Here is a 144,179-nt window from a genome sequence, read left to right as displayed (position 1 = left end):
GGCCGGAACTCTGCTTTAAATCTATACTCTGTCACTTCATTCAAGGAAAGTAATATTGTAGTATATACCCACACATATATATATTTATCAAGAAACAAAATAAATAAAACAATATAAGAAAGAAAAGCAACATTTGAGTGGTTTTGGAAAAAGTAACAAACACAAAATAATAATTTTATTTACCTCCACCACAATACCTTCGTAAATTATCAAATCACAAAACCGTGAAATGTAGCACAAGCACATAGGTATAGGTAGTTTTATTTTATACTAAACCAAGTCAGTGTGTCACTATAAAAAAAATCCTTTTTCACAATAAAATCAAAGAAGAGATAATGTACTGTCACAAAGTCCACTGTATAACACATGATTTGAGCATGAAAGCTTAGTGACAGCTATTTTACTGCTTGTGTCATCCATTAAAAATGATAATGTGGCTTTAAGCTTATTCTGTCCCACGTGACACTAGACACAAGTGTGTTGCAGAATTTTATAAACCAATAAAGTAATCCTTTTTTCATTTTAATATTTAGGCTACTATGACAGATTGGCATTACATTGTGCAATGACTGGTCGCTGGAGATAATTATGTAAAATAGTGGAGCACACTGAATGTAGTATTACATTGAAAACAAGAGAAAGATCCTTGGTGTAATTGGCATGAAGCAGAGGTCAGCCCCTGTGTTGTATTGTCTCCCTTCCTGACAATATCTGAATTGATTTAAAAAAAAAATTATATTTTAAATGTGAAGGTTTATCTCTCAGATATATGCATTTTTCTTGCAACGGAGGTATGGAAATACTACTTTTTTGCAACCGAAAACCTTTAATGCAAAAGCTCTTGTTTCTAGATCCTTTTTATAAAACCTTTATACACTCTCTAGACCAGGGGTCTTCAAACTTTCGAATCAAAGGTCCAGTTTACTATCCTTCAGACTTTAGGAGGGCCCGGACTGTAGCCATAGTAGAACAGGTCCCGAAGTCACTGGGAAAGTGAAAGTAATTGCACACCATCATTGGTGTAAGTAGGAGGAATTGGGCCTCATCATTGATGTCATTGGGCCCCATTGTTGGTGTCTTTGGGAGGAAATGTACACTCTTTATTGGTGTTAGTGAGGGGAATCATGCCCCATTATTGGTATCAGTGGATGAAATAGTGCCCCAAGGGCTGGATAAAAACAACAAAGGGGCCGCATCTGGCCCCCGGGCCACAGTTTGGAGACCCCTGCTCTAGACCTTTCTTAAAGCCACCCTTGTCTAAAAATACAATGAATGTTTAATACTGAGACTCACAAATAAAAAGCAGTAACAAAAGGCTACAAACACCCAAAGCTGGCTGCTTCCGTTAGGTGTCGGTGATGTCACTCGGCACTGCCGCCTGGGAAAGCTAAGTACTCCGAACCCTGCAATACTGTGCTCCTGATCTCATGCCACACAGACAGTGCTGGATAGGGACCCTTGTCTGTTAGTGTCCATAAAGGCCTGTTTTTAGGAATTCCAGTCTTCCTGTTGGCAAAAATATAGAAATTTTTGGTAGCGCCACGCGCTTTGATTTGGATTCACTCAAACTGAGTTGAGTGGCAAAGGTGGAAAATGATCAATCATTTTGCATCGACCGGCAGCATTAACATGCTTTATTTATGAATGCGATTCTTTTTTGATCGCCCCCCCCCCCCCCTCTCTGGGAAAAGACAATTGCTCGGCAGGAGGGATTCCCCTGTTAATCCTGTCTGTGATGATGGGGGGATCATGCAACTTTCATTCCTGTGACCCGTGGTTGCATGAAAGAAATTTGCACAATCTATGACCTGCTAAAGCCACGGCGAAAATGAGTGCAAAGTGTATTGTGCTTTAGTAAATCAACCCCTGTCTTTTAATGATAAGGGCGGATTTTCCTTTACCCTGTTGTACAGAATTTAGTCTACTGAACGCAGTCTGTACAACCATACTGTCGGACAAATGCCGCTCAATCAGCATCGCAGGCTATAGCCAGCAGCACTGATCAATGTGTTCTTACAGTGGGGAAGTCTCCCCGACGTCAGAACACAATAGCTCAGTGGGAGTGATTCCCCTATCCACCTTGAATGTGTGGATTTTTCATTTAACTCACTTATTGAACGAAAAAGAAAAAAATATTTAGACAGTTTTCAACGCCTGCCAGTCATTGGATTAACATCCTGTTGTCCTTGCTTATAAACAAAACCTTATAATTGTTGCCTAAGCAATTTCTACTTTTTACGTTTCCGTTTGCTTTCAGTGATTCATGCAAACTTAAATTCTTACCATTTCTCCATGCTCAATAAAAATCTTGAGTCATACAGTATCTATGCTATAAAGCCAAAATTTGCCTCTCAAGCCTCATCATATTATTAAACTTCTGTGGATCATTCATTCAATTGTTAACAACTGCTTTTTTGCAGTTATCAAACAGTTATAGCAAAGCACATTCCAGGTATGTTTAACAGACCAAAAAGGACAAAATAAAAGATGTTGGGGACTACATAACATTTTAAAATTGAATTCCAGGTATGGATTGTATTGCATAGTTTAGACCAATGTAAGTACCGTATTTTCCGGCGTATGAGGCCCCGTACACATGACCGAACATGTCTGCTGAAACTGGTCCGCGGACCAGTTTCAGCAGACATGTTCGGTCGTGTGTACGGCCGACCGGACAAATGTCCGGCGGATCGGACAGGTTTCCAGCGGACAAATGTTTCTTAGCATGCTAAGAAACATGTCCGCTGGAAGCCTGTCCGTCGGACATGTTTGGTCGTCTGTACAGACTGACCGTACATGTCCGCTCGGCCGAAAGCTCTCGCATGCGTCAAAGTGATTCGATGCATGCGTGGAAGCATTGACCTTCCAGGGTCGCGCACGTCGCCACGTCATCTTCGCGGCCATGTCGCGACACGTCACCGCATTTGTTTTCCGCGGGGATTTTGGTCTGATGGTGTGAACAGCCATCAGACCAAAATCCGGCAGCGGACATGTCCGATGAAAACGGTCCACAGACCGTTTTCATCGGACAGATCCGCTGGTGTGTACGAGGCCTAAGACGAAAAATTTTAGTTTTGGGATATACTCACTGTATAAGACTACCCCCTTCTTACTGTCTTTCTGGAAGCTGAGGGGTACCCGGAACCGCTGACAGAAACAGGCTTTTTCATATCTCACTGTGCCATTACATTACATTCCTCACTGTGCCATTACATCACTTGCCCCTCACTATGCCATCACTTGCCCCTCACTGTGCCATCACTTGCCCCCTCTCTGTGCCATCACTTGCCCCCTCTCTGTGCCATCACTTGCCCCCTCTCTGTGCCATCACTTGCCCCCTCTCTGTGCCATCACTTGCCCCCACTGTGCAATCACTGCAAACGGTGCATTTACTCACTTATTTTCTGAATAGCAGGCGGTGACTGTCTCCGTGATGCGAGCGTCAATGATTTAAAAGACGCGCCTTCTCCTCAGACTGTCCTGTGTTAGGCGGAACACAAATTTTCCCAGCAGCGCCTCTGTTCTGTGTTCCGCCTATCACGGAGGTCTTCTCATCTCGTCCGAGGATGAGAAGGCATCTGTGATAGGAGGAACACAGAACAGAGGCGCTGCTGGGAAGATTTGTGTTCCGCCTAACACAGGACAGTCTGAGGAGAAGGAGCGTCTTTTAAATCATTGACGCTCGCAGCAGCACGGAGACCGTCCCCGGCGTATAAGACGACCCCCGACTTTGGATGCATTTTTTTGCATCCAGAAAGTCGTCTTATACGCCGGAAAATACGGTATATACAATCCATACCTGTGGAATCCCTGGGGAAACACAGAAAAACTGATTGCCACTGTCTTCCAGATCCCGTTCCGAGCGGCTGCTGCATAATAACCACAGGGTCACCTTTTGGCACCATTTGGCGACATTGTAAGAGTGCCTTACAGTTTTTCTTAATGAATTACCAGGCATTTTGCTGATTGGACAAGGTGGAGATCATGAAGTCACCGCCCCCCTCTCCACATCATCCAATCAGAAAATGCCTAGCATTCTTTAACAAAAATGCAAGGCATTCTCTGAATGGTGCCTACCTTAAATGGGGGGCCCCTTGGGATTACTATGCTTTCTTAGGCTTTCTTCCTTCTGTTTTCATCTATTAATCTAGCCAATAAATCTTGCAGTTACAGAGATGAGACAGACCATGTAAGGCTGGGTTCACACTACGGTTTTCCCGTCCGTCAGCCGCATACGATTTATATGGAAAACCGTATGCGGCTGAAACGGACGGGAACGTATGGAACCGCACATATGTGCGTTTTCCATTGACATTAATGTTAAAGGAAAACGTATGCGGTTGCCATACTGTTTTAAAAACGACCGCAAAACCGTGGTTGAACACGGTTTTGCGTACGTTTAAAAAACGTTTTGCCAGCAAATCGTACGCACCCGGATGCATCTGAGTGCATACGATTTGCAATGCATTGTCTATCTATACGTTTTCCCGTCCGTGCCCGTACGTTTTCAATACTGAAATCGTATGCGGCTGACGGACGGGAAAACCGTAGTGTGAACCCAGCCTAACACTGATAGGGTTGCTAACAATGATCAGCTTATATTTATTTATGTAAAATCTTTACCCAAAAGGAAAAACATGTTTGCTGTAACTGATTATAAAGTGTTAGCTGAAGTTTGGCTTCAATTTATTAGTGTATTTAAATCTGCTAGTACACCTAAAACTCCCCTACCCCCAAATTGACAGTGCTGCCATCCAAATCTAATGCCGCGTACACACAACCGTTTTTCGGGTTCTAAAAAATGACGTTTTTTTTTTAATGCCATTAAAAACTATCGTGTGTGGGCTTCAGAGCATTTTTCGGGTTCTGAAAAACGGGCAAACGAACATGCTCTATTTTTTCACGACGTTTTAACGTTGTCGTTGATCGGGTTGTAAAAAATGGTCGTGTGTGGGCTTTAACGATGTGAAAAATCCACGCATGCTCAGAAGCAAGTTATTAAACGGGAGCGCTCGTTCTGGTAAAACTACCGTTCATAATGGAGTAAGCACATTCATCACGCTGTAACAGACAGAAAGGCGCAAATCGTCTTTTACTAACACGAAATCAGCTAAAGCAGCCCAAAGGGTGGCGTCATTCGCATGGAACTTCCCCTTTATAGTGCCGCCGTACGTGTTGTACGTCACCGCGCTTTGCTAGAGCATTTTTTTTCACGATCGTGTGTAGGCAAGACCGTTTTAATGATCAAGTTGAAAAAAAAACGTTGTTTTTTCTAGAGCCTGAAAAACTGAAAAAATAATCATAATTAGTTCAGCAGAGAAATGGCGATTCTGCACTGTCTATGCTAGTTTGTGGCCATGGCCAATGAAACAGAAACCCTGCTTTATGATAGCAAGGGTCGTTTTCAACTTAGGATGTTGGTCTTATTGTTCCGCTACATTAAATGCTGTATGTTTTATAATTAGATATACTGTATGGGCTCTCTCACACAGGTGGACCGTTCCATACGGAACCGAACCATAGAGCACCCGTTCAGGTCCGCCTATCAGTTTTTTAGGCGGACATGAACGGATCAGATGACAACGAACTCTACGGTCCATTGTCATCCAATCCCCCCATAGGGGATCCCCACTGAGCTAAAGCGGAGCCTGCACACAGAAAGCCCCGTGTGAAAGGGCATTTAGTCTGTTGTTTAGTTGTTGTCTCCTTCTGCAGTCAAAGGAGCAGTAATTGTTTGTTTTGGCCTGTTCAGGGGTTCACAGGCTGGGAGTTTGATTGCTTTCCTCCACCTCTGAAAGAAGAATCCAGAACATATGGAGGGAAATTCAAATCATCAGGCTGAATATGGCTTTGGCCAATTATGGCTCTCCGTTTTCTGCGCGCTGTGATTGGCCAAGCATGTGGGTCATAGTGCATGCTTGGCCAATCATCAGCGCGCAATGCCGCAGTGAATTATGGTCCGTTGCGCGTCACTCGAATTTGGCGCGAGCGACCCGTTTTGTTTGAATTTCGTCTAACGTACGAACAGACGATGTTTGAGTCGAACACAAAGCTCATCCCTAGTCTGGAGAAGGATTGTCTCCCTAACTGAACCATGTCTGGAGGAAGTTGTAAGGTGTGCAGCTATCCTGGGGACTTGTGAGTAATGACCTTAAATTGATTCCTGGTAACTATGGACTGAGATGACTGTCATAGGGTCTCAGAATACTGTAAATTCCCCTGTCCTCAGCAGAGTCCTGGAGTGTAGGGTCTAGAGGAGAATTTCCTCCTGTTACTATGCAGTGTTTGGCGTGGCCTATGCCCTAACCCACAGGTGTCAAACATAAGACCCGCGGCCCGAATCCGGCCCTCCAGGCCATTTCATGTGGCCCTCGCACCTCTCCTGCAGCTGTAGGAGAGCTCCAGCCCTCCTCTGGTCCTCCTCCAGACCCCTACTTTCTGCTTTCAAGCAATGAATCCAGCTTTTTCCCATCAGCAGCAGAAGGAAAGGGGGTGCACTGTGATGTAAGGGAGAGTGGGGGACTCAACTTCTGATGGTGGGGTGGCTCTTGCATCTAATATAAGGGGAGGGGATGCGCTGGACATCTAATCTTACAGATACAGCCGGCCCTTTTGAGGGCAATCATAATGCTGATGCGGCCCTCGATTAAATTGAATTTGACACCTCTGTCCTAACCCCTCTCCTTTTTAAAGTTCTTCAGGCAATAAAATATCAAAAAGACATTCCCTAGGCTGAGTTATTGGAGCTGGAGTGCATGGACTGGTGCTTATGGTGGTGAGCAGCCTCCAGGGATGGACTGGCCATTGGGACTACAGGGAGTTTCCCGGTGGGCCGATGGCTCAGTGGGCCGGCTTCAGTGACAGCGGCCTGGGAGTTTCTCACTTCTGCCTAATCTTGTCCCATAAGGGGGGGGGGCACCAAACTGATTCTTTGCCCCGGGAGAAATAATGTCTAGCTTCCCCACTGGTACTGCATATAAGAGTACCAGCCGTTCTACTCTAATAAGGTATAACGGCTAGTGGCTAGTGAAGGGGGAGAGGGGGCTTGGGTGGCCGAGGGGGGGTGCGGGAGTTGTCCGGCCACTGTGGGAGAGACTTGTCAAAGTGGGGCAGTCTGGATGAAGTCCAGGGCCAAATTTTTGTCCCAGTCCAGCCCTGGCAGCCTCTATACTATTTAGGAAGAACCAGCTTTTACCAGCCCAGTAGCCCTTTGAATATAGTGCTACATGTATATATCATATGTGTGTCTATCTCAGTAAAATAAAAATGAAAACCTAATTACACTTGTTTTTTATTTGATTTTACTTAGGGCTTTGCAACTATTGTATATACCTTGTAATATACATTTTTGGCCTTGAAAGGGTTGTAAAGGTTTGTTTTTTTATTTTCTAAATAGGTTCCTTTAAGCTAGTGCATTGTTGGTTCACTAACCTTTTCCTTCGATTTCCCTTCTAAATGTTTTTTTCTTTGTCGGAATTTGTCACTTCCTGTTTCTCCTCAGTAAGCTTGCCCCCATCATCCGAGCTGTTCTGAGTGGGGGTTAGTCAGCCAGAACAGCTTACTGAGGAGGAACAGGAAGAGAGAAATTCAGACAAAGAAAAAAATCATTTAGAAGGGAAATCAAAGGAAAAGGTAAGTGAACCAACAATGCACTAGCTTAACCCCTTAACGCCCGCCGCACGACTATTTACGTCCGCACAATGGCACGGACAGGCAGAAGGACATATATATACGTCCTTGCCTTTCCGCGGGTCGGGGGTCCGATCGGGACCCCCCCCCCCGCTGCGTGCGGCGGGCGGATTCCCACGGGGAGCGATCCGGGACGACGCTGTCGCGATCGCTCCCCGGAGCTGAAGAACGGGGAGAGCCGTATGTAAACACGGCTTCCCCGTGCTTCACTGTGGCGGCGCATCGATCGTGTCATCCCCTTTATAGGGGAGACACAATCGATGACGTCAGACCTACAGCCACACCCCCCTACTGTTGTAAAAACACACTAGGTGAAGCCTAACACGTTCAGCGCCCCCTGTGGTTAACTCCCAAACTGCAACTGTCATTTTCACAATAAAGAATGCAATTTAAATGCATTTTTTGCTGTGAAAATGACAATGGTCCCAAAAATGTGTCAAAATTGTCCGAAGTTTCCTCCATAATGTCGCAGTCACGAAAAAAATCGCTGATCGCCACCATTAGTAGTAAAAAAAAAAATTAATAAAAATGCAATAAAAATATCCCCTATTTTGTAAACGCTATAAATTTTGCGCAAACCAATCGATAAACGCTTATTGCGATTTTTTTTTACCAAAAATAGGTAAAAGAATACGTATTGGTCTAAACTGAGGAAAAAAAACATTTTTATATATGTTTTTGGGGGATGTTTATTACAGCAAAAAGTAAAAAATATTGAATTTTTTTCAAAATTGTCGCTCTATTTTTGTTTATAGCGCAAAAAATAAAAACCGCAGAGGTGATCAAATACCACCAAAAGAAAGCTCTATTTGTGGGGAAAAAGGGACGTCAATTTTGTTTGGGAGCCACGTCGCACGAGCGCGCAATTGTCTGTTAAAGCGACGCAGTGCCGAATTGTAAAAACGCCTTTGGGCATTTAGCAGCATATTGGTCCGGGGCTTAAGTGGTTAAAGAAACCAATTTAGAAAATAGAAAATTAACCTTTACAACCCCTTTAATCATTTAGTGAAATGATGCCGATTTTTCTATTTGGAGCTTTTTTTTGCATAGAATTTCCATTGTATCCATAAGTAAAAACAAACAGGGAAAAATAAATGTGTCAGGTGTTTATCTTGACACATGTAAATTATCTCCAGCAATCTAAAAACAGCTTTTGCATTCAAAAAGATTAACACTATAGGTGACAATTTTCCAGAAAATTTTACACTTTTCAGGCTTATGGGATAGCGCATGTCCTATATGTCACCTGAGGACAATATGGAAACCACTGAGGCAGGGAGTCTAATGCCGCATACACACGACCGTTTTTCCTGTCATGCAAAAAAACGTAGTTTTTCTCAACGTGATTCGTCGTGATTCCTTTCAAGCCTGCCTTGCATACACACATTCATGAAAAAAAAAACTCGAGCAAAGCGCGGTGACAAACAACACGTACGACAACACGTACGACGGCACTATAAGGGACGAAATTCCATTCGAATGGCGCCACCCTTTGGGATGTTTTGCCAATTTCTGAGCATGCGCGTTTTTTTTCCCCTCGGAAAAGCATACACGCAAGCGTTTTTTTTGCGGAGAGAAAAAGAACAACGGGAAAAATAACGAGAAAAAATAGAGCAGGTTCTAATTTTTTTGCGGGCAGTTTTCTCGTTGAGAAAACTGCTATGGAGCATACACACGACTGGTTTTCACGACCAATCAAAAAAATTGCAGTTTTCTCGTCATGTCGTGTGTACGCGGCATAAGGCTGGTCATACATAGGTCAGTTTGTTTTTTCAATTAGTGGGTTGAATGGAAAAACTGACCCTGCTTTGTCATTGTATTCTGACAGTGCGGGAGCTTCACCACTGTCAGAATACACAGATCAGTGCTACAGCCTATTGCTTGCAGTGCTGACCGAGCGAAAATATACAGATCGGGCGGTTGAACATGGGTACATTTGCATATCAATTTCTGTTCAATCACTGTGGCCACACATGGACCGAAATTCGGATGGTCCCTGCTGAACCAGCCAAATTTCAAGCTATGTATGGCCAGCTCAAGGAGCTTCCTGTCTTCACATGATGGAATGTGTAGCTGTAGTTTTTAATCTTAGTATTTTTAAGCCCAACTCCAGCCAAGGGTGGGGAGGGGTTAGATGCCCTGGCAGGTATTTTTTATATTCTGTCTATGGCCCTACTAGAAAGAATTGCCCTCCTGGACAGAAAGACCCTGACAGCAGTAAAAACCTCACAGAGGGCTCAACCCTTCCCCACTGGATTAAGTATTGAGTATGAGACTTCTGATGGCTCCCTACCCAGAAAGCAAGAAATTGTGCTGAAAGTTTCAAAATGACTTGCTAAGCTATTGCTAGACTTGCCAGGCTTCACAAGTTTGTTGCACAATTGCAGCAAGTCCGCATTGCACGACTCCAGTTGAACTTACTTTGCAAACATTCTGCAAGTTCTGGTTCAGTTAGGCTGTGTAATAGTTATCCCATCACAGGGGAGGGGAATTTTTATCATGGCTCCCTGCCTTATGGTCTGTACACACGATCCGAATATCGTACGAAAACTGTCGTCCGAGGAAGAAGCTTTCGAGAGCCGATCACGACAATTCAGCCGATATTATTCGATCGGACAAGCACAAACATTTTAGTTTAGTCAGTATAGTTGTCGCCCGAAAATACAATACAAATACATTGCAACACATGACATCACTTCCGATTTTTTTTTTTTTGTCGTACGAGAATTTTCGGGACGTTAGTAACCTATTCAATTTCTACTTGCGGCTATTAAGCGAATCTGTCGTCCGATTTTTGGATCGTGTGTACGAGCCATTAGAATCACTTTGTGAGTGGTTTGCAGAAAGGTGAGTGGTAACCATGAGATCAGATTTAAGCCTCGTACACACGGTCGGATATCTGATGAAATCTAGTCCGATGGATTTTTTTGTCGGATATCCGATGAAGCTGACTTTCATCAGTCTTGCCTACACACCATCAGTCAAAAATCCGACCGTGCCAAAACGCGGTGACGTAAAACACTACGACGTGCTGAGAAAAACGAAGTTCAATGTTTCCGAGCATGCGTCAACTTGATTCTGAGCATGCATGGATTTTTGACCGATGGACTGGATGTACTGGATGTACAGGCTATAACATTTTTGGCGGATGTGAACACAACGTCCGATTTTCGTTTAATTAGTACAGTTTTCATCTGAAAAAAAATCGGAGGTTCACCCTAAAAAACATCTATATACCATTACATCCAGCATACTTCCGACATCTACAGAATGCTTTTTTTTTGCCGTACATACCGTTTTATTGTTATTTTCCCCCCGGCTTCCGGGTTCTGGCTCCCGCGGGAGTGGGCGTTCCTACTCAGAGGTTAGATGATTGACGTCTGGTGAAAAACTTCCCCTGGCGCATAAGGCGCGTCACCAGTTTTCCGTAACAAGCCGACCTGCGAGTCGGCTCTATATGGTGCCTGCGCAGTCAGCTCTACATGGCGGGCGCAGGCGCCGTATAGAGCCAACTCGCAGGTCGGCTACTTATGGAAAACTGGTGACGCGCCTTATGCGCCAGGGGAAGTTTTTCACCAGACGTCATCTAACCTCTGAATAGGAATGCCCACTCTTGCAGGAGCCAGAACCCCGAGGCCGGGGTGAAAATAACAATAAAATGGTATGTACGGCAAAAAAAAAACAGCATACTGTAGATGTCGGAAGTATGCTGGATGTAATGGTATATAATTGTTTTAGGGTGAACCTCCGCTTTAAGAGCTAAACTACGCATGCTCAGAAATGAAAGAATACATACAAAACTATTCAACACATTACATTTTTGTATTTTGAGTAATCTCTTCACTTTCGATATGAGACTAGCATGCAACAAAAAACTGATGAAAATGTATCAAATAATCTGATTGTGTGTACCAGGCTTAACCCTAATATCCCATTGGTGGAGCACAATTTGGAATGTTTTATTTTTCCTTGTTTATATGCTGAGATTTAGCAGAAAATGTGTGTATTTAACAAGAGGTGGAAATGGAAACCTCAAAGACCCGGTGCAAGAAACCTGGTAGATCCCTTTCATGGGAAATAGGAAAAGATAGATACTTTTGTCACCATCTATACTGGTCTCACCTCACTCTACAGAGGTCTCAGGTCACATGACCTTTCTGGTCTAGGCATGCCTTATATCCCTCACAGTAAAGCAGAGAGGTGAGCGGAGGGTTCCCCCACTACTAGTTTCTCTATTGTGCTGTATTGAGTTTGACCTATAAATGGCTAGATTTGTCTCAGCATATAAACAAGGAAATCTCAGCATATAAACAAGGGAAAATAAAACATTCCAAATTGTGCTACACCAATGGGATATTAGGGTTAGTCACTCCTTTATTTCTACCTCTCTGAACTCCATATCAGATTTCATGGTTACCACTTACCTCTCTGCACACCACTCCCAAAGTGATTCTAATGCCGCGTACACACGACCGTTTTTCGGGTTCTAAAAAATGAAGTTTTTAAGGGTCTAGGAAAAAAAAATATTTCAACCCGATCATTGCCTACACACGCGATCGTGAAAAAAAAAAATGCTCTAGCAAAGCGCGGTGACATACAACATGTACGACGGCACTATAAAGGGGAAGTTCCATTCGGATGACGCCACCCTTTGGGCTGCTTTAGCTGATTTTGTGTTAGTAAAAGACGATTCGCACTTTTCTGTTACAGCGTGATGAATGTGCTTACTCCATTACGAAAAAATAGAGCATGTTCAAAAACATTTTTGGCCATTTTTTAGAACCCGAAAAATGCTCTGAAGCCCCCATAAAAAAAAATGTAATTTTTTTAGAACCCGAAAAACGGTCGTGTGTACGCGGCATTAGGCTGCCTCAGCACCAATTAAAGAAAAATCTTACACACACAGCAATGATGAAAATTCAGCCACAGTGGCAAATATAAATTCGCATAGCAGGAGATTGTGACCGGCTTTCTATGGAGCTGGTTCACACATCTCCGCAATGGCTCCAGTGCGAATTGCACAGGGTTCCTTTGCGTCTCTTGCTCCGAATTCAGCCTAAAATTACGGCTGAAATTGGACCTGAAGCGGTGAATGGCGATGCACTGGACCCCTGCTGTGAGCGTGCTGCAGTGTGTACCCAGCCTTGAACCAGAACTTGCAGCAGACTTGCAGAATGTTTGCAAAGAAAGTTGATCTGGAGTCATGCAATGCAGACTTGGTGCAATTGTGCAACAAACTTGTGAAGCCTGGCAAGTCTAGCAATAGCTTAGTGGCTCACTTTCAAACTTGCAGGACAATTGATAGTTATCTGGGTAGCAGATGTAAGAGTTGACAGGTAAGAAGTAAGTGTTATAAACTATTACATACTGTATACCCAGTGAAGTGGCTAGTCTCAGGTGATACACAGAGATGAAACAAGTCCTCCTACATAAGCTGTCCTCCTTATCTGCTGCCCTCTCTTTTCCACAAATGTTCAAAGTACAAAATTGACACAGCATTTCTGAGGTCCAGGAGGCTGGAGAGGGGATCTGACATTACACAGGGCACAGCATAGAGCAAGGGGCTGAGTGTAATCTGAGATCTGAGTGGAGGAAATGGACATACCCTCTACACATTCTCAAAGGGAAACATTCATAGCTGAGGCTGTCTTCAATCACCTGCTGTGTGCTGAAGGGTGGGGGAATTTCCTAGGATACTCTTGAAAACAAGAGTATGAATACATGTACAGATCGGCAGCACCAAGAGACTTTGTTCAAAAATATGACTGCATTTTGATCAATCAGTTTACGAGATTAGATGGTGGAAAAAGAGATGTTATAAATAACTCTGGATCGTTAGTTACAATTGTATCTTAACTATCGATCGAAATTCACTTGTGTGTGGAACAATGGGTTGTTGACTATAGATCAATTACCGTATTTATTGGGGTATAGCGCGCTCCCGCGTATAGCGCGCACCCCTAAATTTGCCCCGAAATTCCTGTGAAAAAAAGATTTTTGTACTTACAGTTTGGTGTCTTGCACGGCGTCCATCGGCGGCCTCGTCGGGTCCGGCGTCCGTCTGCGGCTTCGGGTGTCCTCTTCGTTGGGTCCGGCGTCCTTCTGCGGCGTCCTCCTCGCTCATTTCCCACTTTCCCGCGCCGAGTTTGAATACTGCACCGGCATATACCAAGCGCAGTACACTCGCGTATAGTCGGCAATGCTCGCGCTGACGTCCTGGACGTACAGGACGTGAGCGCGAGTGTAGCCGAGACTGCCCGACTATACACGAGTGTACTGCGCTCGGTATATGTCGGCGCAGTATTCAAACTCGGCGCGGGAAAGCGGGTATCGGCGTATATCGCGCACCCACGATTTTGCCCTGATTTTCAGGGCAAAATAGTGCGCGGTATACTCCGATAAATACGGTATTCAGAAGAGATCAATCAGGAAAAAAAATTATAATTTATCAAAGCATGTATGGCCACCATTGGCACAATTCTGTGATGCCTTTGGACCAGCATACAGTGGCAAATATTATGACACATTGCTTCCAAAACTCTAGATTTCAGAAATATGTTATAATGGTTTCTGTTTGGCTGCTCACTTTTCATTAATAAATAATTTTTGCTTGATGAGAACACTAGAAAATCACTTGAAGTCTGTGAGAGTATAATGCTAATAAGTAAACAAAAAAATTATGCACATCAAATAAGTACTCTAGCATAGATTGGAATAAATATTTAATACACAAGTAACATTTGTGCCTTGATAATTCCTTGAGTTAGTGCTTCGCATTAATATAAATTAATATTCATTGGTGCTAACAGCCCATTTGCTGGCACAAAGCATGTTCACTGCACTTTTGGGAACTTTGCACACCTAGACCGTAATTTCCCAGCAATAGCCACAGATTCCTGATTGGCTCACAATGGTCACATTTATTGTAATGGGTCTACAATGACAAACATATAAATGCATTAGTTCCCTTTCATAAAAAAAGGGATTTTTATAAACAGCTTACCTGTAAAATCCTTTTCTCGTAGTACATCACGGGACACAGAGCGGCATAGTAATTACTATGTGGGTTATAGAGTCTACCTTCAGGTGATGGACACTGGCACTCTCAGACAGGAAGTTCCTCCCTATATAACCCCCTCCCATAGGAGGCGTACCTCAGTTTTGTAGCAAGCAATATTATTCCCAATTTTCCCAGAGGGGTGGGAGCTCTGTGTCCCGTGATGTACTACGAGAAAAGGATTTTACAGGTAAGCTGTTTATAAAAATCCCTTTTTCTCTATCATACATCACGGGACACAGAGCGGCATAGTAATTACTATGTGGGATGTCCAAAAGCAATGCCAAATGAGGGGGGGGAGAAACCAAAAGAAAAGATCCAAGGTGCCATCGAGCGCAGGGAACTCAAAGGGCTGCCTGTAAAACAGCCTGCCCAAAGGCCAGGTCCCCGCGCCTCCCCACGTCCAGCTGATAAAACTTCACGAACGTGTGGACTGATGACCAGGTAGCTGCCCTGCATACCTGGGCCATAGAAACCTGGTGCTGAACTGCCCATGAAGTCCCCAAAGCTCTTGTAGAATGAGCCTTAATAGAAGCCGGAGGCTCCTTACCCTTCAGGCCATAGGCCTGAGAGATTACCTGCCGAATCCATCTGGCCAAGGTGGCTTTTGAAGCCGCCTGTCCTTTCTTGGGCCCATCTGGCAGAATGAATAAGGAATCTGTCTTCCTAATGTCTGCCGTAGCTTTTAAATAGACTTTCACGGCTCTTACCACATCCAAGGTATGCAGTAACCTTTCTTCCCTAGACCTTGGTGAGGGAAAGAAGGATGGAAGAACCAAATCCTGGTTCAAATGAAAGCTTGAGACTACTTTGGGCAAAAAAGTAGAAAGGGGTCGGAGTACGACCCTGTCCTCATGGATTATCAAGAACGGTTCCTTACAGGATAACGCTGCCAATTCTGATACCCTCCTGGCCGAAGCCATGGCCACCAAGAAGACTAATTTCCTGGAAAGCAAGATTAATGGGACTTGACCCAAGGGTTCAAAAGGCTGCTTCTGAAGGACTGAAAGGACTAAATTTAAGTCCCATGGACATAAGGGGAGTTTAATCGGAGGACTAATCCGTAAAGCTCCCTGAAAAATTTTTTTTACTAGAGAATGCGTGGCTAGCGGTCTCTGAAAAAACACCGATAAGGCCGACACCTGGCCCCTAAGGGAACTTACAGCTAGCTTCATGTCTAGCCCCCTTTGCAAGAACTCCAAGATCCTGCCAATTGCAAATTTACGAGGGTGCCATTTCCTGGTCTCACACCAGGCTATGTAAGATCTCCACACCCTGTAGTATATTTGCCTAGAAACTGGCTTTCTGGCGCTGATTAGGGTAGCCAGGACAGAGTCTGACAAACCCCTCTTTCTTAAAACAAAGGATTCAATCGCCAAGCCGTTAAATTTAGCGACCGTAAGGCAGGGTGGAATATCGGCCCCTGGGACAGCAGGTCCGGTCGTAAGGGAAGAGGCCATGGGTCTCCGACTGACATCCTGACAATCAGGGAATACCAAGCCCTTCGGGGCCACGCCGGGGCTATTAAGATCACCGGCTTCCTCTCCCACCTGATCCGGCGCAGAAGCCGAGGCAGCAGCTGCACCGGTGGGAAGGCATAAACAAGGGAAAACTCGTGCCAAGGACATACCAGGGCATCCGTCCCGCAGGCCCATGGATCCCTTGTCCGGGAAACAAAGCTGGGCAGTTTCGTGTTTTCCCTGGATGCTAATAGGTCCACGTCCGGCACACCCCATCTTTGACAAATGGTCTGAAAAACTTCGGGGTGGAGAGCCCATTCCCCCGGAAATAATTGTTGGCGGCTGAGGTAATCGGCCTGCCAATTGTGTATGCCGGGTATGAATACTGCCGACAGGCAAGGTATGTAAGCCTCTGCCCAAACGAAGATCTGATCCACCTCTTTCTGGGCTGATCGACTTCTCGTGCCCCCCTGATGGTTTATATAGGCCACAGCCGTGGCGTTGTCTGACTGTACCCTTACCGGGGAGCCCTGTAATTTGGACGTCCAGGCCCTTAGGGCTAACCGCACAGCCCTGATCTCTAACAGATTGATGGGCAAGAGACTCTCCCTGCTTGACCAAAGCCCTTGCTGGGAGAGCTCCCCTAGGGTGGCACCCCAACCTCTCAGACTGGCGTCGGTAGATATCACTACCCAGGCCACCGGATTGAAGGATTTCCCCCTCTTCAGGTTCTGGGGTGTTAACCACCAGCTGAGACTTCCCCTGACTGACGCACCAAGCTTCATAGGGCAGTCTAGGGACTGAACTCTCCGGTTCCACCTTGCCAGGATTGCGCTCTGCAATTTCCTGGAGTGGAACTGGGCATAGGGGACCGCTTCGAAGGTAGCCACCATCTTCCCCAGCAACTGCATGCAGAGACGAACCGTTGGTTTCTGTTTTCTTAACAGTGACCGAATGGTCAGTGTCAGAGACTCGACTTTTGCCTGAGGCAAAAAAACTCTTTGTTGGGCTGTATCGAGGCGTAAGCCCAGATATTCCAGGCTTGTGGTAGGAAGAAGGGCAGATTTGGCTTTGTTTATGAGCCAACCCAAGGTCTCTAAGTACTGAACTGTGGTTCGGACTGCGCGCTCTAAGCTTAGAGCCGAGTGCTCTATTAGCAATAAATCGTCCAGATATGCCAAAATCTGGACACCCCGAGTTCTTAAGTTTGCCAACACCGGTGCCAGGATCTTTGTGAAGACCCTCGGAGCTGTGGCCAGGCCGAACGGCAGCGCCACGAATTGAAAATGGTGCTGACCTACCATGAACCGTAAGAACTTGTGGTGTCCTGGGTAAATGGGAATGTGGAGATATGCGTCTTTGACGTCTATGGACGCTAGAAATTCTCCCCCCTGCAATGATGCCGTGACTGAACGAATGGATTCCATCCGAAAAGACCGAATCACTAGAAATTTGTTTAACCGTTTTAGGTTTAAAATCGGCCTGACGTCGCCGTTTGGCTTTGGGACTACGAATAAATTTGAGTAGAACCCCAGACCGTATTCTTGAGTGGGTACCCGTACAATCACCTTTTGGGCCAACAAATGGTCTAGGGATGCCAACAGTGACGCCCTTTTCTCTGGGTCGCTCGGCAAGTTTGACCTTTGAAAATGAGGCGGGGGGATTTCTCGAAATTCCAACTGGTAACCGGAGGTTACCGCGGAGAGAACCCACTTGTCGGAGATTCCCTTCCTCCAGATATTGGAATATTGTTGGAGTCTTCCCCCCACCCAACCGGATGGGGGCGCCCCTTCACAAGGACGCCTTGGGGGCAGGTTTACCCTGCTTACGGACCCAGGGTCTCTTGTTTGTGAAGAACTGCCCCTGCGGCTTGTTGTCATTATTGGGTCTAGTCGGCGGCCGTCGATACTGCCTAGTATTAGATGGCCCAGGTGCCGGAGCTGTTGGACGCTTAAAGGTGGGGCCCCTGAACCGCTTCTTGACCGGTAGCAGGGTACTTTTCCCACTTGTAATCTTTTCTATATACTTGTCCAAGTCTTCCCCAAACAATCTTTCCCCATGGAAGGGGAAACCTGTCAACAGCTTTTTGCAGGGAGTCTCGGCTGACCAGTTCTTCAGCCATAACAGCCTGCGCATATGCACAAGAAACATGGAGAGACGGGATGCTTGTTGGATAGAATCCTTTATCGCATCCACTGCAAAACAAAGAGCTCTAGGTAAATCAGATAGTTCCTGAGCTTTCTGGTCTGGCAAATCCCTTAGGACCTGTTTAGTTTGGTCCTTCAGGGCCTGGCACACCCCAATAGCTGCTATAGCCGGCTGAACCACCGCCCCCATCGTGGCAAAAGAGGACTTTAATAACGTTTCTAAACGCTTGTCCACCGGGTCCTTAAACATTTGGACATTGTCCACAGGACAGGTCAAAGTTTTATTAACGCATGAAATGGCCGCATCCACAGCCGGTACAGACCATTTCTTGCAAAATTTTTCCTCCATGGGATATAACACAGAAAATCTTTTTGGTGGAATAAAGATTCTGTCAGGGTGAGCCCATTCCTTATACATAAGCTCCTCCAGGAGAGGATGGACTGGAAAGAAAGTGCTAGCATGAGGAGCCTTCAAAGACCCTAGAGAGGATACTACCCCTGTAGGGGATACCGGTAATGGTAATTTAAATGTTGAGCGGACCATGTCCGCTAAGGACTGAATCCACAGTTTTTCAGCCTGCGAGGCCGAAAAAGGCTCTTCAATGGTAGATTCCTCAGACACTTTCTCCTCCAGGTCCTCCTCCTGATCCTCTAGGAAGCCTACCTCATCAGAGGAAAGACTTTCAAGACTCCGGGACCGCACCTTAGGAGAAGGGGATCTAGCCCGCTTCTTCTCGGGAAGAGATGCAGCAATTAAGGCTGCCAATCTCTCCTCTAGTCCCACCAGAGTAGTAGCCAGTACCTCTTGTGTTACAAACACTGGGGCTGGTTGGACTGGCCCTGCTATAGCACCAGCTACCTGATCCTGCCCACCGATAAGCTCCGGATCCTCAGGGAGTGGGGCCGCTGCTGAGGCCTGGCCTAGGTCCTCCGAGCTGGATGGGGATCCCCTGGATCTTTTTGCGGACTTTGCCGCTTTTGAACCCCCCTTGGGAGCCATAGCCAATCCTAGGAACTCCCCGCAATTTGGAAGGAACCTGGCCACAAAAAACAAAGTACCCCTTATGTAGCAGAACTACCTGGGACTTTGTGAAGCTGCCTAAGGGCAACGCTTCCACTGGGATAGCCTGGTACGTAATATAACCTGTCCTTATGGGGGAGGAGGCTTTACAGGCAGGCACCTACCAAATGTCCAGATATGGGCACTTCAGCCCCTGAACAGATGCACCCTGAGGCGTCCTGGTCCACCAACCTGACCACTGTCGACAGTAGGAAGTCTCCACCTGGCACCGCGCTCTGTGTCCCCCCACGCTGTAAGGTCATGACTGCTTGAGGGAGCGTTCCTTTAGCGCGCACCCGCGTGCGCCGTTCTGCCACGCCCCAGCGTCACGTAACGTCGCGCCGCTATTTACGTGCACGCGCACGCGCGCGCGCGTGACAGCAGACTAACACCGCAGCAGTATGGGCTGGAGACACGCGCCGCAGGGAGGACCGAGGAACCGCCACGCCAAGCAAGTTTGCTTCTCAGGCTGGTAAGCTTTTTCTAGCTTAGACATCCCCATGCATCCCTACAGTACCTGCTGCCACAGATTACCAGACAGGGGAAAAACATATGTATATGAGAAACGATTTACAGCCATCCTGTCTTACAGACACAGTGGCAGACCTGCCCATGCATAGCAGCATATTTGGGCTATTCCCATACTCCCCTTACTAGAGAAACCTGCCGACGGACCACGTCCCGCAGATTTCTCACTTACCTGTCCACGCTGCAGGGTATTGTCAAGGACAAGAGGCCCAGCCTTCACCCTTCACCGTGGGCTTTGTTCGCAAAAACCTTCAGGGTCTGGGGTCCATAGCAGGTCACCGCTCCCCTGGACCTATACAGCATCCTGGCAACAGATGACATTTGGCCGTTTAACATAGACCAATGTTCTGGAACCCAGAATCCAGCTCTCAAACGAGAAGCATTATAGGCAAAACCCCCTCGTCCACCAGGGGCCCGGGTACCATCCACTTTGGCTATGAAGCACCTTGGATGGATCCGGTTAAAACAGTTCCTAAGCTCAGCCACAAAGGACCTTGCTTATACTGTGACCACCACCTAAGACACTGGCGAAAAAACTGAGGTACGCCTCCTATGGGAGGGGGTTATATAGGGAGGAACTTCCTGTCTGAGAGTGCCAGTGTCCATCACCTGAAGGTAGACTCTATAACCCACATAGTAATTACTATGCCGCTCTGTGTCCCGTGATGTATGATAGAGAAAAGGTTCGATCAGGTCAGCCTGTCAGCTTTTCAGGCAGACTTGACTGGACATCCATTAACCCCTTTGGACCAGCGGGTGTAAGCTGAAGTAAAACGAACGCCCGTGCTTCCGGGGTCACGTGGGGACGTGGTGACATCGATACGTAGCACTGCCCTGACTACTTTCGTCACAAATGACGTTCTCAAAGGGCACCTTCGTTTTACTTCAGCTTTGCCGGCTGCCTTTTTTTAAAACTTTAAAACCTTTTATTTTATTTTATTTGTCCTGTTTACTGTACCGTCCTTTGGTGTGATACTTAAAAAAATGATCCACCTTTTTAAAGAGGTAATGCACATTGCTGCCTTTATTTTTTATTATCCTTCACATTGCCCACGGTTTTGCCCGTTTTTGGAGTGATCAGTATTATCGGACCCCCAGCAGTTATTCCAGGTATCGAGATGAGGAGGCTACCATGCAAACCCTGCAGAGGTTTATCTGCAAAGCCATTACGACCTTGCCATCTGAGGTCCAACTCATCTGGTAAGGGTCCCCCCCTTTCATCTGTGTGTGGCACGTGAGGAAATATCCATAGTGGTGGTGGTGGACACCTGCTCATTCCTTGTAGTCTGCACCCTCACCTTCCTTCGGACACAGTGGCATCTGTATGTTTATCTGTGGACTTTTCACATTTATTTGGACACTTGATGCTCAATTGACATATGGACATTTTGATATGATCATATATGTTTTTGAGATATTATTTAGATCTCAAGTGTTTTTTCTTCATTTTATCATTTCATTTTTATCACTACTTTGCACATTTATGAACAGTGAATTTATCACTATTAGCACCTCTTTCGTATTTCATCAATTGTCTTCCAAAATTATTTTTGGTCTATACACTTTATCAGATTATTATTTAGCGAAACTATACCATTTTCTCCATTTCACAGAGCCTGACTTCTGACCTTCAGAGGTGCTGAGAAGAGGAGTTTCAGGAGGTGGAGTCCTTAGAAATTGAAAGTAAACAGCATAGGAAAAGCTACCAAGCATGCAGGGAATCCAGGAAGATGTGGAAAGAGATGTTCAGCAGACAGGAAGAACTCACAACATGAAAATATATGATTTAATCCTCCTCTTGTGTTAGGGTCAGAACCGACCCGTTTTCAGGTTTTGAATGTCTATAGGTATCACATAAATTTGTTTATTGCATCAAGATTTTTCTTTGTCAGGAACCTCTATTTAAACAATGTAATAGAAAAAGAATCCTTTTCACTAAATTATAAAATACTGTGGTGAAAATTAAGACGTTTATGGTGTTAGGGTCAATTCTGACCCAGTTATAATATAGGATTATAGGACACTAATAAGTGCCAAAACTGAAATCATAAACACTCTCTCTGCTTAGTAACACTGACAGCCAATCACCTCTCAACCCTGTGAACTGTAGTTAGGGAGGGGCCTATCTCTTTGCCTGCTTGTCTGCTTCTCTAAATAAAGTAAAGAAACATAGGACCAATACATTTCAAGTTGCTGACTTGCAGAGTACCATTTTTTAAATTTGAAAATGAGAGGTATGCTATCAAAAGAAAGGTCTAAGGGGTCACACCAAAAATATTAAAACCAATATTTTCAAGGATAAAGAAGCCTAACAAGGTAACCAAGAGGTAAGAAACAAATTGGATGATAAATAATTGTTCAGAGGGTATTTTATGGCTGATTTAAGACACGGGTCAAAACCGACCCGTTAACATCATGGATAGTAACAGAAAGCTAACATAAGAGGAGTAATCTTTTATATTATTGTCTATAAACTAGACATTGTATTGTTATTACAATGCTAATTTTATAAAATGAAAGTGTATGCATCATTGAACCCCTTTAAGTGACGCCGATTAGTTGTATCGGCAGTACCTCCTATCTATCGAGGGCCCTTTATATAGTGTAAAGTATAACTGTACTGTTTGATTATTTTAGCTTTATACAGAGTATGGTCATCAGATGTCAGCTAAGAAAGGAGCTCAGCTATGAGGAAAGATTAGAAGAACTAAATGTGTTCACTCTTGAGAAGAGGAGAATTAGGGGGGATATGATCAACATGTACAAATATATAAGAGGTCCATACAGTGAACTTGGTGTTGAGTTATTCACTTTACGGTCAACACTGAGGACAAGGGGGCACTCTTTGCGTCTAGAGGAAAAGAGATTTCACCTCCAAATACGGAAAGGTTTTTTCACAGTAAGAGCTGTGAAAATGTGGAACAGACTCCCTCCAGAGGTGGTTCTGGCCAGCTCAGTAGATTGCTTTAAGAAAGGCCTGGATTATTTCCTAAATGTACAGAATATAACTGAGTACTAAGATTTGTAGGTAAAGTTGATCCAGGGTAAATCCGATTGCCTCTCGGGGGATCAGGAAGGAATTTTTTCTCCTGCTGTAGCAAATTGGATCATGCTCTGCTGGGGTTTTTTGCCTTCCTCTGGATCAACTGTGGGTATGGAGTTGGGTGTATAGGATTTTACTGTGTTTTTTATTTTGTTTTTTTGTTTTTTGTGGTTGAACTGGATGGACTTGTGTCTTTTTTCAACCTGACTAACTATGTAACTATGTAACTGAATAAATAGGGCCAATTTTCGATGTACTTTAGACTTACTTATGCATGTTTTTAGCTTCACCCAATGTTCTCACTTTTTAAATGATGGTCATCATTTACACAAAACTATTCCAGATCAAATTAAAGCTCTGAATTATTTAACACACCCTAGAAAGAAATATACCAAATGATGATATCACTGCAGACCATATACAGGTCATTGCAGCTTATTTGGTATATTGCTTATATGGGTATAGTTAATAAAATATATGGTTTTCTTATTTTGAATGCAGAGCAAAATATTTCTGAAAAATCATAGTAATTTTGGTAAATTACATTTTTAAAATAGGTGTTTTTAAGCTAGAGTGTATAATAGCACAGCAGGAGATATTGCTGCACCAACATCGCAACGCTTTGGCGATTGTCAATTTTTTTAATTCAACCTGCTGGGTGTTTCAGGCTTAATAAGAGAGCCCAGCACTAGCTCTATTCCTAATCTAGACTTCGCTGTGTCTATTTTTTCAGGGCTAAGGGTATGCTTCACTTTTATAAGTTATTCAGCTGACTCACTCGAGTTTGTATGATGTGAGATCCCATTGTGCATGTCTGTATTCACAGAATAGCCGCTTTATCCCAGCTATGACTCACACTCGCCACCTGTTGGCTGGGAGAGGTAGATGTGAAATATTTACATGCAATATTTAAAATTTTCCTGGCTAAAAAGAAATGTAAAAAAACATGTTTGTGTTTGATCTCATCGGCTAGGTGCAGCCACCAGACCCATTCATTTTAATAACAGGTTGCCAGTGGCTGCAGCTATTTGTGGCTTTGTGCACAGCCAGAGATTACCTGGGGTGATCACTGCTGGATGAACTTTGTGTGCGTCCAGCAGGGATCTCTGCAGACAATTGCTGGCTGTTCAGACAGTCGCAAAAATCTGTAGCCGCCACTGACCTGCTAGTGGCCACACCTTGCTGCTGAGAGCCGCAGCAGGAAACAGAAGATTCCACCCCTACAATTCTCACTGGCCTTAACTGCCAGTGTGAATATAGCTTAAAGCAGACCGTCAGTAATTTTTTAATCTTCCCATCTATTAAATCTTCTGCCCTTGTTGTTTTAACTTTGGATAATAAAACATTTGTTTTCTGCCAGTAAATACCTTATACAGCCCACTTCCCGTTTCTTGTCTGGTAAAAAGCTTAGGCTTATGACATCATGCACAGCTCTCTCTCTCACTCTTGTGAGAGTTTGCCAGGAAGGGAGGGGAGAGTCATAAGAGGGCCAATGAGAGCTGCAGAGCTGAAGGTGTGCCTCTGTGTGTCTGTATAAATCCAGGAAGTGAACAGGCAGCAGCTTCAACTGCCCACAATTACAATGGATGCAGCCAGACTTAGTGGAGGGAGATTTCTGCAGCATATTTGGCAAGTACAGAATCACAATATATATAAAATAATACGCAAAGTGCTTGGAGGGAAGCTTCAGAATGTCAAAGATGTTTTTATTCCAAATTATGTGAGCAGACTGCAGGTCCTCTGATTCTTGAAGCTTGAAACAGATACATACAGCACTGGTGTTCAAGCTGCTGACTGCCAGACATGTCCTACACGTCATGGGAAGCTGCCAACAGCAATGGTAGCTATGATACTGTTTTAAAATCTGTAGAAGTGATCTGGGCGACTGTATAGCACTAATTCCTGGTAAATGATGAAAAGGTGTAAAGCACCCATCAATTGAAAGACCAACTTTGACTGGGATGTACTAATCAGCTAAAAAAAAAAGAGTTTATGTGATATATTTTTACTCAAAAGGCTTTGACGATTATCTTTATGATGATATCATGATATCTATGGTTGCACTCATCAAAATTAATCGTAGTAAAAAATTCTGAATAATAAAAACAAAATTCCCCATTGTTGGTACTTAACATATAAATAAGGCAAAACTTTTTTTTACATTTTGGATACAGTGGAGATACATTAGAACACCTGTCAGGTTCTATTGCTGTCTGTGCCCCCATTAACCACTTGAATACCGGCCGGATGTAAAATGACGGCTTCACAGTGGCTCTGGAAACTCAACAGGACGTCAATTGACGTCCTGGATTCCTCCGGCCACTGGGGGGCGCGCGAGCGCGCGCGCCCGGCGCGTCCCCGAGATGCCGATGCGCGTGCCTGGCGGTCGCGATGTCCGCCAGGCACCCACGATCAGCAGTGACAGAGCAAGGACGTGGAGATCTGTGTGTAAACACAGAGCTCCACGTCCTGTCAGGGGACAGAGGAGACCGATCTGTGTCTCTTGTACATAGGGACACAGATCGGTTACCTCCCCCAGTCACCCCCCTCCCCCCACAGTTAGAACACACCCAGGATACACATTTAACCCCTTCCTCACCCCCTAGTGTTAACCCCTTCAATGCCAGTCACATTTATACAGTAATTAGTGCATATTTATAGCACTGATCGCAGTATAAATGTGAATGGCGCCAAAAATGTGTCAAAAGTGTCCGATGTGTCCGCCATAATGTCGCAGTCCCAATAAAAAAATCGCAGATCGCCGCCATTACTAGTAAAAAAAAAAAAAAATAATAATAATAATTCTGTCCCATATTTTGTAAGCGCTTATTGCGATTTTTTTTTTTTTATTATTTTTTTTTTTTTTACCAAAAATATGTAGAAGAATACGTATCGACCTAAACTGAGAAAAAATTTTTTGGAAAAAAAAAATTGGCTATTTATTATAGCAACAAGTAAAAAATATTGAATTTTTTTTCAAAATTGTTGCTTTTTTTGTTTTATAGCGCAAAAAATAAAAACCGCAGAGGTGATCAAATACCACCAAAAGAAAGCTCTATTTGTGGGGAAAAAAGGACGCCAATTTTGTTTGGGAGCCACGTCGCACGACCGCGCAATTGTCAGTTAAAGCGACGCAGTGCCGGAAGCTGAAATTTCACCTGGTCAGGAGGGGGGTATATGTGCCTGGTATGGAAGTGGTTAAGGAGATTCACACTCTCTCTTTGTCCTGTTTACTATTATCATTGAAAGTGAATTTTGTGTTGTCCCCAGAAAAGTAATAGAGGGGAAATCAATGGGGACCTTAGTTATGGTGACCTAGGTGTCCCCAAGGGATTCCCTTAATTTGCAGGGATGTCCTCTCACTTCCTGTTTTGGCTATGGGACAGGAAGTGAAGATATATCACTGCAATGGGACAGAGATAGAAAAAAAAAATCTGACAGGGGTTATAACCCTCCCTTACTCTATCCAAAATGAAAAATAAAAAGTTTTGTCTATAGTTCTACTTTAAAAACCTAAAAAGCTTAAACTTTGCTACCAAATTAAAGCCATATTTGTCACACATAATAACTCTGGACAGGCTACTTTGCACAAAACTGAACAATCTCTGCAATTAAAAAAAAAAAAACATTCTGGTCCTATATGGCTGAAAAGGGCTATGATCTTGAAGTGGTTAAATCTGAATGTAAAAACGTCCATATCTGGAATTCAGCTTTAACATGACACATTGGTAGTTTTTGGTATTGAAACACAGTAGTAACTGATAAATAAGGTGTGACATTTATTTTCTTAAAGCACAAATTATTATGAAAGACACAGGACTCATACTGGCAAACCAGCAGATATTTTTATTGGACTTATTTATTTATTTATTGGATTTATTTATTATTTTATTTTTATTTTTATTATACTGATGTATGCTGAGAAATGCAAAACTCACAATGCTGTGGGTTTCTATATACTTAAAAAAAAAGTTATATCGGGTAGGTAATATCCACATAAGCTCTATGGGCCAGATTCACGTAGAATCGCGGCGGCGTAACATATCGTAGATACGTTACACCGCCGCAAGTTTTCATCGCAAGTGCCTGATTCACAAAGCACTTGCGATGAAAACTACGCCCGCGGCCTCCGGCGCAAGGCGGGTGTCACGTACCTGGTACAGAGCAGAGCCTGACGTGCGGGGAGTGGCAACTCTTGCTCCTCCTCTTGCTCCTCTGACTCCGGAACCCCTAGCAGGTAGGAGGTGTACTGTAGTACAGATGCTGGCGGAGTCAGGCAGGCCGGGTCAAACACAGGCGGGCAGATCAGGTACAGAGAGGAGGCAGAGGCAGGGTCGTGATTCAAGCCGGGTCGGTAACAGGCGGGCAGCAGACCGTTGGAAGGAGGAGGCAGGAGCAGAGTCAGACAGGCCGGAGGTCAGGGCAGGCGGAGATCAGAAGGGTCCAAAGGTAAGCCGGGTTCACAGGTGCAGGAGACAATCAGGTAACAGAAGTCGGGTAAGGTAACAGGAACGCTGTTGACTGAGCAGCAAGAGGCTATGGGATGAGCCCCATTAAATAGCCCAACTGGCGCCAAAATGGCGTCATCACGTGCCCGCGCCGCTGCCGCTATTGCGCGTGCCCGTGCGCACCATTGCGCGCGCCATTGCCGCTATTGCGCGCACCCGTGCGCGCCGACGTGCCGCGAGCGCGCGCTCCCGTGCGCGCTGTTGCGCTATTGCCGCGATTGCGCGCTAATGCGCGATTAGCGCCACCTAGTGGTCGGGCAGGTCCATGACATTGCCCCCCTCCAATGGGCAGCCTCCGGATGCCCAATCGGGACATCTTGAGTGGGTGAGCGTTCTTGAAGGACTGAATTAACCTCTTAGCATGGATGTTGCGTTCAGGTTCCCAGGAGTTCTCCTTGGGGCCGTAGCCCTTCCACTTCACCAGGAACTGAACCTGATTGAGTCTATCCTTGATTGCAGAAAGAGGCGCAATCTCAAATTCTTCCTCGCCGTCAACCAAGACCGGTTCGGGTGGATCAGTGCTTCGCCCCGGAAAGGGGTTAGCAACGTCAGGCTTCAGGAGGGAGACATGGAAGACCGGATGGATACGGAAAGAATCCGGCAATTCGAGTTCGTAGGCCACACTGTTGATTTTCCTCTTAATTGGAAACAGCCCCATAAACTTAGGCCCCAGTTTCTTGGACGGACAGGTAAGTCTCAAGTTAATAGTAGACAACCATACCAGGTCTCCGGGTTCCAGACTAAGTTCTCCTCTCCGCCTTTTATCAAACACCTCCTTATTATGCTCCTGAGTCTTTGCCATAGTTTCTTGGAGTAGCCTGTTGTTAGTGCTGAAGAAGTCTAATGTCTCTTGGACAGCGGGCACCGTACATTCCGGGACACGGTTGGACAGGAATAGCGGGTGGTAGCCATAATTTGCAAAGAAAGGGGATTGTTTGGTAGCAGAGTGGATTGAATTATTATATGCAAATTCAGCCAGTGGTAATAGAGAGACCCAATCTTCCTGAGAGAATGAAGAGAAACAGCGTAGGTATTGTTCTAAAGTTTGGTTTGTCCTTTCAGTTTGGCCATTCGACTGTGGGTGATAAGCAGATGAGAAGGACAGCTCAATCTTGAGGGATTCGCAGAGCGCTCTCCAGAACCTGGAAGTGAACTGTACTCCACGATCCGATACGATGTTTACAGGAACGCCGTGTAACCGTACGATTTCCCTAATGAAGACTTTGGCAGTTTCAGGAGCAGAGGGTGTACCCTTCATGGGCAGAAAGTGTGCCATTTTGGACAGTCTGTCCACTGTTACAAAAATGGTAGTGAAACCCTCAGAAGGAGGGAGTTCAACAATAAAATCCATGGAGATGTTTCTCCATGGTCTCTCTGGTACGGGCAAAGGCTTCAACAGTCCCCAGGCCCTGGATTTACTCCCTTTCCTTTGGATACACGTGGTGCACGACTCCACATAACTCTTACAGTCTCTCATAAGCTGAGGCCACCAAAACGTGCGCTGCAAGAGTTCCGAGGTCTTCTGTACTCCAAAATGGCCGGCCAGCTCATGATCGTGACAGAGACCCAAGACACTGACCCGTAACTCCTCTGGCACAAAGATCCTGTCCTCATGCCACAACAAGCCATCTCCGCAGGCCAGTTTCAGCAGACATGTTTGGTCGTGTGTGGGCGCGAGCGGGCCGAATTCCAGCAAACATTTGCCCGCCGGGCCTTTTCCCAGCAGACAAATATTCCTGGACTTGTTTTAAAACAGTCCGCTGGAATTCTGCCCGCTCGGACATGTACGGTCGTCAGTACAGACCTACCGTACATGTCCAGGCGCCCGCCGTCCCTCGCATGCGTCGAATGACTTCGACGCATGCGTGGAAGCATTTTAAAGGCGGGCCGCCCACGTCGCTGCGTCATTGTCGCGGCGACACCGCGTCATCGACGCGGCGACACCGCGGACACGCCCCGCGTATTGTTTACGCGCGGACTTCTGTACGATGGTGTGTACAACCATCGTACAGAAGCCCTCTGGCAGACATGTATGGTGAAAACGGTCCGACGGACCGCTTTCACCATACATGTTTGGTCGTGAGTACCCGGCCTAAGTTGCAAATTTGTATCCGAAGGGAAGGCCATTCCTGCAGAGGCCTGTTTAATCCGGGACAGTAGGTCATCTTGAAGTAACAGGAAATTTCCAGCAGAAAGGATGGTGTCCGGAGGAGCAGGGGTTTCCGAATTGCAGTACATCCGGGAAAGAGCATCGGACTTGGTATTCTTCGACCCTGGCCTGTACGTTATATGGAAGGTGAACCTGGTAAAAAAAAGCGCCCATCTGGCCTGACGAGGTCTTAGTCTCTTGGCTACTCTCAGGTATTCTAAGTTCTTGTGATCTGTACAGATCAAGATTGGGTGAGCTGCACCTTCCAATAAGTACCGCCACTCCTCCAGCGCTGCCTTGATTGTAAAAGTTCTCGGTCACCCACGTCATAGTTCCTTTCTGCATCCGACAGTTTGCGGGAAAAAAAAGCAACCGGGTACAGAAGGGCCTTCGGCCCCTGTCTTTGGGACAGCACTGCCCCAACTGCTGTCTCCGAAGCGTCCACCTCCAAGATGTAGGGCAGGCTGGCATCTGGGTGTCTAAGGACCGGTGCAGACGTAAACAGCTTCTTTAAAGCCTCAAAAGCTCCTTGGGCTTCAGGGGACCAACGGAAACGGACAGTTTGTTTGGTTAGGGTGGTTATGGGGGCGATGATGTTGGAAAACCCCCTAATAAACTTCCTGTAGAAATTGGCAAACCCGATAAAGCGCTGGATGCCCTTTTTATCTGTGGGTGCAGGCCAATCAAGGATTGCCGTAACCTTCTGTGGGTCCATCTCGATGCCGTTTACTGAAATAACTAGTCCCAGAAACTGTATGCTTTCGCATTCAAATTGACATTTTTCAGGCTTGGCGTATAATCCGTGCATTCGGAGTCGCTTGAGCACATTTTTGACGTGTTCCCGGTGTTTGGCAATAGAAGGGGAAAAAATGAGGATGTCGTCGAGGTAGACTACGACAAAGAGGTCAAGGTAGTCCTTAAAGACGTCAGTTACAAAGTGCTGGAATGTGGCAGGCGCGTTGCAGAGCCCGAAGGGCATCACCAAGTACTCATAATGGCCGAAGCGGGTGCGGAAGGCAGTCTTCCATTCGTCGCCGTCCCGTATTCGCACCAAGTTATAGGCCCCCCACAAGTCCAGTTTCGTGAAAATGACCGCTGCTCCCAGTCTTTGGAACAGTTCCGGCACCAGCGGAAGGGGGTATCGGTTCTTTATTATCACCTTGTTAAGTTCGCGGTAATCCACGCAGGGGCGGAGAGAATGGTCCTTCTTCTCGACGAAAAAAATTCCTGCTCCTGCTGGCGAGGTAGAAGGGCGGATAAACCCCTTCTTGAGGTTATCGTCAACATACGTCTTTAGATTGTCAAGCTCCAGTTCAGTTAGAGGGAAAATTCGTCCGAAGGGAATTTCGGCCCCAGGGAGGAGCTCAATCGGGCAATCGTATGGCCGATGAGGGGGAAGGGTGTCAGCCCCCTTTTTGCTAAAGACGTCCAGGAACTCATGGTACACTTCGGGACAGATTGGCGAATTTCAACGTCTGAGTCCATGCAGAGCAAAGAGGGGGAAGATGAGATCGCCTGTAAGCAGTGTTGTTGGCAGTAGGTGGAACAGAAGCGAATCTCACCAGTAGTCCAATTTATCTAAGGGTTGTGAGCCTGAAGCCAGGGTATGCCCAGGATTATAGGGAACAGAGGGGATTCAATAACATCCAGGCATAAAAGTTCTCGATGACTGTCCGAGATGGTAGTGGCGATGGGCAAGGTTTCTTGAGTAACTGGCCCGGATTTCAAGACGGACCCATCGGCCAAGTGTACAGACAGTCCAACAGCCCTAGGGCGCAACGGAATGTGGTGATGGGTAGCAAAGGTAGAGTCCAGAAAACAGCTGCAGGCCCCAGAATCAAGTATGGCGCTGGTCCGTATATCCCTTCCTGGAAGCTGCAATAAAACGGGAACAGCCAGATGAGCAGATTTGTTGAAGACAATGGGTGAGGGGACAGATGACATGAAGGTGCACTTACGGAATTTTGCTGGGCAGGTCCTCACATAGTGGCCGGGCTCTCCGCAGTAGAGGCAAAGGTTGTTTGTCCGGCGTCAAAGTCGTTCCTCAGAAGTGAGGGAAGGGCGGATCAGGCCCAGCTGCATGGGTTCTGGAATGTCTCTAGAGGTAGTGACCGGGGTTGGAGGAATCGGGTTAGGGTAGGCAGGTACCCGAGGCAACATCCATGCTGGGCGAGTCAGACCGGTGGCACGTTCAGTCCTGCGTTCTCTCAAGCGTCTGTCAATTTGGATGGTTAGGTTGATAAGGGCCTCCAAGGTGTCAGGGACCCCTACTCGTGCAAGTTCATCCTTGAGAGTTTCTGAGAGACCCAAGCGAAACTGGTAGCAAAGGGCCGCGTTGTTCCAGTTAGTGTCCGCACTCCACCTCCTGAACTCAGCTACATAATCCTCTGCGGGTCTGCGACCTTGCAGGAGGGAATGCAAAGCAGCTTCCGCAGTAGCGGCCTGATGGGGGTCTTCATACAACAGGGACATAGCCTGAAAGAACGTGTCCAAACGGTCAAGAGATAAGTCCTTTTGCTCCATCAGGCGATGGGCCCATGCCTGCGGTTCACCCGAAAGGAGGGACATAACAAAGCCAACTTTGGTGGCTTCTAATGAGAAAGTCCGTGGCTGAAGTCCAAAGTAGAGCTCACAGGCATTCCGGAATGCTCTAAACTTGCTTCATTCTCCTGCAAATCCTTCAGGCATAGGCACCTTGGGCTCAGGAGGCAGCATAATAACTGAAGGTGAAGCGGATGCGCCAGAAGAAGAAGAAGAAGTGGATGGGGTAGACAGTTCCTGGACACGATTTTCAAGTCGGGTATAGCCTTCCTGCAGGGCTCTGACTGCTTGGGTAAGGCCATCCAGGTGGCGACAAAGTTCCGTCATGGGATCCACTCCCTGCGCAGGCTCAGACATGGCTGCTCAGTACTGTCACGTACCTGGTACAGAGCAGAGCCTGACGTGCGGGGAGTGGCAACTCTTGCTCCTCTGACTCCGGAACCCCTGATAGAGCAGACAGGGAGCGCAAGAGTTCAGAGTCGCACAAGCGCCTGGTATGGTGCTGTGCAGGTCTGCGGTGGTTTCCTGAAGACCCCGAAGATGCTGTGCAGGAACTGCGGAGATGCTGGGAAGATCAGACAGCAGATGACAGGAGCTTGGTGCAGATGGCTGGAAGCAGGCAGCAGGTGGGAGGTGTACTGTAGTACAGATGCTGGCGGAGTCAGGCAGGCCGGGTCAAACACAGGCGGGCGGATCAGGTACAGAGAGGAGGCAGAGGCAGGGTCGTGATTCAAGCCTGGTCGGTAACAGGCTGGCAGCAGACCGTTGGAAGGAGGAGGCAGGAGCGGAGTCAGACAGGCCGGAGGTCAGGGCAGGCGGAGATCAGAAGGGTCCAAAGGTAAGCCGGGTTCACAGGTGCAGGAGACAATCAGGTAACAGAAGTCGGGTAAGGTAACAGGAACGCTGTTGACTGAGCAGCAAGAGGCTATGGGATGAGCCCCATTAAATAGCCCAACTGGCGCCAAAATGGCGTCATCACGTGCCCGCGCGCCAATGCCGCTATTGCGCGTGCCCGTGCGCGCCATTGCCGCTATTGTGCGCACCCGTGCGCGCCGACGTGCCGCGAGCCCGCGCTCCCGTGCGCGCTGTTGCGCTATTGCCGCGATTGCGCGCTAATGCGCGATTAGCGCCACCTAGTGGTTGGGCAGGTCCATGACATTGGGCCAATTCAAATGGGCGCGTGCCATTTAAATTTGGCGCGCTCCCGCGCCGGACCTACTGCGCATGCTCCGTTTCCTAACTCCCGCCGTGCTTTGCGCGCCGTGACGTCATTTTTTCGAACGGCGACGCGCGTAGCGTACTTCCGTATTCCCGGACGTTGTACGCAAACGACGTTAAATTTTACATTTCAACGCGGGAAGGACGGCCATACTTTAGACAGCAATACGTTTGCTGACTAAAGTTAGGGCACCTAAAACGACGACTAACTTTGCGACGGGAAACTAGACTAGCGGCAACGTAGCGAACGCGAAAATCCGTCGGAGATCTGCCGTAACTCCTAATTTGCATACCCGACGCTGGTTTACGACGCAAACTCTCCCCAGCGGCGGCCGCGGTACTGCATCCTAAGTACCGACAGTGTAAAACTATTACACCTGTCGGATCTTAGGGCTATCTATGCGTAACTGATTCTATGAATCAGTCGCATAGATAGAAACAGGGATACGACGGCGTATCAGGAGATACGCCGACGTATCCCTTTTGTGAATCTGGCCCTATATTTTTGACTTTCTTGATTCATCAAATGAAAATAAGGTTATGTTATCCTGACCTGTTTTATCTAGTTACCTGTAATGAGATTACATTGTTTTTTTTGGTCTACATTTTTTTTTAGCAAAACCTCTAAAATACATATTTCTACATACAATAGGCACACCCAAAAATTCTACATAGATTATACAAGGTGTAAATCTCCGCACATGCCTTTACCAACACCCAGACACAAAATATACACTTATTACTGTTAAGACAATTTTTACCCTGTTGTCTACTCATGGCCCCTAATATTGGAACATTAAATTTCTGAAAATAAACATCATTATGGCTTTATTATGTGATTAAAGGTTGATGGATGTATTACAAGTTTAGCTGTATGGGCAAGAAACATCCTGGGCACTGTAAATTTGAAGAACAACATCGCCATCATCTGGTACAAAAAAAGAATGTATCTTTTAGCTTGGATCGGGTCCTCAAGGCCCACTAACGTTTCCCAAAGGCATGATATGATTGTCACTTAATTTAGCAAATACATGTCCAGTAATTATTCTCAGCCTTTGCAGCTTTGTCTGCTCAGCAGACTGTAGGGAAAAATATTCATTGGAAACGGATTGTCCCAAGCAATCACTCTAATTTTCCTAAGATGAGACTAGCAACAGGGGTCTGTTATGTGCAAAAATATTTTGGCTGAAATCATTGTACATGTTTATGGAAATATTTGTTGAGAGAAATATAATTTGGAAGTGGATCTATAGTAAGGCCCCTTTCACACTGGGGCGGGAGGTGCGGTGGTGGAATTGCGGTGTTATTTGGCTGCTAGCGGCCAAAAAAAGGTTAATACCGCCCGCAATGCGCCTCTGCAGAGGCGCATTGACATCGGTATAGCCGCGGTTTCCCATTGTTTTCAATTGGAATGAGCGGTGGAGGAACGGTAAACACACCACTTCTTTACCGCTCCAAAGATGCTGCTGGCAGGACTTTTGGAGCGGTCCTGCTAGCGCACCGTTCCCGTGTGAAAGCCCTTGGGGCTTTCACACTGGAGAAACAGCAGCCGCTGTTTAGGGTCGGTTTGCAGTCGCTATTTTTAGCGCGATAGCGCCTGCAAACCACCTTAGTGTCAAAGGAGCCCTAGGGTAATGTTCTTTCAAATTCTATTGCATTCAACCATCTTTTGATTGTATAAAAATCAAATGGATCAAGATAGAAGATGGAAATTGCTGGAAAACTGTTGTATGCGTGGACAGAATAAGAATGCATATTTTCCCCCACTACCTAAATACATAGGGCCAGATTCACAGAAGAAATACTTTTCAAATTTGCCGCGTCGTATCTTAAAGCGGTAGTTCACCCTCACCCACATGATTTTACCATCGAGACAGGCATTGTAGCGCGAGCTACAGTATGCCTGTCCCGATTTTTTTAACCCCGGACTCACCTTGTAATCGTACATTGTAGATTTCGGCTCCCGCGGGGAATGGGCGTGCCTATGGAGAGGGAGGATGATTGACGGCCGGCCCTGGCACGTCACTCTCCCCGAAGACAGCCGGAGTAGGTCTCGGCTCTTCACGGCGCCTGCGCACAGGCTATGCGCAGGGGCCGTGAAGAGCCAAGCCTATTTCGGCTATTTCCGGAGAAGCGTGACGCGCCAGAGCCGGCCGTCAATCATCCTCCGTCTCCATAGGCACGCCCATTCCCCGGTATCTTCGATGTACGACTACAAGGTGAGTACGGGGGTAAAAAAATCGGGACAGGCATACTGTAGCTCGCGCTACAATGCCTGATTTTATGGTAGTAGAAAAAAAATAAAAAATTTCCGTTCATAGGGTGAACCCCCTTTGTGATTCACAAACAAGATACGACGGCTTTTGGCTGAGATCCGACAGGCTTATGGCTTCGTACGCCTTCGGATCTTAGGCTGCAATACTTCAGCCGCCGCTGGGTGGAGTTTGCGTCGTTTTCCAGCGTTGGGTATGCAAATTAGCTTTTACGGCGATCCACGAAGCTACTCGCGTGCGTTACGTAGTTTTTTCCCGTCGCAAAGTTAAGCCTGCTTTTTCATGGCTTAACTTACACCAGCCATGTTAAAGTATGGCCGTCGTTCCCCGCATCGAATTTTAAATGTTTTTTTTTTCGGCGTAAGTACGTTACGCACGTCGCCATTCACAAACATGTTGGGGCGCCATAATTTCGCGCAAAGAACGTCGGGAAATTTACTAACTGAGCATGCGCAGAACGTTCGGCGCGGGAGCGCGCCTAATTTAAATGGTACACGCCCCATTTGAATTAGGCGGGCTTGTGCCGGACGTCTTTACGTTACTCCGCCGCAAGTTTATACTCAAGTGCTTTGTGAATCAAGCACTTACGAGGAAAACTTGCGGCGGTGTAACGTAAAGACGATACGTTACGCCGCCGCATTTGTACCTGAATCTGGCCCATACTGTATGTAGCAAGGTCTCTCAGATAGAGTAATCTATGGCTTATTGGCATGAATTATTGGACAATGCAGGCTAAGACAATGTTTTTCGTTTTTTGTACCATCCTTTTTTTTTTCACCACAGGACCCTCCATGTTTTACATTATGAAACAGATAGAAAAGGTTGATCTGAATTATCCTTAAAGTGTCACTAAACCCATATCATAAAAAAAAAAAAACAATCAATAAATGGTGTATTAAGGGCCACATCCACAAAAGGGATACGACGGCGTAACTGCTGTTACGCCGTCGTATCCCTGTTTCTAACTATGGAACTGATCCACAGAATCAGTTTTCCATAGTTAGGGAGAAGATCCGGCATGTGTAAGGGACTTACACTGCCGGATCTTAGGATGCAGTACCGCATCCGCCGCTGGGGGCATTTCGTGTCGAAATGCCGCCTCTGGTATGCAAATTAGCACTTACGGAGATCCACAAAGCTTTTCAGCTTCGTTTTTTCTCCGTAAGTTTTAGTTTGCAAACGCAGAATTAGGGCTGCTTTTACAAGGTGTAAAGTTACTACACCATGTAAAAGCAGACCCTTCTGTCCAGCGACGCGATTTTTTATTTTGTTTTGAATTTTTTTTTTCCCGACGCAACTTTATTGACCCGACGCGATCCACAAAGCTCGGCGTAACGTAATTTCGCGCTATGCACGTCGGGAAAATTATGTCACGAGCATGCGCAGTACGGCCGGCGCGGGAGCGCGCCTAATTTAAATGGGAATCGCCCCCATTTGAAGAGGAACGCCTTGCGTCGGCGGAATTTAAGTTACACAGCCGAAAATTTCTAGGTAAGTGCTTTGTGGATCGGGTACTTAGGTAGAAATTTTAAGGCAGTGTAACTTAAATGGAAACATTTATGTTACGCCGGCTCTTTGTGGATTTGGCCCTAAATGCTGTTCATACTCACTCAGTTATGAGACTCGTTTTTTATATTCGAAAAAAAAACCTGGTTGATCCTGCAGCTCTATATCTCCACCTTCTGTTCATGTCCCCAATTTAGCTAGGGATTTTGCAGCTCTGGTGGCAGCTGTGCACATGCTCAGTTTTCAGTGAGTTTCTATGCTGAGCATTTCTTCCCTATCACAGTAGCCCATGTGACTATAGCGTCTCACATGTGGGTGTATACACAAATTTAATCTCACAGTATGTTGTGGTTATGTCTAGTGTTTGCATTTATACCTGTTTGTGTATCTGAGTGCATGTATGTATATCAGTGTGTATATCAGTGTGTAAATGTATGTGTGTTGTGTGCATGTATATAACTGAGCAGGTGTACAGTATATATCTGAGTGTGTATGCATGAATCTGAGTGTGTGTATATATTTATATATGTGTGCATCTACTGTATGTAATTGAGCATATGTTTTATCTCAGTATCTTTATGCATTTAAGTGTGTGTGTTTATGCATGTGATTAACTAAACATATTTATATATCTGAGTACTTAATTTATCATCCTCCATTGATGTGAACATCTGATAATTCATACAATTAACGACTAATAATTTCCCTATACATATATACCTAAAAAAGTGAACATAACACTACACGTATCTACTGTATATACCCTACAATAAGTTATAAAACAATTATTTCATAAGTGTACATTCAATTCATTTCTATAAACACCAAGGCCCAGATTCACAAAGCACTTACGCTGACGTATCTTGAGATACGCCGCGTAAGTGTAAATATGCGCCGTCGTATCTATGCGCCGTGCCCATAATCTGTGATACGCCTGAAAATAGGCTTCATCCAATCGACGTTACTTTCCTACGCCGGTGTATCGTGGGCGCATATTTACGCTGGCCACAAGTGGCGCTCCCATTGATTTCCTATTCAAATATGGAAATAAGGGAGATACGTCGATTCACGAACGTACTTGCGCCCGGCGCATAATATACACGGTTTGCGTAAGTCGTACGTCCGGCGTAAAGTTATTCCCCATATATGAGGCGCAACTCATGCTAAGGTATGGACCAGGGTACACAGCCGTCGTATTTTACGTTGTTTACATAGTACGTGAACAGGGCGGGCGTAGGTTATGTTCACATCGTAGGCAGTGATCCATCGTATCTTAGGGAGTAGTTCCTACGTGATTCTGAGCATGCGCACTGGGATACGTCCACGGGACGGCGCATGCGCCGTTCGTTTTAAGTACTTGTATGGCACTCGGCCCATCATTTGCATGGGGTCACGCCTCATTAGCATGGCTCACGCCCACTTCCACCTATGACGACTTACGCTGAGGGAACCCAGCGCAGTTTGGGAGGCAAGCGCTTTGTGAATTCGGTGCTTGCCTCTCTGCGCGACGTCGGCGTAGCGTATATTAGATACGCTAAGCAGGTATAAATATGGGCCAATGTATATGAATCCGGGCCCAACTGTGCAAAAACTTAAGTCCATTCATGTGACAAAATATTAAAGTTGATCAATTCTTCTTCCATGCCTCACACCTAAAGACAGCGGCTTCAGGATCTATCCATGGGGCAACTGCCACACTAAGGCTTCTTTCACACTGAGGAGTATTTCAGGCGTGTTAGCGCTAAAAATAGCGCATAAATAACGCCTGAAAAACTCCTGCCCAGCATTCTCAATGTGGGAAAAAAATCTCCTGCAAGCAGCATCTTTGGAGCTGTGAGAGGAGCGGTGTGTTTACCGCTCCTTCACCGCTTCTTCCCATTGAAAACAATGGGACACCGCAGTAATACCGCCTGCAATGCGCCTCTGCAGAGGCGCATTGTGGGCGGTATTAACCCTTTTTCGGCCGCTAGCGGAGGTTAATACTTCACCGCTAGCGGCCGAATACCGCCGCAATTCCAACGGTATATCGCCGCTAAAAATATCGGCGCTATACCGCGCTATACCGCGCTATACCGCCACAGCACACATACTGCCCCAGTGTGAAAGGCTTATTGCCAGATAGGCCCCAAGTGGTCTTCAGAGGAGCACCATCCTTAAAGGATAAACTGGCTCCCAATATATTAAATCCCCCCAGTATGGAATCAAAATTCTTTTCGGGCCTCACGGGTTATTATAAGTGTGGTAAATGCCAGGTCTGTTCTCTGAATGGCTGTCATTCTAGAAGAACCACATCTTTTTCCTCTACGTGCCTGTCTAGTAGCCGTTTATTACATGCTCCACAACGGGGGTAGTCTATTTACTTCAGTGTCCATGTGGACTACAGTATGTGGGCAGGACCAAGAGACCGTTACAGGTTCGCCTTAACGAACATATCAATAACATCAGATTAGGTTACACCAAACACTCTGTGTCCAAACATTACTTAACAGCCCACAACAGAAACCCTAATAATACCATCTTCTTGGGAATTGACAAGTTTAGCCCCCACTGGAGAGGTAGTCATCTGGTGAGAACCATCTCCCAACTAGAAATGTCATGGGTTTACAGGCTGAAATGTTATACACCTTTCGGCCTGAACATCGAAGTAGATGTTAATTGTTTCATTGCGAATTCATGATTGAATTGTTTTTGAATTTTTTATGCAATTTTTATAATCTTTTATTATTTTTATTATTGTTATATTAATGTTTATTCCTCACATTCTCTGTATACATAATTTTTAAAGTATTTTTGTATGTATGAATTTTAAAATTTTATATCAAATAATTTTTCTAGGGGGCGTGGCCAGCACGGCATGTGAACAGACGCTGGTTCACAGAGCTCCGCACTGATCCTGTAATCATCCGGTTTCCGGCACCTCAAACACCCGGATTTTTTCACCCTGGACGGTAGGGGAACCTCCCCCCAGCACCCTGCATTGCTCGGCTCACTCCCGGAGGGCATGATGACCCGGGGACAGAGGCAAGACGGTCCGAGGCTGGAAATCCAAGATGGCGCCGCCACGCCATCAGCCCAGAGAGCGCGCGGAGGGGACAGGGGGAAAGAAACTGTGAGTAAAGCCCCAAAAAAGAACAAGGAGGGCTCCGGTGACCCCCCCAAAGATATGAGGTACTATGCCCAGAAATTAACAGGGAAACCCCCGGAAACGAGCGCGCAGCCCATGGATGATTGTGCCCCACACAGTGACACTGAGATGGAGGAGGGAGAGAATGTACAGGGAGCAGGGGCCATATTGAATCATACTGAGAGCAACGCAGGGCTGCAGTGGGATACTGAGGAGCCTGAAGTGGAGGGGGGAGACCAGCCCACTCTTGCTGCTATACTAAAGGCAGTGAATAAATGTACAGCCTCTGTAAATGGACTGCGGCTCAGATTTGGAAGTTTGGAGGAGGAGGTAGGCCTGATCAGACATGACATACAGAAAATGAGGGAGAGGACCACGGCTGTGGAGGGAAGGATCAGTGACCTGGAAGACAGAATGCCCCCATTGATTAGGGAAACCCAGAACACCTCGAGACTGGCCAGAGCGGTTGATATGCGCGCAGAGGATTTTGAGAACCGTCTCAGACGCAATAATGTTCGCATAGTCGGACTGCCAGAAAAGGTGGAGGGCCGTGACCCCACGCAGTTTGTGGAGCAATGGATGGCCGAGGTGTTCGGCAAGGACTCTTTTACTCACTTGTATGCGGTTGAGAGAGCCCACAGGGTGCCAACTAGGCCTCTCCCACCGGGCAACCCCCCCCCCGCCCGATCCTGGCCCGCCTGCTGAATTACAGGGACAGAGAAATTATACTGCGGCTGGCTAGGGAAAAGAAGAATGTCCAGTTTAACGGTACCCGGGTCTCATTCTATCCGGACTTCTCTGCGGCGGTACAGAAAAGCCGTGCCCGGTTCACAGAAATAAAGAAACGCCTGCAGAAGGTGCAGGCCCCTTATGCCATGTTATACCCTGCGAGACTCAGAGTCATTTTGAATGGTCAGGCTCACTTTTTTGAACACCCTGCTGACGCCTCGGACTGGCTGGATGCTAACGAAGGGGCACTACGACAGGTTAGGAGGCCCCATGCGGAAGAGGACTGATACTTGCTCACATTAGCACACGACTTACCAAAGTTGCCCCTTGGATGAGGGCTATGCCGGAAACACACAATATCCTTTATTCTGTTGCTCTGAAATGCGAGTTCGGAAACACTGTTATTGTTGCACCCAGTACTGAGGAGAGCAGTGGCGGCGGCCACTGGTGCTGCTTACCTGGAAGGTCACAGGGACCTGTTGTCCCACGGTTTTAGGGGCTGCCCGTTGGCACCCCACAGTTTGAGTTTGCAAAGGTCCTGGGAGCAGGGGGGCACGCACCCTTTCCAGGCGGTTGGCCTGCAGCGGAAGAAATTAGCGAAGTGCCCGGATGCACGGATGTCTATCTTTGCTCTCTATGTTGCTTCAAATTACTCCAGAGCTTTTTTTGTCTTATTTTCACCTTTCTCTTTTTTTTCTCATGGGAGGTCAAGCCTTTCCCTCTGCACCTGGCATGTCAGCCTGTTTCAATTGCCAGCCCGGAGGGGCGACCCATCTTTTTCTAATAGGGGGGCGGTGGGAGGCGGTAATGTTGGAGTTTTTACCCAGTCCGGTGACATGCAACGACCCCCCTGATGGCGAAGGTAACGGTATTGTCATGGAATGTTAGGGGACTGCAAGACCCGTTGAAAAGAACTATGGTCTCGTCCCTGATGAGAAAACAGCTGCCTGCTATTTGTGCCCTTCAGGAGACTCATCTGACCCCTGACTCTGTGTCCTGCATGGGATACCGGTGGGTGGGGAGGGCGTATCACTCCACTCACACCTCGTACTCTAGGGGGGTGAGTGTGCTGATACATAGCTCATTGGACTATGAGGAATTACAGGCTGAGGTTGATGCTGATGGTCGCTATGTCTTTATTATGTGCAAGTTGTTTGATTTCAAATGTATTCTTGCTTTTGTGTATGTACCCCCCCCTTATAACAACCAGGTACTGAGGGCTCTGGTTCAGTTCCAGGTGGGATTCCCGGAGGTGCCATTGTATGCCTTCGGGGATTTCAACTGTTACATGGACCCTCTGGTGGATAAAAATCCACCGGGCGGGGACGGGAGGGGGACCCGCCGGACGGCTCTTAGGAAATTAGCGGAGGAGGTGGGGTGGGGAGACCCCTGGAGAGCTAGACACCCAGCGGATAAACAATTTTCATGCTTTTCTAAAACTTATTCATCCCTGTCTAGGATTGATTTATGTCTGTGCTCACATAATGCAGAGAAATATATTTCAGAAATGAGGTATGGTTTGAGAAGTGTATCCGATCACTCCCCGTTGATAGTGTCCCTGGAGGTGCGTCCCCCTTCGACGGTGGCCAAGGCCCCGTGGAAGTTGAATGCCTTCTGGTTGAGCCTTTTCCCATCACACGAGCACATTGAGGCCCGCATTGAGGAATACTGGCGCTTACATGCAGACACTAATGATGTGGCGGTCACTTGGGAGGCCTTCAAGGCTGTCCTGAGGGGCTTGTTTATCACTGAGATCCAGGCCGTTAAGGGGCGGACAAATGCACTTAGGGAAGGGGTAGAACGAATGGCGGAAAACCTTGAGGCCAAATTTATTACAGACCCTTCGGACTCAAACAGGGAGGCGTGGTTGTCGGCGCAGGATGCCCTGTACCGGGTCACGACCTCGGGAGCAGAGAGGAAACGCTTTTTCCAAAAGGCGGCTTACTATGAGGAGGGTGAACACACAGGCCGTATGCTGGCCACCATTGCCCATGCCCAGCAGATGTCTCCCTCCATTGGAGCGCTACGCGCCTCGGGTGGGGGGGTGACGAACTCCCCGGACCAGGTCCTGGGGGGGCTGGTCGGGTTTTACTCCTCCCTCTATGAGTCCAGGGGTACATACCCCTTGGACTCGTTGGGGGATTATCTGGAACCTGTCCTGTTACCGCAACTGTCGACCTCTGATAGGGAGATGCTGGAGGCACCTCTGACTTTGGGTGAGCTGCAGATGGCGACTAGCCTTTTCCCTAATTCAAAGGCCCCTGGAGATGATGGCCTCCCTGCGGAGGTATACAAACAATACGGGGAACTGATGCTCCCACACCTCTTGAGGGTATTTAATGCCGCAAGGGAGGTGGGCACTCTCCCCAAGTCGATGACCAGGGCAAACATTGTCTTGATCCTCAAACCCGACAAAGACCCGCTTGACCCGGGATCCTACAGACCGATTTCCCTATTACAGAACGATGTAAAGATTCTCGCCAAGGTCCTGGCGGTCAGGCTGAATGGTGCCATTTCTAATATTATTCATTCTGACCAGTCGGGGTTTATGCCGCAGAAATCGACGGCGATAAACTTGAGGAGACTCTTTCTCAATATGCAATCTCAGGCGGACAACATGGGAGACAGAGCCCTACTATCTCTTGACGCACACAAAGCGTTTGATAGTGTTGAATGGGAGTATCTTTGGGCGGTGATGCGAAAATTTGGGTTTGGAGAGGGCTTCATTTCCTGGGTCCGACTCCTATACTCTTCCCCGGTGGCGGCGATAAGGGAGGGTGGTAGGGTGTCGCGCACTTTTGACTTGCACAGGGGCACGAGGCAGGGATGCCCATTGTCGCCTCTCCCTTTGCCCTGGCCATTGAACCTCTTGCGGTCATGATTCGGGCAGACCCTTTGATTTAGGGATTCCATTTTGGAGACCTGCACGAGAAAATTATGATGTATGCTGACGATACCATGCTGCTTCTAGGGGATACGGCCGGGTCGTTGACGCAGGCCATGACGGTGGTCCGACGGTTCGGCGTTTACTCGGGCCTGACTATTAACTGGACCAAGTCCTCCTTGCTACTGCTTGATCGACGATCTATCCCGCCCGCGAATAATATACAAGATATCCCGGTGTCTGAATCTTTTCGATACCTGGGTATCCAAGTCACGGCATGCCCACTAGACTACATTAAACTCAACCTTACCCCGCTGATTAATCGCTGTAGGGACCGGGTCAAGGTGTGGAGCAAACTTAAACTGTCACTGGTTGGGAGGGTGAATCTAATAAAAATGATTCTTATGCCACAACTGCTATACATATTGCATAACTCCCCGATGGTCATCCCTCTGAAAAAATTTAGAATTATTAATTCCCTCTTCCGCTCATTAATCTGGTTAGCAAAGCCTCCCAGGGTCAAATTGGAACAACTGCAATGTCCAAAGGAGGCCGGCGGATTGGCATTGCCCAACCCCTGGCTCTATTATTTAGCCTCCCAGGCGCAGCATATTGCGAGAGTGTCTGCCCCCCAAGGGGACCTCCAGTTGAACCTGAAGGACTCTTCGGTTCGCCTGCTCAGGTTCACGACCGGGGCGGAGGTGGCGGAGGGATTGGAAGCATTGCAGTATGCGAAATCCAACAGACGGTTTCCCACATATGTCCTCATGAAAAAGGTCTGGAACAAGATCAGGATGATGCAAGGCGTGACAGGGTTCACAAAATACAGCCCCATATGGGACAACCTACACTATCGAGAGATAGCTAAGATACCGTACGGATCGAGATGGAAAAGGCATGGTATATCCGCAATGTCACACATAGTAAGGGCGGGCAAGCTGAGACCTTTTGCAGAACTCAGGGAGGACTTTCAACTCCCTGCGTCCATGCAATTTTATTACCTACAACTTAAACATGCATTCGATGCACAGCAGGAGGATGACATATGGGCGTTGAATGTAGCCCCGGTATTTAATTACTTATTGGACGTGTCCACATATAAGGGTTTTATATCCAACTGCTATGCTATGCTGCTAAACCTCTTCCTACCGGGTGCCCCGCATAAGGCGGTGGCGCAGTGGGAACGGGATGTGGGTGCGTTTGAGGATGAGCAGTGGGAAGAGGCCTTGCAGGCGATCCCCGCCTGCTCCCTGAACGTGGCACATAGACTATCACAACTTTACATCCTTCTACGGGTACACTATACGCCGGCCCGGCTGGCGCGGATGGGACTGGAGGTGGACCCCTGCTGCACTAGATGCTGCAGGGACCATGGTGACCTCATTCACCTTCTGTGGCGATGCCCGAAGCTCCACTTGTACTGGTCGGGGGTGGTGGATTCGATTAATAAGGCCTTTCAGGCCCAAGTCCCTTTGGATCCCAAGGTCTGTCTTCTTGGGATCACGGAGGGTATCCTGGCAGAGGCTATCCCTAGACAGGCTATAGGCAGGGCTCTGTTCCAGGCCCGCCTGATGATACTAAGACACTGGAAGGACACTGAACCCCCAACAGTGCAGGAATGGATTACACAAATGGGAGTCACTCTTAGATTAGAGAAGGTGGTATATCAGAAACGAGGGTCGAGCAGTAAATATGAAAAGTTATGGGCGAAGTGGCTGGATGTTCCTGGGTTGGCCCCAATAGACTTGGTGTATGACAGACTGTTCTAAGGCCGCTGCCGGCTGAATAGGGGACGCCCTTACGGGCCTCGGAAGGGATAGGGAAGGAATTGTCTCCTGGAATCCTTACAAGGTGTTGGGGACTTGACTGTAATACACTGTTTGGTTTTTATGTGTACTCTCCCATGCAATGTTCAATTTTCTAAAAAGCTCTGGAGAATGTAAACTGTATTTATTTTATACATGCTCAATAAAAAACCTTTGTTTGAGAAAAAATAATTTTTCTAAATTTGTAAACAATAATTTAAAGCATTACACAGATGGTTGCTGGCTCGATGAGGTGGCCTACAAGTGATTTTTATACTCAACTCTTTTTCTTGATCATAGCCCCTTTAACCACTTGCTTACTGGGCACTTAAACCACCTTCGTTCCCGGAGCAATTTTCAGCTTTCAGCACTCTCACACTTTGAATGTTAATTACTCAGTCATACAACATTGTATCCAAATGAATTTTTTGTCCTTTTTTTCATACAAACAGAGCTTTCTTTTGGTGGTATTTGATCACCTCTGGACTTTTTATTTTTTGCGCTATAAATGAAAAAAGGCGGAAAATTTTGAAAAAAAATGAATTTTTCTTAGTTTATGCGATAAAATTTAGCAAAATATTAATTTTTCTTCATAAATTTTGGCCACAATTTATACTGCTACATGTCTTTGGTAAAAATAACCCAAATTAGTGGATATTATTTGCTCTTTGTGAAAGTTAGAGAGTCTACAAGCTATGGTGCAAATCATAAAAAAAATATCACACCTGTTGTACCGGTGCCTATCTCATTTCTTGGGGCCCTGAACACGCCAGGAAAGTACAAATACCCCCCAAATGACCCCTTTTTAGAAAGTAGACATTCCAAGGTATTTAGTAAGATGCATGATGAGGTTTTTGATGTTGTAATTTTTTCCCACAATTCTTTGCAAAATTAATATTTTTTTTATTTTTTTTTTCCCCCTCACAAAATTGTCATTGTAATAGGTTATTTCTCTCACATGGCATGTGTATACCACAAATGACACCCAAAAATACATTCTGCTACTCCTCCTGAGTATGGCGATACCACATGTGTGGGACTTTTTCACAGCCTGACCACATACAGAGCCCCAATATGCAGGGAGCACCATCAGGTGTTCTAGGAGCATAAATTACACATCTAACTTGTTGACTACCTATTACACTTTTGAAGGCCCTAGAGCACCTGGACAATGGAAATGCCCACAAAGTGACCCCATTTTGGAAAGCTAACACCCCAACGTATAATCTATTAGGCATAATGAGTCTTTTGAACGATTCATTTTTTTCCAAACGTTTCTGGAAAATGTGGAAAAAAAATGAAAACGCAATTTTTTTATGCAAAGTTGTCCATTTATAAGATATTGCCAACACATAGCCTATACATAGCAAAAATTACACCCCAAAATACATTCTGCTACTCCTCCTGAGTATGGCGATACCACATGTGTGGGACTTTTTCACAGCCTGACCACATACAGAGCCCCAATATGCAGGGAGCACCATCAGGTGTTCTAGGAGCATAAATTACACATCTAACATGTTGACTACCTATTACACTTTTGAAGGCCCTGGAGCACCTGGACAATGGAAATGCCCACAAAGTGACCCCATTTTGGAAAGCTAACACCCCAACGTATAATCTATGAGGCATAATGAGTCTTTTGAACGATTCATTTTTTTCCAAACGTTTTTGGAAAATGTGGAAAAAAAATGAAAACGCAATTTTTTTATGCAAAGTTGTCCATTTATAAGATATTGCCAACACATAGCCTGTACATAGCAAAAATTACACCCCAAAATACATTCTGCTGCTCCTCCTGAGTATGGCGATACCACATGTGTGGGACTTTTTCACAGCCTGACCACATACAGAGGCCCAACATGCAAGGAAGACCAACCGGTGTTCTAGGGACACATAGCATACACATGACAAGAATTACACCCCAAAATACATTATGCTAAGCAAAGGGTAAACAAAAAATGTACCTGTGGTTTTAGTAGCGCAGTTGTCCACGGGACGATAGCACTGGTCCAGGCAGCAGGCAGGGACTTGGTCAGCAAAAGAAAATGCAATTGTCCAGGCAACAGGCATGATGGCATAGGTCCTACAGGCAGCAGGCAGAAGTAGGGCCTCGTTCAGGACAGAATGGGGACAGGGGTAGAGGCTTCTCCCACCCAAATCTCTTTGAAGCCTCCGGGCAACCAGACCCTAATCTAGAATGAGAAAACAAAAACAATAGTTTTCTTCATCCAGAAAAACAATTCTGGAGCCCCTCACATGTGAGACCCCTGTGCTTTGAATCCCACTAGTCCACTGGCAGGGTAAAAGATCAGTCCAAGAGGCAGGCAAAAAGAATGGTCAAACGGTCCAGGGTCAGTTCCAGATCAGGCAGAGGTATAAACAGAATCGGTAGGCATAAGCGTGGTCAAATAACAGTCCAGGGTCAGTTCCATATCAGGCAGAGGTATAAACAGAATCGGTAGGCATAAGCGTGGTCAAATAACAGTCCAGGGTCAGTTCCATATCAGGCAGAGGTATAAACAAAATCGGTAGGCAGAATCGTGGTCAAATAACAAGCCAGGGTCAAATACAGAGCAAGCAGAGGCATAAGGGGTGTAAAGGTAAATGGCAGGAAGTGACTAATAATTTAGTAAGGAATGATAACGGCGGAAACAGCCGCCTATGCAGAGGCCTGGTTGGGAAGGGCATTGGGCACAATGAAAACGGGTGTCTCTTCTCACTCCATCTTTGGAGCACACCCCGGCATTTTTTTTGGGAATTTCGGCCTGTTGGTCCGGGAGGGATTTTATCTGGGAAGTGGCGCTCGTAGAGTCGGCTTACCACATCGGATCGAATGGTTGCTGGTGGGTTGCTGGTGTATAAAAGGGCAGTGGTGATTTCCTCCTGGAAGTAAAGGTAGGATTTGGGTCTTGGAGTGGATTTTCGATATAATACGTAGGTGTTGTATATGGCCAAATTGAATAAGTAAATTGAAACTTTTTTATACCACTGGTATGATCGTCTTGTGGAAAGGTAGGGCTCGATCATTTGATCATTGAAATCGACACCCCCCATGAACTTATTGTATTCGTGGATACATTTAGGTTTCTGGATTTGCCCATTCCTCCTTCTGATGGTAACGCATGTATTGTTGTGGATGGTAGAAAGCACGTACACATCCCTTTTGTCCCTCCATTTCACGGCCAGAACTTCCTCATTGCGTGCACTCGCCGTCTCCCCTTTTCTTAGCTTCTTGGTGACGAGGCTTTGAGGAAAGCCCTTCCGGTTCGACCGTACGGTGCCGCATGCGGGTGTCTTCTTTCTATACAAGTTTCGGAAAAGGGGCAAACTTGTGTAGAAATTGTCCACATACAAGTGGTAGCCTTTCTCCATGAGCGGGTTTAGGAGTTGCCAAACAATTTTCCCGCTGGTTCCTATGTAGTCTGGGCAATTAGGGGGGTGTAGCTGGCTGTCCTTTCCTTCATATATGTTGAAGGCATAGGTATATCCGGTGGCACGGTCACATAATTTGTAGAGCTTCACTCCATAGCGGGCCCTTTTGGAGGGCATAAATTGCTTTATGCCGAGCCTGCCAGAAAATTTGACAAGTGACTCGTCAACACAGATGTTTTGGTCCGGGGTAAACAACTGGGGGAAAATTTGGGAAAAATAATCTAGTAGTGGCCGAATCTTATAAAGTTTATCAAAATTTGGGTCATCTCGGGGAGGGCACTGGGTATTGTCACTATAGTGTAGGAATCGCATGATCATTTGATATCTGGACCTGGGCATTTTTGAGGAAAAGACGGGCATGTGGTATATGGGGCGTTTTGACCAATATGAACGTACTTCGTTTTTGTGGTTTAGTCCCATACAGAATACGAGGCCCAAAAAATTTTTAAACTCTTCCACTGTAAGGGGTCTCCATTGGAAGGGACGGGCATAATAGGATGTGGGGTGACTGGAAATAAATTGTTGGGCATAGAGATTGGACTGGGAAACAATTGAGGAAAGCAAGTCCTCAGTAAAAATTAAATTGAAAAAATCTATTGGGGCAAAATTTTCTGTGTCCACTTGGACTCCTGGCTGGGCAGTGAAAGGGGGAATGTTGGCTTCTCCTGAATTAGGAGGAAGCCACAAGGGGTACTGAAGGGAATAGGGAAGGCTGGCATGGGACCTACTGGTACGTGACCTTGCTTGACGAGGTGTTGCGGTTCTGGTGGATGGCACAGCGGTGCTGGTGGATGGCACAGCAGTGCTGGTGGATGGCACAGCAGTGCTGGTGGATGGCACAGCAGTGCTGGTGGATGGCACAGCAGTGCTGGTGGATGGCACTGCCTCCTTAGCAATACGCCTTCGTCTGGCGGGCGGACCCTCTTCCTCCTCTTCTTCCTCTTCTTCTTCCTCTTCCTCCTCTTCTTCCTCTTCCTCCTCTTCTTCCTCTTCTTCCTCTTCCTCCTCTTCCTCCTCCTCTTCCTCCTCTTCCTCCTCTTTTTCCTCTTCCTCTTCACTGCTAACTATCGGCTCATATTCAACATCAGATCCGGCGTCTGACCTTGCGGAGGAATCCGAATCGCAGAGCTCCCCGTTGCTCTCGTCGGCCGCAATAATTTCGTATGCCTCCGTAAGTGAAAAAGATCTTTTAGCCATCGTTGGCAATGACAAAAGATGGCACGTGGCACTGATGACACTGACAGGTGGCACTGACGGCAAATGGGACTGGCAGATGGCACGGGCAGGTAGCACTGATGGCAGGTGGCACTGATGGCAGGTGGCACTGATGGCACTGATGGCACTGATGGCACGGGCAGATGGCACGGGCAGGTGGCACGGGCAGGTGGCACTGGCGGCAGGTGGCACTGGCGGCAGGTGGCACTGGCGGCAGGTGGCACTGATGGCAGGTGGCACTGATGGCACTGATGGCTGACGGCACTGATGGCACGGGCAGGTGGCACGGGCAGGTGGCACGGGCAGGTGGCACTGGCAGGTGGCACTGATGGCAGATTGCACTTTTGGCAGATTGCACGGGCAGGTGGCACGGGCAGATGGCACGAGCAGGCGGCACTGGCAGGTGGCACTGATGGCAGGGGCAGGTGGCACTGATGGCAGGGGCAGGTGGCACTGATGGTAGGGGCAGGTGGCACTGATGGCAGGGGCAGGTGGCACTGATGGCAGGGGCAGGTGGCTCTGATGAAAATGCACTGGCTGGTGGCACTGGCTGATGGCACTGGAAGGTGGCACTGGAAGGTGGCACTGGAAGGTGGCACTGGCAGGGACTGGGTAGTGTTTGTGTCACTCACTTTTTTTTTTTTTTACTGTAAACGATCGAAACTGTCTTTCTCTCCTCACACGCGGTCTGTGTGTAAGGAGAGAAAGCCGGCGATGAGAGATGATCTCATTTGTTTACATTCGAGATCATCTCTCATTGGACGGCTAGATCGAATGCTGAATGGCCGCTGTGATTGGCCATTCAGCACGATCTGTGATTGGCTGTGTCCGAGGGACACGGCCAACACAGTTTTCTGCAGAAGCGCGCTCGCGAGGACGCGCTTCCAGCAGAGAAACAGCAGGCCGTTTAAACACGGCCACTTGGCACTTCAGGTCCGCGCTGCAGACGTATTTTTACTATAGCGCGGATCTGAAGTGGTTAATAAAGGTTGAGGAATTTTATTTGTTTTGATGCCCAACTACTATGGTGCAGCACCTTTTGGGTATTCAATAAGTTCCTTGCTCCCATAGTCTTAATGCATTTATACCTTCCATAATTAAGGTTCATGTGTTTTTTCCATGAACGGGGGAATTTGGTTGTTACCTTTTATTGTTATTTATCTATGACCTACTGTTTACAGCCCGGCTTATTAATATGCTGTGGATGATTATAATATGACGGTGTTGATGCGCCGCTGCATGGAGTCGCGCAGCGGCGTTAGACATTTGTTAGCACCTTGATATATCTAGTTTCAATGTACAATACAGGTGTTTAGATGTCATTCGATTATGACTCCGAACTTGGCAGATGTACTCTTCATATAGGTGCATTGTATATGCCTCTACGATTGCCCTTACTGTGTACGGGTTCGGGTCACTATTAACAATAGTTTTTCCAACAGCTAAGATGGCGGATTTGACTTCCAATGCCTGCCCACATCGAGGCTGCATCCGTTTGTTTGTGTATATACGCGGTGACTCAGAGCGCCGCCCGTATCCCGTGATCAAGTCCAATTGTGACGAAACGTTGGGAGGCGGCGTGCTGACGTCACCGCGTACCTTTCACCCGATACGGGCTGTGATTCCAAAGCTGGCCGGCTTTTATATGCTCGTTTTCAACTACTTCATGTAAGTGTGTTTGCATTTATCTTCTCCATTAAAACATAAGGATTTTACACTATGTGAGCCTTTGTTTTCTTGCATACCTGTGGATGATCTACTGGGAAGTTTCTGGCTAATGAGGACTTGCTGTGATAAGGATTCCAATGCTGTGGTTGCCTATGTGATTATTCCAGTACCTCTTATCATGCTGTGTGAGATCTCTTATAACTTGGAGATCAATTCCATCCGGTAAGAGGCCCTTCTTAACCTTGGTGGAGGATCTTTCCTTTAAGCACTCTTCTTGTGGATTTCGTTGGTGCACCTGGGAGATTACTTTATTAATTTGCCCGTGTGGCGGGACTTTTCACATTGATTTGAACTTTGTTCACCACTCACTGTTAATTTTTAGCGTAATCTTTTTTCCTTTATAATCTGTTTTTGTGTAGTATAACACTTTTTGATCGCAGCTTCACATAATTTTTGTTAAAATAAGCGCAATATTTTCTTTGTACCAGTGTGAAAGGGGCCTAAGCATCACAGACAGTGCAAGCAGATCTCACAGATAAAAATCCATATACGCACATCAAGGAGAAACGAAACTCACAATAGTGAAATAATTTTTTTTTTTTTAGCTGACTGACATAAAAGCAAACAGGCTGTCCCATCCTTCCCATCCCTCAAAGTCTGTTGGTGTCCATCTCACTACCCTGTCCACTCCTGCCAACGGCGGATCCAGGGGGGGGGGGCAACAGGGAAATTGCCCCCCCCCGAGACAATCATGTCACATTGGCTTTAAAAAAAAAAACATTTTTAAAAACTGCTTTGCAGTGCCTGCAGCTGCCGCTGCCGAGTCTCTCAATCTCTCTCTGTCATCACCAGGGCCGATCTGGCACAGCCCGGTAGGCTGCCTGTCCTGAGGCTGCTTTGAGCTGTAGCTGACTGCAGCGCTCCCCCTCTCTCCTGCGTGTATGACACCAGGCATCTCTCGCTGTGTGTGAGAGCTGGGTCTGTGTTCGGCTGTGCTGCCTGTGCTAGACCTGCTCATGTGATAGTAGATGGAGATGGAACACTGATTGAATCAGTGTTTTGTCTATCACACAAGCCCGTCTAGGGGGGACCTTGCTAGAGCACACTGCCCTGCCAAACACAGACCTACAGCTCCTGTTTGTTCCATGACACACGTCGGGAGAGGAGATACCTGCTGTGTGTGATCGAGGCAATGCCATGGTGAGTGCCATGCACAGTGAGGCTTCATTCATATACAAAAGTGGGGCTGCATTAATATACAAAGTGGGGCTGCATTAATATACAAAGTGGGGCTGCATTCATATACAAAATGGGGCTGCATTAATATACAAAAGTGGGACTGCATTTATAGACAAAAGTGGGACTGCATTCATAGACAAAAGTGGGACTGCATTCATAGACAAAGTGGGACTGCATTCATAGACAAAGTGGGGCTGCATTAATATACAAAAGTGGGGCTGCATTAATATACAAAAGTGGGGCTATATTTATATACAAAAGTGGGACTGCATTTATATACAAAAGTGGGACTGAATTTATTTACAAAAGTGGGACTGAATTTTTATACAAAAGTGGGACTGCATTTATATACAAAAGTGGGACTGCATTCATATACAAAAGTGGGGCTGCATTCATATACAAAAGTGGGACTGCATTTATATACAAAAGTGGGACTGAATTTATATATACAGTGTGACTGAATTTATATACAAAAGTGGGGATGCATTTATATACAAAAGTGGGACTGAATTTATATACAAAAGTGGGACTGAATTTATATACAAAAGTGGGACTGCATTTATATACAAAAGTGGGGCTGAATTCATATACAAAAGTGGGACTGAATTTATATACAAAAGTGGGACTGCATTTATATACAAAAGTGGGGCTGCACTTATATACAAAAGTGGGGCTGCATTTATATACAAAAGTGGGACTGCATTAATATACAAAAGTGGGGCTGCATTCATATGTACAGTGAGGCTGCAATGATGGGCACTGATGAGGCTGCATTGATCTCTTGTACCATGTCTTCAGTCTCTGACCATCTCTTGTACCATGTCTCCAGTTTCTGACCATCCCTTGTACCATGACCATCCCTTGTACCACGTCTGCAGTCTCTGACCATCCCTTGTACCATGTCTGCAGTCTCTGACGATTCCTTGTACCATGTCTGCAGTCTCTGACCATCTCTTGTACCATGTCTGCAGTCTCTGACCATCTCTTGTACCATGTCTGCAGTCTCTGACCATCCCTTGTACCATGTCTGCAGTCTCTGACCATCTCTTGTACCATGTCTGCAGTCTCTGACCATCTCTTGTACCATGTCTGCAGTCTCTGACGATCCCTTGTACCATGTCTGCAGTCTCTGACCATCTCTTGTACCATGTCTGCAGTCTCTGACCATCTCTTGTACCATGTCTGCAGTCTCTGACCATCTCTTGTACCATGTCTGCAGTCTCTGACCATCTCTTGTACCATGTCTGCAGTCTCTGACCATCTCTTGTACCATGTCTACAGTCTCTGACCATCTCTTGTACCATGTCTGCAGTCTCTGACCATCCCTTGTACCACGTCTGCAGTCTCTGACCATCTCCTGTATCATGTCTGCATTCTCTGACCATCTCTTGTACCACGTCTGCAGTCTCTGACCATCTCTTGTACCATGTCTGCAGTCCCTGACAATCGTCTACAAACTATGGCATTTATATTTAAATATTTTTTACTAGTAATGGCGGCGATCATTGATTTTTTTGCGGTACTGCAACATTGCAGTGGACACACCGGACACCTAATTGATTTCTGTAAGCAACACCTTATTTTCTGGCAGTGCCCTTCCGAGACTAGACTCTGGATCCGCCCTTGACTCCTGCTCCAAAGTCTTTTACAATCCTATTGTCTATTGTGTATACTAAAGAAAAATGCTGTGTGCCAGTAAAGTGTTCAGGTTTGGCTTGAAGAAAAGGTGGCAACCCTACTGCACTCATGACTATTTCCCAAAGACAACCTCTGGATATGACACTGAGACCATGCACTCAACTTATTTTGCTAGTCTGCTCGATCTGTTAAAGTAAGTTTAACAATTGCAGATTTCCTAGCTGGATGACCAGGTGGAAATAAAAGGAAAATAAACCTTAAAAAAAAAAAAAAACAGCTACTACATTTGGATTGTAAACTTGAACATATTCAAAACATTTCTTTTGGTTTTAGATACAGTTTAAGTCCAAGATCCTGTCTGCTATCAGAAAGTTGAACCAGGAAACCCTCATGGCCAATCCCACATTAACATAACTTTAAAGGGGTTGTAAAGGTAAATGTTTTTTCAACTTAATGCATCCTATGCAATAAGTTGAAAAAACATTTACCTTCGGGGACACTCTGTGCAAAACGAGCTGCACAGTGGCGGTAAGTATAACATGTTTGTTATTTTTAACCACTTGAGATCCGCGCTATAGACGAAAGACGTCCACAGCGCGGCTCTCAAGTGCCGGGTGGACGTCCCTGGACGTCCTGTTGTTGACATTCCCCGTGCGCGTCGCATAGCGCCCGGCGCATCGCTGGGAAGCCGATGCGTGTGCCTGGCGGCTGCGATATCCACCATGTACCCGCGATCGGCGGTGACAGCAGGGATGTGGATCTGTGTGTGTAAACACAGAGCTCCACGTCCTGTCAGGGAGAGAGGAGACCGATCTGTGTCCCTCGGTCACAGCATCGGTCACCTCCCCCAGTCAGTCCCCTCCCCCACACAGTTAGAACACACCCAGGATACACATTTAACCCCTTCCTCACCCCCTAGTGTTAACCCCTTCACTGCCAGTCACATTTATACAGTAATTAGTGCGTTTTTATAGCACTGATCGCTGTATAAATGTGAATGGTCCCAAAATTGTGTCAAAAGTGTCCGATACGTCCGCCGCAATATCACAGACCTGACAAAAAAATCGCAGATCACCGCCATTACTAGTTAAAAAAAAAAAAACATAAATCTATCCCCTATTTTGTAGGCGCTATAACTTTTGCGCAAACCAATTAATATACGCTTATTGCGATTTTTTTTAACAAAAAATATGTAGAAGAATACGTATCGGCCTGAACCGAGGGAGATTTTTTTTTTAAATGGGATATTATTATAACAAAAAGTAAAAAATATTGTGTTTTTTTTCAACATTTTCTGTCTTTTTTTGTTTATAGTGCAAAAAATAAAAATCGCAGAGATGATCAAATACCACCAAAAGAAATCTCTATTTGTGGGGAAAAAATTATAAAAATATAATTTGGGTACAGTGTTGTATGACCGCCCAATTGTCATTCAAAATGCGTCAGCGCTGAAAGCTGAAAATTGGTCTGGGCATGAAGGGGGTTTAAGTGCCCAGTAATGAGGTGTTTCTACCACCCTCTGAAAAGACAGGTAGCTGTAAAAGCATATGTTGCCTCCACACCATCTGTTTTAACCCTAAAAAAATCTGTACCACAGTTGCAAGGTGGTTTCAGCATGGCCCAATTTACTCGAATGGGTCACTGAACGTGACATGGGGTATTGTTTTTCCCACTGCCATGCCATGTGTACAATGCTGAGGGGTTGCATGTTCTCTTTTAGGTAGAGATGGTTGGGAGGGAGAGGGTGGCAGTAAAACAACTTGTTTTTACCACCCCCAGCCTGAGCGAGTTAGCAGGGCCTTAAATGGTTCTCCAGGCAAAAATGAAAAAAAAAATTATCTGCCAGGTTTTCCGAATCCATGTCCTTATGCACTGGTATGTCACTTCTAGCACAAAGTCTGCACTTGTTTTATTTATTCATAATTGCAATGAGTGCAGATCACGTGTCAACTGGATACAGCTTCTAAAAAGGTATTCAAAACTATATTTTTGCATTTTAAGGGAAAGCACAGGCTCATATGGTAGTACCTAAAAGTATGTTGTAAATACAACATGCACAAAATGCAAAAATACCTGCTAAAGCAAACATAGCATGGCAGTGAGTGACTGTGATACACCAAAATACAAAATCTGATGTGGGTAAAGTTGACTATAAAAAGAGGACACCTAGGATCTACTATTCACAGAGGAATTATGCATTGCAATTTCCAATATATACATATATAAGCATACATATACTTGTCCAATAGGAATGTATGAGGATAAGTGCATAGAGATGAGAAAGCATTATAAAACAAATTCTGTATAAGTATATACTAATTATATATAATTAGCGCCTAATGTATAAACAAATAAATACGCTGTAAAAATAAAGAAAAACTATATTTGTAATGCCTTGTACACACGATCGGTTCATCCGATGAAAACGGTCTGATGGATTTTTTCATCAGATATCCGATGAAGCTGACTTTCATCAGTCTTGCCTACACACCATCAGTTAAAACGATCGTGTCAGAACGCGGTGACGTAAAACACAACGTCGTGCTGAGAAAAATGAAGTTCAATGCTTCCGAGCATGCGTTGACTTGATTCTGAGCATGCGTGGATTTCTAACCGATGGACGTGCCCACAGACGATCGTTTTTTTCTATTGGTTTTTTAACCATTAGATAATTTTAAAACAAGTTACTATTTTATTCACCGATGGATAAAAAACCGATGGGGCCCACACACGATTGGTTCCTCTGATGAAAACGGTCCATCAGACTGTTTTCGTCAGATGAACCGATCGTGTGTACACGGCATAAGAAGAGTTTTAAATATAGGAATTATATAGAAAATGTTCAATACGAGATGCAGAAATCACAAGTCCATTGGTGGCCAATGTTAACACATGACCACTAGAGGGAGACAGTGTACTGTATGAAATGTGATAAAGGGGAAAAAATGGACAAATGTTTTACAGTTGATTGCAACATAGTAATTCTACTCGAGGGTACAATACAAATATCATAATAATTAATATGTAGCAATTTCTTATACTGCAGCTTACCAATCTTTCTGGTGTGCCTGTCTGTTTTTCAGGTGGACCCCATCGGACCCTCCATTCTACTCTAAAGCGTGGCAGATATAAACTGACTTGTGTCCATTTACCCCACCTACCTCCAATCCGGTCCAATCCACCAAATACAAACAGAAGGGGATCTGTTGCCCCTTTTCACTCTTTTTTTGTTTATAGCACAAAAAAAAACAAAAAAACACAGAGGTGTTCAAATACCACCAAAAGAAAGCTCCATTTGTGGGAAAAAAGTACGTAAATTTTGTTTGGGTTCAATGTCACACGACCGTGCAATTGTCAGTTAAAGCACCGCAGTGCCAAATTGCAAAAAATGGCCTGAACATTGGGCAGCCAATTCTTCTGGGGCTGAAGCAGTTAAGGCAGGCATGTCCAAAGTCCGGCCCAGGGGCCAATTGCGGCCCCCCTGGCGATTTAATATGGCCCCCTGGGGATTTGGATATATATATAGCCATTGCATCCTGACATGTGCCCTGGGGGCCACAAAAGATATATACCGTATTTATCGGAGCTGCCTCAGAGGGGCCAGGACGTGCGCCGTCAGATTACATGAAGAGAATCTCCTGTTTACTCGACGGCGTCTGTAATAGGAAGTCCCGTTTCCTGGGATGCCATTGGATGACTGTTCTGTTTATTATAGGAGGTGGGACTTTATATTAAAGAGGCCACAGAGCAAACAAGAAATTCTCCTGTTTGTTATCTGACGGCACTTGTCCCCTCTGAGGCTGCAGATGGGCATCGATCAGGCTGCACTGATGGCAATGGTGAGGCTGCATTCATGGCAATGGTGAGGCTGCATTCATGGCAATGGTGAGGCTGCATTCATGGCAATGATAAGCCTGTGCGTGTTATACGCTAATAAATACGGTATATCCAAATAACACGCCCAAGCTCATCCTTAGTCCTGAGCAGCGCTCGGGGATTCGTTGGGGCCAAAAAATAGATATATACAGTATATCCAAATAACACGCCCAAGCTCATCTCTTCACCACACACAGCCACAAAGGCAAGAGAATTCTTGTTGGGTAGTGTATTAGTGCTCGGGCAAACACACTTAGATCAAATTTTAATGGTTTAAAGAATGTCAGGCAAAATGGTCGGCCCTTGAGCATGTTCACTTCATCAAATGTGGCCCTCTTTGAAAAAAGTTTGGACACCCCTGAGTTAAGGGAATGCACAGGCTCATATGGTAGTACCTAAAAGAATGCTGTAAATACAACTGATTTTTATAAAGAATATAAAATGAAAACATATACATACCTACTAAAGCAAACATAGCATGGCAGTGAGTGACTGTGATACACCGAAATACAAAATCTGATGTGGGTAAAGTTGACTAAAAAAATTCTATAAAAACATGACACCTAGGATCTACTATTCACGGAGGAATTATGCATTGCAATTTCTGATATACACACAAGCATACAAATATTTGTCTAATAGGAATGTATGAGGATAAGTGCATAGAGATGAGAAAGCATTATAAAACAAACTCTGTATAAGTATATACTAATTATATTTAATTAGTGCCTAATGTATAAACAAATAAATACGTTGTAAAAAAATATATATATCTCTGTAAGAATAGTAGAGTTTTAAATATAGAAATTATATAGAAAATGTTCAATACGAGATGCAGAAATCACAAGTCCATTGGTGGCCAATGTTAACACATGACCACTAGAGGGAGACAGTGTACTGTATGAAATGTGATAATGGGGAAAAGAATAAAGGACAAATGTTTTACAGTAGATTGCAACATAGTAATTCTACTGGAGGGTACAATTCAAATATCAAAATAAATAATATGTAGCAATTTCTTATATTGCAGCCAATTCTTAGCCACCTTTCTGATGTGCATGTCTGTTTTTCAGGTGGACCCCATCGGACCCTCCATTCTACTCTAAAGAGTGGCGGATATAAACTGACTTGTGTCCATTTACCCCACCTACCTCCAATCCGGTCCAATCCACCAAAAAGAAACAGAAGGGGTTCTGTTTCCCTCTGTCTGGGCCAATCGGATCAGAGGGCAGTCGGCAGTAAACAGCCAGCCAGTCCGTTTACATCTGACCTCCCGTACAGCAGAGCGGGCTCTGTCCATGTCCACTCTGCATAAGTGGAGTGGACACGAACCTGTCATCCGCCTGCTCAGCGGGGGACCAGCGGACAGATGGCCGCCGCTGAGCAAGCGGAGTACACCTCCTGTGAAAGGGGCCTTAGATGTGATGGCTGCATTTGTTTTGTTTTTTAGGCTTTTTTTCCTTTATTTTCACCTGGTGACCTGGCCAGTAATTCTGTTGCTTCTCAAAATAACAAGCTGTCCTGCAAATGTGGCAGTGAGTGTTGGGAAACATTTATTACTGACAGAAGTGCTTACCATAGTCAGCTTTTATTTATAAAACCTTTTAAAACCTTTTTCCCAAGATGATAAAAAAAAACGGTTTGCTGTAACTGTGTTAGCAGCGTTAGCTGGAGTTTAGCTTCAAGTTGTATGTACATTTGCTAGTGCATCATAGGCCCCATACACACGTGAGGATTTATCCGCGGATACGGTCCAGCGGACCGTTTCCGCGGATAAATCCTCTTGAGGATTTGAGCGGATTTCCATGCGATGGAGTGTACTCACCATCGAATCGAAATCCGCACCGAAATCCTCTGGCGATGACGTGTCGCGCCGTCGCTGCGATTATGACGCGGCGACGTGCGCGACGCTGTCATATAAGGAATTCCACGCATGCCTCGAATCATTACGACGCATGCAGGGGATCCCTTCGGACGGATGGATCCGGTGAGTCTGTACAGACCAGCGGATCCATCCGTTGGGATGGATTCCAGCAGATGGATTTGTTTAGCATGTCAGCGAATATTCAATCTGCTGGAATCCATCCCAGGGGATAAATATCCGCGGATAAAGATCCGCTGGCGTGTACACACCATAGGATCTATCCGCTGAAACCCATTCGCTGGGATTTTTCAGCGGATGGATTCTATCGTGTGTATGGGGCCTAACACTCCCCTCCCCCTCCCCAGACTGACAATGCTGCTGTTTACTGTGCCCCCTGTGCTCATTCATCCAGAGTGGAGGCACTCTAATACAGGAGGTGTGTTACTGGCCAGATCACCAGGTGAAAACAGAGGGGAAAAAACACACAAAAAAAATTAAAACGATGCAGCTATCACATCAAAGATTTGGTAAACTGCAATATATAAAAATGTGGGGTTTAATATCCCTTTAAGTTACCAGAAATGGGGGCTAACAGTATACTGCTTGACTGAGCGTGCTGGACAATACATCTGTATATAAGACTTATATAACGAAAGCCATATTGTATAAGAGAAAGATGTATTGCTATAAAATAGCATCCAATTCCTCATTTAGTCCCACTGGGCTTAATGTATTCAAGATGCCAATCCAACAGGTTTCTTGGGCACACAACTTCTTGAAACTTTATAAAAGTAAAAAAAATGCTGAATCGCTTTGAAACTACAAAATAAATTGAGCGTTAAAGAGGAATTAAGCCCAAAACCAATCATGTAATATACTGGAGCCTACCAATCATTAAATGTGATGGCTGCATTAGTTTTCTCTTTTTTTTTTATTGAAAAAAATTTAGACTTCTTTTTTCTCTTCTGTTTTCACTTGGTGATCTAGCCACACGAATCAAGCAGCAGCCCTGCTGTCAGCCTGTATTTTTTTTTTTATTGTTTCTGATTTATTTGTGTAAATGCAAGTCTTTTATTTAATAAAAAAAGGTTGTAACATTCTACTTACACTAAAAGGGGCCCCTGTGTTTTATGAGTTTATCTGCAGGGGGACCCACAATCTTTTAAACGGTCGTACACCATTGTATGGACCTGACAGTGGGGGTGTTTTACACACATTCCTAGTAGCAGCAGCCGCCAGGATTGTGTGTAAATCTGACAAGCAGACTACTGCCTGTCAGCTGGAAGCAAAAAAAAAAAAAAAATGTAATAGTAAAAAATGTAAGTTACACCCAGGCACATGAATTCCCCCAAAATATTTTTGAGGCCTCCCACCCTCACACATACCCACGTACGAACATAAACACACAAATTGGGGTGCCTACACATGAAAACATTAATTGCAATACACGTTACATATAGCCAGGCACGCCAGAGTGGGAGCAATAATTCTAGCACAAGACCTCACCTCACACCACACTGGGGTCTTTTAAAGTGCTGCCTATAGAATATATGTAGGTATATGTAGGTAGAATATATGTAGGTAGATACGCTTAAACATATCTAAGATACGACGGCTTGCGCCGTCCTATCTTAGGTTGCAATATTTCTGCAGGCCGCTAGGTGGCGCTTCCATTGCGGTCGGCGTAGAATATGCAAATCAGTAGATACGCCGATTCACGAACGTACGCCCGGCCGCCGCAGTACATTTACGCCGTTTACGTAAGAGATAGGCCGCCTAAAGTTAAAGATGCCCCCTAGGTGGCGTAGCCAATGTTAAAGTATGGCCACCGTTCCCGCTTCGAAATTCGAAATTTTTACGTTGTTTGCGTAAGTCGTCCCCGAATAGGGATTTACGTCATTTACGTCCACGTCAAAATCAATAGGCCCGTGCGGCGTACTTAGCCGCAATGCACACTGGGAAATGTAGGCGCCCGGCGCATGCGCAGTCTGAAAAAAACGTAAAAAACGTAAGGTCAAGCCCCATTAACATAAAACACGCCCCCTCAGACACATTTGAATTAGGCGCCCTTACGCCCGCCCGCTGTAGGCTACGCCGCCGTAACTTAGCAGGCAAGTACATTGAGAATCATGTACTTGCCTCGCTAACTTACGGCGGCGTAGCTTAAATGCCTTAAGCTACGCCGCCGCAAAGTTGCGGCCATGTACCTGAATCGACCTAATAAAGTACTGAAGTTTGTCGCCATTTCAGGGGCGCACTCACAGGTTTGACATGTTTGGTACCTATTTACTCGTAGCAACCTCATCGTTTAGATTTTACAAAAATTTTATTTATTTTATTTTTATTTATTACGTTTTTGTGTGCCCTAATATTTACTTTAGTGTATTTTTTACTGAAATTTTGCGTTACCTAGACTTTTGCAGCGCCACACTGATACCCAAAAGTGGTTCCTGCACTACTTTTTGCGGCTTCAGGGCAATTTCAATAGACATCTGTGCATGGACCCTTACAGATGTCTTTTAAATCGCCCCTGAAGTCGCACTAAAATGCGGCATTGTAATCGTGCGAGTTCAGCTGAACTTCCAACAATTTCCAACCTGCCCTCTATGTGAACGAGGGCTAATGCCCCGTACACACGATCAGAAATTCCGCCAGCAAAAGTCCGATGTGAGCTTTTGAAAGGAAATTCTGACCGTGTGTATGCTCCATCTGACTTTTGCTGTCTGCATTTCCGCCAGCAAAAGATTGAGAGCTGGTTCTCAAATTTTCAGACGGGAAAAATTCCTATTGGAAAATCCGATTGTCTGTAGCAATTCCGCCGCGCAAAATTCAGACGCATGCTCGGAAACAATTGGACGCATGCTCGGAAGCATTAAACCTAATTTTCTCGGCTCGTAGTAGTGTTCTACGTCAACGCGTTCTTGACGGACAAAAGTTATGAGAACTTTTGTGTGACCGTGTGTATGCAAGCCAAGCTTGAGTGGAATTCCGTCCGAAAAACTATCCAAGGTTTTTCAGATGGAAAATCCGATTGTGTGTACGCACCATAAGGGTACGTTCACACTGAGGGCGAGTTACAAAACCTAATTTCAGTCTGACTTCAGGGACGATTTGATAGACATTTGTGCGTGCCCGTGCACAGAAAGCGCCCCAGAGGCCGCCAAAAATAGTGCAGTAACTACTTTTAGAAATCGGTGCAGCGTTACACTGATTGGGACATCGCCGTTGCCGGTGTTCTATTGATTTGTGCCCTCCCATCGAAAAGTGCCCACGCATGCGCAGAATGGAGAGGCAATCCAGCTGAATTGCCGATCAGCTGGAGTGACGGCACCATAGCGCATTCGCGCATCGTGTGAGTTTTTTTTTTTCGATGGCCGATACCATTTCACGGGCACAATTGAAAGCTATGCAAAGAGTGGAAGGACACCGTAGATGTCAGATTGTGCTTTGCTGTAAACCCACGGCACAACAGCGAGGCACAATACGACAAATGCGATGTCCCCCCGATGTTTGCATAGCATTAAATTGTGCCCAAGAAATGGTATCTCCCATCGAAGAAATGGCTCCTATGATGTGCACATGCTCAATGGTGACGTCACTCCAGCTGAGCGGCAACTCAGCTGGAGTGCCCTTCCGTTCTGCACATGCATGGGCACTTTAGGCTGCGATTTGGCATGCGATTGGACATGTTAGCTGATTGGCTAACATGCACAGCTACACCAGATTCTGAGAGCTCCAGTTTTAATAAATAACCCCCCTTGTGTTTGTGTGCATAGAAATGAATTGTAGTGTATTCTTTACTGAAAATATGGGTTTGACAAAAAAAAAATGTGCAAATACTGTGCAACATAAACATCCTTTTTATTCTACAAGCCCTCTGCCTTTAGAAAATATAATATTTGGGCGGGTTTCGGTCATTTTTAGAGCAAAACTGCAGAATTCGTCACGTCTGAGGGAAACGGAGAAATGAATCCACCACATAAAGGGTTACATTGTTTCCTGTTCAGCACAGTCCCCGCCTATTCATCCCTGGCATCCAATCAGGGAACTGATGTCATATCTCTAGACTACATGCTTTCCTACTGGTGGCTGAGCGGAGAGTCACGAGGGCAGTTCTCCAGCGATGATTGGTGGGAGTGTCTAGCTGTATTTCCAGTATAGGACATTACAAGGAGCTGGCTGTCACAGGCAGGTAATTGGAGTGTTCATTCATTATAGGGTAACATGGTTGTGTTGTAAGGACTGCAGGCATCAGCAGCACCCGACATTCTCTGTATAGTCTTCATTGTATAACCCTGGGCTTCAGACGTGTGTGTTCCCTGTACAGTCACAGCACCTCAGGCTTCCTTCCATAGCTACACGTTCTAATGCTCCTCACACTGTGCCAACACCCATATGTAGCACCAGATCACCAATCAATAGGAAATCCCTTTATCCAAACCTAGAAGAAGAAAACTGCCAAGTGATCAAGGTGAAATGTTCTAGATTGTTTTTCTAACCGCTTCAGCTCCAGAAGATTTTACGCCTTTTATGACATGGCAATTGTTTGCTATTGAGCACTGCGCTACTTTTACCCCCCAATTTTCAGCTTTCAGCGCCGTCACACATGGAATGACGAGAGATTTGTATCATTTTGTTACGTATTTAATCACTGCTGGGGTTTTTATTTTTTGCTACACAAAGGAAAAAAGTCTGAAAATTTTGTAAATAAATCATTTTTCTCCTTCACTAATAAGGCTGCACTGATGAGGTGACACTGATAGGCAGCACTGATAGATGGTTCTGATGAGGAGGCACTGACAGGCATCACGAGTGAGAACTGACAGGCATCACTGATGAGCACCGACAGGCATCACTGATGAGCACCGACAGGCATCACTGATGAGCACCGACAGGCATCACTGATGGGCACCGACAGGCATCACTGATGGGCATTGACAGGCATCACGAGTGAGAACTGACAGGCATCACGAGTGAGAACTGACAGGCATCACGAGTGAGAACTGACAGGCATCACTGATGAGCACTGACAGGCATCACTGATGAGCACTGACAGGCATCACTGATGAGCACTGACAGGCATTGACAGGCATCACTGATGGGCACTGACAGGCATCATTGATGAGCACTAACAGGCATTGACAGGCATCACTGATAGGCACTGACAGGCATTACTGATGAGCACTAACAGGCATTGACAGACATCACTGATGGGCACTGACAGACATCACTGATGAGCACTAACAGGCATTGACAGGCATCACTGATGGGCACTGACAGGCATCATTGATGAGCACTGACAGACATCACTGATGGGCACTGACAGGCATCACTGATGGGCACTGACAGGCATCACGGATGGGCACTGACAGGCATCACGGATGGGCACTGACAGGCATCACGGATGGGCACTGACAGGTATCACGGATGGGTACTGACAGGCATCACCGATGGGCACTGAAAGGTAGAGCTGCACGATTAATCGCCAAGAATCATTACACGATTTTTTTCCCATTACCCCCAAACATATATATATTTTTAGTAGAGAGCCTAGAGAATAAAATGGTGGTTGTTGCAATATTTTATGTCACACTGTATTTGCGCAGCAGTCTTTCAAATGCATTTTTTTGGGGAAAAAATTACTTTAATGAATAATAAAAAAAAAGCCCAATTTTTTTTGTATAATGTAAAAGATTTTATGCTGCGAGAATCGTGATCTTTTTTCCAAGCAAAAAAATAGTGATTCTTATTTTGGCCAGGATTGTGCAGCTCTACTGAAAGGCATTACTGATAGCTACTGATTGACAGCACTGGTGGACACCAGAGAGCCGCCTTAGGTAAGTATTGCGGGGGATGGGGGGCTGCATACAAATGTTTTTTTACCTTAATGCAGAGAATGCAATAAGGTAAAAAAAACGTCAGCCTTTAGAACAACTTTAATTCCACAGTACCTTACAGCAGCAATATCCTTGGCCACATCCACATTGGGGCAAACTAAGGTATACCCCCATGGAGGGGCGTGTTTACCCACATGGAGATGCACAGGTGCTCCGTACATCCCCCTGCAGGCAGTCCTGTTTATATCAACTGTCGCAGTGGCTGCACGGCACAGCTGCAGCTCCCAGTTTGATATCTGCCATCGAACCCACAGGGACACGTAACTGCACCCACACACCTGTCAATTTGGCAGCAGCAGCTGCGTCCATACAACCACTGCCTACCTGACATCAGCGGGGCTGTTTGCATTGGGATGTACAGAACACCTGTGCATCTTTGTGTGGGTAAACACGGCCCTCCATGGGAGTACGCTCTAGTTCGCCCCATGTGAACAAGGCCTTAAAGGGATTGTAAAGGTTTGTTTTTTATTTTCTAAATTGGTGCCTTTAAGCTAGTGCATTGTTGTTTCACTTACCTTTTCCTTCGATTTCCCTTCTAAATGTTTATTTTCTTTGTCTGAATTTCTCACTTCCTGTTTCTTTTCCGTAAGCTTGCCACCATCATCCGAGCCGCTCTGGCTGGGGGTTAGTCAGCCAGAACAGCTTACTGAGGAGGAACAGGAAGTGAGAAATTCAGACAAAGAAAAAAAAACATTTAGGGCCAGATTCACAGAAAAAGTACGTCGGAGTATCTGCTGATACTCCGGCGTACTTTCAAATTTGCCGCGTCGTATCTTTATTTTGAATTCTCAAACAATACAACAATACGATACAGCGGCATTTGGCTAAGATCCGACAGGCGTACGGCTTTGTACGCCTTCGGATCTTGGGATGCAATATTTTGGCACCCGCTGGGTGGAGTTAGCGTCGTTTTCCACGTCGGGTATGCTAATTAGCTGTTTACGGCGATCCACGAAGGTACACGCGTTAGTCGCATTCTCTTACGTCGTCGCTAGTCGGCTTTTCCCGTCGTAAAGTTGCGATTGCTATTTAGGTGGTGTAAAATTAGACAGCCCATGTTAAAGTATGGCCGTCGTTCCCGCGTCGAATTTTAAATCTTTTTTTTTTTTTTTGCGTAAGACGTCCGGGAATAGGAAAGGACGTAACGCACGTCGCCCGTTCAAAAAATTACGTTGGTGCGACGTCATTTCGCGCAAAGCACGGCGGGAAATTTCAAAACGGAGCATGTGCAGTCCGTTCGGCGCGGGAACGCGCCTAATTTAAATGATACACGCCCCATTTGAATTAGGCGGGCTTGCGCCGGACGGCTTTACGATACGCTGCCGCAAGTTTACAGGCAAGTGCTTTGTGAATCAAGCACTTGCGCTGAAAACTTGCGGCGGTGTAACGTAAATGACATACGTTACGCCGCCGCATTTGTACCTGAATCTGGCCCTTAGAAGGGAAATGGAAGGAAAAGGTAAGTGAACCAACAATGCACTAGCTTAAAGGAACCTATTTAAAAATTAAAAAACAAACCTTTACAACCCCTTTAAGATCACCATACACGTTACAATTAGTATAATTTCCTTTGGATCCAATAGAATCTGACCATAAAATCTCTATGCAGTCAACTTCAGAGCTCCGAAAACTGTGTAATGTGAGGACCTACCTAATTTATCAAATCAACGTGTACTCAATCAAACAAGTCCTTGCAGTACATAGGTGTTGGTCGATCTGAAGGAGATTGTACAATCAGAATGTAACTTGTTTGGTGAGCTTTAGGTTGATAGTAAAGAGATTGTGTGGTGGTCAGATTGTAACCTGTATGGGCAGTCTTATAATAACTTTGATAAACAATTGATTTCTCTTCTGATAGGAATAATCGATTAGTAAACAACAGGGATGATCTCAGTGGTGTGTGGATCCCTATCGGAACCCACCTGAGCTATCCTGTAAGAAAACTGTCACTGTACTAGGCTAATCATAAGCAGCCGAGACCCCACAATTACACGTATACAAGAGGTGTGTGTACATATCACACATTCACATCATCACAGGGGGCACAACCCAGAAGAGACAAAAATCCGACAACACACATTTGTTGTTGGACAGTTTTAAAGCATGCCATAAAACATTTGTTGTCGGAAGATCCGACAGCAATTGTCCGATGGAGCGTACAAACAGTCTGATTTTCGGACAAAACCCTGCCATCACACATTTGTTGTCAGAAATCTGATCGCGTGTACGAGGCTTTGCCCTTCTGTACACCGAGGTTCCTTCCAATGGGCTTGTACGTCCTGTAGTGGGAACAAGGCAGCGGGAGAAACCACAGCATGTAGCGGGGGAGTGTGTACTCGACTCGCCAGAAAAGAAAGCACAGAATAGTTGCAGCAAGAAAGATATAGTGATGCTCTGGTGGCTCATTTTAAAACTGTCAGATGTAATGTAAACATTTAATAACTCTCAACAATATATATATATTAGGGTTGTCCCGATACCACTTTTTTAGGACCGAGTACAAGTACCGATACTTTTTTTTATGTACTCGCCGATACCGAATACCGATACCTATTTTTACATGTGTCCACAAATGCAGCCATGTCCCCCCACATATTGCAGCCATGTCCCCCTACATATATCCAGCCATGTCCCCAAACATATGCAGCCATGTCCCCCATACCTAATGATGATGCCACCGCCTCCCTCGCACATCTGTCTGTCCCCCCCCCACACATATCAGTACCCCATGCACAGCTGCCCCACACACACACATATCAGTACCCCCTTGCACGTCTGTCCCCCCCACACATATATCTGTCACCCCCTGCACATCTGCCCCCACACACATATCTGTCACCCCCTGCACATCTGCCCCCCCCACACACACACACATCTGTCACCCCCTTCACATCTGCCCCCCCACACACACACATCTGTCACCCCCTGCACATCTGCCCCCCACATACATATTTGTCACCCCCTGCACATCTGTCACCCCCTGCACATCTGCCCCCCCCCCACACATACCAGAACTCCTCTGTGCATCTGTCTGCCCCCCCCCACATCAGTACCCCCTGCACGTCTGTCTGTCCCCCACTACACATATACACATCAGTACCCCCTGCACGTCTGCCCCCCCCACACACACATATCTGCCCCCCCCCACACACACATATTAGTACCCCCCTGCATGTCTGTCCCCCCCCCTCCACACACACACATTTCAGTTCCCCCTCTGTACACAGTGCAATGCACTATTAAAAGCCAGTCAATGTTTTATCTATTGTGACTGGGTGCAGGCTGCCTGTGCTTTCATTGATTGTACTTGTGTCAGCGGCGGGTGATTACTTTAATCTGCCTGACCTTGTACACCAGATCCCCGAGCGCCCAGGAGGAGGGGGGAGCGGCAAGCCCGCCGTAGTTAAAGTACATGCAGGGCTTGTTCCATCTCATCATCCACCGGCACCGATCATGTGGCACTTCCGGCCGGCTCTCTCCTCGTCCCGGCTCTCTCCTCGTCCCGGCTCTCTCCCCTTATCTTCTCTGCCCCTCAGCTTTCACAGGCGCAACGGTGCGGCGAACATTACAGGCAGCTTTCACGCTGTGTAAAGGACACTCCCCCTTGCTCGGGAGTGGACAGATCCGTCCAAGGGGGAGTGTCTATACACAGCGCAGCGGGCAAAACAGCTATTCAAACTAAAGGTGCCTGTAATGTTCGCCGCACGGTGATTAACGCGGCAGCGGCGGATTTGCGAGATACGGCGGCGGCGACGGCAAGTATTCTATTTAGGTATCGGGAGTATTTGCGGGAGTACGAGTACTCCCGCAAATACTCGGTATCGGTCCCGATACCGATACTGGTATCGGTATCGGGACAACCCTAATATATATATATATATATACACACACACACAGTGATGAAAATAAGTATTTGAACACCCTGCTATTTTGCAAGTTCTCTCACTTGGAAATCATGGAGGGGTCTGAAATTGTTATCGTAGGTGCATGTCCACTGTGAGAGACATAATCAAAAAAAAAAAAATCCAGAAATCACAATGTATGATTTTTTTAAACTATGTATTTGTATGATACAGCTGCAAATAAGTATTTGAGCACCTGAGAAAATCAATGTTAATATTTGGTACAGTAGCCTTTGTTTGCAATTACAGAGGTCAAACGTTTCTTGTAGTTTTTCACCAGGTTTGCACACACTGGAGGAGGGATTTTGGCCCACTCCTCCACACAGATCTTCTCTAGATCAGTCAGGTTTCTGGGCTGTCGCTGAGAAACACGGAGTTTGAGCTCCCTCCAAAGATTCTCTATTGGGTTTAGGTCTGGAGACTGGCTAGGCCACGCCAGAACCTTGATATGCTTCTTACAGAGCCACTCCTTGGTTATCCTGGCTGTGTGCTTCGGGTCATTGTCATGTTGGAAGACCCAGCCTCGACCCATCTTCAAAGCTCTTACTGAGGGAAGGAGGTTGTTGCCCAAAATCTCGCAATACATGGCCCCGGTCATCCTCTCCTTAATACAGCGCAGTCGCCCTGTCCCATGTGCAGAAAAACACCCCCAAAGCATGATGCTACCACCCCCATGCTTCACAGTAGGGATGTTGTTCTTGGGATGGTACTCATCATTCTTCTTCCTCCAAACACGGTTAGTGGAATTATGACCAAAAAGTTATATTTTGGTCTCATCTGACCACATGACTTTCTCCCATGACTCCTCTGGATCATCCAAATGGTCATTGGCAAACTTAAGACGGGCCTTGACATGTGCTGGTTTAAGCAGGGGAACCTTCCGTGCCATGCATGATTTCAAACCATGACGTCTTAGTGTATTACCAACAGTAACCTTGGAAACGGTGGTCCCAGCTCTTTTCAGGTCATTGACCAGCTCCTCCCGTGTAGTCCTGGGCTGATTTCTCACCTTTCTTAGGATCATTGAGACCCCACGAGGTGAGATTTTGCATGGAGCCCCAGTCCGAGGGAGATTGACAGTCATGTTTAGCTTCTTCCATTTTCTAATGATTGCTCCAACAGTGGACCTTTTTTCACCAAGCTGCTTGGCAATTTCCCCGTAGCCCTTTCCAGCCTTGTGGAGGTGTACAATTTTGTCTCTCTCTTTAGTGTCTTTGGACAGCTCTTTGGTCTTGGCCATGTTAGTAGTTGGATTCTTACTGATTGTATGGGGTGGACAGGTGTCTTTATGCAGCTAATGACCTCAAACAGGTGCATCTAATTTAGGATAATAAATGGAGTGGAGGTGGACATTTTAAAGGCAGACTAACAGGTCTTTGAGGGTCAGAATTCTAGCTGATAGACAGGTGTTCAAATACTTATTTGCAGCTGTATCATACAAATAAATAGTTAAAAAATCATAAATTGTGATTTCTGGAATTTTTTTTTTGATTATGTCTCTCACAGTGGACATGCACCTACGATGACAATTTCAGACCCCTCCATGATTTCCAAGTGGGAGAACTTGCAAAATAGCAGGGTGTTCAAATACTTATTTTCCTCACTGTATATATATATATATATATATAATATACTAGAGCTGCACGATTAATCGCGGAGAGAATCGCGATTTCGATTCTCCCCGTCCACGATCTCCCCGCGGGATGACCCGCGATTCTGCTTTTTCACAGCTGGTTCCACGCAGAGTCATTATTCAGGGACCCTGATTATTCGACGCTGACGCCGCTAGAGGTCCGCGGCCGGGCGGAGACAATGTCTCGGACGGCCGCCATTTTATTGTAGACCAAGCAATAGGAATTGCTCAGTGCAGAGTGGACAGGACGGGAGGAGCCGGCCGGGTGGCTGCTAATAGGAATTGAGCTGCAGCACTGCCCACCTCCCGCCCCACTGATGTCTGTCTGTGAGTGTAATGACGTGGGAAGGGGCGGGGGTGGGCGGAGCTGCAGCTCAATTCCTATTAGAAGCCACCCGGCCGGCTCCTTCTGTCCTGTCCAAAGGAAAGGGGTGTTCTGGCATTCAGTTTTTGAGAATCGTGAGAGAATCGTGATCTTTAGTCTAAGCAAAAGAATCGTGATTCTCATTTTGACCAGAATCGTGCAGCCCTAATATACATACACACATTTGTTTGACAGGTACAGTATGTTATGGTATTGAAGTGACTCTATAGTGACAGGGTCACTTTAAAGTCCCCCAAACAGAATTTAGAGGATTGCAATCACATGGCAAGCAGAGGAGCTCAGAATGAGGCTTGGTTCTGGAAGAGAGCCACAAAGTAACTCATAATGAGGCTTGGTTCTGGAAGAGCGCCACAAAGTAACTCAGAATGAGGCTTGGTTTAGAAAGAGCCCAGTAGAGGAACTAATATCGAGGCTTGGCTCTGGAAGAGAAAGGAATTGATTCCAGTTATAGATACACCAAGCCAGGAGGGTCGCTGGATTTGTAATGTTGAAGTGTGCTGTCTGAAGGACACTGCTCTGATCTGCTGTAAGGTACAGTGGATCTGTATTATCATTTACCAGTTTTCTTTATCAATGCATTGTATAGGTTTGAAAAAGGATAACCTTATGCTTGTCACATCAAATCTCTCATCAAAATGATGTGCATGGTTAGATGTTCTTTTCATAGAGAAAAACTATATTTGTTTGTATTTGTTTAATAATAATAATAATAATAATATCATTATTATTATTTATTTTCAGAGAAGCTGGTATATTTTATATATATATATATATATATATATATATATATATATATATATATATATATATATATATATAATTACACACACACACACACACACACACACACACACACACACACGTGTATATATATATATATACACACAATTAAAAAAAACTGCCTTTTCCTCTAAGTTAAATACTTTCTGTGAAATTTACCTTAAAAGCTGAACACTGGGAAATGTATAATGCAGCAGAAATGGAAATTGGAGTGCCATACCACTGCTAAGTAGAGCTGCACAATTAATTGGTAAAAAATCGTGATCTCATTTCAACCCCCCCCCCCCCCGACGATCTCCAATGCAGAGTTTGCCGATTCTTTCATATAACAAGTGGAGAGACTTCTCAGCTGTCAAAAGAAAATATTCGGGCAGTCTACCAAGTTTTTAACAGGAAACATTGTAACTAATGCTTTGTAATGCATTGTAACTGCGTCCCTCCCACCCCAGAGCACCTTGCCCCCATGTTGATGGGGACAAGGGCCTCTTCCTGACAACCCTGGCTGTTGGGTCTGCGTGCGGGGGGCTTATTGGAATCTGGGAGCCCCCAGATCCCATCCCCCCACCATATGTGAATGAGTATGGGGTACATCGTACCCCAACCCATTCACCTGGTGGAAGAAAAATGTCAATAAAAAAACACTACACAGGTTTTTTTAAGTAGTTTATTAGGCAGCTCCGGGGGTCTTTTTCCGACTTCGGGGGTCTTCCGACTTTTCCCTTCTGCCGGCACCACCTCTGTCTTCTTTCAGCTCTTTTACCAGCGGGGGCCCGGTCTTCTCCCTTCTTCCGACTTCGGGGGGTCTTCTTCCGACTTCAAGGGGTCTTCCAACTTTTCCGCAGGGCGCCCCCCCCGCCCCAAAGCACCCACCCCCCCATGTTGAGGGCATGCCGCCTGGTACGGCTCAGGAGGGGGGGGCGCTTGCTCGTCCTCACCCCTTTCCTGACCGGCCGGTCTGCGTGCTCGGATAAGGGTCTGGTATGGATTTGGGGGGGACCCCCACGCCGTTTTTTCGGCATAAGGGGTTCCCCTTGAAATCCATACAGGACCTAAGGGCCTGGTATGCTCTTGGAGGGGGAACCCACGCCGTTTTTTTATTTAAAATTTGGCGTGGAGTTTCCCTGTGGGAGGGAGGGCCTTGCCTTAGAACAGGTTCACACTGGGGCGACTTCCTGTAAAGTTGCCTCACTGTGAACGGGGATCCGACTTGGAGGCGACTTCCATTGAAATCAATGGGTACAAGTTGCCTACAAGTCCGATTGAAGTAGTACAGGAACCTTTTTTCAAGCTGGAGCAAGATGGCTCCATTCACTTACATTAATTTCTTCATGCAGCGCGACTTGAGGCGGCTAGGGGTGACCTGAAGTCGGATCCCAGGTCGCCCCTGTGTGAACCGGCTCTTAGTGCATGTCCTTATTTCTTCTGAGAAATCCTCACTTCCCGTTGTTCTGTCTGTAACTCCACACAGTAATGCAAGGCTTTCTCCCTGGTGTGGAGTGTCGTGCTCGCGCCCTCCCTTGGACTACAGGAGAGTCAGGACGCTCTCTACGTTGCAGATAGAGATAGGAGCTGTGTGTTAGTGGGCATCCTGACTCCCCTGTATTCCAAGGGAGGGGGCAAGCACGACACTCCACACCAGAGAGAAAGCCTTGCATTACTGTGTGGAGTTACAGACAGAAAAACAGGAAGTGAGGGTTTCTCAGAAGAAATAAGGACATTTAAAAGCAAAATCAAAGGATGAGGTAAGTGAAGGAGGACTACACTAAGGTAAAGGAAGCTATTTAGGGGAAAAAATGTTTACCTTTTACAACACCTTTAAGCTTTCATACAGCCATTGAGTGGGATTCATGCCTAATAAATTCTGCCTTTCAGCATCGGGCTACCCAAGGGTGTGGGGGTATTGGCACTATGTTTATGAGAGTATAAATAACCTTAGGGAAACCACTTGAATCTTCTGGAAACTGTAATATCAATTAGGAGTAGACTGGGGTTAATGGGATGTGTACTATCGGTAAAATTGTAAATGTTATAAAGACCAGCCGCATCCAAAGTAAAAAAATTTAATGGCTCATCGCGTCTTCTAAATACTTTGTGTATTTTTTTTAAATTTCCCCCAACTTGGCAGGGCCATTTTGCACTGGTATAAAGCTTTCTTTATTGCGACGGTGGAAGTTTCCAGCTATTTTCCTACCCTGCAATTCAGTGCTGTAGTAGACTTGGATAAACTATCTATATATAATAAGCAGGTTACACTGCTAGGTTTAATTTTTTGTTCTTACTTAAATATATTTGCGTATTTACTTTTATTGCATGGTTCTGTGTTTATTTCAATCCATTTTATTTTTAAATCAATGGTTACCTTTTGCTACAGTTTGGTTTACCCAAAGTACACAAAACTAAGGCTGGCCAAATTTGGAATACTGAATGGCAGGGTTAGATTTCTGTAAATGTCTACACACATATTTTATTGACCTCCACTAAGCCACGTTGAATTTCTTGATCTTTTGCAGGTCTACTGAAAGTCTGTAAGTCCTGAAACAAAATGGTATGTAAAAGCTCCACTTACATCTCTGTGGCCCGGATTTAGAAACATCTGCCTATCTTTAGGCGGGCGTAGCGTATCTCATATACGCTACGCCGCCGTAACCTTGAGAGGCAAGTCCTGTATTCAGAAAGAACTTGCGCCGTAGCGTTACGGCGCCGTAGCGTATATTGGCCGGCGTAATTCAAAATAGGCTGGTTGTATGCTAATTAGCCGTGACCCCACGTAATTGACGCTCTTAACGAACGGCGCATGCGCCGTCTGTGAAAATATCCTAGTGCGCATGCTCCAAATTACGCTGCAAATAGTCAATGCTTTAGACGTGAACGTAACTCAGGCACAGCCCTATTCGCGTACGACTTACGCAAAATTCGACGCTGGCCCGACATCCATACTTAACACTGGGTACGCCTCATAGAGCAGGGGTAACTTTACGGCGGAAAAAGCCTTGCGTAAACAACGTAAAAAAATGCGCCAGGTGGACATACGTTTCTGAATCGGCGTATCTACCTAATTTGCATATTCAACATGGAAATCAACGAAAGCGCCACCTAGCGGCCAGCGTAAATATGCACCCTAAGATACGACGGCGTATGAGACTTACGCCGCTCGTATCTAGGCAACTGTGAGGCGTATCTGATTCTATGAATCAGGCGCTGAGTTGCGACGGCCCGCATTCGGAGTTACGACGGCGTATCTGAAGATACATCGTCGTAACTTCTTCTTTCTGAATCCGGGCCAGTGTGTTTATTTTTGGAAAGAATATTCCTCACTTTTCTTGGCTGGATCAAATAATGGGTTATCTTAGGTTCTTAGTAAAATAGTTTTGCCTTCTGTACTTAGTGAGGCAGTATTTCGTTGATGCAGTCCATGCTACCCCAGTTCTGTGTAACATGCCACCTGGTACATATGAAAATATAATATATAAGCATGTATATATTTCAGTAAAAAACATACTACACATTTTCTTTTAATACTGTATAATCAGTTAAAGTGATTGTAAGCGATCAACTTGTAAAACAATCCATTCAGTTTAAAATAGAAATGAAAGGCAAAACGTGTATAGAATTAAACTTTATAAATACCTTTTTTCCCTTTATTATAAGTGATTACATTCCCTCTGTTCTCAGCTGCATAAGAGCTGGGGGAGGAGAAGCAACAGTACACTGATCTTCCTTATGAAATGCTGTGTAGGGTGGGAGCATGACAGGACAATTCTTATCATTGTAGGAGAGCAGGCTGAGTTCCCAACACAGCTAGGGCACTAACCATGGTTTATTCTCCTGCCTAGTATGGTCAGTTTTTAATAGGAAAGTAGAGGGACTGACAAGAAACACCAGGGATTTTACACAAAGGAATTGATACAAAGAGACCAGGATATTTTCTCGCAGGCACATATCAGGAATATGAAATGTTGGGGGAAACAAATGCTTTAAGCTTTGTTTATTGAACAAACCACAGCTGAACCTTTATTTCCAGCATGGGCGAGTTAAAGTTAAGACTACGCTGGAACAGCAGGAGGCGAAACGGAAAGAGAGAGAAAAGAAGCTAGAGCTGTATGTGAGTGCCACTCAGGCTGCATTCAACAAGGTAGGAACCTTTACTGTTTTGTAATTATTAGGGTTCATATACACTGGTGCTAAAATGATATTAAACAGAGAACACTTACTGTAGTGGCCGAAAACAAAGTACTGTGGACTGATTGTAAATTTTGCAGCAAAAGCAGGTTTTGTTATTTTATCCATTTTTTAAATGGGCTATTCCCTTTTATCTTGTTATTATTGACTGGCGTTCTGCTTTCATTTTTACATTTCACAACTTCATTAAAAGTTTATTTTTTTTATCTAGAGTTGTGCTTTTACTATGTTGCAACAGTGATGACATAAAGCTTGCAGAGTAGGGCAGCTTAAAGTGATAAAGTCTCTATTTTTCCTTACCTAAAATACAAAAAGATGTTATTCTCGCCTGCTCTGTACAAGGATCATATTGCTCTCCACTCCTCTTCTTCTCTGTGTACCCCCATAGCAAGACACTTTCTATGGGGGGTACACATGTGGATACGCTACCTGGCCAGGCTGTGCGTGTCTACAGAAACACACAGCATAGCCCAGCCCTGGCCCCCGCTTCCTCGTTACAGGATTTCATTAGCAGCAGCAGCAGCAGCCAGTGGCTTCTAGTGCTGCCAATGTTGAATTGAACAAGCTGAAGTTAGAAACTGATTGGCTACCATTCCCAGCTGCACCAGATTTTGCATTCTCCAATTTTAGTTAATCGGCCCCATTGTGTTTTTTCCAGCATGGGTATTATACCTACGATCAGTACTGTATCTATTTTAACATAGCAATGTGCATGCCTTCAAGTGGTTGTAAAGGTACAATTTTTTTTTTCCCTAAATAGCTTCCTTTACCTTAGTGCAGTCCTCCTTCACTTACCTCATCCTTCGATTTTGCTTTTAAATTTCTTTATTTCTTCTGAGAAATCCTCACTTCCTGTTCTTCTGTCTGTAACTACATACCATAATGCAAGGCTTTCTCCCTGGTGTGGAGTGTCGTGCTCGCCCCCCTCCCTTGGACTACAGGAGAGTCAGGTCACCCACTAACACACAGCTCCTTTCTCTATCTGCAACGTAGAGAGCATCCTGACTCTCCTGTAGTCCAAGAGAGGGGGGCGAGCACGACACTCCACACCAGGGAGAAAGCCTTGCATTACTGCGTGTAGTTACAGACAGAAGAACAGGAAGTGAGGAATTCTCAGAAGAAATAAGGACATTTTTTATTTTTTTCCAAAAAATCCAAGTTTATTAAAATGTATAAACAGGTACACAAGTATTTGTAACAATGGGTCAACATTCCCCATACATTCTTTGGCAAAAACAATTATGGTTATCCAAATCTACTCCATTCCCTTCAACAGGTGTATCCCCCGGCATGAGCATACAGAGATATACGTTCCGACCCTGTACATAAAAAAAAAACAACAAAAGGACCTTCTGTATGGATCGTACATCTGCTAGGTCCCAAATGGCTTCCCCCCCGTCCTTCCCCTCTCATTCACACCCCATGCTTTGACGCCTCTGTACTCAAACTGTGCATGTTTCACCATCTTCCAGCCACCTGTCCCATACTTGAGAAAATTTTTGCGGTCTCCCTCTATGTGTATAAATCATTTTCCTGTAAGGGAGAATAGCATTTACATCCTTTTTCCAATCCCTCAGCGTCGGCGCCTCCGTTTGCATCCATACCTTGGCCACTGCCTTCCTAGCCAGGAATAACGTTTCATTCATAAAGATTGCTTGGTACTTTTCTATATCCACATCGGGCAACAGTCCCAACAAACACAACTTTGGGTCCATTCCCACCGGGGATCCCATGTTATCATGTAGAAATTGAGTCACCTGCAGCCAGTATGCTTGTACATCCGAACAGTGCCACATCATATGGTAGAAAGACCCCTCCTCAACCGCGCACATGGGACACCTAGGGCTCCTATTGGTCCGAAACTTCGCCACTCTCTGTGGTGTGATGTATGCCTGGTGTAGTATATACAGTTGGGTTAACCTGTCTGACAGCTTAGGGGACGCAGCTTTAACCCCCTCCAGCACCTCTTCCCATTCCGTGTCCTCTATGGGGCCTACGTCTCTCTCCCACTTTAATTTGGCTGTCTGCGCTATCTTGCTAGTCCTACGTCTCCTAATGACATAGTAACAGTTGGACGTGAGCCCAGTGGATTCCCTCCCAAAAATCACATCCAACACCTGTGGGGCACTCACATCTATACCGGTTGGGCCCAGCTGGGCTCTAAGTGCGTGCCTGAGTTGCAAGTATCTAAAGTGGAGTTGCGGCGGAAGAGAAAATTCCTCCCTGAGACTATTGTATGGCTTTGGGCCCGTGTCCAACATGACCTGGGAGAGATACAGTATCCCATACGCAGCCCATACCCCTGAATCTGGGACCGTGTCTAACTCTGGCAGGGAACTATTTTTCCACAGCGGGGTATGTGTATGTATGTGACTCTCTCCTTGTTTTTTAAGGCCAACATCCCATACCTTTTGATGGTGCGCTAGCATTTCCGCCCCAAATCTGGTGGTCCTGCATCCTCCATGACCTCTTCTAAAGATTGCCTGTATAGGAGTGTGTAAAGGGCTACCCGGCTTATTACAGACTAGGGACCTATACCTCTGCGACTCTGACGTGTTAAAATAGTAGAAATGCGACAATTGCGACGCTATGTAATAATCCTGCAAATCCGGGAGTGAACACCCCCCTTCTGTGTTCGGATTTTGCAGTATACTCCATGCCAGCTTATGCCTGCCTGCTCCCCACACAAAAGAATTTAAGATAGCTTCCAGTTGTTTAAAAGTCTTAAGGGGTATATAAAGGGGAGCATGCCATACCATGTATAGGATTTTGGGCAGTAGGATCATCTTGATCAAGTTTATTCGTCCCATCACCCCTAGTGGTAATTTCGCCCATGCCTGTGTTCTAGCTTTAACCACCGCAAATAGCGGATCCACATTCAGAGGGACATAATCTCTAAGATTCCTTGTGACCATTACCCCTAAGTATTTCACTTCAGCCACTCTCTGTAGTGGTAAGTCATGCGACACTGCGGGGGGGGGGGAACTGATCCAGAGGGAGAATTTTGGATTTATCCCAATTGATCCGTAAGCCTGAGAATCTCCCTACCTCTTCTATAATATTCAGTGCCGCTCTTAATGAGGGGCCCTGGTCCTCCAGATATAGAATTGTGTCATCCGCATACAGGCCGATCTTTTCCCAGGTGTCTCCCTTCCTGAGTCCCACCACCTCCGAGCTATGTCTGATGGCAATCGCCAATGGCTCCGCCGCCAGCGCGTATAACAGCGGAGACAGGGGGCATCCCTGTCTCGTACCTCTCTCCAGGGAAATCTGTTCTGATAGCCACCCATTCACGAACACCCTTGCCTTGGGGGTCTGGTAGAGTAACTGCACCCATTTAATGAATCGCGGGCCAAATCCATAGCATTTCAGACATTCCCACAGGTACAGCCACTCGACTGAATCGAATGCCTTGGCTGTATCCAAAGCAACTACCACCCGGGTTCCTACATTGTCATGCTGCGCTTGAATGTTCATAAATAGCCTCCTGATGTTCATTGCTGTGTTCTTCCCTGGCATAAACCCCGTTTGGTCCCCATGAATCAGTGATAGTATCACCGAATTCAATCTAGATGCCAGTATCTTGGCTAAGATTTTAATGTCCACCGGAAGTAAAGATATTGGCCTATAAGATTCTGGGTAGTGATGATCCTTGCCCGGTTTAGGAAGAACAATTATCTGTGCTTCCTGCATAGAGGAGGGGAGGGTTCCCAATTCAAATATAGAAAGGTATAATGCCCTCAATCTGGGGATTAGTGTTTCTGAGTACGTAGTATAAAACTCTAGCGGGAGGCCGTCTAGACCAGGAGCCTTGGACTTGGCCAATTGCGATAACGCCGTGGCTATATCCTGGGTGGTAATTGGGGCTTCCAGCATCTGCACTTGTACCCGGCTCAGCTTTGAAAATTGCAGTGTGTGCAAATAGGCTTGTATTTCCTGTGGCGTGTGTGTACATTGAGATCTGTATAGTTCCTCATAAAAATGTCTGAACCTATCAGCCACCACTGGGGGGTCCGCAACAATCGAGCCGTCCGGCTCTTTCAGTGAGACCACCACTGGCAGCCTATCCTCTAGGTGTGCCAAATACGCCAACATCTTCCCTGCTTTCTCCCCATGCTCATAAATTCTTGCCTTACTGAAAAATATACGCTGTTTGGCCTTCTCCATATGTAGCTGCGTTACCATCCTGGTCTGCATTCTTACCTTGGTCAAATTCTCTATAGTGGGCTGATTATTAAAACCAGTCTCAAGATCCTGCAGCGCGCCTTCTGCACTATTCATAACTACTTTGGAGGTCTGTTTAAGCCTGCGTATCCTAATGTCTAGTACTTTACTCGCCTGAGTCTTGAACGTATCCCATCGGGAATTAATATCTGTGTAACCCTGGCCCTCCGGAAGTATAAACTGTAATTCCCTCTCTATGCTCTCATGGTCAGTCAGGGCTGTCAACCAAAAGGGGTTGAGCCTCCACCCCCTCACAGGGGCCTTGTCTGGCATTGATACCTGTACCCAACATGGCGAGTGGTCGGACAGAGCCCTAGGAGCAAACCCGGCCCCCCCCACCCTCGGCAGCAGGGTTGCCGAGACCAACACGTAATCAATGCGAGACATAGTAGCATGGCTGGTTGAATGGCATGTATAAGCCCTACTCTTGGGGTTCCTTTGTCTCCACACATCCACAACCGCAAATTCTTTCATCAGACGTCCCATTCTGGTCAGACCGGGGGGCCCCACATGTCCTCCCGGCATTTCTGGTCTATCCAGGCTAGGGTCCATGACCATATTGAAATCCCCCATCCACACAGCCGGCACCGTCGGGTGCTTAGCCATAAATGCCAACCCCTGCGTGACGACTTCGGAGCTGTATGGAGGAGGGATATAACATGCTATCAGCAACATATGCATTCCCCCTATACGTACATATAGAAATAAATACTTCCCCTGCTGATCCGACTCCAGTGTAAGTAATTCAAAAGGGGTGGCCTTTGACACTAGCAATGAGACTCCCCTGGAGAAACTGGAATGGGTACTATGATAGGCCCATCCAATCCACGGGCGCTTCAGTGCAGACTGTAAATGACCGGTAACGTGCGTTTCTGTTAAGGCAATAATGTTCGCTTTTTGCGCTTTAAGATATGCTAGGGCCGCCGTACGCTTAATTTTGTTTCTCACCCCCCTCACATTCCACGTTAGAAATTTAATAGAGGTCATGGTACCATGAAAATTAGCTTACAGGGTCGGATCTGCAGCACAACAATCCCATCCACCTGTGTATCTTTCATGAATCTTTGGATATCCCATTTTCCTGTTTTAACATATTTACTTTGCCATATCCCAACTATAAACCACATACTCCAATACAACAACCGTTCAGAGTCCAAACAGTGGCCCTGGTCTTTCTTAACTCCCCACCCCCCACCCAGCCCAGCACCTCCCCAACATGGTGTGAGCATACATTCCCAAACCAACAGAACCCATATGAAAAAGAGAAAGAATACTTCTTCCAGCAGATAAATCTGACTGGAGGCACGGTTCTTAGGTCCTGTGTGTATCATGGCTAGACCATTATACACTCGTCTAACGGGACGATTGTTCACTGAGCAATGCGTGGATTCGATACTGGGAAAACATAACATATCCCAAATTGTATTGTTCATTTGCTCCTCTGGCTCTCCAGAACCTGTGCTCTGTACCGTCCCCACCGCTTTAGTATACTGTTGCAGGATCCTTGTCTTGTCCACTGCGGCATAAAAACATATCTGAAAAGGGGCTTCCAGCCCTCCCTCCCCCCGGATCCCCGGAGGGGTTCAACACCAGATCTCAGGCCATCCCCGATGCAGTCCCACACTATTCCCCGGGCCCCAAGTCCAAGATCCCATAAAACAAAACCATTTTAACTCCCCCTCCCCCCGGAATGGGGGATGAGGGACAATCTAAGAGCAATGTCTCAGTCTATGGGCCACTTATTATTCAGCAGCAAGTTCCATTTGCAAAACTTTATACAGGATAGGGGGGGGGGGGGTTTTGCCTTCCTCCTCACCACGTGCAGTCTATCCCCGACCCCCCCGTGTGTTACTCACAAGTTTTCCATAGCAGGCCTCACTCCTGTCTCCCTTTCCGGTCCAACCATTCAGCTGCTGCTGCTGGGGTTTCAAAAAATAGTACACGTCCATCTTCCTCCACTCGCAGTTTGGCTGGAAATAGCATGGCATATTTTAAATGCAACACACGCAGGCGACGTTTCACATCTTGAAATTGAGACCTCTTCTTCTGCACTTCTGTAGAGAAGTCCGGGAACACTGCTACCTGGACATTCTCCACCCGCATATTCCCCTTCTCCCGGGACAATCTCATGATTTTATCCCTGTCACGAAAGTTCAGGAACTTAGCAATAAATGTGCGGGGAGGGGCCCCTTCAGGAGGTGGTTTCGCTGGGATCCTGTGTTCCCTCTCCACCGCAAACATGGCGGAGAACTCCTCTCTCCCATATATTCTAATCAGCAATTGTTCCAAGTATTCTGCTGGGTCTCTGCCTTCTGTGCGCTCCGGTATCCCAATAAAGCGCAAGTTACAGCGGCGGAGTCTGTTCTCCATTTCGTCTTGGTGCGCGTGTAGTTGTTGAAAATAAGGACATTTAAAAGCAAAATCGAAGGATGAGGCAAGTAAAGGCGGACTGCACTAAGGTAAAGGAAGCTATTTAGGATTTTTTTTTTTTTTTTTTTTTACCTTTACAACCCCTTCAAAGGGGTTGTAAAGACAGACATTTTTTTTTTACCTTAATACTTTCTGTGCATTAAGCTTTTTTAGCCATACTTCTCCTATGGATCATAGGAATGCAGTTCAGTTCGAGAGCTGACAGTTTGTTTTGTCGGCTGACATCACAGAGCCAGTCCAGGCTCTGAAAAGATGCCAACCATATGGTCGGGAGCCACACAGAAGCCTGGATTGGCCTTTTTAGCGATCCACTGAGAGGCTGAGCCAGCCCCTCCCACCCTCTGGACCGCCCAGCATTCCAGTAAGAGCTGGAGGGTAGAGAAGAGAGCCGCTGACAGACAATCACAGCTCTCTGCTCAGAGTGGAATGGAAGAAATGAGCAGTGTTTGAGCGCACAGTTCTCACTGCAGAGCGGGTGGGGCTCAGATTGATGCTGCATCCACCTAGGTGAGTTTGTTTGTTTTTTTTAAACCCCTGAACTTCTCTTTTAAAAGAGAATTGTGTTTTATTTTTGTTTTTTTTTGGCCAATTTATACTTACCTAGGTAGATGCAGTATTCGTCCGATGATGCATCTGTCCCCCGCCGCCTCTGCACTAAGAACCGAGCCATCGAATACCGCCGATGGCTTGGTTCTCACAGATCGCTGAGCAGAGAGCTGGTGACTGTCAATCAACAGCTCTCCGCTCTGCCTCCCCACACTCACTGTAGCGCTGAGCTGTGGAGGGGCGGGGAGCGGTCATCTCAGCTGCTCCCTGTGAGGCTGAGACAGGCATCAGTCCAGGCACCTGGCAGACTTCATTGTCGTGATGACACGATGCCTGGACTGATTCCAGTGACATCAGCAGAGAGCGGACTTCAGGCCGCTCTCTGCTGAAAATGGGTCACAGGAGTGCAAAATGAATTGCACTTCTGTGACCCATAGGAGAATACCAGACAAACAAGCTCAGGCTGGACTTCTCCTTTAAGGTAAAAAAAACCTTTGATGTTCAGCCCCCCCCCCCCAAATAGTTACCCGAGCCCCATCTTAATCCAACATGGTGCCTGACGAGCAGCGGCTCTCTCCTTTCTCTCTAATCACTGGACATGGAGGCAGCAGTGGAAGCCTTTGGCTCCTGCTGCTTTCAATCACAGGCTGTGAGGAGAGAGTGGTGGGTGGGCAGAGGCTGTGTGTGCCGATGGACACACAGAGATCAGCTAAGGATTGAGCCCGTACGAGTGCCCCCAAAGCAAGTGAGGAGAGGAGCCAGGAGTACTAGCGGGGGACCTCAGAGGATCTGGGCTGATCTGTGCAAAACTATTGCACAGAGTAGGTAAGTAACATGTTTTTTTACCTGTACAATCACTTTAAAATTCACATGAGCACATTTTAAAACTATGGCATTTTTTAAAACGGCTGCATATAGTTTTTTTCTCTTGGTTTTTGTCATCCCCTGAGCTCACTCTTATGCACTGGTTATTTCCTGCAGCGTGAAGCTGGGCAGTTGGATAAAGAAGCACTGGAACTAACAGCTCAAATATTGGCATTAAACCCAGACTTTGCTTCCCTATGGAACTTGAGACGAGAAGTCTTCCTTGCACTTGGCACTGAAAGGTAAATGGCAAAGGTTGTCTGTCTCCTTGACTCCTTTTATGCACTTTAGAAAAGTAAAACCATTTCTGCTGCCCTTAGCTAGTAATCAGAATGCAAATACAAAAAAAGAAGCTGAACACAAACATTTAAAAAAAAAAACTTGTGTGCTGCGCTATGCTCTGCATTTAAATACTTCCTGTGAATGTGTGCAATAATAAATATCCAGTACTCAATATTAATTGACCAAGTGTATAGTACAATATGATTCCATTCCAAACATGCATAAAGGGCTAATGTACTAACAAAATATACAATAGATATAATTGCACAATCTGCAAACTTATTTTATGTTCTATCCCATATGTGCACTAAAGTGCTTAATAATAAAAGTCCATCAATCGATATCCTCAAGATTTTCAGTTGAAATGGATCCTTGTGATGGTGCTCGAAACTTATCCAAAGTGCTAACACTCTCATGCTCCCTTGTGCTCCTATGTGAGTCTCCTCGCCTCACGGCGTGTGACTGTACAGTAAAGTTTGGTCAAACAGCGCTGTTGAACCACCCCTGGGTTCTGTGATGTATAGACTCTGCAGCTTCCTGAGCTGTTCTAAGATTGTATCCTTGGTGCATATATAAAGAAAAGCTACATGGTGCTTTATTGTTTAAACCACATTTATTTTAAATATTGATCAGGGTACTCGCACATTAAAGGTGATTGTAGCGCACCACTCTGTAACACACAGATCTGTATATAACCCAAATGAGGCCATACGTTTGTTGGTTTATCCGCAGCTGCTCATCCTAGCAATGCTGCGGTTGTTTACACCGCTCTGTCCCCTCCCCAACGCGTGTCGACACAGGGATCAGGTGTCTTCCTCAGGGGGATTGCTGAAAATCCCCCCTGACTTGATTCCCTCCACCACCCATAATTGCCATGAGCTTCCTGCCCCTCTATTAACCTGCCAGAGCAAAGTTGATCAGATTGTATTTCATACAAGCCTATGGACTTTCACCTTCTTCCCCCCATGTGATTATGCTGAGGTCTGTCAATTCACCTTCCAGGCATCCAGCACTGCTTAATAATGCCTTATTATTATTATTATGTTATTATACAGGATTTATATAGCGCCAACAGTTTGCGCAGCGCTTTACAACATCAGGGAAGACAGTACAGTTACAATACAATTCAATACAAGAGGGATCAAAGGGCCCTGCTCGTTAGAGCTTACAATCTAGAAGATGGCCTGAAGTGCTTAGTAATTAGCTTTTCCCTGATCGATAAATAGAGCAACACATGTGAGCAAACTGGTACTATAAGCCCTGAAAATTACAAAGCACAGGATCATCATAATGTCTATTTTAAAACAATGGATATAAACAGGATCATAGCAGAAGACAGATGTGTTTTCTAGATGTTTTTCCATTTCTACCTGTTAGGTCAGAAGAGGAGATACGCATTCTTTATGTGGGAGAGCTGTCCTTCCTAGAGAGCTGTTTACGTGTAAACCCCAAGTCTTATGGGACGTGGTATCATCGTTGTTGGGTAATGCAACATATGCCAGAGCCAGACTGGTCAAGGGAACTGCAACTCTGTAATCGTTTTCTGGAGATCGATGAAAGGAACTGTAAGTAACACTTGGTATATTAAGAATTTCTCAAGAAATGCCCAAAAAAGGTTTAATAACAAACTTCTATTACCTATTATTTTGTAACCTTTCCACAGTTCATTGCTGGGATTACAGAAGAATTGTAACTCAGTCATCACAGGTTCCTGATGCTGATGAACTTGATTTAACCAGTAGTCTTATCACCAAAAATTTCTCCAACTACTCCTCCTGGCATTATCGCAGCAAACTGCTCCCGCGTATCCACCCTGACCCAGAACGACATGGCAGACTGTCAGAAGAGACCTTGCTTTCTGGTGAGACAAAATTATTTGAGGAAGACTAGAAATGTAGTAGAGACCCACATTGATCAGTTTAAAGTGATATTAAAGCCTTTTTTTATTTTTTTAAGTAACGTGTTATACTTGTCTGCTCTGTGCAGTGGTTTTGCACAGAGCAGCATGGATCCTCCTCTTCTTGGGTCCCGGACCAGCTCTCTCCTGGCCTCCCCTTCCTGTCGGGTGCCCCCACAGCAAGCAGCTTCCTGTGGGGGCACCCAAGCCGGCGCACTCCTGAGCCACAGTGTCCATTCACATACAGAGCCACAGCTCGGCCTCGCCCCCTCTGTCTCCCTATTGGCTTACTGGCTGTGATTGACAGCAGCAAGAGCTCAAAGCCAATCAAAGTGTGAGTCCCCAGAGGGGCAAGGCTCTCGTGGAAATCGCTGGATCGAGAGGGGGCTCAGGTTAGTATTTGGGAGGGCTGCTGCACACAAAAGGTTTATTACCTTCGTGCATAGAATGCTTTAAGGTAAAATGGTAGGTAAAAAACCTTGTGCCTTTACAACCACCTTTAACCACTTGCTGCCTGCCCACTGTCAAATGACAGAGGGACAGTGCAGCTCTCGTTCTGGGAGGACGTCTTGTATAGGTGCCCCAGAACAGCCGCTGTCGCGCACCCGCGCAGTACGGTGATCGTGGCAGCGCCATGTTGCTAGGACATGGCGGGACCCTGATGGCCGTGGCTCTTTAACCATGTGATCAGCTTTAACCATGTGATAGCAGAGGAACAAAGCAGCAGACAGATATGACACTTGGTGCTATTAATCGAGACAAATACATACTATAGAGGGATGCTTTGTTCATATTTCATGTCTTAGCTTTACAAGCACTTTAATGCACAGTTAATAGTAAATTGCACAAGCTTCAAAGAGTTAGGGCTCTTTCACACGGAGCGGACCGTTTCTGGGTCCGCTCCGTGTGTCTCCGTCGGCTCAGCGGGGATCCCCGCTGAGCTGTCGGCGGATAGGGCGGTCCCCGCACACAGTGCAGGGACCGCCCTGTCTGAGCTCCGCTCTGCCCTATGGGGAACCGGATGCAGACGGACCGTCTGTCCGTCTGCATCAGTTCCGTTCCGCCGGACGGAAGAAAAATAGGGTTTTCTTCCGTTCGAAAACCGGATCCTGACGGACGCTAGCGGATGCGATCCCATAGGGATGTATTACATAGGGATTACAAGTCCGTTTACAGACTTGTAATAACGGACAGGCGGAGCGGACGTCTGAAAGGGGCCTTACCGGTATCGGTACCAGTATTGTGAACGCTGCAGGTGTGTAGCCTAAGCAACAAATCCAATTAATGCCTTATTAAGGTTAGCTGACTTTCAGATTTAATGACATCTGTGGGTCTATGTTTTTTTTGTTTTGTTTTTTCCACCTATTTACTGTATTTATATAGTGTTATAATTGTACAGAGTGCATATGAACTCTTCATTTTATTCCTATGGAGCTCACAATCTAATATCCCTACAAAATTCACACACAAGATTAATAAATTGCCTTTTGTTGACAGAACTGGAGCTTGTACAAAATGCCTTCTTCACTGATCCAAATGACCAGAGTGCCTGGTTTTATCATCGCTGGCTTCTTGGAAGAGGTGAGCATTCTGAAACCAGGCTTAGTTTGTTTTACAGTAAACGGTTTCCCTTGGTTTTATTATTTCTTTGGTAAACCCTGAATAACGGCTGTTTGTTTTTTATGTCAGGTGATCCTCCACTTTCCATTCGATGTATCTTAGCTGATCTGGAAGTACCTTTTGTAACTGCCACTTTTTCTCATCCAGTCCTTGTAAGTTAAAGCTTCTGATTGATCATTTTATTCCTCAAGAACAGACCTACAGTGCATCTGGAAAGTATTGACAGCGCTTCACTTTTTCCACATTTTGTTATGTTACAGCCTTATTCCAAAATAAATTAAATTCATTATTTTCCTCAAAATTCTCTACAAACCATACTCCCTAATGACAACATGAAAGAAGTTTATTTTAAATCTTTGCAAATGTATTAAAAATAAAAAATACAAAAATCCTATTCACAGGCTTTGCTCAGGCGCATCGTGTTTCCACTTCTTATCCTTGAGATGTTTATAAAACTTGATTGGTGTCCATCTGTGGTAAATTCAGTTGATTGGACATGATTTGGAAAGGCATACACCTGTCTATATAAGGTCCCACAGTTAACAGTGCATGTCAGAGCACAAACCAAGCCATGAAGTCCAAGGAATTGTCTGTAGACCTACGAGACAAGATTGTATCAGGGAACAGATCTAGGGAAGGGTACAGAAACATTTCTGCAGCTTTGAAGGTCCCAATGAGCACAGTGGCCTCCATCATTTGTAAATGGAAGAAGTTTAGAACCACTAGGACTCGGGACTCTTCCTAGAGCAGACTGCCCGGCCAAACTGAGCGATAGGTGGAGAAGGGTTTTAGAGAGGTGACCAAGAACCCGATGGTGACTCTGACAGAGCTCCAGCATTTCTCTGTGGAGAGAGGAGAACCTTCTAGAAGAACAACTATCTCTGCAGCACTCCACCAATCAGGCCTATATGGTAGAGTGGCCAGGCGGAAGCCACTCCTCAGTAAAAGGCACACAACGGCCCACCTGGAGTTTTCCAATAGGCACCTGAAGGACTCTCAGACTATGAGAAACAAAATTCTCTGGTCTGATGAAACAAAGATTGAACTCCTTGGCCTAAATGGCAAACATAATGCCTGAAGGCAACCAGGCACCACTCATCAGCTGGCCAATATCATCCCGACTGTGAAGCATGGTTGTGGCAGCATTGTGCTGTGGGGATAATTTTCAGAGGCAGGAGCTGGGAGACTAGTCAGGATGGAGGGAAAGATGAATGCAGCAATGTACAGAGACATCCTTGATGAAAACCTCCTCCAGAGTGCTCTGGACCTCAGACCGGGGGCGAAGGTTCATCTTCCAAAAGGACAACGACCCTAAGCACACAGCCAAGATAACAAAGGAGTGGCTACGGGACAACCCTGTGAATGTCCTTGAGGGGCCCAGCCAGAGCTCAGACTTGAACCCGATTAAACATCTCTGAAAAGATCTGAAAATGGCTGTGCACCGACGCTCCCCATCCAACCTGATGGAGCTTGAGAGATCCTGCAAAGAAGAATGGGAGAAACTTCCCCAAAATAGGGGTGCCAAGCTTGTAACATCATACTCAAAAAGACTTGAGTCTGTAATTGACGCCAAAGGTGCTTCAACAAAATGAAGAAATAATTCCGGACAGCTGCACTTCCAAAAATCCTTTTATTGAAGCTTTAAATGACAAGTGGTTGACAGATGGAGCAGGGGACAAAGAGGTAGACGTTTTTCGTGCAAATGTCAGCACTTAGGGCCAAATCCTCAAAAGAGATACGACGGCGTATCTACTGATACACCGTCGTATCCCTGTTTCTAACTATGGAACTGATCCACAGAATCAGTTTTCCATAGTTAGGCAGAAGATCCAGCATGTGTAAGGGACTTACACTGCCGGATCTTAGGATGCAGTACCGCATCCGCCGCTGGGGGCATTTCGTGTCGAAATGCCGCCTCGGGTATGCAAATTAGCACTTACGGAGATCCACAAAGCTTTTACGCTTCGTTTTTTCTCCGTAAGTTTTAGTTTGCAAACGCAAAATTAGGGCTGCGTTTACAAAGTGTAAAGTTAGTACACCATGTAAAAGCAGACCCTTCTGTCCAGCGACGTGATTTTTTTTTTTTTTTTTTTTTAATTTTTTTTTTTTCGCCGTATCTTTTTTTTTTTTCCCCTAATTTAAATGGGAATCGCCCCCATTTGAAGAGGAACGCCTTGCGCCGGCGGAATTTAAGTTACACAACCGAAAATTTCTAGGTAAGTGCTTTGTGGATCGGGCACTTAGGTAGAAATTTTAAGGCAGTGTAACTTAAATGGAAAAATTTACGTTACGCCGGCTCTTTGTGGATTTGGCCCTTAGTCATTACCTAATGAAGCTTCAATAAAAGGATTTTTGGAAGTGCAGCAGTCCGGAATCCTTTTCTTCTGTTACACAGCATGCGAGCTGGGCTAGCACCTGACTAGTGTGTGTGGGGATTAATCAGAGACTCGCTCACCTGGAGCAGCTTTTCTTGTTTCATGCTTCAACAAAGTATTGAGCAAAGGCTGTGACTACTTATGTACATGGGATTTGTTTTTAATTTTTTTATTTTTAATACATTTGCAAAGATTTCAAATAGACTTCTTTCACGTCATTATGAGGTATTGTTTGTAGAATTTTGAGGGAAATAATGAATTTAATCCATTTTGGAGTTAGGCTGTAACATAACAAAATGTGGAAAAGTAAAGCGCTGTGAAAACTTTCTGAATGCACTTTATGCCCTGGATTGACCATGCCTTATTTTCTATAAATTATAACCAGATTTGATTTTAGTTATGGCTCCTTGATGTTTTTTTTTTTTTTTTTTAAGGTTTAAAATACTATACAGTATGTATATGGGGTGTGCTGTAATCTTTTTTTTTTTTTTGTAATGAATGGTGGGCTGAATGATCTAGATCAGGGGTCCTCAAACTACAGCCCTCCAGTTGTTTAGGAACTACAATTCCCATCATGCCTAGTCATGTCTGTGAATGACTAGGCATGAGTTTTACAATGCCTCATGGGATGTGTAGTTCTGCAACAGCTGGAGGGCCGTAGTTTGAAGATCCCTGATCTAGATTGTGTGCATAATATAATTTAATGATTTACAATTACCTTTTAGGTTTTATAGTTATATGGCTGGCAGATCGCCTCCGGTCTCTCCCCTTCTTACTGTGTTATAGTCAGGGCTTTTTTTCAGGGGGAACTTGGGGGAACTCGGTTCCACCACCTTTGGCTCAGACCCTTTGGTGCCTACTCACCACAATCACTTGTAAACACAGAAGTCTGGTTTCTGTGTTTACAAGTGACAGCTCTGCCCTGTGTGTAACCCCCCCTGAACTCTGCACTCTGTATGTAATGCAATCCTGGTATGTAATGCCCCTTTAAGACCCTTCTACTGTTTGTGAAATCTGAACGGGGTCGTGGTTGAGTTCCTGCACCTATTTTCTGAGAAAAAAAGCTCTGGTTATAGTGAATCATTGTCAACAGCAAGGTTAAGAGGATGTGAGCTCATAATTGATGCATGCAATGAGTTGTGTAGACAGTGAAAACATGGCTCACAAGTTACCCCTGCCATTTTTGTTTAATTAGTCCCTTCCTCCCTACCTTTTGCTTTTGTGTGTTTGAGCCAAAAAACACTTTACACATACTGCACATTTTCACGTTGTCTCCTATTATTATTTTGCTTTCACAACTTATTGCTTATTTGGGTAAGGAATACATTTAAAGGGGTTGTAAAGGTTAATTTTTAATTTTCTAAATAGGTTCGTCTAAGCTAGTGCATTGTTGGTTCACTTACCTTTTCCTTCCATTTCCCTTCTAAATGTTTTTTTTCTTTGTCTGAATTTCTCACTTCCTATTTCTCCTCAGTAAGCTTGCCCCCATCATCCGAGCGGTGGAAAGTCAGTCAGAACAGCTTACTGAGGAGGAACAGGAAGTGAGAAATTCAGACAAAGAAAAAAAAAATTAAAAGGGAAATAAAAGGAAAAGGTAAGTGAACCAACAATACACTAGCTTAAAGAAACCTATTTAGAAAATAAAAAACAAACCCTTACAACCCCTTTAACCACTTCATTACTGGGCACTTAAACCCCCTTCCTGCCCAGACCAATTTTCAGCGCTGACGCATTTTGAATGACAATTGTGCGGTCATACAACGCTGTACCCAAATTATATTTTTATTATTTTTTTCCCACAAATAGAGCTTTCTTTTGGTGGTATTTGATCACCTCTGCGGTTTTTATTTTTTGCGCTATATACAAAAAAATACAGAACATTTTGAAAAAAAAACACAATTTTTTTTACTTTTTGCTATAATAATATCCAATTTTTTTTTAAAAAAATGTTTTTTTTCCTCGGTTTAGGCCAAAACGTATTCTTACACATATTTTTGTTTAAAAAAAAAAAATCGTAATAAGCGTATATTGATTGGTTTGCGCAAAAGTTATAGCGCCTAAGAAATAGGGGATATATTTATGATTTATTTTTTACTAGTAATGACGGCGATCTGTGATTTTTTTTTTTTTTTGTCAGGCCTGCAATATTGCGGCAGACATATCGGACACTTTTGACACAATTTTGGGACCATTCACATTTAAACAGCGATCAGTGCTATAAAAATGCACTAATTACTGTATAAATGTGACTGGCAGGGAAGGAGTTAACACTAGGGGGTGAGGAAGGGGTTAAATGTATTCCCTGGGTGTGTTCTAACTGTGTGTGGGGGGAGGGGACTGACTGGGGGAGGTGACCGATCTGTGTCCCTATGTACAAAGGACACAGCATCAGTCTCCTCTCTCCCTGACAGGACGTGGAGCTCTGTGTTAACACACAGAGCTCCACGTCACTGCCGATCACGGACATCGCGGCCGCCAGGCACGCGCATCGGCTTCCCAGCGATGCGCCGGGCACGGTGTTTCCCCTCTGCGTGCGCGGGGAATGTAAATAGCACTTGAGAGCCGCGCTGTGGACGTCTTTCGTCTATAGCACAGGTCTCAAGTGATTAAAGCCAAACTCCAGAAATATGCAAAATCTTCCCTTGCAGTGCCACCCCACACACACTTGTGATGTGTAGGGAGGGTAGGGTAGGGAGCCTCTGCTTGAGGCTCTGGTCTGTGGATGGTGCCTCAATGCCATCACATATAACACATGGGCGTTACTCGTCTTGTACATTGAGGATGCTGGAATGTGACTGCCGTCGTTCTCTGCTTAAAGAGGCAGCTGCAGGAGCTCTATTTTAAATAGACCCCCTGTATTTTCTGTGATTAACCACTTGACCACTGGGCACTTAAACCCCCTTCCTGACCAGACCAATTTTCAGCTTTCGGTGCTCTCACAATTTGAATGACAATTACTCAGTCATACAACATTGTACCCATTTGAAATTTTTGTCCTTTTTTTCACACAAATAGAGCTTTCTTTTGGTGGTATTTGATCACCTCTGGGTTTTTTATTTTTTGCGCTATAAAAGAAAAACGACTGAAAATTCTGTAAAAAATAAAAACTTGTTTCTGTCATATTAGCAGGTTATTTCTCACACACAGCATATGCATACCACTAATTACACCCCAAAACACATTCTGCTATTCCTCCCGAGTATGGCGATACCCCATGTGTGCGACTTTTACACAGTGTGGCCACATACAGAGGCACAACATGCAGGGAGCGCCATCAGGCGTTCTGGAGCACCGAGACCAATTCTGACATTTCTCTCCTACATGTAAAAATCATCATTTATTTGCTAGAAAATTACATAGAACCCCAAAACATTATATATGCTTCTTTAGCAAAGACCCTAGAGAATACAATGGCGGCCGTTACAACTTTTTATCTCTCATGGTATTTTCGCAGAAATTTTTTGAACGCGTGTTTTTAAAAAACAAAACAGTTTTGTGCTTAAAAAAAAGACAAAACAGTAAAGTTAGCCCAATTTTTTTTCATAACGTGAAAGATGAAGTTACGCCGAGTAAAAAGATACCTAACATGTCACACTTCAAAATTGCGCACACTCATGGAATGGCGCCAAACTCCACTACTTAAAAATCCCCATAGGCGACGCTTTAATTACTTTTATTGGTTACATGTTTTTAGTTACAGAGGAGGTCTAGGGCCAAAATGATTTCTCTCGCTCTAACGTTCGCAGAGATACCTCACGTGTGTAGCTTGAACACCGTTTTCATATGTGGGCGGGACTTGCGTATTTGTTCGCTTCTGCATGGGAGCACACGGGGACAGGGGCGCTTTAAAAAAATAAATAAAAATTATTGTTCATTTTACTTTATTTACTTGATTTTGACACTTTTTTCCCCAAAAATACATTTTTTTATCACTTTTATTCCTATTATAAGGAATGTAAACATCCCTTGTAATAGGAATATAGCATGACAGGTCCTCTTTACAGTGAGATACGGGGTCAATAAGACCCCACATCTCACATCTAGGCTGGGAAGTCTGCAGAGTATCGCGCAGGGTATTGGGGTATTGCAGAGTATCGCACAGGGTATTGGGGTATTGCAGAGTATCGCGCAGGGTATTGCAGAGTATGGGGGTATTGCAGAGTATCGCGCAGGGTATTGGGGTATTGCAGAGTATCGCGCAGAGTATTGGGGTATTGCAGAGTATTGCGCAGGGTATTGCAGAGTATTGGGGTATTGCAGAGTATTGCGCAGGGTATTGCAGAGTATTGGGGTATTGCAGAGTATTGCGCAGGGTATTGCAGAGTATTGGGGTATTGCAGAGTATTGGGGTATTGCAGAGTATCGCGCAGAGTATTGGGGTATTGCAGAGTATTGCGCAGGGTATTGCAGAGTATTGGGGTATTGCGCAGGGTATTGCAGAGTATTGGGGTATTGCAGAGTATTGCGCAGGGTATTGCAGAATATTGGGGTATTGCGCAGGGTATTGCAGATTATAGGGGTATTGCGCAGGGTATTGCAGAATATTGGGGTATTGCAGAGTATTGCGCAGGGTATTGCAGATTATAGGGGTATTGCAGAGTATTGCGCAGGGTATTGCAGATTATAGGGGTATTGCAGAGTATTGCGCAGGGTATTGCAGATTATAGGGGTATTGCAGAGTATTGCGCAGGGTATTGCAGATTATAGGGGTATTGCAGAGTATTGCGCAGGGTATTGCAGATTATAGGGGTATTGCAGAGTATTGCGCAGGCTATTGCAGATTATAGGGGTATTGCAGAGTATTGCGCAGGGTATTGCAGATTATAGGGGTATTGCAGATTATAGGGGTATTGCAGAGTATTGCACAGGGATAGCTGAGCTGGGATGGATGGATGGAAGGCTGGATCTGTGACTGCAATAGTCACAGATCCAGCCACAGTGCTGCTGCTGACACCCGCTCCCCCCCCCCTCTCCTCTCACACTGTACAGAGAGGAGAGGGAGGAACCGGCGTCATCAAATGATTTGTTTGGTTTGTTTACAAGTGATCGCTCCGTCATTTGACGGAGCGATCACGTGGTAAACGGCCGTTAACAGCGGCAATTTACCGCGATCCGTGATGCGCCGGGTCTTCTAGACCCGGCGCTCACGGATGATTCCAGGAGCGCGCCCCAGGGGGCGCGCGAGTGGAGCATTCTGGGAGGACGTCCCAGGGACGTCCTGTCAGAACAACTCGACCGCGCCGTAGCAGTAAAATGCCTATGGCGCGGTCGGCAAGTGGTTAATAGAATAAGTACACCTCTATTCTGGAAGAATAGTCTGTGCGCTGCACCCGCAGTTGACTGATTGCTGTTGTAGTGCTTTTTTGCATTTGACCCAGCAAAGCAATGCAGCAGCAATCGGTTGATTGCCATTTTTTTGCAATATGGACGCATTTAATTTTTTTATAAAAAATGTGTGTGTGTATGTATATATTATACACACACATTTTGTTTTATTATATATAATTGTCTTATTTTTTGCAGAAGGTGAAATTCTTCTATAATCATTTGACCTCGGGAAGATTAAGCCCCCCCCCCCCCTTCATGACCAGGCCATTTTTTGAGATACAGCACTGTGTTACTTTAACCTCTTGACCACCGCCCCATGTCAAAAAGACGTCCTCTTTTTAAAGTTGAATATCTCGATAACGGCAGCAGCTGCTGCCACAACCGAGATATTCATCTTTTCAGGGGGCGGTGGTGTACACGATAACGGCGGTCTCCCGTGGCGGATTCGCCGCGAGATCGCCGTTATCGGTGGCGGGAGAGGGCCCCCCCCCCTCCCGCCGCTCTCCCGCGCCCTCCGCCGCTTACCGGAGCCGTCGGTAGCGGCGGAGGGGATCGGATGTGTCCGGCAGCTGAGCGGGGACGGGACTGAAGGAGAAATCTCCTTCACCCGTCCTCATAGCTCTGCTGGGCGGAAGTGACGTCAAAACGTCAGTCCCGCCCAGCCTCTTAAAGAAACATTTTTTTTTTTGTCATTTGAAAAAATGACTTTTTTTTTTTTTATTTTTTTTTTTGCATTTAAGTCTAATTATGAGATCTGAGGTCTTTTTGACCCCAGATCTCATATTTAAGAGGACCTGTCATGCTTTTTTCTATTACAAGAGATGTTTACATTCCTTGTAATAGGAATAAAAGTGATCAATTTTTTTTTTTTTTTTTTCAGTGTAAAAAATTATAAAACTAAATAAAAATAAATAAGAAAACCAAAAAAAACTTTTTAAAGCGCCCCGTCCCGACGAGCTCGCGCGCAGAAGCAAACGCATACGCGAGTAGCGCCCGCATATGAAAACGGTATTCAAACCACACAAGTGAGGTATCGCCGCGATCGTTAGAGTGAGAGCAATAATTCTAGCCCTAGACCTACTCTGCAACTCAAAAAATGCAACCTGTAGAATTTTTTAAACGTCGCCTATCGAGATTTTTAAGGGTAAAAGTTTGACGCCATGCCACGAGCGGGCGCAATTTTTAAGCGTGACATGTTGGGTATCATTTTACTCGGCGTAACATTATCTTTCACAATATATAAAAAAATTGGGCAAAATGTATTGTTGTCTTATTTTTTAATTCAAAAAAGTGATTTTTATCCAAAAAAAGTGCGCTTGTAAGACCGCTGCGCAAATACGGTGTGACAAAAAGTATTGCAATGACTGCCATTTTATTCCCTAGGATGTCTGCTAAAAAAAAATATATAATGTTTGGGGGTTCTGATTAATTTTCTAGCAAAAAAATTGTGATTTTCACATGAAGGAGAGAAGTGCCAGAATTCACCTGGTGGGCAAGTGGTTAAAGTGGTTGTAAACCTTGTTATACCACTTGTACTTACAGGTAAGCCTATAATAAGGTTTACCTGTAGGTACTGTAAATATCTACCATATATGCTTGCTCTGACGTCATCGGCGCATGCTCACTGAAGAAACGCTTGTGCCGTTTATTCAGCAGCGTGCCGTGACCGGTCAGCTCCTGTGCATCATCGCGGCTCCGGCCAATCCCATCACTGGAGCCCGCAAACCTGGAAATAACTCCAGGAGACATGTCGCTGGTCACATCGGTGTGTGGGGCCGCTGCAACAGCTTCGGTCTAAGGTAAGTATTTCATGATGAACAAAACATATAAATAGTAGCGCTAGATAGTAACTAAATGATATAGAAACTAAATATCCGAGTGGAAAAAAAAATATATATATATATATATATATATATATATATATATAAACAAATATAAATCACCAGATATGTGAGGTGCAATCAAAAGCAATAAAGAACAAATGTAAAAAGTCCAAAGGTTATGTGTAAACTGAGTGAAACTTGAATGGTGATTTCAACTGGGTGAATAATTCTTGAGTGAGGAGAAACCATATGATGTTCCCACACTTTAAACGTGACACACACTTGTGACAGAAGTGTTGAACCCTAAAAAGCATACGCTCAGAGGGTCAACAAAAACTTGATATAATCAAGTTTACTTGTAGTGCCAACGACCACCACCAGATGGCACCAGGTCACAGAACGAAGCTTGGGCCTTCACAAGGCCGCAAAGCCGCGGCCTTAATTACCGGCTGTCATGGGCCCGCCACAATCGCCCGGCGGGGGCGCACGAAGACACAGGATCCTGTGCCTCCCCACCTCCCCGCGATTGCGGCAGGCCCGCAACGGCCGGTAATTGAGGCAGCGGCTTTGCGGCCTCAATTACCGGCGGGCGCGGGTGCCAGGTCACAATTTCTTGTCGCAATTGCGACCTGGCGCCCGGATTTTGTCAAGCCCTGATTTAAATGCATTCCAGTGCATTTTTTATGCGTTTTGCCACTTTCCAGTACAGTGTCTTTCACAAAAAATGCAGCATGTTATACTGTTAACTGTGCTGGAACACACTGCAGTAGTGTGAAATGTTGCCATTGAAATCCATGTAACCTACTGTCCATGCGTTTTTGATGCAGAAAAAAAACGTACTGGATTGCATGTGGTGTGAACCAGCCTTTAAAGAAGACTAACATTTCAGTTCACATTTGTTGTCAAGTATGTATTCAAATCACCTATATTCTTGTTCCACATGTCTTAGGTGGGGAGTGATTTAATACTGTTCATTGATGAGAGACCGGTCATGGTCACCTGGAAAACTCCCGAAGGCAAAGAAAAGCCAAGTTTAGTCTGGGTAATAAAATATTAATGTTTATTGTGTGCTGATTATTAACTGTGTATCTCTTGTGTTCACTGATCTTTCTCATAGTCCTGTTCTCAAGTTTCCAGCATTTATGTTTTTTACATGTTTTGTCCTCACTTCACTCATAAGGGGGCATCTCTCAAGAAGCTGATTCAAAAAAATAGTTACACAAGTAGCTTTAATAGGTATTCCAACTCTGCAGTCCAACATGGCGTGCAAAGGCCATGGATAATCATTTGTTTAATCGTTGTAGCATTCTGAATACTAGGAGAAACTGCATAAAACTTCTTGGCCTTCTCACCCAAATTAAGCTTGGCGAGTTAAAAGGGGTCTAGTATGTCACAATAACATGGTAAATACAAGATTTATTATAATTGCCTCTGCACACAGTAAACGAAATGAAAAAAACATGATAACCTTTAGAATTAACGTATGATTCTACGTAAAACTGCAGGATAGGCTTTTAAAAAAGGTAAATAGACTAAGGTTACCCCTCTGCACTGCCTAGCACATTGCAGTATTTTGATTAGTAATAAAGCCACCTGCGTCGTTTTGTGTGCGTTTCTCCGGTATTTTCTATGACCTGAGCACCTTGCCTCAATACTGCAGCAGACGCTAAGGGGTAGATTCACAAAGGAGATACGCCGTCGTATCTCTGAGTCTGGCCGGTTGTATCTATGCGCCTGATTCATAGATTCATATTTACGCAGGCCGCTAGGGGCGTGTACGCTGATTTACGCCTAGAATATGTAAATCAGCTAGATACGCGAATTCACGAACGTACGCCCGGCCGACGCAGTACAGTTACGCCGTTTACGTTAGGCTTTTCCAGGCGTAAAGTTACCCCTGCTATATGAGGCGTATATGCGGCGTACCAATGTTAAGTATGGCCGTCGTTCCCGCGACGAAATTTGAGTTTGCGTAAGTCGTCCGTGAATGGGGCTGGACGTCATTTACGTTCACGTCGAAACCAATGACGTCCTTGCGGCGTACTTTGGAGCAATGCACACTGGGAAATTCCACAGACGGCGCATGCGCTGTTCGTGAAAAACGTCAATCACATCGGGTCAGGGTTAATTTACATAACACACACCCACCTCTTCACAATTTGAATTAGGCGGGCTTACGCCGGCCTATTTACGCTACGCCGCCGCAACTTTCTTTTGAGAATACGGCACTTGCCTGTAAAAGTTGCGAAGGCATAACGTAAATAGGATACGTTACGCCCGCACAAACATACGCCATTCTACGTGAATCTACCCCTAAGAGAGCTGCCTTAGACCTGGTGAAGTCACAAATCTATTATTCTTTCTTAAAAGGCCAACTAAGGCAAAACTGGATAGTGTAGACTTGGTTGACTGGACCAGTGTGAATATGTTTTGCAGTCTGACATGATGATATCTGCGTTTTCTTTATAGGTCTGTGATGTCCCCAAAGACCATTTAAGTGGCCATTGTCAGCATAAGATCAAGATCATCTGGAAAGATGGTGAAGCTAAGAAGGAGTGTTCCTCATATCCAGGTGACCATCAGTAATTTGTATTCAGTGCAGTATCTGTAAATGTATTCATCCTCCATATTGGAAACTGATGTTTTTACTTTAATATAGGAAAACGGGTCACATGGTTTAGAGATTCTGTAACAGAAGATAAAATTTTCAGGTAATTTTTTTGTTTCTTGTGTAGTGTCCTTTTTCCTTTTTTGTGCATTTTCTTATATTCTAATACGACTCCAAAGTGTAGTTTACCCCACTCTAGTGGAACATATATAAAATGAATCCTATTCAGATTTTTTAGTAACATGGAAGGTCTGAGAAAATAAATGAGAATTGTAGGCAGAGGCGTAACTTGAACCTTCAGGGCCCCAGTGGAAGAAACCATGAAGGGCCCCTTGGTCAGGGCCCTTACGTCCAGCCCAGGGTCCTTCCCACTGATCCCAGAGCCCTTTACTTTCATTATGGGGCCCTTTATTACTGTTTCGCAACGGGACCCTTTCACATGTTCTGCAGCGGCCCCCTTCCTGCCGTCCTGGCTCCCCACAGTGGTGGAACACCAGGACTCGGTCGCAAGTGTGTCCTTTGCGACCCTGGTCATTCTGGCACTGGTGTAAGTAGTAGTTTTTATTTTATTAAATTTTTTAAACCTTTTTTTGTTTTTAGGAGCCCCGTTGGGGGCTTCGGTTAGATACCAGCGGTCTAAACAGACCTCTGATGTTCCAGCTTTGAGACAGAGAAAGAAGGTTGAGAACACAGCCCACAGTCTCCTTCTGTCCTTTAGTTTTGTACCCACTTTATTCACAAACAGAAGCATAGTAAAAGCATCCCCTGCAGCATCTGGCCAGAGAGGGGAGAGAGGAAGCCGGAACAGCTGTGGGAGAAGGGGGGCCAGGAAGAGTACACACGGGCCCTGGGACAGTAGGACTAGCATAGGAGAGGTGGCAGTGGCGACATATAGAGGAAACGATGCACTCCATTTTCCACCTGCAGCCACTGAATGCCCACTTCTCCTCCTCTCCCTCCTGCAGGCATTCAGCGGCTGCAGGAAAACCTCCCACTCTTCTCCATAATGTGGAGGTCCACAGAGAAAGTAGGCAACAATACATAGGAAGAGAGTTCAAAGGTTTCAGCTCAAAAGATTCACAGCTGGATGAACAGCTACATTTATTTTTGCTTTTGTTAAACAACAAAATGCGTTTAATGGTATATTTAACCGAACTAAAGTGAGCAAAATAGAGAAATGCATTGTTAGAGTTTACCATATGCTTTAATGATGTAATAATTAGCCTTTTTTTTCTACGGAGAAAGCCTGATGGTTCCATCTTAATAGTGTTACCATTTTCTCTAGCTTGGAGCTCTCTGAGGGGAAGAGCAATGTCCTGCAGCGAGAGTTACAATCCTGCAAGGAGCTCCAGGAACTGGAACCTGACAATAAGTGTAAGTTTGTTTGTTTTTACTGTAGATTGCTGATGTATAGGAAGTACCGTAAATGCCCTTTTTGTTATTCACTCAGTATACAAAGGTATTTTTACGATTTATGTAGGAAGTTATCTTTTTCTATATAAATCGTAAAATGCCTTTGTATACTTTACACACCCAGTTGTACAAAGCACATGAAAAATTAGCCTGCGTTATAATTATGTTGTGAAGAGCCAATCTGTGACCCTGGATGATGGAGCAAAGAGCACTCTTTGTCTGAAGTCTTATGACTTTTATGGTCGAGGAAAGCAGTTTTACAAAATTCTCTCTCTCTCTGTGGGGGAGTCCCTCGTAGTTCGGGTCCACGGCGCTCCTTGGGGGATCTCTCTCTCCACCATTTCCCTATGCTTTTGTAGGCGGGGGGATGATGTGGTTGCCGCTGGTGCACGCATGCATGCTCGCCGGATCATGGCGCAGGGCGGGCCCTTCAAAAAAGCCCAGACGTCAGAGCTCTGTAAAGCCAGAGGGACACAGCAGCTTGGGGCACGTAAGCACCTTGTGTGTGTGTGTGTTGGATACAGACATACCTAAGATGCCTACTCGGCATCTAGCTGTGCAGATTAGCAGGCATTGTTTTTTGCTAGACTAAGTTCAGCTGTTGATGCACCTGTGTTAAGAGACTTTCGTCTCCCTGTAGAAAAGGTTCAGGGGCAGGAATATAAAAGGGCACCAGGGTAACGCCATCTGAATCTGGTGGCCCTTATCATGCCTGCATGATATCATCCTTCCCTGTAGAGACTTGAGACAGCCCACAGGTTGAGCCATCGGCCCTGTCAGGCATTGCAGCCTCACCCAACATTGCAGCCACCCATATGTCTGTTTGGACGTTTTTTGCATTGCATTTGTTGGTCTATAAGAGGTTAACTGCTATATTCGCAGCATCCTCACAAGAAGCAGAAACCGGTGTGTGTGCCCCTTTCCCTGCTCTAAATCCTCAAACAAAAGGAATAAAATACCTGAGGATGAAGGTTCACTGTCAGAGGATAGGGAACAGGTGCAGTCTAAGGAGGCAAAGGTATCGGAAGCTTTACAAGTTCTGGAGTTGCAGCTGCAGTCCTTTTCAGAGATTCATACTGCATAGAACTTACCCTCAGCCTAGACGGCCAATGCCTCTGTCTCCTCCTTGGGGGTTTAAAAAATCCTATAGGTTGCTAGATCCTCATCCTGGTGCTGGCTTCAGGCTAGCCAAAAGCACAACTGTGGGATGCACAGTTGCTGGTGCACATTGCTAACGCACAACAGCTATATCGCAATAATGCGGAAACGCACGTCTGCAGAGGATAACCTTCTCTTTACCAGTCCACATGTTTGCATAAAATACATGAGTTTGGAATGTTTCAAAATGCATGTGGGGTAAAAACAAGTAACAGAACATGTTTATTGTTGATCACATAAAGATGCATGTTTTTGTTTGTATGGGTTTACATTTTTTTTACATAGTCACATGAGGATGCTTGGTCACTTTAAAGTGCTTAAGTCGCATGGAGAGGCTTTGGTTGTGAGTGTCACCGGCGCAAAAAATAAAATAAAATAAATATGAATATAAACTGTGATCTGCTGCAGTACTGTGTGCCCTTGGTAGGGGTTAATAGTGCATAGGAAAAAATGTTACTGCGCTGATCTAATTTTCCATAGGGTTCAATCTCTGGAAATGTGAGCTGTGACTTGATAGAATACACCCTCAACCATAAGTGGAATATGTATATCAGGGCCACAATGTGCCCAATCTTAAATGTGAGTAACCTAAATACAAACAATCTGTGAAAATATATAAATTAAATTTAAATCATGCATATGTGACACAGTTTTTGAATCACAAATATAAATTGGTGTATCGGGATACACATCAATCAATATGCCACAGTGCTCCAGTGAAAGAGTGGCTATCGTTGCTGCTACTAGCCGGCTAGATAATGAAAACAATACAGAAAAAAGTATACTATATAAAACACACAATGTGCAATGTGCCAACTGCACCGTGAATTGTCCAATAACTGGTATTGGAAACAGGTAATGCCCAAAAAATTATGTATAACAAAAAAATATATATATATATATAGTTATCAAACAACCAATAAAAGTGCAATGTGCTAGCTGCACTGAAAATAGTCCAATGACAAGCAATCTTGCTCCTATACAGTAGGTTCCAGCAAACAAAAGGTTCAATGTTGGTGGTGCTGTATACAGACAAGTGCCGCTATCTCTTCCACCCGATAAAAATGTGCCACCATCACCAATGGTTAAAATCAACACTCACCAGACCCCAGATATTAATAGGCTCCAAGGTGGTGTCTTTTCTTTATCCGTCAGTGGGTGTTACCTCCTTTTTCCTTTTACAAGGTATCCTTAAATCCTCAAAGACAAGGGGCTCATCATGGTGTAGTATGTTAAAAATATATTTATTTAAAAAAGGTAAAAAATAACACTTACAATATAAACTGCCTCTGACCGGCACTGAGTGTCTTTGGCAGTGTCAACCGTTAAAAGCCGCTGACCAGCATTTAAATGGCATCCTAGGAGGTGTGCATGCCCCGCTTTTCTCCGCATGTGTTGCTACAAGGGGTCCTTGCTTGCTAGTGTGCTTCAGCCTCTATGTGTGTGTCCAGGCAGCCTCTACGCGTTTCGCTATTTGCGACGCCATTTAAATGCTGGTCATCGGCTTTTAACGGTTGACACTGCCAAAAACACTCAGATTGGGCACATTGTGGCCCTGATATACATATTCTACTTATGGTTGAGGGTGTATTCTATCAAGTCACAGCTCACATTTCCAGAGATTAAACCCTCTGGATAATTAGATCAGCGCAGTAACATTTTTTCCTATGCATGGAGAGGCTTATTTGCACAGAAATGCCTAAAATCACATAAAGATGCTTGATTGCATAAAGATGCTGGATCACACAAGGATACCTGATCGCACGATCCTGGATTACCCAAGGATACTTGGTCTCACAGAGAGGCTTGTTTTCACAGAAATGCCTAAAGTCGCATAAAAATGCTTGATTGCATAAGGATGCTGTATCACACAATGTTGCCTGATCACACGAGTCCTTGATTACCCAAGGATACCTGGTCACACCGAGAGCCTTGTCTTCACAAAAATGCTTGATTGCATAAAGATGCTGGATCACACAAGGGTACCTGATCGCACGATCCTGGATTACCCAAGGATACTTGGTCTCACAGAGAGGCTTGTTTTCACAGAAATGCCTAAAGTCGCATAAAAATGCTTGATTGCATAAGGATGCTGGATCACATAAGGGTACCTGATCACACGAGTCCTTGATTAGCCAAGGATACTTGATCACACAGAGAGGCTTGTTTTCACAGAAATGCCTAAAATCGCATAAAAATGCTTGATTGCATAAAGATGCCGGATCGCACAGGGGTGCTTGATCACACAAGAGTCCTTAGTCACACAAGGGTACTTGTCCGCACAGTAGTGCTTTAAATGCATAAGATGTTTGATCACATGGAAAATGCTGAATCGCATAAGGATGCTTGATTGCTTAAAGTTGCATGTTTGCCTAGATTTCGCACGGTTGCATAATGAGACATGATAATTTAAGTTTCCTGTATGGGTACATGTTGCGCAATGTTGCATAACACGTTCATACAGGGGCGGACTGACAGCTCATGGGGCCCCCGGGCAAAAGGAAATCATGGGGCCCCCTGAGTCTCTGCCCATGTGTCCCCACCCACGTTCAAGCTGCATCCACACAAAGTCCTACCTACATATTGCACTGCCCATATTGCATGCGTTCAAAGAATTTCTCGACACTACAATCAAAATAAATGTTTATTATAGGAATTAAAGAAAACTAAAATGTACATATAAAGTGCAACAAATGGTACATTTTCAAAATTAAGGTTTGTGCGGGTTGCTGCACAATGTCTATGGAAATTGTACCAAGAAGTCGCCAAAAGTTGTACAGAAACTACTTTTGGGAATCGGTGCAGCGCCACAAATGGGGCATCGCACCGATTCGGGTAGTGCCATTGCCATGCGATTTGACATGTCAAATCGCATGGTAAATTGCTTCAATGTGAACTAGGTCTAAGTGCTATTCCCTATATAACACTGATATCTATACACTGAGTGGCATTCAGTGTACCAGATATCAGTGTGCAGGGGTGGACTCACCATCTGGTGTGCAGGGGCGGACTGCCCGAGGGTCCTGTGGTGGGAGGGCCCGGGCCGGCTCAGTCCGGTCCTGGAGGTGCCCGCAGCAGCAGCAGCTTATCATACACAATAAAAAAAAACTGAGTCTGTAACCCCGAGAAAGCAGTGCCTTGAACCATTAAATCCCACTAGCTAGGTTGATGTGGCTGTTGTATGAGAGGGTCGGGAGGTATGAGCTGGCCGGGATGGATGGCTCATCATGTTCACTAGTGAAAAGCAACTGACCTGACCTGCTGCCTGGTAAATAAGCACACTGTCACAGCACAGGGCAAGACGGTAAAGAAACAATCAATTCAGCATGGCTCTTATAACACAGATTACACTGTCACAGTAACTGCAGCCACAATGCTTTCATTATTTATGACACTAATACAGAGGAGTATATAGAGTCCTGTACAGAGGAGAGGTGAGGTGTGTGTGGTGCGGTGGGTAGCAGTGCGCATGCTCGGTACCTCGGAGGGGGGTGGCGGAGTATATAGATAGTATACAGAGGAGTATATAGAGTCCTGTATACAGAGGTGAGGTGTGTGTGGTGCGGTGGGTAGCAGTGCGCATGCTCGGTACCTCGGAGGGGGGTGGCGGAGTATATAGATAGTATACAGAGGAGTATATAGAGTCCTGTACAGAGGTGAGGTGTGTGTGGTGCGGTGGGTAGCAGTGCGCATGCTCAGTGTCGGTACCTCGGAGGGGGGTGGTGGAGAATTTCCGGAGGTTATCGGTTAGTCTCTCGTAGGCCACACGTTCCCGGGAGCCGGGAGGTGAAGGGGGTGGAAATGGGCGGGAACTGTACAGCACAGGGCAAGAAGGTAAAGAAACAATAAATTCAGCATGGCTGTTACAACACACACTGTCAGATCATTAGACTGTCACAGTAACTGCAGTGCAGCCACAATGCTTTCATTATTTATGACACTGACCTGCTTCTTCACACAAGGCAGGTCAGTGTGGATGCCGTTCGTTCCAGGCTGTGTCTGTGCTGCAATTATGTCTGCTCTGCCTCCGAGTCCAGCAGCTCCTAGTTCAGACAGTCCTCCGCGGCAGTGACTTATGGCCCTGCCCCCTCAGCTGAATTCCACAGGGGGAGAGGTGGCCGGAGCGCCTGTCATAGTCACTGCAGTGACTGCACCCCCGCACGGCTCTGAGCCATCCATCCGGGCCAGCTCATACCGACTCCCGAGCGAGCCTCTTAGTCACATCACACAGCTAGCTGCCCGGGATTTAATGGTCCAGCCATCTCAGGGTACAGACAGAGAGTACGGACGGACTCAGTTTTTTTTTACTGTGTAGAAGCTGACGCTGCTGCGGGCACCTCCAGGGGCGGACTGAGCCAGCCCGGCCCCCCCCACCACGGGGCCCTCGGGCAGTGCCCGACTGACCGAATGGTCAGTCCGCCCCTGCGTTCATAACGCATGCTTGCCTGCAAGATGCCCGTTCCATAGCACACATGCTATATGTATGCGTGTATACAGCGCGCCCTTTTTTATGTTTTGCCTAAAATTGTATGAATTCATGCTTCCATGAACACACGTTTCCATAGAGGCATATGGCTTTAACACTTGCCACATACGGGCATCCATTTGCATACTGTATGTGTTTATTTACATGGAACTGCAGAGGTCGTCTGTGTTTCGCAGGGGAACAGCACTTTCTCCAGTTGGTGGTCTTGCCCTTTGGGTTAGCCACTGTGCCCGGGTTTACAGGGTGCTAGGGTCTCTAGCAGGTCTAAAGGCCCAGGGTATAGCAGTAATGGCATACCGAGGCAAACTGCTGCTGATAGATCAGTCAAAAGGGAGAGTTTTTTGCCTCGAGACAAAATCAGTGCTATGAGAAAGCTGGTCTGTGGTCAAGGCAAGGAACAGTTCCTTTCGTTTGCCTTTTGCTTAAGTTGCTAGGGAAGATGGTGGCTTCATTCAAAGCAGTTTCCTATGCTCCGTTTCATTCAAGGCTGATATAAACATTATTCTGTTGGCCTGGAAAGAGTAGATCCTAACCTAGTATTACCCAAAGAGTCTTGTCCCAGGGATATGCTGGAGTTTCAGTTGGTGGTTCTTAACCAGAAGATTGGCAGAAAGGAAGATCCTTCATTCCCGTTACCTGGGAGGTGGCGGCTACGAGGCCGGCATCTAGGGATGGAGGCCAGGCCTGGAAGAGACCACTGCCCAGGGGAAGTGGTCAAGCTCCAAGTGAGCCTTATCTGTCAGCATTTTAGAGCTATGGATGGAGCGGTAGCCTCCGCAAGAGAATTTCAGTATTGGCAACTTTCTTTGTATAGAGCCATACTTAATTATTATTAAGAGTAGGGTGATGGTAAATCCTCACCCAGCCTTATTTCCTAGAAGGATCTAGTTTTAATTTAAATCAAGATATTCTTGCCTTCCTTTTTTCCAGAACCTTGTTCCGCGGAAGGAAAAGTTATTGCTTTTCTCTCAATATAGATGAGAGCTGTTAAAGATCTATCTGAAGGTTTTATGACTCAGATTTGCAAGGCCGCAACTTGGTTGTCGGTGCTTACGTTAACTAATTTCTATCAGGTGAATGTAAGACGGCAAGAGGATGCTGCTTTTGGCGCAGTATGCTGCAGGCAGCAGTATAGGTCCTCACGTCTGATGGCGGTCGGCGTTATTTGTGTCTCCCTCCCCCCTCAGTAGGCATTGCTTTGGGACATCCCACATAGTAATTACTAGACTCTGTGTCCCGTGATGTACGATAAAGAAAATAGGATTTTTATAATGGCTTGCCTGTAAAATCACAGGACACAGAGCTCCCGCCCCTCTTGTTTGGGGATATTGGGACACTTATTGCTTTGCTACAAAAACTTAGGTGCTCCCAGTATGGGAGGGGTTATATAGGGAGGAAACTTCCTGTCTAATTGATTACACCAGTGTCCAGCTCCTAAAGGTGGAATATAACCCACTTAGTAATTACTAGGCTCTGTGTCCCGTGATGTACTCCAAGAAAATAATTTTACAGGTAAGCTGTTATAAAAATTCTATTTTTGTTGAGGGGGAAAAAAAACATTCCCCGATGGGTGATCTATGTACATGAGTATTTTAACAAACTTTGTTGCAGATTCCTACATTTTGTTATTCTGAAGAAATCAGTTTGTTCCTCTGTGACCCTGTGCTCAGTGAGTCTAATGGGAGTGGTTTCATAATTATCAACCACCTGCTGTAGCTTTAGGGCTCTAATGAGGAAAGTGTCAGGGTCTGCATCCCTTTAGTCGTGATTTCCTATAGGGAGTATCTTACCAAAAATTACCTTTTTGTTGCAAGGGATGCCAAAAATCTGACTTATCTTAGTGTAGACTTCTGGGAAAATCATAGAGCCAATTACACAAGCAGGAAATTATGTTTATAGGAGGCGTTCTGTACACATTCTGTGTACAGAACACCTCCAGGTAGCCATATTGCATTGCATTTTACAGAAATTGACAGCGCTGCAGATTGAAAAGGAAAGGTCATTTTTAATAACATTCATTGACTTGAGCCGCAATTGTATATGCTATATTGTTTTTTATTATTATTATTTGCAGATTTTTTTCCCCAGTGGAGTTACCCTTTGAAGAAAAATTAACCCTATTTGTAAAATAGATCTTTATTGCACACGCATGAATTGCAGTATGTACTTTGCAGCCAAGCTTATGCAACAAGACAATGATCCAAAACATGAAGCAAAATGTACAATGGAATGGTTCCCAAATAAACATATCCAGGTGTTAGAACGGCCAAGTCAAAGCCCAGACCTGAATCCAATCGAGAATCTGTGGAAAGAACTGAAAACTGCTGTTCACAAACGCTCTCCATCCAACCTCACTGAGCTTGAGCGGTTTTGCAAGGAGGAATGGGCAAAAATGTCAGTCTCTCGATGTGCAAAACTGATAGAGACATACCCCAAGCGACTTACAGCTGTAATCGCAGCAAAAGGTGGCGCTACAAAGTATTAAATTAAGGGGGCTGAATAATTTTGCATGCCCAATTTTTCAGTTTTTTATTTGTTAGTTTCATAATTGTGTCCCACTTGTTGATTCTTCAAAAAAAAATACAGTTTTATATCTTTATGTTTGAAGCCTGAAATGTGGCAAAAGGTCGCAAAGTTCAAGGGGGCCGAATACTTTCGCAAGGCACTGTATGTAGACTGCCATTGCCTTTAGGTGTCCTGCTGACCTAACGGCTTCAGTATTTTCTGTCAGTGAATTGGAACAAGTATGCAGAGCAGGTTTTCTGACCTTTTGTCTAACATTCCTGAGCTGCCTACTTTTTCCAGAAAGGATTGTAGATTGGGGACACTTTTGAGGCATTTTCAGAAATGGATCAGTAATAGCAGCCTTCACATTTCTCTCAGGATGGACTTCCTTTAATAATCAGTAGATGTCACTGTCCATGAAGAAGTGCTTTACATTGTATTTCCAGTTATATAGGCTATTTTATAGCCACTTTGAAAAAGTACAGTATTCATATCTCTAGAAATTTTCCACATTTTGTCATGTTACAACCCAAAATGTAAATGTATTTATTGGGATTTTGTGAGATAGACCATCTTTGGCCTGCGACTCTTGCTCCTGATGGCGAAACTTCGACAGCTTGTCCACCACTTTGGATGCTGGAGGGGATGTGTCAGGATGGAGAGAGGGGAAAGGGGCTGGTAAATATATAATTTACTGGCCTCTTGCTTTTCTGAATAGACATTGGTACCGATTATTGACTATTGTACAGAGCTATACCTGTCCATTCATTCTGTGCTGCTGAGGCTGCAAAGATGCAGATTGAAGGTCTCAATCCTATTTTCTCTGTATCAAAGATACAACAGTACAATCAGTGGGGCCCCAACGGGTCTCTTAAAGGGGTTGTAAAGGTACAATTTTTTTCCCCTAAATAGCTTCCTTTTCCTTTTAGGAAAAATTGTACCTTTACAACCCCTTTAAGAAATTGTAAAAAATAATAATAAAAGAAACAAAAATGGTAAACAAAAATCTAATTAAATTAAACTGCAAACACCAGTGGAGAAACTACCAGAGTTTCAAATATCGCACTTTCGACTGGGCCTTGGTGTTCTGCCAATGTGGGAGGGCCAGCTTCAGAACATGTGACAGAGTCCTGCTGCAGGACTGTAATACAGGGTCTCGCAATTTGAGTATTAGTGGGAAGGGCACCCGGCTGGGGTCAGGGGGGCCCTTCATGGTTTCTTGCATCAGGGCCCTGAAAGTTCTGGTTACATCTCTGCCTAGAATCAGTATTGGAGCTCACTATTGGAGCTTATTCACGCCAGATGCAAAGTGATGCAGTTTGCTGTGTTTGTGATCGCTGCACAATGGGTTAAACAAAAATGTTTACATTTCAGGACCTATACAAGAAAATGTGGATGCAGGAATATCCAACGCTGAGTTTTTGTATTCTGAGAGTGGAAATTACCCCCTGTCCCATCAGAATACACTGATCACTGGCTTTAATGACAGATTGAATGCTGTTTTTGCAGCAGGACCAGTGACGGCCCGTGCATTGTGGGCCCCTTTACACCTCCGCCGCCCTCCCTATCCATGTGCCTGGTCCCTTAGGACACAAGGAACATGAATTACTATGGCGGGGATAGGCAAGGGGTGTGTATTTTAAAGCACCTGATTAGAGTCAGAGGCTCTAATAGGCTTCAAAATAGGGTGGGCTCACTCTGTCTAACACAAGCTCCAGCAGGCTTTCAAACCTGGGGTATCCAGCCACAGACCCCTCATACCCATACATTCTTAAAGTGGTTGTAAACCTCATTTATCAAATCTGACCTAGGCACATATATCTGTAGTGTTTACCTATCCCTCTCCAAAGCTCTGAGTGCCATTTCTCTCTGGTGCTTCATTCCTCTGTTATCAGCAGAGTCACTTCTGACAAGTTCTCTGACACATGAGATAACGGCAGCTGAAAATTTGTTTCAGGGAGGGTGCGGAGCTGGTCTATTCAGACTACAGCTCTGCATATTCCTTCATTCCTCTGCCTATGTGGGGGTGTGCCTTTCCTCCAATCAGCTCTCATAGTTTAAGCCCAGACTCCCCAACCATTCCTGAATGAGAAAGAAAGATTTGTAACATGATCTACACGTTTCAAATCATGTAGAAGGGGGAAGACTGCAGATATATGTATAAAACTTACGTATGGAGATTTGTTTCATCTCTGTGTATCATCTGATGCCAGGGCTCTTTTTCAGCGGGGGAACGCAGTTCCGGCACCTCCTGGACTGACTGTATGTAATGTCAAGGGGTGCTGCAGGGTATTGATGCTCGCTGGAGGGGATCTATTTTTGCAGGGGGGTCTAGTGTTGCTGAGGAGGTCTAGTGTTGCTGGTGGGGGACCTATTGTTGCTGGGGGGGGGGGGGATTTTGTTGTGTGTGGTACATTGTTAGGAGGATCTATTGTTGCTGGCTGAAGGGGAAACCAAATTCCATACAAATTACTTAGCACAACAAAATGATACTTGGTTCTGTATTGTCTAAAAGGGGTGGTACTGGGAGGTGGGTAGGGGATGGAACCAAGGGACGTTGCTCGGAGGTGGGTAGGGGCGGAGAAAACAAGTGACTCGGAAAAGGGGAGTTCCTGCACCTATTGTCTGAGAAAAAAAAAGCCCTGTCTGAGGCTATTCACTTCACTGGGTATAGGAGAGGGTTTACAACCACTTTAACAGACAAAGGCCTATTAGACCCAATCTACAAAAAACTGGTCATCATGTGGGCTGTTCCAGACAGTCACAGCTAACATACATCAGTCCGCATAATAACGGAGGTGGAAGATGTGTTCTACAATAGCTGCATAGATACATCCTTGGTATAATCCCTTATGTCTTAGACTAGTTAGAAATGTAATTCCTGGCTTACCTGAGGCTATGGATCCTACAACTGTATTTCTGGCTCTGATTGAAGACATTCACTCAAATGAGTCTGAACACTCATACTTTATTTTTTTAGTGTATCCATAAATCATAATAAAATGAATTTATTGTGTAAGAAAGAAGTTGGTAGAACTGTTGAGCGCAGGTAATTATAGTGTGGCTGTTCTTGTTTCAATCCATGCATCAAGTGTGTGTGTGTGTGTCTGTGTTTACAGTCTGGTTTATTTCCTAGTCCTAGATCTGAATTCTGAAATAGATGAAAACACATATGTCTATTGATATGTACGTATGTTTTACTGAATATTCACAAATTGGCCATTTAAAAAAATAATTATGCCTAATAATAAATGCCATTATGGAGATCCAATGCAACGGTATACTTTATGACAATATAACAGACAGTCTAAGGCCCCGTACACACGATAGAATCCATCCGCTGAAAAATCCCAGCAAATGGGTTTCAGCGGATAGATCCTATGGTGTGTACACGCCAGCGGATCTGTTTCCGCGGATATTTCTCCCCTGGGATGGATTCCAGCAGATCGAATATTTGCTGACATGCCAAACAAATCCATCTGCTGGAATCCATCCCAACGGATGGATCCGCTGGTCTGTATAGACTCACCGGATCCATCCGTCCGAAGGGATCCCCCGCATGCGTCGTAATGATTCGACGCATGCGTGGAATTCCTTATATGACAGCGTCGCGCACGTCGCCGCGTCATAATCGCGGCGACGGCGCGACACGTCATCGCCAGAGGATTTCGGCGCGGATTTCAATGCGATGGTGTGTACACGCCATTGCATAGAAATCCGCGGAAATCCTCAAGAGGATTTATCCGTGGAAACGGTCCGCTGGACCGTATCCGCGGATAAATCCTCCCGTGTGTATGGGGCCTTAGCCTATAGTATAAGTGAATACGATGTTGTTGTATTTTTTATGGCCTCCAATTATCTATTCATAGTGAAACTAACAAAAATGAAATGAAAACTGTCATGAGGAAAAACATAAAGGTTGCCATGATTCTTCTTTCCCTCTGAAATTGTTGTGGCTCTTTCACACAGGCATTGAAAATAGGCAGTTGGGTCGTGTTTTTAATGCTTCCCAAACGCCCATCAATGCCACTCAAAATTGTTACAATGGGGAGCGGATAGGGGTGTTCACACTGCAGCGTTAGCCTTGCTTCGCTTTGCGGCGAGGCAAAAATAACGATGCCTGTCCTTAGGTGCATGACTGTGTTGTTGGCCACCTTGCTTCAATGTTTCGAGGCACTGAATTTGAGCAAGTATACAGAAAAGGATATCTGATTTTTGTCTAATATTCCTCATCTCTATAGTTATTTAGGATCTGTTTCTTATGCCCCGTACACACGATCGGTTTTCCAGTTGGAAAAAAGTTGGATGGTTTTTCCGACAGAATTCCTCTCAAGCCTGCCCTGCATACACACGGTCACACAAATGTTCGGTGAACTCTTGACTGCCAAGAACGCGGTGACGTAAAAGACTACGACGAGCCAAGAAAATTAAGTTCAATGCTTCTGAGCATGCGTCGATTTGTTTCCGAGCATGCGTAGGAATTTTGCGCATTGAGATTTGTACACATGATCGGAAATTCAGATCAGTTTTTTTTCCTGACAGGAAAAAAAGAGATCCTGCTCTCTATCTTTTTCCAGCAGTTTTTCAGTTGGAAAAAGTCTGATGGAGCATACACACGGTCGGGATTCCCGACCAAAAGCTCTAATCAGACTTTTTCCAACAGGAAAACCGATCGTGTTTACGGGGCATTAGAAAGCAGTGAAGCTACTAAATCCGCATTGCAGACAAATAAGTAGCATTTTATAAGGGGTCCAGATATTTATCTCTTGATGGGTAAATTCAGAGGGCCCGGATTCAGGTAGGGGCACGCATTGTTACAGCGGCGCAGCGTATCGTATTTACACTATGCCGCCGTAAGTCAGAGAGGCAAGTGCTGTATTCACAAAGCACTTGCCTCCTAAGTTACGGCAGTGTAGCGTAAATGGGGCCGGCGTAAGCGCGCGTAATTCAAATGAGGATGAGGGGGCGTGTTTTATGTTAATTTTTGGTGACCCGACGTGATTGACGTTTTTCCCGAACGGCGCATGCGCCGTCCGTGGAATTTCCCAGTGTGCATTGCTCCAAAGTACGCCGCAAGGACATCATTGGTTTCGTCCAAATTCCGTCCAGCCCCATTCACGGACGAGTTACGCAAACAACGTAAAATTTTCAAATTTTGACGCGGGAACGACGGGCATACTTAACATTGGCTACGCCACCTAGGGGGCATGTTTATCTTTACGCGGCGTATCTCTTCCGGAAACGGCGTATCTTTACTGCGACGGGCAAGCGTACGTTCGTGAATCGGCGTGTCTAGGAATTGACATATTCTACGCCGAAATCAACGGAAGCACCACCTAGCGGCCAGCGGAAAAATTGCACCCTAAGATACGATGGCGCAGGCCGTCATATCTTAGCTAGGTTTAAGTGTATCTCAGTTTGAGCATACACTTAAACTTCCGACGGGCTTAGATTTCGAGTTACGTCGGCGTATCTACTGATACGCCGGCGTAACTCTTTGTGAATCCGGCCCATAATGTACATATCTGAGCATATAGTCAGATTTCTTTTCAGAAGATAACTTTTTTTTTCCCCCATAAAATTAAGCAGTATGTCTGCACTTTTTATCTCATGCACCTTCTTTTTCCTTCTCCCTTTTGTCTTACTTCCAGGGTGCCTTCTAACTATAATTCTGCTGATGAGAGCTCTTGATCCATTGCTTTATGAAGAAGAGACTTTCCATTATTTTGAAACACTGAAGGTATGCACAATTAGTAAAAATGAAGCCCACATGTAAGAAGCCAAAGAAGGCTTATCTCCATTGTCATTAAGCTGAATTTTCACATTTAGAGAGGGTTTTCTAGGGGATTTAGTACACAAGCTTCTGATTCTCAGGCCTCGTACACACGGCCGAGTTTCTCTGCAAGAACCAGCAAGAAGCTTGCTGGGTTTTTTTTTTTGCCGAGGAAACCGGTCGTGTGTACACTTTTCAACGAGGAAATCGCCGAGGATCTCGTCGGGCCAAAAAGAGAACATGTTCTCTATTTCCTTGACGGCAATGGGAAAATTTGGCTCGCCGAGATTCTCGGCGGCTTCACATGGAACTCAACGAGCAAAACGATGTGTTTTGCCCGTCGAGTTTCTCGGCCGTATGTACGAGGCCTCATTCATCACATGCCTGATGAAGAGGTCCTGCGTGTCTTCGAAACAGTGCACTGTTCTTGTGATGTGATCATGCAATAAACAATCCATTTGGACACTACTACGTTGATCCATGGTGTGCTGGCAAATATCTCCTTTTTGCTTCTGATTCTGAAACCTTTCTGTTTTGTAAGCATCAGTGTTTAACTGTGACCTATCTTTATATATGGCAAGTCCTGTATTAATACCAGACACTTGTGTAGGCAAAAAGTGATCATTTAAAGTAATCTGTCACTTCTGTTAATATTGAAACTAGCCACAAATAAAATACAGGTACCAATCTAATGTCCTTGATTGTCAATTTTGGGGTGCTCTCATATTAACACTTCCTGCAGTGTCAAAGGCTGCCTCATTATTGGGGTTCTCAGCACACTGTAGAAAACAATTGAATAATGTTGTGTGTCTCTCTCTCTCTCTCTCTCTCTCTCTCTCTCTCTCTCTCTCTCTCATTCATATATATATATATATATATATATATATATATATATATATATATATATATATATATATATATATATATATATATATATATATATATAATATATTACAGAAATTTACACAAACTTATTTAATCAGCTTGCACTGATAAAATTACTTATATCCAGCCGATATATATTGTATATACAAATTATATATATATATATATATATATAATTTGTATATACAATATATATCGGCTGGATATAAGTAATTTATCAGTGCAAGCTGATTAAATAAGTTTGTGTAAATTTCTGTAATATATTTTATATAATATATATATACATATATATATATATATATATATGACAGATATATTTTCCTAAGGCCCATCTAATGAAAAGCCTCTGCGTCCAAGTCGTTGCATATATTCAACCAGGTGGATGGTTTCAATACTTGTTCCCCCTACTGCAGTTTTTCCTGTTGGCTTGTATGGCCTGTAGTGACATACAGTACGCCTGTAAGGAATGCATATTACGTTTTTGGTAAAAGTGATGCTGTGGTGACAGATTCACTTTAAGATACACTTTAATACAAAAATCTGTAATGGTAGGAAATTAAAATGTGAAAGTCACATCCAAAATGACTTTTAAGGCAAATACTGCAACAATACCAAAAACATGCTCTTATGTCATGTATACTTTTCCCTTAAAAATATTAAGAGTAGATTTTTTGTTCCCTAGATTTTCATGAGAAACCTCTACTAATGCATTCCATTTGATCACACATGTCTCATAGCTAGATTCAAAATTCGACATCCTTGAGCAAAAGTACAGGCATTCCTAAAATTCCTATCTTCTTTTTGTAACAAACTCTATCAGTTTGTCTAATTTGAAACAAACTATTGGGTACACAGTTAGCTGAGAAAACAAACAGTGTTATTCCATTGCAGGCTGTGGACCCAATGCGATCTGGCTACTATGATGATCTTCGCAGCAAGTTCCAGATGGAAAATGCCATATTAAAAATGGAGTATGCAGAGTCCAATTTGGTTCTTGTTGTAGATAAGGTAATCTGTGGGAAAACGTTACAACAACAAACTATATGTTACATATTATCAGTAGAAGTTTCTAACACATGCTATTTTGTTCTCAGAAGCTAACAAGATTATGCCACCTAGACCATTTGGTATTAATCAGTCACATGTGTCTGTCAAACAATCAGCTTCGCTGCCTTCCCAGAGACATTTCCATGCTGCTAAGTATTGAGGTATGTGGATTGCATCAAGGATGGTAGGGTCTTGTGTATGTGGATATATATCATTCTTAATGTAGTTTTCACACATGTATGGTATAAAGTTGCATGACCTTTTTATAAATCGGATGGAAACCCCATGAGTAAAATACTGCTGAAAATATGTAAAGGGTTCTCTAATGCATTGCACCTGCAAAAAGGATGTTTTTACACTGAAGGCTTTGTCGTGACACCAATGTTTGTCTGCTCTGTATATTACATGTCTTGGAGATTTGGTAATATATTAAGGTGGAACATTACACTAAGGGCCCTTTCACACGGGGCGGATCAGTAATGATCTGCCTCCGTGTGTCCGTACAGCTCAGCGGGGATCCTCCGTAAAATCCCCACTGAGCTGGCAGCTGACAGGGCGGTCCCTGCACACTGTGCAGGGACCGCCCTGTCTTTCCCCTGCTCTCCCCTATGGGGGAATCGGATGAACACGGACCGTGTGTCCGTGTTCATCCGATCCGATCCGGCAGACGGAAGAAAAATAGGGTTTTCTTCCGTCCGAAAATGTGGATCTTTGCGGAGGCGAACAAATTACGGGTGTCAGCGGATGGTCATCCGCTGACACCCGTAATCACATAGGGACCCATGTATGTCCCGTTTTCATCCGCAACGGACGGATGAAAATGCGGACATACGATCCATACGTGTGAAAGGGCCCTAAAGGGGAAGTTTTTCTTTATGTCCTCTTCCCCCCTCCCCCTTAGTTTTGGCACGTACCCGCTCCCACTTCCGGTTGGATCACCTTTGTTATTCCACGGGGAGTTCAGCACCCCCTCTCTGCACTGCACAGCTTGGTATGCACATGTACAGTGGGAAGCCAGATGTGAAGCTGCAAGAAGTCACAGCTGGCTTACCCCAATAAACATGCCGGCACAGGGGAGCCAAAGACATACATAGGCCCTTGTGAGGACGGTGCTGGATCCCTAGACAGGTAAATGGCCTTTTTTTTTAAAAAAAGTCAGCAGCTACAGTGTTTGCAGCTGCTGACTTCTTGTTTTTTTCCAAACAGAATGAAGAACCGCTTTAAAGATCCAGATATGTGGATGATAGGATAACTTTTTATTCATGTCAACACCACTACAGATCTGCTTTATTGCAGACCCTGTGCTGCTCATCCTACTGGTTTATATATAGGGTATACATACTAATTCTGTCACCTGTTCCCGAGTTTAGGAAGGGGACCTGTTTGTTCTTCAGAGGACAAAGTCATCTATATGCACAAACTGTAAACAAATCAAAATTTTTTGCAAAAAGGAAAAACCAATTAGACTTTAGAGGTGTCAAATCTCCTCTCAGCATAAATTACTAGTGCACAATCATTGGTTAAAATACATTTTTATCACAAAATTCTTAAAAAATGTGAAGTTGGGGATCTACACATCCCCTTTAAAACCATTAGAAAAATAGTAATCACATGTAATGAAACCCAAAGCAACCCCGAAGGTATAGATCCCTCCTTGTGTATGTATACAGTGAACTCGAGAAGTTGTTTGAGAAGCCTTATAACATTGCTTCCTTGTGTGACATGTTACACATTATCTATATGTTATGAGGTTTCTCAAACAACAACTTGAGTTCATTGTATACATACTCAAGGAGGAATCTCTACCTTTTGGGGGTGCTTTCAGTTTGATTACATACTGTTTCTATTTTTGTAATGGTTTTAAAGGGGTGTGTGTAGATCCCCAAATTCACATTTTTTTTAAAGAATTGTGTAATATAAATTTCTTTTAACTAATGATTGTGCACTGATAATTATTCTGAGAGGAGGTTCGACACTTTTGAAGTCCCATAGGTTTCTCCTTTTTGCAATTGCTTTCATTCGGGATTCTGTCAGCCTGTACACTGCATTTTTTGTAAAAATCACTAATATTCATACTTCTGGCCACTTTTCTAAATTACCTATACTGCAACAAGGTACAACATTAAAGTGGAACTGTGGTTAGTTAAAAAAAAGTCAGCAACTACAAATATCAGCAGCTACTGGAAGGGCAAATTAGACAAGAATAGGGGAAGTGGAAGCAAGTACCTTTCAGAAAATATACTAATGCATGATAAGAGCCATATGAACCAGGTAAATGGGGATATGCAGAACTTTCACTTTTACAATACTGCTTGGATTAGCAAATCGTGTTCCAGGCTTCTCAATCTAGAGCAGGAAATGAAGGCAAGCTCAAAAAATTATGTGTGGGCTTTGGGCAACAAATTGGCTATTATACACAGTTTTTTTAGTTTTATTATTACAGTGAAAGGTCTTTTATCGGTGCTTCCCTTGATTAGAGAAACTTCCTCTTTCTTGCGGTTTCTCAGCTTTGCAACATTCAGGAAAAGCTACAACTTCCATGAAAAAAACCCCCTGCAGAATTATTGAACTTGACATTATATACAATATGTAGTACAATATTCCGACCATGTGCACCCTACACAGCAGGGACAAGTGGTGAGGTCAGTGGCTGGTGGGGCACTGGCTAGTATCAGAGTCAGATACACACAGGTTACATACGCCGTGATTGTTAGAGCGAGAGCAATAATTCTAGCGCTGTAACTCTAAACGTTGTAACCTGTAAAAAAATAGAAAGCGTCGCCTATGGAGTTTTTTAAGTACCGAAGTTATGTGCCATTCCACGAGTGTGCACAATTTAAAAACGTGACATGTTGGGTATATATTTACTTGGCGTAACATCATCTTTCATAGTGTGCAAAAAATCGGGCTAACTTTAGTGTTTTGTTTTTTTTAAAACCATGAAACGTGTTTGAAAATTGCTACGCAAATACCCTAAGAGGTTAAAACAAGCACTATTTTATTCCCTAGGATATCTGCTAAAAATAATTATATGTTTTGGGATTCTAAGTAATTTTCTAGCAAAAAAAAAATATTGTTTACGTATTGTTACGTATTCTTCTACCTACTTTTAGTAAAAAAAATCGCAATAATCGTTTATCGATTGGTTTGCGCACAATTTATAGCGTTTACAAAAAAGGGGATAGTTTTATTGCATTTTTATTGATTTTTTTTTTTTTTTTTTTACTACTAATGGCGGCGATCAGCGTTTTTTTTTTTCTCATGACTACGACATTATGGCGGACAATTTTGACACATTTTTGGGACCATCGTCATTTTCACAGCAAAAAATGCATTGTTTCTGTGAAAATAACAGTTGCAGTTTGGGAGTTAACCACAAGGGGGCGCTGATGGGGTTATGTATGACCTCTTTTTTGTTTCTAACTGTAGGGGGGTGTGGCTGTAGGTCTGACATCATCGATTGTGGTTCCCTATAAAAGGGAACACACGATCGAGGTCAGCGCCACAGTGAAGAACGGGGAAGCTGTGTTTACACACAGCTCTCCCCGTTCTTCAGCTCCAGGGACCGATCGCGGGACTCCAGCGGCGATCGAGTCCCGCGGCCACGGAGCTTCGGACCGGGTCGCGTGCACGCAACCCCACGGCTGGGCTTTAAGAGCCATGTACGTGGATGTGCCCAGCCGTGCCATTCTGCCGACGTATATCGGCGTTAATGGGTCCTTAAGTGGTTAACTGTGTGAGAAAAACATGGGATTATGAGTAAATCTTATACCCATAAACTCAGGCATTTTCCTTGTAGTTAAGAGGGCTGGGCTGGGCTGGAAGGGAGCATGTGTCTTTTAGACACTGCAGTGAGAAGACAGCCACCGCTGCAGCATTTTTATTGGACAGCTTGTTCCAATGGTGCTTTACCATTGGTCCAAGGCTCCAAGCCGTCCATTAAGCTCAGTGCTTTTGACAAGAAGTGAGAGGCACTGTCAACTCAGCCTCTGAGTCTGCTGCAGAGTGTGTCGGCTTGTATTTAAACTGGCCGCCCTGTATGTAGCTTCTGACGGGCTGCACAAGAAGCCCTGTATCTCCGGAACCAAATTCTGACCAGCAGTGGGGTAGGACTTCGGCTACCTACCCCCCCCCCCCCAAATCTGTGACCCCAGGTTGCCGAGCTACAACCCTTGAAGCTTGATCCTTCTTTTTTTTCTTCTTCTTTTTAAATGTTCATGGCAGGTGCCTTCACTGACTTGCACGTTCCTGCTACACAGTAACTCTCAGGCCTCATGCACACTGGACGTTAAAATAACATTATAAAAACGCCAGTAGCTTTGCAGTGAGTTTTTCAACTTTTTTCAGCTTTTTTTCAACGTTTATTGGCGTTTTTCCGCGTTAGCATTTTTTAGCGTTTTTTTTTTTTAGAAATTCTTTTTTTTCTTTTTTTTTTTTTTCAGTGGATCAAAAACTCCAAAAAACGCTGCCGAGTGACGTTTTTGAGCGTTTATCAGCGTTAGAGCGTTTTTTACAGCTTAAAAAATGTCTCTCAGAACCCACTAGTTTTTTTTTATTTTTTTACTGCTCAAAAAAGGCCACTGCCCAAAACTTCTGATAACAGCCTATGTGTGCATGGACACAAAGGATAACATGATGGAGAGTTTATTGACTGTAGAAAAAAACGTCCACTGCCAAAAACAGCTGCTGTAAAAACGTCCAAACACGTCCAGTGTGCATGAGGCTTAAGTCAGAAGTATCCTGACCCAGCACAACCCATGTTTGCAAATGACAAGAAGTTTACATTTAAGAGATTCTTGAAAATGTAAGATGAAGGAAAATAATAGGATTTTTTTTTTTCTGTAAGCTGAAATGATTATTTCAGCATTGAGTATGTGTTTGAGACTTGTGCATTACTGTCTGTAGCTATATGAAGAAGATCAGCGGCTGTCCTCTCCATGCTTGAAGCTGGTCTCCTGCAGTTTGGTTTTATTCTATTCTAATATTTTGTTTTGCAGGTGCTTGAAGTTGATAATAATGAGGTTTCATATCTGGAAGGAGAGTGGAACTTACCACGTCTAGAGGAATTGTCCCTACAGTGCAATAGTATCCTTTATATTGGTACAACATGTTCTTTGATATTGGTAAGCTCTGGGAGAGGGATGTACTGTTGAACAGAATTCAGTAAAAATGTGGTAATAAAAAATATCTATATGGGTAGAAGCTTCGAAGCTGCCATTACAGACTTGTTTTACAAGGGCTATTCTGTTATAACATCACTACCAAGTCATGGACTCCAAACAGACATCGGCATATGAGATGATGATGGTAGTGATGTTATAACAGAATAGCCCTTGTAAAACAAGTCTGTAATGGCAGCTTCGATGATTCTACCCATATAGATTTCCTGCTGCAGGACAACTCAGTAGTAGTGAAAAAACGGGGTAGTAATGGCAGCTCCAATATGTCTAGCGTGATGGGTTGCCTTTAATTGTGCAACACTCTTATCCTATCACTATCCTGGCATATCTTATTCCTATCCTATCCTAATCCAATTAATATTTTTTTCATATTTTAAACGTTGTACCTTTTTATATGTGACCTAAAAATTGTTCCATCACTTTTGGATGTGACTTTACTAGGTTATGTGTGTTTTGCTTTTTTTTAATGACAGTTGAAAACATGGCATACAGAAGTGTACATGGCTTGTGTGTACTTTAGATACCTGTGATGCTATTTACATTGATGGTTGCGCTGCATTACTGTGTGAGATATGGAGGATATTGACTGTATTTGTGATTTTAGCTATGAGCTAAAAAATAGAATAGGAGTTGCATGAACACCAAGTAGAAGTATCTGCCTGCCACATACTCCACATTTTTTGAAAATTTCCTGGCATCTTCTGTGGCCATAGATCAATTTGTTATGCGGAAGCATGTTATTAATCTCTTCCTTGAGTTGTTGTAAGATAGACAAACAAAGTTTGGATTCGCACCTTAGCTATCAGCCTCAGGGCAGTAAACAATATGTTATGCAAAAATATGTTCAGATGAAAGTTTAATTCTAAACCCTAATGCACACTATTGTTGTTGTTTTTTTTGTCATTTAACCCATCTGGCTGAACGAAAAAAACCTGAAAAGCTCGGGAGGAGCCACTGTACTAATCATGCGCGATGTTAATACAGCAATCTCCCGCTTAGCTATTTTGTTCTCACAGGGGACGGCCCCGTCAGAACACATCGATCAGCGCTCTCAGCCATTGCTGATCGGATGCCGATCAGAAGACCTTTTTCGGTCATGCCCCTTTTGACTTTCAGACCAGCTGCCGTACACATGGGCCTAATGTTGAACGGTTTCTATTGAACCGGCTGATACTGCCCGTTATTTGGCCTGTGTGTATGGCCCTTAAGACTCAGGGGGACCCAGGAGGCATAGCTGAGGGTCTGGTTGTACCTGGGAACCCATGACATCATACAAAGAGGTAATTATTTGTCTTTAATAAGCCTTTATCTTTTAGCAGGTGGAAAAGCTTAGGGCGTAATGGGTTATAAGACTGTTTGTTTATATCTTGCTAAATGACTTGGCATTCCTTTTGTGCAATAAATAGATGGGTGAGCTTATCAGTAAGTTTCAGGGAGACTAACCAGTGGCTGGGTTGATCCCTTTACAAGGTCTCCTCATCAATCGGTCCCAAGCAGCTTTTCACAAAATGTTTCTATTATGTTTGGGCTCGTGCCATGCGGTCTTGTAAGAATGCGTAGAATTACAAAGCTCTAACGATTATCTGCAAGCACAGGTGGCAAGGACCCAAAGCTATAAGTCTTTTTACAAATATTGAAGTGTAACTATGTACAAAATCAAAATTGACATATACAATACAGTCTATCACTAGGATTAAAGGATAGCTCAACCTAAGGACAAAATATAATAGAGTGATGCTTACCAGCCCTTCGATGTGATGGATACATGATATTTTCATCTTGCAGGGTAAGAACATTTTCAGCAAGTACAGAAATGACCTTTTCATAGGTGCATATATGGGTACGGAAAGGGTATGAACTGTTTACAGGAAGAAAGGAGAGCCATTTTTATACCTGCTCTGCTCCTTCTTCACAATATTCTCTTGTCTGCCTTCCACATCCACAATTTTCAACTGGTGTCTACTCTTTGCTCACCTCCTGACCACGATCTGCTTCTGTTGACTCCTTTCACCCCTTGTTGTCTGTGATCTGCTGTCCAAACACTCTTTCTCATTTGTTTTTATATCTCATATGTCCCATTCTTGGCTGATCCCTCACCACTTCGTTATTAACTCACCATAACACAAGCCTATAGTAGTAGAGAAATTGAATGGACAGCCGCACTCCAAAAAACCTTTGATGGTTGTCTTTATTGTAAAACTATCAGTTATTGCCTAATCATGAGCCATGATTAAGCACTAACTGATAGTGTGAAACGCGTAGGCTGCTATCCCCATCTTTTTGGCTGTGTTTTGTAGTGCTATTTTTTATTTGTTTTACAATGAAGACAACCATCAAAGGTTTTTTGAAGTGCGGCTGTCCATTCAATTTCTCTACTACTTGCGTCGTGCATTGCCGGCACCCTTGGTCTCCTGAGAAGTCATTGATTGCTAAGCATACCCACCTAGAGCGGTAACTCCCTTTCCCCATAACACAAGCCTAGCTGTCCTGCTCCAGCATCTCCTATCCCTTTTCTCATCATCTCCCATACCCCTCACTACCACAATCAGTGCCAGCCCCATCAACTCCCATTACCCCAGGTTCTGTTTTCCGGCTCCACCATCAACTTTTGCTACTTCCCCATGAAGGTATATGCATGCACTATAAAAATAGAACCCTATTTTTGAACAAATATATTCTTGTCTGTACACATTTCAGTTCAGTCATGTTGGTGAAAAATGGAACCAGGTGCGCGGACATTTAGTCAATTGCAGGCCATATTCATGACTGTACATTGAAAAAAAAATACATTGTTTCACTCTGTCTCTAGAGTATATACTACTTGCTGTATATTGAACATTTTCTTTTTCTGTTCCAGTCTTTTATGGTATTATTTGATCATAGGGAAAAGACTCTTAATCAGTTTAAATATGATTGCAATATTTCTCCACAATTATGGAAACATTGAATTAGAAATAAAATCTAAAAAATGGCAATTTTCAGATAGTTTTGCCTCGTACAAAGAACAAAATCTGAATCTGACATAAAGAATGGCAATGGATTTATAGAGAAAACTGCACTTGTGAAATCAGGAATAGGCACATTTGTGTAGTTGTGAACACTTGATGTGCTTTATATTCCGTACACATGGTGAAGAGTACCTAGTAAAAAGGGGGCAGCTTCACAACTCCACTGCATTCAGTTCAGCTAGTCAGCACAGAATTCTAACTATGAGCTTTTCTTACATTGTATATTGACATGCCTATTACATTGTTCACTATCAAAAAAGGGGAGCACATAGTCAGGAATAATACTCCGTTACACTGGCATTCATAGAACATGTGAAACCCAATCACAAAAAAATCTTATATACACTTTAACATGTTAATTTAATTCAAAATTTTATAAATCTACAGCTTTCATTAAAATAATATCTGGTGATCCTGATGTGAAGATCCTTGTTCAGGCACTTTTTTTTAATATGGTGATTGTGGTACAGAGATGATCACTGTAGCAGCAATGTTTTAAACTGTGCTGAATGGATTTCATTCATAACAACTGTGATTACTAGTGATCTGTGATTGGGTACAGCTAATCACATGGTACTGGGTACTGTGATTGGCCCCAGTACCTTGTGTTAGGTCTGGGCCAATCACAGCATATCTATAGGAAGCACAGCTGTTATGAACGGCATTCTTTCATAAGATCTTTGTTGACATTATGATCATGTGATTGCATAGCGATTGAGAGTTGTGGTCCCAAAAAACCTCGTGATGCATGCCCCAGGCCGGTAGACGTACATGTACGTGATCCAACCTGCCCATGCTGCGCGCCCGCAGTAAATGTACTGTGGGGAGACGGCAACTGGCCAAACCATAGGCAGTTAAATGCATTTTTAAACGCTTTATGAATGCATCTGCAAGAAAATTATCGTATTTCAATGAGTTAAATTTACACCATTGCTGCACTGTAAAACATAGCATGCAGCATTTTTCATACTGGAACACATCACAAATGCATGTAAGTGCATAAAATAAATAACACCAAAAATGTGCTGCAAACATTACAAACACATGGCCTTCCTGCCATTGTCTGACCTCTCAAATTAAAGCAAATCTTTACTTAAAGTAATATATGAGCTGCAGTTGCTGACCGTTCTTTCTGAAAATGCTAGCAGCATAGTATAATTTATTACTTCCTTGTCCTGTTAGTGGCTTATTATCCCTGCTTTTTCTATATACACAGAGTGGTTGATTTACACTTGGTCCATTCACTCTAAGGCGATTTTTAAATTGCGGGCGGAATCACCGTAAATCTGATAGGCAATTTCACAATCGCGCCAAAACACGGGGACACATTTGTGATGCCATTCTTTCTTAACCACTTCAGTCCCGGACCATTTTGCTGGTCAATGACTGGGCCACTTTTTGCGATTCGGCACTGTGTTGCTTTAACTGACAATTGCGCGGTCGTGCAACGTGGCTCCCAAACAAAATTGGCGTCACAAATAGAGCTTTCTTTTGGTGGTATTTGATCACCTCTGCGGTTTTTATTTTTTGCACTATCCCCCAAAAGTATATAAAAAACGATTTTTTTCCTAAGTTTAGGCCAATACGTATTCTTCTACATATTTTTCGTAAAAAAAAATCGCAATAAGCGTTTATTGATTTGGTTTGCGCAAAAGTTATAGCGTCTACAAAATAGGGGATAGTTTTATGGCATTTTTATTAATATTTTTTTTTTTTTTACTAGTAATGGCGGCGATCAGCGATTTTTATCGGTACTGCGACCTTATGGCAGACACTACGGACACTTTTGACACATTTTTGGGACCATTGGCATTTTTATAGTGATCAGTTTCTCTCCCTGACAGGACCGGGAGCTGTGTGTTTACACACACAGCTCCCGGTTCTCGCACGCGCCTCTAATGGCTGAAATGCGAAATGACGTATAATTAACGTTAATGGCTCCCCAAACGCAGAGTGATTTTGCCACGATTGTCAAGCAAAGAATTGCTGCAAAATCGTGCAATCAAAATCGTGGGTTGCGTGTAGTCCAAAAGAAGTTTTTGAACTTCGGGCAGGATCGCAAAGAAATCACCTAAGTGTGAATGGAGCCTAATGCTGGCCATACACGGGTTGAATTTCGAAAGAACTTTCTTTCGAAAATCTTATCTAAGAATTTTTATTTGTATTTGGCACTATTAGTGGGCTGCAGCAACAGTCGATTTTCGTGCGGCCATCGAATTTTAATAATCCAACATGTTGGATTTTTTTTTTCAAAACAAATGATTTTCTAATCAATGATGGGAGAATCGTGCGAGAAATGTAATCGAAAAAGAAATGCGCCTGTGCAAGAAAAGAAAATTCCCGGAAAGAAAAGAAGATTCCCGGAAAGAAAGAAGATTCCCGGAAAGAAAGAAGATTCCCAGACACAAAAGTTCTTTTCTGTAGGAGCATGAGGTGAAATTTAAGGTTTGGTCGGTTCGAATTTCGAAATCAATGGTGGCAACGTCGCATTACAAAAGAAAGATCTTTCGAAATTCGACCTGTGTATGACCATAATTACACAGGAGAGTGCAAAATCTGGTGCAGCTGTGCATAGAAACCAATCAGCTTCTAACTTCAGCTTGACAGTTAGGGCTCTTTCACACTAGCGGACCGTTCGTCTGCTCATTACAAGTCCGTTAACGGACTTGTAATGAATCCCTATGGGAACGCGTCCGTTAGCGGATGGAGCATCCGCTAGCGTCCGCGTCAGTCGGGATCCGCTTTTCCGAATGGAAGAAACCCTATTTTTCTTCCGTTCGGCAGAACGGACCGGATGCAGATGGACAGACCGGTCCGTCTGCATCCGGTCCCCCATAGGGGACAGCGGAGCAGAGACAGGGCGGTCCCTGCACTGTGTGCGGGGACCGCCCTATCCGCCGACAGCTGAGCGGGGATCCCCGCGGACACACGGAGCGGACCCAGAAACGGTCCGCTCCGTGTGAAAGAGCCCTTAAGCTTTGGAAAAAAAAAAAACCTGGAAGATGATTGGTTTCTCTATGCAGAAGCTGCACCAGATTTTGCTCAATCTAATTTTAGTAAATCAACCCCTGTGTGTATGATAACAAAGAAAAAAAACTAGCAATCCATTTTCTATTCAGTTGTGCAAATGCATGCCACGCTGCTACCTTACCTAAATTGTAACACTAGGAAATTATTAAATGTATCACTTCCAGTTTCATAGTTCAGTCATTTAAATGTATTAGCTCTGGAATGCTTAATGGCTTAACAGTGGAGGGTGGAGTAAGTCATTGTATTTCTCACAAGAAATAAAAGCTATTTGAATAAAAATAAATCCCAATTTTTCCTAGTGTCCTGTTTCAGCTTCAGTAGAAGTTTCTCTGTTAGGAGTTGGGTACATGACATCTGTTGTAAGGCTCATACAAATGTATGCTCCCTCTATTTATCTGGTGTGTTTCTTGTCTTGCATTTATGGTTACCGGACTTTTCTTTAAATATAAAATATGATTGAGGACTGAGTCTACAATTCAGAAATCTGTTTTGCCTTAACTGGTTATCTTAGAAATATCGAAAGTTTCAGACCTCCAATCGTTGGTCAGCTGTCCTCGCCTCTCAGTGCTACGTTTACAAGGAAACCCCCTGTGTGAAATCGCAGATGTACAAGATCAGTTGAAGGCTTTTCTTCCACAGGTGGATACTATCGAAATCTGACTTATTTATTATGGCAGTCTGTGTCCTACATCAATAAACCGTATACACTGGCTTTTGTGGTCTTTATTGTGTAGTGGTGGTTTACCATGGAAGACTAGAGTGGAAGGTTTGGGAAAATTCCTAATCTTAATCACAGGTGAAATACAAAGCTACTTTACCTGCTTAAATAATTTATATTTCTGCCCATTCAGTCATGAGATTTACACAGCTCTGCCATACAAAACAGTCCTGCCTGGTGGAGGGGGAAACCTTATTTGTCTGTGTGGCAGGTATAAGTCCCACACACACTGGCGAATTTCAGGCGGTATTGGCCAGTTCAATAGAAACCGGACAACATTTGGCCCTTGTGTACAGCAGCCAGTTCAACAGAAGTCAGCCGAAGAGGCATCCAATGAGCGGTCTCAGCCAATGACTGCAGGCTTTCTTGTGCATCATCTTTAGAAGAGACTTCCTTCTAGGATGACAGCCATGCAGACCAATTTGATGCATTGTGCAGCGTGGTCTGAGCCCTGATAGGCTGACTCCCCCACCCCTTCAACCTCTGCAGCAATGCTGGCAGCACTCATACATTTATTTCCCAAAGACAACAACTGGATATGATGCTGAGCACGTGCACTCAACTTCTTTGGTCGACCATGGTGAGGCCTGTTCTGAGTGGACCCTGTCCTGTTAAACCACTGTATGGTCTTGGCCAATGTGCTGCCACTGTCATTTTCAGGATCTTGGCAATCTTCTTATCGCCTAGGCCAGCAACCGCCAACTCGCGGCCCACCGCCGCTTAAACTCCAGCCTGTCAGTGCCTGTAATTAATTCACGTGGACAAGTGGTTGTCTGTTTAATAATGTTATCCATCAAAAGTGTCTGTGTTATATAATAAAAATGCAGCTATATACCGCATTAAGAGTGCCACTCAGATGACTCGCCGCCTCTCTCCTCCATTCCTGACTAATGGCATTCTCCCCCCGTTGCAATTGTCAGATGAGGAGAAGAGAGCGGCGGCACTCTTAATGAGGTATATAGCTGCATTTTTATTATCTAACACAGACACATTCAGATGACATTATTAAACAAGTAAAAAATGTAGGAATATTCAGGGCCATCTTTAATATTGTATGGACCCCAGACACCACTGTAGCCCCCCTCCCTTGTCCACAACCACCTCTGTACCCCACTTGTGCACAGCTTTCTCTGTATCCCCCCCCCCTGTCCACAGCCACCGCTGTAATCCCCCCTTTTCCACACCTACATTTGTAATTCCCCCCTGTCCACAGCCACCTCTTTACCCCCCCCCCCCTGTCCACAGCCATCTTTTTACCCCGCTGTCCACAGTCACCTCTGTAATCCCCCCTATCCACACCCACCTTTGTAATCCTCCCCCGTCCACAACCATCTTGGTATCCCCCCCCCTGTCCACAGCCAGCTCTTTATCCCCCCCCCCATCCGCAGCCACCTCTTTATCCCATCCACAGCCACCTCTGAACCCCCGTCCACTGTCACCTCTGTATCACCCCCCTGTCCACTGCCACCTCTGTATCCCCCCTTCCCTGTCCACAGCCACCTCTGTAATCCCCCCTTTTCCACACCCACCTTTGTAATTCTGGGATAGGACCGGACCACATGTAGAACAATTAGTCTCCCATTGTAACTCCAATGATTTAGGCCTTTCCTTCATGTCCGTCTGTAGCCCTGACCGTTTGGCGTTTCTGGATCTGGAGCTGTCATACTGACAATGCTATGTATGCCAAAAATTACATAAAACACACAGCAAGAAATGTATATTTACATTATCAAAGCTTCCACCACTCTAGATGGAAATCCAACACAGGGCCGATCCTAGGCAGGGTGCTTTGCACCCAGGCGCCTGCAGAGGTGGGGGCGCCGAAGTGGCAGAGTTCTTCCCTCCCTCCTTCTCTCCTTGTTTGTGTCCATCCAGAACTAGTGTTCTGAGCATAGGTGTGTGTCCGTCCAGAACTGATGTGTCTTTGACCATCTCCTGTACTATGTCTGCAGTCTCTGGTCATCTCCTGTACTGTGTCTGCAGTCTCTGGTCATCTCCTGTACTGTCTGCAGTCTCTGACCATCTCCTGTACTATGTCTGCAGTCTCTGGTCATCTCCTGTACTGTGTCTGCAGTCTCTGGTCATCTCCTGTACTGTCTGCAGTCTCTGACCATCTCCTGTACTATGCCTGCAGTCTCTGGTCGTCTCCTGTACTATGTCTGCAGTCTCTGGCCGTCTCCTGTACTATATCTGCAGTCCCTGACCATCTCCTGTATCATGTCTGTAGTATGTCTGGGGGCTCTAACAGAAGACCTCTCTGTGTCCATCAGAGAGGCCCCCTTCAGGTCCCAATAGAGTACTGTGCTTCTCTTCCTGTATTTTTTTTATTGTTAAGAGATCATGTAAGGATCCCAGGGTAATAAATAGTTTGTGGGGGAGCATCTCTGTGGTTGAGTCCTTGTCATAGAAACATTTGTAAAGAGGAGGAGTTAGTAAAATTACCATGCCCATGTGGGGGCGCCAGAAATATTTCTGCACACAGGCACCTGTGACCCTAGGATCGTCCCTGATCCAACATCCCAAAAAGCCAGTTCAACCGTTTGAAACAAAATTGTACTAAAAAACCCAGACTATATCACATAAGGCAACCTTCTCAAAACCAAATTTGAGGACGAAGGGTACCCCTCAGCCTTGGTGGAGGAAGTGTTTGCCAACTTTTTAGATGGCGAAACCCCCATCACTCATTCCAAATCTCCCTCACATACTGAACCAACACTTTCCACTCAACCTCACACCACCAGGTTTATAACTCAATTTCATTCCCAGCACAAAAAGATGGAAGGGATCTTTCGAAAACACTGGGGGATACTGATAGAGGACCCCTTGCTAACGACATGCCTCCTGAGTGCACCCAGTATCACATATCGGAAGGCTGGAAACATAAAATATTTCACCAAGCAAACTAAAATCCAAAACCTACACCATTCTTGACCGTCCTTTCAATTAAAGGCATGTATCAATGCAAAAAATTACAATGCCCGACTTGCAAATTTGTTATCCACCGTCAGAAATCTTTAACCAGGGAAAAACATACCTCCTAAACTAATTTTATAATTGCTCTTCCGACTTTGTAATATATTGTGCCTCCTGTCCCTGTGGTCTGCTCTACATCGGCCGTAGTATTCGGTAGTTCGGTGAGCACCGTAGGTCAGTAGAAGAAAATTGTAACCTAAGTATCCCTAGGCATTTCAAAGAATTCCATTAGGGCTCCAATGATGGACTTTGGGTCTGGGTAGATACCCAGGACTCTCCCTCTTGCAGAGCGTTTTTAAACGTCCCTGCGAGAGGGCAATTTTCTGAATTTATACCCTAGATGCCCTCCAGCCTGGAGGCTTAAATGAATACTTGGAGATCAATTCTGTCATATAAAGTACTGTTCAAAATGCAACAAGAAGAAATGAGAGTGAGACAAAACATTTTTTGAGCATTCAATTTAATGAAAACGACGAATAAACTGAAACAGGCTGTTTTTCAGCTGATCAAAAGTTTATTCGTTGTTTTCATTAAATTAAATGCTCAAAGAATGTTTTGACTCACTCTCATTTCTTCTTGTTGCATGTTGAAGCTCTACTTGGAACCTTGTTAAGATCAAACAATGTAAAATATGATTTTTTTGCCATTATTCAAGTGGTCTTAAACTTTTGATCAGGACTGTATTTCCTGTCTCTGTGTGTCTTCTTTACACTGTGTGTGTATATGTGTTCTAAATGGTTTGTATTCATGTCCAATCCCCGCCCCTTGGCTTCCCTGGTGTGCGTGATTACTGAAAGGGGGGGTGGCCCCATGATCTGATTGGCCCGCCTGCCCTGCCAGTTCTATATACCACACCTAAGATGGCCGACGACTAAGCCTGATGAAGGAGCATGCATGCTCCGAACACGTGCATGTCACAGCTTTCCCCTACTGAGGCCAGGAACTTCCTGAATGACGACTTCCTCCTGCGCCCTGTATGTTCTAGCCCGGGACACCGGAAACCACTGGCACCACCGCGCAAGACTACACAGCGCTGCCTGGATGATCGTCCTGGAATCCTGCTGTCTATCTGACATTTACCATGATGTACCTGCTTTAATCCTATTTCGAATGAGTGCATTACTACTTGATTGACCACTGGGCTCGAAAACCCCCTTAATCACCAGACCAATTTTCAGCTTTCGGTGCTCTCACAATTTGAATGACAATTACTCAGTCATACAACATTGTACCCATCTGAAATTTTTGTCCTTTTTTTCACACAAATAGAGCTTTCTTTTGGTGGTATTTGATCACCTCTGCGGTTTTTATTTTTTGCGCTATAAAAGAAAAAAGCCTGAAAATTCTGTAAAAATAAAAATAAAATTCTAGTTTCTGTCATATTAGCAGGTTATTTCTCACACACATCATATGCATACTACAAATTACACCCCAAAACACATTCTGCTATTCCTCCCGAGTATGGCGATACCACATGTGTGAGACTTTTACACAGCGTGGCCACATACAGAGGCACAACATGCAGGGAGCACCATCAGGCGTTCTGGAGCACCCAGGCCAATTCTGACATTTCTCTCCTACATGGAAAAATCATCATTTATTTGCTAAAAAATTACATAAAACCCCAAAACATTATATATGTTTTTTTTTCAAAGACCCTAGAGAATACAATGGCGGTTGTTGCAACTTTTTATCTTGCACGGTATTTTCGCAGCAATTTTTTGAACGCGTGTTTTTAAAAAAAAAACTTTTGTGCTTAAAAAAAAACAAAACAGTAAAGTTAGCCCAATGTTTTTGCATACTATGAAAGATGAAGTTACGCTGAGTAAATAGATACCTAACATGTCACCCTTCAAAATTGCACTCGCTCGTGGAATTGCGCCAAATTTCGCTACTTAAAAATCCCCATAGACGACGTATTGCAAGGTATTGGGGTATTGTGGAGTATTGAGGGTATTGTGGAGTATGGAGGGTATTGCAGAGTATGGGGGGTATTGCAGAGTATGGGGGGTATTGCAGAGTATGGAGGGTATTGCAGAGTATGGGGGGTATTGCAGAGTATGGGGGGGGTATTGCAGAGTATGGGGGGGGTATTGCAGAGTATGGGGGGGGTATTGCAGAGTATGGGGGGGGTATTTCAGAGTATGGGGGGTATTGCAGAGTATGGGGGTAGGGAGGGATGGCTGGATCTATGACTGCATTTGTCACAGATCCAGCCACAGTGCTGCTGCTGCCACCCGCTCCCCCCACCCTCTCACACTGTACCGAACGATACAGAGAGGAGAGGGAGGAACCGGCGTCATTACATGACGCCGGTTTGTTTACAAGTGATCGCGCCGTCATTTGACGGCGCGATCATGTGGTAAAGAGCCGCTTCCATTGGGGTCTGATTCTCCGGGAGGACGTATATTGACGCCCTCCCAGAGTAAGGGAACCGCCTTGTAGCCGTATTTTGGCTATAGGGCAGTTACTAAGTGGTTAAATACCTTATAATACTGCTGCACTTAGATTGGTCTGTTTTTCTGTATCCCCCCAGTATCCCCCACCACAGCCACCTCTGTATCCCCTTTCAGTCCACATCCACCTCTGTATCCCCCCCCCTTGTCCACAGCCACCTCTGAAACCCCCCTTGTCCACACCCACCTCTGTATTCCCCCCCATGTCCACAGCCACCACTGTACCCCCCCCCCGTTCACAGCCACCTCTGTATCCCCCCTGTGCACAGCCACCTCTGTATCTCCCCCCCTGTCTACCACCACCTCTGTACCCCCCTGTCCACAGCCACCCCTGTATCCTTCCCCTGTCCACAGCCACCACTGTACCCCCCCCTGGCAACAGCCACCATTTTACCCCCATCTTCTTTTTTTGGCAGGTGAATGCGGCCCTCAATGCATTCACATACATTGAATCCGGCCCTTTAGTGGAAAAAGGTGTCTGATCCTTGGTCCAGTCCATCTTTTATGTAGAGCAACAATTCTTTTTTTTCAGATCCTTTAGAGAGTTCTTTACCATGAGGTGCCATGTTGAATGTCCAGTGACCAGTATGAGAAAGTGAAAACGATAACGTTAAATTTAACAAACCTGCTCCCGATTCACACCTGAGACCTTGTAACAATAACGAGTCACATGACACCAGGGAGGGACAATGGCTAATTGGGCCCAATTTGGACATTTTCACTTAGGGGTGTACTCACTTTTGTTGCCAGCGGTTTAGACATTAATGGCTGTGTGTTGAGTTATTTTGAGGAGACAGCAAATTTACACTGTTATACAAGCTGTACACTCACTACTTTACAATGTAGCAAAGTGTAATTTCTTCAATGTTCAGGAAAAGATAGAATAAAATATTTACAAAAATACGAGGGGTGTACTCACTTTTGTGAGATACTGTATATACATATTATGTTAATTTTTTTTTAAATATTACATAACATCTTTTTGGTGTGACATCATGGTCCGTTTTCTCTCACTACCTCCCTGACATTCTACTGACCTCCTGCATGGTACTAGGAGAGAGCAGATTTATCACCACTTAAGTATGTTTTCCTCCATGTTACGAATGATGATAGTCTCCTCAGAAGCATTAACTTGTTTGTGACTAGACTGTAACTTTTTTTTTTTTACTGGCACGCTGTAAGGGAACAGATTGGCCTTATAAATAATTAATAAGAGTAGTTAAGACCATGGCTAACCTATCATTTATAGATAATTATGCTGTGCCTGGACTCACCAGACAAGAAAAAAGGTGGTGTCTTTTCCTCCTTCTTATTTGCACACCCGTTCCACCTGTTTGGAGTCAAAACACACCTAGGAGAGCTTCTTTATGAATCAACACTTACTCAGAGGAACCGAGAGATTTTTGTCATTGTCATTGTACCCACAGGATTAGATACCTACTACACTCCTAAACTCAGCAGAGACATTCATCTCATAGCCATTTCTTTTAAATGATAGTCACTAACATGCATAGATTTGATACAGGTGGGTATATTAACATGCATGGATACTAATGAGAGTAAATACATTTATAGGCAATTGTTTTTATACAATTGAGAGTGGATCATCTCGGAAAGAATTTCAGAATTCCTCCTAATGGAAGTCCCTTATCTGATTTTTTGACACCTCCTGATAGTTTAGAGACCACCCCCTGGTTGCTTGTCCTGCTTAGTTTACATTTCTTACGGAATTTTTTTCATACCAGACCACAGTGATGATTGACAGGTGATGTTATCCAAACCTTTTAGCATAATCCTTGCTAAAATAATTTGTCTTCCTTTACTGCTGTGATTAAAGAACACACATTTGTAGTTCCCTCTAATATTGGAAACATTGACCTGTTAGTGGTGCGTGATGAATGCAGTTAGCTAAATTCCTGGTTAGGGTGCTAAAGTTCATATAAAGTTATTTTATTGGTGATTATAGATTTAGAGCCTGTTCTGTCATATAACTAACCTTCCATCAGGTTTTTACTGTTATCAGTAGCTTTATTAGAAAGGTTTCCCCTCACTTCCTGTCCTGCTGACAAAGCTTTACCAGACAGGAAGTGAGTATAGCTCTCCAAGAGCAACAAAATAAACATGCTTTTCCTTAATAGAGTAGGGGGATGCTAGAATCCTGTCAAATCCTTTTTCTGTTCTAGAATTTCACTAAGGGCCCTTTCACACGTGCGGACAAACGGACCGTTTTTTACAAGTCTGTTTACGGACTTGTAATGTATCCCTATGGGATTGTGGACGTTAGCGGATGATGCATACGCTAACGTCCGTAACGATCCGCCTCCGCAAAGATCCGCTTTTTCAGACGGAAGAAAACCCTATTTTTCTTCCGTCTGGCGGAACGGATCGGATGAATATGGACACGCGGTCCGTATTCATCCGATTCCCCATAGGGGGGAGCGGAGGAAAGACAGGGCGTTCTCTGCACCGCCCTGTCCGCCGACAGCTCATACGGATCCGCTCCGTGTGAAAGGGCCCTTACTATCACATTCGGCTCCCCATCACAGATTGCTCCGTAAGTGATGTTCCGTTGCCACCATCTTGCTACACCCCACACTCCTGCACAGTAATGATAGAGTGTGAAGGGTGCAAGCGGACATCTTGTTACACCCACCGGAGTTTTAGATTTCACAGTTCTTTTCAACACAAAACGGAGCTTATATGCTTAAATACAGTGGGCCAGATTCATGTACAATGGCGCATCTTTGGACCGGCGTAGTGCATCTTTTTTACACTACGCCGGACCAGCGTGGAGAGGCAGGTAGGGTATTCACAAAGCACTTGTGCCTAACTTTGCACCGGCCTAACTTAATTTCCTCGGCGTAAGTGGAAGTGGGTGTGACCTTATGCAAATGATGTTCTGAACGTGGAGCAGTGATTTACGCCCGGCGTATCTTGAACGGAGCATGCTCAGTACGTTCGTTCCCTTCTGAGCATGCTCACAACTATGCCGGCCCAACTTACAGAGATACGCCGGCCCAACTTACGCCCAGCCGATGCAAATGTACATCCAGTTTTATTCCCCCCCCAGGGAAGGTACATTTGCTGTGAGATGGCTACTCCCGTTCCCCACAGGCAGAGGAGGAAAAAAATTTTTAACACCCAGGAGATGTCAGCCCTCATAACAGCAATGGAGACTTATGACCAGGGCCGCCATCAGGGGGGTACAGGCAGTACACCTGTAAGGGGCCCGGGGGTCCCCAGGGGCCCAGATAGGAACCCCCCTTTTTTTTAAAAAAATATATATATTTTTTTTAATATATTTGTAATTATATTTTTTTGATGGACAAGAAGGCCTGGCTTGCAGTCTCTGCTCTAATTCATTTCAAAGGTGTTCTATCGAGTTGAGGTAAGGACTCTGTGCAGGCCAGTCAAGTTCCTCCACCCCAAACTTGCTCATCCATGTCTTTATGGACCTTGCTTTGTGCACTGGTGAGCAGTCATGTTGGAACAGGAAGGGGCCCTCCCCAAACTGTTCCCACAAAGTTGGGAGCATGAAATTGTCCAAAATGTCTTGGTATGCTGACGCCTTAAGAGTTCCCTTCAATGGAACTAAGGGGCCAACCCAACCCCTGAAAAACAACCCCCCACCATAATCCCCCCTTTCATCAAATGATTTGGACCAGTCCACAAAGCAAGGACCATAAAGACATAAATGAGTGAGTTTGGGGTGGAGGAACTGGACTGGCCTGCACAGAGTCCTGACCTCAACACCTTTGGGATCGAATATTCCGATGGACGTGTTTTGTAGTATAATCAAACTGTCTGTACGCTCCATCGGACAAAAGAGCAGAAAAACTACGTAGTTTCGTGAATGTTGGCTGAAAAAGTTCTGCCGTCTGTATGCAGAACAAGTTCACGGCCAGTGCCTTTCGGACAAAAAAATATATATATAATTATTATTATTATCATTATTATTATTATTATTAAAGGGCCCAGAGGTCCCGGATGGAAAGCCCCCTTTATTTGGTAATTTATTTTTATAAAAAAAAGGGGGGTTGCCATCTGGGGCCCTGGTGGCCTCCGGACCTTTAAGGGGGTTCCCATCCGGGCCCTCTCCAGCTGACTTGAGCAAGTCTGGTGCAAAGTTACCCCTGCTTTATAAAGGGTAACTTTCCGCTGCAAACCAGAGTTACACGCACCGGGAGTAGCCTGCGCCGGCAATTCGTAATTTGCTGAATCGGACCAACTCCCTCATTTGCATATTTAAAATAGAAAAACCAGGGCCGCGCTAGTTCAGACCAGCGTAAATGGGCGCCCACGCCGCACCGGCGTGGAAAGATCCAAACGAAAAAAAAAATCTACGTTACGGCGTAATATTGTTTGCTGAATACGGCGCGGAGATACGCCGGCGCAAATTGGCATTTACGCCGCGCATCTCAGTCTACACCGGCGGAAATTGTTCCTGAATCTACCCCAGTATTTGGAAATCCGACGGACTGTTTACGTGTTGAATGTGAATCGGAGGGGTGTTGGCCGTGAACTTTGTATGCATACAGATGGCAGACATACACAAAACTACGTGGTTTTTCAGCTCTTTAGCGCCACCCTTTGGGCAACTTCTGCTTATGTTGTGCTATGGTTAGCATTGGTTCGGAGCATGCATGTTTGTACTTTGGATTTTTTTTCAACGGATTGTGTGCGATAAGGCACATTTGTTGTCGGAAAATTTGAAAGCATGTTATAAATCATTTGTTGTCGGAAATTCCGACAACATCTGTCCGATGGAGCGTGCAAATGGTCGGATTTTCCGACAAAACACTGCCATCACACATTTGTTGTTGGAAAATCCGATCGTGTGTACGAGGCTTAACTGTCCTCATTTGCTAAAGGCTGTGACATGAGGAAGCAACGCCATGTTTCTACCAAGATGGAGGCACCACACAGAGACAGAACAAGACATGGTGGGGGGAATTCATAAAGGGTATCAGAGACACACATTAGAATTCCATCATCCACCGCACTAAAATTGTCATTGCTTGCAGATGATTTATGTACCTGTCTCAGACAGGTAAATAGATCTGTCAGGGCCCCCCATTAAGATCAAAGTGACAATACTGGACACTCCGATCTTACTGGATTTGTCACCCATTTCAGTAATGCTCCCAAAACTTGCAAACAATGCTTGAATAAGGCATACCCTGTTCTAATGGAAACTACCATAGGAAAAGCCCCATTAGACCCCTTTCACACTGGGGTGGTTTACAGGCACTATTGCGCTAAAAATAGCGCCTGTAAACCGACCTGAAACAGCGGCTGCTGTTTCTCCAGTGTGAAAGCCCGAGGGCTTTCACGCTGGAGCAATGCGCTAGCAGGACTGCTCCAAAAGTTCTGCTAGCCGCATCTTTGGAGCGGTAAAGGAGCCGTGTGTTTACCGCTCCTCCACCGCTACTTCCCATTGAAATCAATGGGAAACCGCGGCTATACCGCCGGCAATCCATCTCTGCAGAGGCGCATTACGGGCAGTATTAACCCTTTTTTGTCCGCTAGCGGGGGGGTAAAACTGCACCGCTAGCGGCCGAATACTGGCGCAATTCCGACAAATGAGGAGGAACAGAGGGACTTTGTTCCAAATCAGAGACAGTCCCTTGAAATCTGGGATAGTTGGGAGCTATGTAATGGTGACTAGTCAGGCTATCTATGTCTGTCTTTTTTTTTTGGACACAGCTTCCAGAGTTCAGTTCCCTGTTAAATGCAGTTCCACTTTAAGCAATTATTATGAGGGCAAAATAAACATCTTAAAAGACACAGAAAAGCTACCCTGCATGTTCTTGATATAGCAATACTATAATTGAAGAGCTTCCACCACTGCTCTTTCATGTGGAATTTTATTCTTTCAATAACAGTCTTCTGTGGCCACACACAAAGCTCAGTAGTGGGGGCGGGGGGAGTCAGTATCGTTTAGATCTATACTAGCTGGTCATAGATGTGTGTGCTACAATTTACATTTCGTATATGTTGGGTTCTAAATACAGAAGCATATATTTATGGCGAGGGAGTATGTTACTTGTATCTCTTTGTTTAAAGTCTAATTGTAGCCCAAAAAAGTACAAGGGATATGACTTACTACCCATCCAATGTGTCTCTTGGTTTGCTGTCTCCTTGTTTAGTTGGAATCCCCCTGCCACTGTAGTTTATGAATAAAAAAACGATTTCTGACCCTTTGAAGCCCTCCTCGAGAAACCTATTGTGGAGTTATTACGCCCAGTTATTGGCTCAGCATCTCTTTACTGCAACTAAATTGACCATCGCGAAAGCTTGGAAATCCCCAGCGCTCAGTTATGAAGCAGTAAAGAATCGTATGAATGAGGTCATGGTGAATGACAAATTGACTGCTATCCTCTCAGATACGCATGACAAATTTCTCAGAGTCTGGCGGCCATGGCTCACATACTCTCAACCCTCCCGATTTGATGACACGCTCCTTATGATTTGATGCTTACCTGTGTGCACGTCCCGTGGACCCCTCCTCTCTTCCCTTTCTCTCCCCCCCCCCCCTCTTTTTTTTTTTTTTCTCTTTTTTTTTCCTTTTCTTTACCTCTCCTTTATACTGGACTTTACTTCCCTTTTCATTGTTTCTATCTTCTTTTACTTTTTTCTAGGCATTCTTTCCATAATTTTATTTGGCCTTCAGGTTTTGGCCGAGCTGAGATGGTTGTAATTGTAATCTCATAGTTATTGCACTTTATTTCTGATAATTCTTTATAAGGAATTTTGCCTGAAGGAGCCTTCTTCAGTCACACAGCTTTGCTGACATGACTAGGCGACTATGCTGTGGTTTTTTGACCATGGTCGCCCTATCCACCCAGAGACTTTTGGATGGGTAAACCTTGGTTCTTTGTTTTTCCATTTCATTGTATGGGACATTAGGTTTGTTACCAGGGTGTGTGATACGGGTCTCTTTGTGTCGTTTTGTATTATCGTTTTTCCATCACCTGGTTTGTCTACTGTACGATGTAACCATCTAAAGAAATTGTTGTTATATGTTGGATTTTATGCCAATAAAACTTTTTGTAAAAGAAAAAACTATTTCTGAATGGAGGATGGGAAAATGAATGAAAGGTATGCCTCCTCCATTTGGAGATTGTTCTTAATTCATAGAAGGTATAGTACAGCTACTGTGAATGGAGGGTAGGGGTGGAAAGGGGGGCATAGTCTGCAAGCTTGATGAATGCACACTGGAAGATTACAGCAGCGAGGGTAGGGGGATTGGAAGAGGAACCAACAGTACAAGACACGTCGGATTAATAGTAAGTTATGTCCCCTTTTTTTATTTTTTGTTCATTAAACTAAGGCTTTAAGCTTCAACTCATGTTTAAAGCATATATTTCCAATGTGAGGGAAATCCCCATTTAGACACTTTTTATGGGGAATGGGTGTCCTTGTTGGAAGACTTACCCTCTTTCCTATTCTGGTAGCAACTCAATATTTTGGATTTACATTTCTTTTTATTTATGGTGACATTGGCAATCTGGATAATTAGTGAGTAATTCTCCCTAACATGGATACAACCAGGAATAAAACACAGACAACAGTTCGAACTCCTCACAACCCTATGTAGCACTACCCCCGTAGGAGCTGCTGGTTTCGATTTTGGGTGGCACGTTACCTCTATTCTCACTGTCCAGGGTGAAAGGAGAGTCCAAAGGACTTCAATGTCCACACACAACTTTAGTAGAAAAGAGGAATAAGGGGTGGAAGGGTAGGCAGGTTCAGGTGCAAAGTAAGGAAACACTCCTGTCTCCAGCTCTCGTCGCCACTCTAGCCAAAGTGGGTATTGCTCACCCGGATAGGTCCCTCTCACTGGCCTAGCAGCCGGGGTGGCGCACGATATAAAGTACAGTCTCTGCCACAGACCTTCCTTTCTTGATGAGATATTTTTATCCGGAATCCTCTGCCACAGGATTCCGCACCGGGATCTCTAGCTTTTTCTCACTAGAACCTTTGAAATCGACAGGCGACACTGTCAAGCCTCTCGGTGTATGGTGCATCTTTGGTGAAGCTTCCAGGCCTTCTCCTAGGGTAGCAGCTTCTTTCATGGCCTCTACCAGAATAGGTCCTCCCCTGGTCACCTTCATC

At 44.8% G+C, this 144,179-nt stretch overlaps 1 protein-coding gene across 1 annotated transcript; it reads left to right on the top strand.

Annotated features, from left to right (window-relative positions):
• Positions 1-64,747: 64,747 nt before the first annotated feature.
• On the top strand, positions 64,748-130,626 carry RABGGTA (Rab geranylgeranyltransferase subunit alpha). Its single transcript, XM_040354773.1, has 17 exons — positions 64,748-64,848; positions 75,764-75,798; positions 77,275-77,385; positions 85,614-85,738; positions 87,156-87,343; positions 87,442-87,639; positions 89,173-89,256; positions 89,365-89,447; positions 99,771-99,863; positions 101,291-101,393; positions 101,481-101,532; positions 102,715-102,803; positions 116,643-116,731; positions 118,541-118,657; positions 118,744-118,857; positions 123,694-123,781; positions 130,426-130,626. The coding sequence occupies exons 2-17, from the start codon at positions 75,796-75,798 to the stop codon at positions 130,572-130,574; spliced, it is 1,686 nt and encodes a 561-aa protein (XP_040210707.1). The 5' UTR covers positions 64,748-64,848; positions 75,764-75,795; the 3' UTR covers positions 130,575-130,626.
• The last annotated feature ends 13,553 nt before the right edge of the window (positions 130,627-144,179 follow it).

This window comes from Rana temporaria, chromosome 1, assembly GCF_905171775.1.
Source record: "Rana temporaria chromosome 1, aRanTem1.1, whole genome shotgun sequence".
In the NCBI taxonomy this organism is placed as follows: Eukaryota; Metazoa; Chordata; class Amphibia; order Anura; family Ranidae; genus Rana; species Rana temporaria.
This window is presented reverse-complemented; position numbering and strand designations above follow the sequence as displayed.

Coding starts and splice junctions, on each gene's coding strand:
- RABGGTA (XM_040354773.1), top strand. Junction 87,640..89,172: donor AGAAGAGACCTTGCTTTCTG/GTGAGACAAAAT, acceptor TTTTGTTGACAG/AACTGGAGCTTGTACAAAAT. Junction 89,257..89,364: donor TCGCTGGCTTCTTGGAAGAG/GTGAGCATTCTG, acceptor TTTTTATGTCAG/GTGATCCTCCACTTTCCATT.